Source organism: Phascolarctos cinereus, unplaced genomic scaffold, assembly GCF_003287225.1.
Source record: "Phascolarctos cinereus isolate Bilbo 61053 unplaced genomic scaffold, phaCin_HiC Scaffold_5;HRSCAF=322, whole genome shotgun sequence".
NCBI classification, from domain to species: domain Eukaryota; kingdom Metazoa; phylum Chordata; class Mammalia; order Diprotodontia; family Phascolarctidae; genus Phascolarctos; species Phascolarctos cinereus.
Genome location: NW_027555958.1, coordinates 115,058,913 through 115,203,091, shown reverse-complemented (window position 1 = coordinate 115,203,091; position 144,179 = coordinate 115,058,913). Strand labels below are relative to the sequence as shown.

General features: G+C 35.8%; 1 long non-coding RNA gene across 1 annotated transcript; it reads left to right on the top strand.

The window, feature by feature from the left end:
• The first annotated feature begins 73,717 nt into the window (after positions 1–73,717).
• Positions 73,718–143,622, top strand: LOC110199049 (uncharacterized). The gene is made up of 3 exons (XR_002321913.1): positions 73,718–73,843; positions 73,919–74,076; positions 143,268–143,622. It is a non-coding gene; the product is annotated as an uncharacterized LOC110199049 (long non-coding RNA).
• Positions 143,623–144,179: the final 557 nt, after the last annotated feature.

The window sequence follows — 144,179 nt, the reverse complement described above, 5'->3', positions numbered from 1 at the left end:
CTCTCAACCTGCATTAGCTGAAATTTAATATCCAGATTCAAAGTAATTAGTTGTCCTACCAAACTCTATGATGGGCAAACTACGTTTGGAGTGTGATATTCGATACTGAGAGACACTGAAAATCCAAACAATGTTTAAAGAAGGGTAATTAGAAGAGACAAAGAGATATCAGTCAAATTACAAAGCAGAAGAGTTGAAGGTATTGGGCATATTTATTTTAAAGAAAAGACTTAGAGGGAACATTTTTGCCATGTTTAAGTGTTTGGAGGACCATAATGTGGGAGAGACAGTACATGTCCCTTGTTTCTTTTTAGAACAGAGCTAGAACTAATGAATAAAAAAAAGACAGATTTTGGCTTAATATAGGTGTAACAATAAGGAACTCTGGAGTTCTCTAAATATTCTATTTCCATTAAGGAGCCCATCTCATCTGAACAAAGCATGTGATCTTGACCAGGTTTAGTTTTAGGGGAGACTAACTACTTAAACCTGGAATTCTTAACCATTTTTTTTTGTGTGTCATGGAGCCCTTTATCAATCTATAGAACCCTTCTAAGAATAATATTTTTAAGAAGGAAATGCTAAATTTCAGTTAGAGATTAGTGAAAATAAAGATGTAAATTTTTTTTTCCTATCCAAGTTCATAAACTGGACCCCATGGTAAGAACTCCTGACTTAGGAAGGTCTGACTCTTTTTCTCATACTTTTTGGCACATTACATCCATTATCCCTACACCATGAGGAAAAAAAATAATATTTTAGGTTTAGGTGCTTGCTTATGCCTAGGGTCTCCCTCTAGAGGGAGAGTAGAAGTTAGTACAGGATAATATGAATCAGGTATGAGATAGCTATTTATTTTATACATGCAAAAACAATATTCAATATGGAACACTCAAAAACATTTATTTGAGGGAAGTAAACTAAATAAGGTAGAAACTACTCTCACACACTGCTGGGAGACTGATACTAAAAACCATCTAAACACAAACCAATATATGGGACTGCTGATTAGGCATTTTACATGTCACCTCAGCTCTGTAATTTTTCTCTCAAATTCCACATCTGCCCAACTAGTTCGGTCTGTCTGTCTGTCTGTCTGTCTCTCTCCCTCTCTCCCTCTCTCTCTCCCCCCCTCTCTCTTTCTCTCTGTTTGTGTCTCAGGATTTGAACTCCTTCTCTTGTATCCTCCCTGATACAGGCATATCCCTCATCACTCAGCCTAATGAACCCAGGATCTCAGGGCCTATTAACTTTATAAGGTTACATCCAAGCCTAGGCATATTAACCCTACTCACTAAATTCTAGTCATTTCCTATTACATACAGGATCAAATATAAAAATCCTTTATTGGGATTTTCAAGTCCTTCATAACCTGGCCCCTATCTACTTCTCTAGTTTTCTTATACTTTATTCCCCACAACATACTCTGTGAGCTACTAACAGTGGCCTCCTGACTATTCCTGGCACAAGAGACATATTTCTCAATGAACTGTCATGCATATTTGGAATGTTCTTTCTCCTTATTTCCAGCTCCTGACTTTCTTGTCAAGGGAAAGTTTTTTTCCTTCAAGTCTTAGCTAAAATTCCAACTTCTGCAAGAAGTCATTGCTAATTGCCTTCAGTATTAGTGCCTTACATCTAAGGTTATCTCCAATTTATCATATGCATATATGTATGTATGTATCTAGCTATCTAATCTATATCATCTCCTCTCCTCTCTCTCCCCTCTTCCTCCCCCTCCTCTCCTCTCCTCTCCTCCCTCTCTCCTCTCCCCTCTCTCTCTCCTCCTCTCCCCTCCTCTCCTCTCCTCTCCTCTCCCTCCCCTCCTCTCCTCTCTCTCCTCTCCTCTCCTCTCCCCTCCTCTCCTCCCCTCCTCTCCCCTCCCCTCTCTCCTCTCCCTCCCTCCTCTCCCCTCCCTCCTCTCCTCTCCCCTCCCTCCTCTCCCTCCCTCCTCTCCTCTCCCTCCCCTCTCCTCTCCTCTCCTCTCCTCTCCTCTCTCTCCTCTCCTCTCCTCTCTCTCTCTCTCTCCTCCTCTCTCTCCTCTCCTCTCCTCCTCTCCTCTCCTCTCCTCTCCTCTCCTCTCCTCTCCTCTCCCTCCTCTCCTCTCCTCCCTCCCCTCTCCCCTCCTCCTCCTCCTCTCCTCTCCCCTCTCCCCCCTCCCCTCCCCTCTCCTCTCCTCTCCCCTCCTCCCTCCCCTCTCCTCCCCTCTCTCCTCTCCTCTCCTCTCCTCTCCTCTCCTCTCCTCTCCTCTCCTCTCCTCTCCTCTCCTCTCCTCTCCTCTCCTCCCTCTCCTCTCCTCTCCTCCTCCCCTCTCCCTCCTCCTCTCCTCCTCTCCCCTCCTCCTCCCCTCCCCTCTCCTCTCCTCTCCCTCCTCCCTCCCCCTCTCCCCTCCTCTCCTCTCCTCTCCTCTCCCCTCCTCCCTCCCCTCTCCCCTCCTCTCCTCTCCCCTCCTCTCCCCTCCTCTCCTCTCCCTCCCTCCTCTCCCCTCCTCTCCTCTCCTCCCTCTCCCTCCTCTCCCTCCCCTCCTCTCCTCCCCTCTCCCCTCCTCTCCTCTCCCCTCCTCCCCTCCCCTCTCTCCCTCCTCTCCTCTCCTCTCCTCTCCCCTCCTCTCCTCTCCTCTCCTCTCCTCCCCCTCTCCCCTCCCCTCCCCTCCTCCTCTCCTCCTCTCCTCCCCTCTCCTCCCTCCCCTCCCTCTCTTCCCTCCCTCCCCTCCCCTCTCCTCTCCTCCTCCTCCTCCCCTCCCCTCCCTCCCCTCCCTCCCCTCCTCTCCTCTCTCCTCTCCTCTCCTCTCCTCTCTCTCTCTCCTCTCCTCTCCTCTCCTCTCCTCCCTCTCTCCTCTCTGTATCCCCAGCACTTAGCATAGGGTCTGGCATATAGTATATACTTAATAAGTGCTTGTTGTGACTTGATTTTACTTGACTTCCTGTCTTATTCTATATACTTTCCTCCAAGAATACTATGGTCCAGTCAAGCTGGCCTTCTTGATGTTCCTCAAACATAAAATGCCATCTCCTATCTCTGAGCCATTATAGCAGCTCTCCCTTGTGCCTGGAATACATTCTTTCCTCACTTCCCCATCTTGGAAACCCTGGTTTCATTCATCATTTAGCTTAAACATCTTTTTTTTTCTAACCATCAATGTATCCCACAGTTGTTAATTCCCCTGTCTGTCCCTCCTGATTACTTACTATATCTTTTGTAATTAAAAGAAATATACCTATATATGGGCATGTTCTCTTTCTTGTTAGAATGTAAACTTGTTGAGAACAGAGACTGGTTTTGTCTTTGTATCCACAGCATCTAAAATAATGCCTAGAAAGTATTAGGACCTTAATAAATATTTATTTTTCTGCTTAATTGACAAAAGCTTTTAAAACTACTTGGAAAAATTACTGTGTGTATTAACAAGAAAAACAATCTATAACCAGACCTTTATATATGAATGAGTATACATGTACATTCATGTTATAAGATTTTTAATGTGAATCAACTGTTATTAGAAAATGACAAATTATCTTAGTCACCTTGATTCCCACTTATGTAGTACATGAAGTTGCCAACTTAAAACTCGAGTCATTCTTTACTGTTTAGTAGTGCCATAGGACATCTTGAACCTGTACATTTTGTTCTGTGCTTGCATTGATCAGTGTGGAACTTTCTTTTCAATGGAGAATTGAAGTCATAACCACTCATAAGTCTCCTGAGCCTTTCTGTCCAAATGCCACTTCTCTTAACTCGCACATATATATAGGATATTACAAACAAATCTAACAGATGGGATATACTTTACATTATCGTGACTCTTTCACAACACACAATTTCATTTAGCAGGTTGGAAAGTAGGTCCTTTGAGGAAAGGCTAACAGAATTGGTTAGGTACTCAGAGAAGAAAAAAGTGAAGACTGCTGCATTTCTTGTGATATATGAAAAAGAAAGAAAATACTCAAATCACCTTATTATTTATCCCAAGGAGAAACAGCTGCTATTTGAGAGCAGTATTGAGTAGAGGACAGAGGGATGAGTGTGGAATTCAGATCTCTCTGTTACCTACTAGGTTTGTGGCCATGGTCAAACAACTTAATCTCTTAATGTCACAGACAAATCACTAAGACTTTAAATTGAGTGAATTACGGAAAAAGCATTTATGAAGCACTTAATTTGTACCAAACACTATCCTAAGCACTGAAGATACAAATAGAAAAGTAAGAAAATTATTGGTTTCAAGGAGGTTTAAATTCTAATGTGGAGAGAAAATATACACAGGAAGTTTTAGCTGTTAATGAGATGAGAAAACTTAATGGTTCTTAGAGTACAATGGCAAAACAGAGGTTAGTATGTTTTATGAAAACATAATTCTAAATTATATGTATAATTTTTAACATTCATTTAAAAATGAATTCCAAATGTTTTCCCTCCCTACTACCCATTACCCCTCCTTGAGAAGGCAAGCAATTTGATATCAATTACATGTGAAGTCATGCCAAACATAACTCCATATTAGCGATGCTGCAAAACAAATCACAGATCAAAAAACAAAACAAAACAAAACAAAACAAAAACTCAAGAAAAATAAAGACAGAGCTAAGATGGCAGAGTGAAAGCAGGGATTCTCCTGAGCTCTGCCCCAAATCTCTTCAGATACCTCTAAAAAGTGACTCTGAACAAATTCTAGAGTGACAGAACCCACAAAGAGACAGAGTGAGGCAGATTTCCAGCCTAAGACAACCTGGAAGTTCAACAGGAAAGATCTGTTGCACTGGTCTGAGAGAGGAGATCCAGTACGCAGGGCACAGTGCCACACCTGGCCTAAACAAAGCCACTCCAAGGGACTGAACTACCAGCAGCATTGGCAGATTCCAATCTTCTCAGGCCACAGACTGCAGAGACAACTTAGGAAGTCAGTGGGAGGGGTCTGTCAGAACTGGGTGAGAGAGAAACTCAATCCAGAGCAAGGCTGTGGGGCATTCCAATACAGCTCCTCCACCAGCAAACCAGGAACAGGAATTAGGAGTGAGTGAATCAGCAGCAATAGTGGCAACAACAATGGTAGCAGCGGTGGCAGTGCTGCTCCTGGTGCTATTAGCCCATTAGACTGAATGTTTAAAACTTACCCATTTTGACTTCTGAGAGCCGAGATGGTGCAGTAAGCAGTAAGTCACTCTCATCCTCCCTTATTGACCTTGAAAAACCCAGAGAAGAATATTGCCCCAGGAAAAATCCTGAAATAGTAGAGTCAGCAGAAAGACTAGACACAGCAGTCTTTTAGGTCATGAGGCTTTGGGGATTAATGGGAAAGATCCCTCTTGCTGTGGCTGAAAGGGACCAGTAAAGGAAGGGAGGCATCCCAGCAAGCCTGTGGCAAGTCCCACCTCAGTAAACCAGTAACCAGACCTCTAGCCCCCAGCACAAGAAGCCTGGGACAGTGTCCCCTGTACTCTAGAAGCAGAGATCAACTTTAAAAGCCAGAAAAAAGGCAAACAACATGAGCAAGAAGCAACATAGAAAAACAATGACCATAGAAAAGTGTCTTAGTGACAGGGAAGATCAAAACACAAATTCAAGGGAGGATAACATTGTCTTTATACCCACATCTGAAAACTCAGAGGGGTATATGAACTGGTCTCAAGGCCAAAAAGCCTTCTTGGAAGAGCTGAAGAAGGATTTTAAAAGTCTCATAAGGGAGGTAGAAGAAAAATTGAACAATTCAGTTAAGGAAATGGAAAAAAAAGTACACTGAAGAAAAGAACTCCCTAAAAAGCAAAATGGGCCAAATGGAAAATGAGATACAAACGCTAACTGAAAACAGAACAAAACAATTCATAAAAAAATTAGAATTGGGCAATTGGAAGTTAATGACTCTATGAAACGTCAAGAATCAGTAATACAAAATCAAAAGAATGAAAAAAAGAGAAGAAAATGTAAAATTCCTCAATGGAAAAACAACTGACCTGAAAAATATATCCAGGAGAGATAACTTCAGAATTATTGGTCTACCTGAAAGCTAGGATGAAAAGAAGAGCCTAGATAGCATCTTTCAGTAGATTATCAAGGAAAACTGTCCTGAGGTCCTAGAATCAGAAAGCAAAATAGTCATTGAAAGAATCCACTGATCACCTCCTGAAAAAGATCCCAAATTGAAAACATGAAGGAATATTATAGCCAAATTGCAGAATTATCAGGTCAAGGAGAAAATCCTGCAAGTAGCCAGAAGGAAAGAATTCCAATATTGTGGAACCACAATCAGGATTATGCAGGATCTGGCAGCTTCTACATTAAAAGATTGTGGCCTTGAGATATGATATTCAAGAAGGCAAAGGAGCCTGGATTACAACCAAGGATCAACTGCCCAGCAAAATTGAGCATAATATTTCAGGGGAGGAGATGGACTTTCAATGAAAAAGGGGACTTCCAGACTTTCTGATGAAAAAACCAGAGCTCAATGGAAAAATTGATCTTCAAATACAGGACTCAAGAGAGGCATAAAAAGTAAACAGGAATGGAAAAAACAAGCAAGCATGTTTATTCAGTAAGGGTGAACTGTTTACATCCCTACATGGGAAGATGACAGTTATTACTCTTGTGAATGTATCTTTATTATGACATTTAGAAGGGTTACATAGACAGAGGGGGTGGGTTTAAGTTGACTTAGATGTAATGATAAAAACCTAATAAAGTAGTGAAAAGGAACTGTAATGGGAGAAGAGGAAAGGAGGAAGCAGAAAAGGGTAAATTACATCACATTAAGAAGCACAAAGACAGTAGAGGGAAGGAAGGGAGGGGGGTGAACATTGAACTTTACTCTCATCGGATTTGGCCCAAGGAGGGAATAATATACTCAGTTATGTATAGAGGTTTAACTTTCTATATAGGCAGTAGGAGGGGAAAGGGGAGAGAAAAAAGAAGCGGGGATAGAAATGAGGGAAGAAGTAATAAGGGAAAAGGGAAAGAAAAGGCAAGGGGCTGCTAGAAGGAATGGCAGCTTGAGGGAGGCAATGGTCAAAAGCAAAACTCTAGTGAGGAGGGAAAGGGAGAAAAGGAGAAAGAAAAGCATAAATGAGAAAGGGGGAATAGGATAGAGAGAAAGACACAGATAGTAAGCATAACTGTGAATGTAAATGGGATGAACTCTCCCATAAAATGGAAACAGATAGCAGAAACATATTTGAAACAGAAGGATACACACAAGGTGAAGGTAAAAGGCTGGAGTATAACATATTATGCTTCAGCTGAAGTAAAAAACAAAGCAGGGGTAGCAATCCTGATCTCAGACAAAGCAAAAGAAAAAATAGATCTTATTAAAAGAGATAAGGAATGAAACTACATCCTGCTAAAAGGCACCATATACAATGAAGTAATATCATTACTAAACATATATGCACCAAGTGGTATGGCATCTAAATTCTTAGAAAAGAAGTTCAGGGAATTACTAGAAGAATAGACAGCAAAACTATACTAGTGGGGGACCTCAACCTCCCCCTCTGAAAACTTAATAAATCTAACCACAAAATAAACATGAAAGAAGTAAATAAGGTGAATATAATTTTAGAAAAGTTAGATATGGTAGACCTTTGGAGAAAATTGAATGGGAATAGAAAGGAATATACTTTTTTTTCTCAGCATGGCACATCCACAAAAATTGACCATGTACTAGGGCATAAAAACCTCACACCCAATGCAGAAAGGCAGAAATATTGAATGCATCATTTTCAGATCATGATATAATAAAACTTATGTGTCGTAAAGGGCCATAGAAAGATAGACTAAAAATTAATTGCAAAGTAAATAGTCTAATCTTAAAGAAGATGGGTCAAACAACAAATCATAGAAACAATCAATAACTTCATTCAAGAGAGTGATAATAATGAGACAATATACCAAAACTTATGGGATCTAGTAAAAGCAGTTCTTAGGGGAAGTTTTATATCTCTCAATGCTTACATGAATAAAATAGAGAAAGAGGAGATCAGCAAATTGGGCATGCAACTAAAAAAAAACTAGAGAAAGAACAAATTAAAAATCCCCAATTAAATACCAAATTAGAAACACTGAAAACCAAAGGAGAGATTAATAAAATTGAAATTAAGAAAACTATTGAACTAATAAATAAAACTAAGAGCTGATTTTATGAAAAAACAATAAAATAGCAAACCATCCTTTGGTTAAGTTAATTTAAAAAAAAGAAAGAAAACCAAAATACCAGTTTAAAAAATGAAAAGAGTGAATTAACCACCAATGAAGAGAAACTTAAAACAATAATTAGGAACTATTTTGCCAAACTATATACCAGTAAATATGACAATCTTAGTGAAATAGATGAATATTTACAAAAATATAAATTGCCCAGATTAACAGAAGAGGAAGTAAAATACTTAAATATCCACATTTCAGAAAAATATATTGAACAAGCCATCAGTGAACTCCCTAGGAAAAAATCTCCAGGCCAGTAAATTCTATCGAACATTTAAAGAACAATTATTTCCAATACTATATAGACTGTTTGGAAAAATAGATGAAGAAGGAGTCTTAACAAATTCTTTTTATGATGCAAATATGGTGCTGATACCTAAACCAGGAAGAGTCAAACCAAAGAAAATTATAGGTAAATTTCCCTAATGAATATTGATGCAAAAATATTAAATAAAATATTATCAAAAAGATGACAGCAACTTATCATAAGAATAATATACTATGATCAGGTAGGATTTATACCAGGAATGCAGGGCTGGTTTAATAGCATGAAAACTATCAGTACAATTGTTCATATCAACAACAAAACTAACAGAAACCACATGATCATCTCAATACATGCAGAAAAAGCTTTTGACAATATACAACACCTATTTCTATTAAAAACTTTAGACAGCACAGGAATAAATGGAGTTTTTCTTAATATGATAAGTAGCATCTAACTAAAACCTTTAGCATGCATTCTATGTAGTGGGGATAAGCTAGAAGCATTTCCAATAAGATTAGGGTGAAACAAGGATGTCCCTTATCACTACTGTTGTTCAATATGGTACTGGCAACATTAGCTTTAGCAGTAAGAGAAGAAAAAGAAATTGAAGGTTTTAGTATAGGCAAAGAAGAAACAAAATAAAGAAGAAATACAGCTATCAGTATTTGCAGATATGATTATATACTTAGCAAATGCTAGAGAATCAAGTAAAAAACTACTTGAAATAATAAACAACTTTAGCAAAGATGAAGGATATAAAATAAAATAACAGAAATCATCGGCATCTCTATATATTACCAACAAAGTCCAATTGCAAGAGATAGAAAGAGAAATCCCACTTAAAGTTATTGTAGACATTATAAAATATTTAGGAGTCTACTTGCCAAAAGAAACCCAGGAACTATATGAACACAATTACAAAACAGTTTTCACATAAAAACATCAGTTGCTCGTGGGTAGGCTGAGCTAGTATAATAAAAATGACAATTCTACTAAGCTAATTTATTTATTCAGTGATATAACAAACCACCAAAAGTTATTTTATAGAGCTGGAAAAAATAATAACAAGATTCATTTGGAATAACAAAAAGTCCAGTATATCAGGGGAATAATGTAAAGAAATCCAGGGGAAGGTGGCCTAGTCATACCAGATCTTAAATTGTATTACAAAGCAGCAATCATCAAAACTACTTGGTACTGACTAAGAAATAGAGTGGTGGATCAGTGGAATAGGTTAGGTACACAAGACACAGTAGTCTATATATACTATAGTAGACTATAGTAATCTATTGTTTGATAAACCCAAGTACACCAGCTTCTGGGAAAAAAACTCACTATTTGACAAAAACTCCTAGGAAAACTGGAAAAGAGTATGGCAGAAATTAGGCATAGACCAAAATTTTAGACCCTATACCAAAATAAAATCAAAATGGGTATATAATTTAGACATAAAGGCTGACACTATAAGCAAACTTGGAGAACAAGGAATAGTTTACTGTCATATTTATGTAGAATGGAAGAATTTATGACCAAACAAGAGATTGAGAACATTGTAAAATTAAAAATGGATAATTTTGATTACATTGAATTGAAAAGTTTTTGCACAAACAGAGCCAGTGCAACCAAGATTAGGAGGGAAGCAGAAAATTGGGACAGAATTTTTACAACCTGTGTCTGTGATGAGTGCTTCATTTCTAAAATATATAGAGAACTAAGTCAAATTTATAAGAATACAAATCATTCTCCAATTGAAAAATGGCCAAAGGATATGAATAAGCAGTTTTCAGATTAAGAAATTAAAGGAATCTATAGACATTTGAAAAATTCTCTAAGTCAGTCTTGATTAGAGAAATGCAAATGAAAACAACTTTGAGACACCACATCATACCTATCAGATTGGCTAACATGACAGAACAGGAAAATGATAAATGTTGGAGAAGATGTGAGAAAACTGGAACACTAATGCATTGTTAGTGGAGTTGTGAAATGATCCAAGCATTTTGGAGATCTATTTGGAACTATGTCCAAAGGGCTACAAAAATGTGCATACCTTTTGACCCAGCAATACCACTTCTAGGGCTGCATCCCAAAGAGATTATAAAAACAGGAAAGGGACACACATGTACAAAAATATTTATAGCAGCTCTTTCTGTGGTAGAAACTGGGCGGATGCTCATCAATTGGAGAATGGCTGAACAAGTTTGTAATGAATGTAATGGAATACTATTGTGCTATAAGAAATGATGAGTAAGTGGAGTTCAGAAAAACCTGGAAAGACTTGTATGGATTGATGCTGAGTAAAATGAGCAGAAGCAGGATAACCTTGTACACACAGTAATAGCCATGTTGTGTGATGACTAATTTTGATAGACTTAGCTCTTCTCAGCAATGCAAGGATCTAAGACATCTCCCAAAGTCTCATGATGGAAAATGCTATCCACACCCAGGGAAAGAACTATGGAATTTGAATGCAGTTCGAAGCATACTATTTGCTCTTTTTTTTCCTATTTTGTTTTGTTTCTTCTTTCTTGTGCTTCCTCCTAGTGATTCTAATTCTTCTTTACAACATGACTAACATAAAAATATGTTTAATAAGAATGTATATGTAGAACCTATATCAGATTGCACAGTGTCTTGGGAAGGGGGAAGAAGAAGGAGGGGCAGAAAATTTAAAACTCAAAAGCTTATGGAAGTGAGTGTTGAAAACTAAAAATAAATTAATTTAAAAAGTAAAATAAAGTTAAAAAAGTATGTTTCAATCTGTATTCAGAGTTCATCAGTTTTCGCTCTGGGGGTGGGTAGGTGGATTTTCATCATGGGTCCTTTGGAATTGTCTTGGATCATTGTAATCATCAGAATGGCTAAGTCTTTAACAATTGACCATCCTTATAACATTGCTGTAACTATGTATAGTGTTGACCTGGTTCTGCTCACTTCACTTTGCATGAATTCACCTAAGTCTTCCCACATTTTTCTGACACCATTCTGCTTGTCATTTCTTATAGCACAATTATATTCTATCACAGTCTCACATAAGGCAACTTGCTCAGTGATTCCTCAATTGATGTGTATTCTGTTGATTTCCAATTCTTTGCCACCACCACATAAAAAGCTGTTACAAATACCTTTATACTAATAGTTATTTTTCACTTTTATTAGCTTTTGGGGATACAGACTTAGTAGTGGTATTGCTGTGTCAAAGGGTATGCAGAGTTTTATAGCCCTTTGGACATAATTTTAAATTATTCTTTAGAATGGCTGAACTAGTCTACAACTCCACCAAAAGTGTGTTATTAGTATCCCAATTTTTCCACATCCCATCTAGCATGTCATTTTCATTTTCTGTCATGCTAGCCAATTTGAAAGGTGTGAGGTAGTTTCTCAGAGTTGTTTTAATTTTAATTTCTCTAGTCAGGAGTGATTTAGAAAAATTTTCATGTGTTTATTGTTAGCTTTAATTTCTTCCTCTGAAAACTGCCTGTTTACAACCTTTGGTGATTTATCAACTGGGAAATGGCTCTTATTTTGAGAAATTTGGTTCAGTTTATAATATAATTGAGAAAGGAGACATTTATCAGAGAAATTCGCTGTAAATTCCCCTTGCCCCAGTTTCTTGTTTTCCTTCCAAATTTGGCTGCATTAATTTCATTTGTGCAAAACCTTTTAAATTTCATGCAATCAGAATTATCCATTTTATTTCCTCTGTTGATCTTCTTTCTCTCTTTTTTAGTCATAATCTCTTCCTTTATCCTTAGAACTGACAGGTACATTTTCCTGCACACCCCAAATTTACTTATGATATGGTTTTTGTCTAAATCATTTATCTATTATGAGCTTACCCCCAAAGTTTAAATCTTTGGGCTTATCAAACACCAGATCACTATGGTCATTTACTACTGCATATTATGTACCTAATCTATTCCACTATTCCACCACTCTATTTCTTAGCCAATCCCAGATTGTTTTTGATGATAATCATTTCTAACATAGTTTAAAAGCTGGTACTGCTCAGCCACTTTCCTTCACATTCATTTCATTGATTCTTTTGATATTCTTGGTCTTTTGTTCTTCCAGATGAATTTTGTTATAATTTTTTCTAGATTTATAAAATACAATTTTGGTAGTTTGATTGGTATAGTGATGAATAAGTGAATTAGCTTTGGGAGAATTGTCATTTTTATTATATTGGCTTGGCCTACACTTGAGCAATGAATATTTCTCTAATCGTTTAGTACATCTTTATTTGTTTGAGAATTGTTTTGAAATTGTGTTCATATATTTCTAAGTTTGTCTTGGCAGGTGGACTTTCAAAACCTTATATTATCTGCAGTTATTTCAAATGAAATTTATCTTTCTATCTGTTGCTGCTATTTTTGTAGTATATGGAAATGCTGATGATTTATGTGGGTTTATCTTATATCCTGCAAATTTGCTAAAGTTGTTCATTATTTTAACTAGTTTTTTTTAGTGGATTCTCCAGAGTTCTCTAAATCATAAACCATTAAATCATCTGCAGACACTGATAGTTTTGTTTCCTCATTGCCTGTTTTTATTCCTTCACTTTTTTTTCTTCTCTCATTACTATGTAGCATTTCTATTATGCTATTGAATAATAGTGGTGATAATAGACATCCTTGCTTCACCCTTGATCTTATTGTAAAGGCTTCAACTTTATCCACACTGCAGATAAATGCTTATTCTTGGTTTTAAATAGATACTAATTATTTTGAGAAAAGCTTCATTAATTCCTATGCTTTCTAGAGTTTTTAATAGGAATGGGTGTTGTATTATTCCAAAGGCTTTTTCTGCATTTATTGACATAATCATGATTTCTGTTGACATTGTTATTGACATGGTCAATTATGCTCATAGTTTTCTGAATATTGAACCAGCCCTGCATTCCTGGAATAAATCCCACTTGGCCACAGTGTATGAACTTTTTGATATATTGCTGCAATCCCTTTGCTAATATTTTAAAAAATATATTTGCATAGATAAGGAAATTAGTCCATAGTTTTCATTCTCTAATTTTGCTTTCCCCAATTTAAGTATCAAAACTACATTTGTTTCATAAAAGGAATTTTGTCAGACTATTTTTTCAAACATTGTATATAGTATTGGGATTACTTGTTCTTAAGTATTTGGTAGATTTCATTTTTAAATCTATCTGTTCCTGGGGATTTTTTCTTATAGAACGAATTCATTGATTGTTAAATTTCTTTTTTTTTCTTCTGAGATAGCATTACTTAAGCATTCTGTTTTCCTCTTCTGCAAATATGGGTAATTTATATTTTGTAAATATTTATCTATTTCACCTATAGTGTCAGTTTTACTGGCATGTAATCATGTAAAATAACTCCTAATCATTGCTTTAATTTCATCTTCACTGATAGTGCATTTACCCTTTTAGTTCATGATACTAGTAATTTTATTTTCTTTTTTTTAAATAAATTTAACCAATGGTTTATCTGTTCAATTGTTTTTATCAAAAAACCAGCTCTTAGTTTTATTTATTAGTTTTTTTTTCAATTTTACTAATCCCTTATTTGATTTTCAGGTTTTCTAATTTGGTGTTTAATTAGGGGTATTCATTTTTTCTTTTTTAAGTTGAATGCTCAATTCATTGACCTGTTCTTTCTCTCCTTTATTGATGTATATCTATAGAAATATAAATTTCCCCTAAATACTACTTTGGCTATATCCCATAGATTATAAAATGTTGTCTCATTGTCATCATTCTTTTTAAGAAAGTATTGAAGGTTTCTTTGATTTGTCCTCTGACTTACTCTTTATTAGGATTAAATTATTTAGTTTCCAATTAATTATAAGCTATGCTTCCATGGCCCTATTGAATATATATTTTTTATCTCATTACGGTCTAAGAAGGGTGCTTTTGATATTTCTGCTTTTCTGCACTTGGTTGTGAGGTTTTACTCCTTTCTTTTTCCATTTGATTTTTCCCTCATAATGATTTCCATCATTAACTTTTTGAAGATTTTATTCATCTCCTTAACTTCTTTCTTTATTTATTTTATGGCTACATTTATCTACCTCTGAGAGGGGAAACTTGAGGTTGCCCACTCATATAATCCTACTGTCTACTTTCTCCTATAATTAATTTAACTTTTCCTTTAAGAATTTGAATGCTATGCCATTTGGTGCACACACACACACACGCACACACATATATATGTGTGTGTGTGTGTGTGTATGTGTGTGCGTGCATGCATATGTATATATACACGCATATATATGTATATATATGTGTGTGTATATGTGTATATATATGCATATGTATATATACACACATATATATGTATATATGTGTGTATATATGTATATGTGTATATATATGCACATGTATATATACACACATATATGTATATATGTATGTGTGTGTATATATATGTATGTATATGTGTATATATATATATATGTATATGTATATATGTTTAGTATTTTTATTATTTCATTGTCTGTCGGGCCTTTTAGCAAGATGTTGTTTCCACACTTTTTTTTTAACTTAGGTCTAGTTTTGCTTTTGCTTTATCTGAGATCATGATCACTATCCCTTTGTCTTTTACTTTACCTGAATCATAACAGATTCTGCTCTAGCCCCTTATTTTAACTCTGTAGTCCCTTTGTATTACATGTGTTTCTTATAGACAAGATGTTGGATTCTGGTTTCTAATCCATTCTATAATGGGTGAGTTAATCCCACTCACATTCAGCATTGTGATTACTAACTGCACATTTCCCTCCTTCCTATTTTCGGCTTCTTATCCTTCTCCTCTTCCTTCTTCTTCTTTCTCTCTCTCTGGCTCTTTATCTCTCTCTCAAGTCTGTTTTGCTTCTGACCATTGCCTTCTTCTATTTTCCCTTTTGTCACTCCCCAACCATTTACTTACTCCCTTTCCCTCCTACTTTCTTCTGGTTAAGATAGATTTCTATTGTCAATTGAGTATGTATGTGTGTGTATGTGTCTTCTCTTTTTGAATCAATTATAGAGGTGAGTGAGGTTTAAGAATTGCTCATACTCCTCACCCTCTATCATTTACCCCTCCATGTAAAAGCATACCTCTTTTGTGTGAGATAACTTCCCCATTCTTCTATTTCTTTTTCCTTCTTATCAAGCATACCTCTTATATATCCATTTTTTTATATCATCCCAATATAATTGATTCACTTCCATACCCTCTTTCTGTGTAGAATTCTTCTAATTACCATAACAACAATAACAATAATGATAATAATATTAATATTCTTAGATATGACATGTATCAACTTCCCATATAGAAGGGTAAACAGTTTAATCTTACTCTTTATGATTTCTTTTATATTTACTTTTTATGCTTCTCTTCAGACTTGCATTTGAAAGCTCAATTTTCTATTTTCTGATCTTTTTTTAAAATCAGAAATGCTTGAAGGTCCTCCATTTCATTAAACATCCTTTTTTTCCCCCTTGAAATATTATACTCAGTTTTTTTTTCTGATTAAGTTATTTTTGTTTTAAACCCAGTCTTTCAGCTTCTAGAGTATCATATTCCAAGCCCTGGGCTCCTTCAACATGGTAGCTACTAAATCTTGTGGGATCCTGACTGTAGTTCCATGATATCTGAATGATTTCTGTATGGCTGTTTGACATATTTTCCCTTTGAACTGTGAGCTCTGCAATTTGTCTATAATATTCTTGGGAGTTTTCATTTTAGGTTCTCTTTGAGATGGTGTTTGGTAGTTTCAAAAAAAATCCATTTTACCATGTGATTTTAGGATATACATACCATTTTCCTTGATTTCTTGAAATACAATATCTAGGTTCTTTCTTTGATTGTGACTTTCAGGTAGTACAATACTTCTAAAATTGTCTCTCCTCAATCTATTTTTCAGGTCAGTTGCTTTTCCAATAAGATATTTCATATTTTCTTTTATTTTTTTCATTCTTTTGGCTTTTATCATTTCTTGATGTTTCAGGGATGCGTCAGCTTCTCTTTGTCCAATTATAATTTTTAAGGATTTATCTTCTTTGAGCTTTTCTACCTCTTTTTCCATTTGGCCAATATTTTTTAAGGTGTTAATTTTGCCAGTAACTTTTTTTGTGCTTCTTTTACCAAGCTGTTTTCCTTTTATAATTTTCTTCCTTTGTTCTCATTTCTCTACTTATTTTTTTTTCTATCTCTTATTTTTTTAACATCACTTTTTTAAGCTCTTCAAGGAATTCTTATTAGGCTTGTGTCTATTTCACATTTTATTCTTTGAGAGTTTGATTATAGTTGTTTTGACTTCCTTGTCTTTAAAATTTATGTCTTGATTTTCCCTTTCATCACAGTAGCTTTTTAAGTTCGAGTTCTTTTTTTTTTTTGGCTCAATTTTCTACCCTATTTCTTGATTTTGAACTGTATATTAAAGTAGGGCTTTGCTCATGGTGAGTGTGGGGAAAAGGCACTATCTCAAGCTTTGGCCTTTTTCTGCACTTCTGATTTCAGATCTATTTCTGGCAGTTTGGAAATTTTTTTTACTTTCAAGGTGGTATTCCCTGGGGAGAGGAGTGGTGATTTCTTTCCTGGTCTGCACTCTGGTCTTTACCTATGATGGCCTCTGTTCCCTTGGGACCAGAGTGATATTGCCCCTCAGGAGCCCTGATCCCTTTGGACCAGAAGTAATATTGTTCCTCAGTGTCTTTGATCCCTTGTGACCCACAGTAATACTGCTCCTCAGGGCTACTTCTCATCTTGACTGAAAGTATTCTTCTCCAGCCTTGAACTATGACCCAAAAGTGGGTATGGGTAACAGAATTATCAAACAGTTTCTGGTCCTACATCCAGCCCTTTAACAAGAAGTCCCCTGTGATCTCTTTCTGACCAGTGGCTAGTTCCCCTTACTGTTTCTGGCTTGGGAGCTCCCAAGGATGCTGTTCTTTCTGTTGCTATCACCTAGTCCAACCACTGGAGTGTCATCCAGTCTCTAACCCCATGTCATAGATCTCTCTTTCCACCCTCCTAAGTTCTCTTTGGCTGAAAAAATCTTTCAGTCTGACCTTTTGTTGTGTCTGCCAATCCAGAATTCCATTTGAGGCATTATTTTATGGTAGTTTATAGGGGAATGTTGGGAGAGCTTTCTTTATTCTGGGATGCTCTCAATTGGGGTGCTTTCATTACTCTGCCATCTTGGATCAATCCCATAATACATGTTTTTAATGTGATTTCCACTGATCAAACCTTGTATGTTTGTGATGTTTATTCAACTGATTGTTACTGCCATGGATTGGACTGTCAATGAATTTCTTCTATGAGTTTTAGGTGCTGTGATTTCTGAGGAGACAGGGGCTATAATGCTTGCAGATGCAGTTATTAGGCCATATGAATATAAGGATAGCTTCACTGGGCAATGGCTGAGGGAAATGAGGTGAAAGTAGGACTGCTGGTTTGGGAGCAGTGTAATTACCTTCTGATTATCTTGCTGTTTCAGCTAGATTGGCTGGCCTGCCCTGGTACTTGATTAAGTTATAGACAAATTGCCAGTCTTTATCAGTGATGAAGGTTTCCATATTGGGACTTTCCTACATCTGATATAATTACAGACAGAGATTCACCTCTGTCCAAATGTCTACACTAACATAATTTGTATAAAGTTTCTTAAGGTATGGAGAAATAGCTTAGTTAGTCTGTGTATCTATGGGAATCTTCTTGCAGGCAATAAATTCCCAGATGCTTCTCAGTCCTAGGAAAGCCCCCATCTCACTTTTTTATTCTTCAAATGAATTAAAGGCTCACCTTTCCCATTTTAAAAGTATCTTTTGAACTGCATCTTATTCTTTTCTGGGGTTCCAACTAGTCAAATCTTTTGTAGAGCGGGACATAGGTTTCTATTTCTTTCCTATTCTGTTGAATCTTATGTTATAGCATAACCCTTCCTCAGGTTTCCTGAGGGATTTTTTTTTTATTGTTAATAGCAGTTCATAGTTCTAGTCTTCTATATAAATGTAAACTGAGCTTTAATCTAGCTTAGTTCTTGTTCATTCTTTTATTTCTTCACCAGTTTCTCTGTAATGATTACTAAATCAAACTCTAAGATTTCTAGTCAAGATAGATATGAGTTGGCAAGGCTGCTTGCATTTTTTACTCTTCCCCTCCTCCTGCCCCATTTAGAAACTGCATCTTTGTTTTATCTTCATTTCTGGAACACCTTTTTAAGAAAGATATGTCTTTCTCTTAATCTAAAAAATTCCTTCCATGGGCTTCACACTGTCCTACAGTGACCTTGCAACACCTTTCTTCATCCTCCCTAGAGCTCTTTCTGGCTGCTTGGGTGTAATATCATATACATTTGACCTGTTCTTTCCTTTCTAGTTGGTTTGCTTCAAGCAAATGCAGTAGCTGGAAATTAAAGATGATTCTGTCTTCATGGTGAAATTCAGTTCCTTCATTTAAAAGCTAGCTTTTGGGTCTTCTTGTTGTTGTTGTTTTGTGTTTTTTTTTGGGGGGGGAGGCCATTCACTTTTATGGTAATGTACCTGATAGCTGATTTCCTGGAGCTTGTCTTCTTTATGGCTACTCCTTTCAAGGATCAGGAACTGATTTTTTTTTTCCTTTTCAAAGTCTGAACTCTCCTTTGGAAAGCCCACTCAGTTCTTATTTGTGGGCTGAGGGAGGTTTACTTCCAGGTTTACTTGCAAAAAAAGAAAATGATGCTTGACAAGTAATAAGCTAAATAACTAATCATGCTTTCCTGGCTCAGGTTATTAGCTTTGCCCATTTCCTCCAATTATCTTTGATGATTCCCCTCCTTCTCCCCTCCCATTTCTTTTCCCTTTCCCCTTTTTGCCATCATTTTCCTTTGTAGACAAAACACTTTACATGTACAACATGTACAACCAAAGCAGTATAGAAAATATCATTTCCCTCCCTAAAAATAGTGACCTACTGTCACTAGCAAACCTCTTCTTTAGGTGAGTTCCACTGTTTCTTAAAACACTAATTTTTTCCTCCTTTAAACTGGGGAAAGTATAACACAGGATCTGTAGATCATATGAATTTGTAAGACAAAAGAATAATATGTTGAATAATTGCAGTAATTAGATGTATTCATTGTAATTAGAGAGTTAAGAGACAATCTCCATGGGTTGCTCTGCCACATTTCAGATAATTCTCAGCTATTGAAGGCTTTAGAGATATTTTCATGTACATAACCCAGACATAAATGGTAGAGTATATACTTTGTAGTCATGTAAGCTCAGTAAATTAACAATATTTGACTTTCCAATTTCATCCCAGTGACTAAGTTTACTGTAGTTAATATTGGCAGCCAATGTGGGCTGATCCTTAACATAGTGCCAGTCTTCATATAAAGTATTGTGCAGAATGTAGGTCATCTCTGAGTGTACAAGGAAGAGCAAGAAAAACAGGTGTTGCTGGATTATAAATTACGTGAAGGGAAACAAAGAATAAGAAAACTGAAAGTATAGGTAAGACCCAAATTGTGAAGGCTTTAAAAGCCAAAAAGAGAATTTTATATTTGAATTTGGAGGTAATAGGGAGCCACTGGAGTTTATTGAATAGAAATGGGGAATGACATGGTCAGATCTGTGCTTTAGAAATTTCAATTTGACAGCTGAACAAAAGATAAAAGAGAGTCAGAAAACACTTGATTTAGGGAGAGAAATCACAAGGATATCTCAACAGAAATGAAGCCAAGATGGCAGAAGGCAATGAACATTTCTACTAAGCTTTCCCAATGGAACCCTCTAACAACTTTTAAAGAGCACATCAAATCAAATGCTGAGAGGCATAAAAAAAAAGTCACAGAAAGACATCTTTCCAGCACAGTACAGCTTAGTAAGACAGAAAAAGGAGGCTGTGGATATGGGGTGATGGTGGCTAGCAGCAAGGCATGGCAGAAGCAGCACCAATTCTGGGACTTGGAGGTAGTGGTCAATGTTGGGAACAGCAGCAGGGGCAGTAGCAGGAGTGCACAGAGATTAAAGATAGTAAGGGTACTAAACACTTCATCTGAAAGAGATAACAGGGGACCCCTGTGCTAGCAATGGAAGCAGGAATGTGCACCATTTGGCAGCTTTGTTTCACATTAATCAGTTCTGTGTTGCAATTCAAGGGCTGAGGAATGGTTATGGTTTGTGGTCTGGAAGGAGAAGAAGCTTTATCTTGGTAAGGACCAGAGTGAAAACCACGATAATAAATAGAAATTTCCCAAATTATGCCTACTTAGCAAAACTGAAAATCTACAGACCCCAGATCTAGTCATAGACCTTTAGGTTAGCTAGCCCTCCCTTGGCCCCAGAGGTGAGCAGAGTCTAACTCTGATATAAAGCCCAAGATTAAGAAATAGACTGGAAAAATGATCAAACAACAAAAATGAACCTGACCATAAAAATCTTCTATGACGACAGGGGAACTCAAAACAAAACTCAGAAAAAGACAACTTGGAATCATCTACAAGTAAAACCAACTCAGATAAGACACAAATCCTATGTAGTCCTAGGAGAAATAAAGAAAGAGATAGAAAAGAACAACATAAAAATATTTTAAAGTGAATTTAGAGTGATAGAGGAAAAATTGGGAAAAGAAATAAGAGCAAGCAATACAAGAAAATTATGAAAAAGACTGGTCAGCTTCATAAACAAGGTGCAAAACAGTACTTGAAGAAAATCTTTTTTTTCAAAAATCAAATTTGTTCAGGTGGAAACTCATCACTCAATGAGATATAAAGAAACAATAAAGCAAAGTCAACAGACTGAAAAAGAGTAGAAGAAAATCTGAAATATTTCATTGGAAAAACAACTGACCTGGAAAATAGATCAAGGAGAGATAATTCAAGAATTATTTTACTACCTGAAAGCCATGATGAAATGAAGAGCAGAGATGTCATCAAGAAATTTTGAAGGAAAACTGCCTAGATAGGTTGGAACTAGAGAGTAAATTAGAAATTAAAAGAAGCCACTGATCATCTGGACAGGTGGGTGGCACAGTGAATAGAGTGTTGGGCTTGAAATCAGGAAGACTCATTTTCCTGAGTTAAAATCTGGCCTCAGATACTTACTGGATGTGTGACCCTGGGCAAGTCACTTAATCCTGTTTGATTTAGTTCCTCGTCTTTAATACAGGCTGGAAAAAGAAATGGCAAACCACTCCAATGTTTTTTTTTTTTTTTTGGTTAGGCAATGGGTTAAGTAACTTGTTCAGGGTCACACAACTAGTAAGTGTGAAGTGCCTGACGCTGGATTTGAACTCAGGTGCTCTTGACCCCAGGGCCAATGATCTTTCCACTGTGACATCTAGCTGTCCCTACAACATCTTTTCCAAGAAAAAAACAAATGAGATCAGAAACAGTAGGACATGACTGAAACAACTGAATAACAACTGATTACCTCCTGAAAGAGATCCAAAAATGAAAACTCCCAGGAATGTTATAGCCAAATTCTAGAGCTCTGACATCAAAGAAAAATTACTTCAATGAGCCAGAGAGAAATTATTTAAATAGAGTGGGCAGAGTTATACTCTTACAAGATTTAGCAGCTACCATGTTAAAGGAGTGCAGGGCTTGGAATATGATATTCAGAAAGACAAAGGAGCTAGAATTACAATGTAGAATAATTCAACCCAGCAAAACTGTATAATTATTTCAAAGGAAATAATGGATATTTAATGAAATGGAGGTCCTTCAAGCATTTCTGATAAAAAGAACAGAGCTGAATAAAAAAATATACTTTCAAATATGACTCAAGAGAAAGATAAAACTATAAACATGAAAGAGAAAGCATAAGGGACTTAATATGCTTAAATCGTTTACATTCTTATATGGGAAGATGAGCCATGTAACTCCTAAAGACTTCATCATTATTAGGGCAAATAGAAAAAGTCTACTTAGAGGGCAATTGTGTGAGTCTATTATGTTGGGATGTTAGATGTGGGATTATGTTGGGATGTAAGAGGGATTCACTTAGAAAAGGGGGAAGGGAAAGAAAGAGTGGGGAAACTTATCTCACATAAAAGAGGCATGAATGGAAGAGTTTTTACACTGTAGTTTCTCTGAATATCTGCAATATGAAATGATCACATGTTCCTTGAAGTGACGGTTCTTGTTGTTTTTGGAAATGATTTTAATTTGATTTTTCAAAGAATACCTGTGAACTAGACCTACATTTCACTGTAAATTTCTTTTTTTAACTTTTTGGTTTTGTTTTTAGAGAGAATAAAATTATTCCATTTCTCTAGTATGGGTATTATTAACCTGGGTTCCATGAACCATAACTAAATATTTATCTTTCATCTCTCACTCTCTCTCTCTTCTCTCTCTCTCTCTCTCTCTTTATGAATTTATGGCACTTCAATATTATTGACCTTTTTTTAGAATTCTATTTATTCTGTTTCATGCATTTAAAAACATTATCCCATAATCATTAGATTTACCAGAATGTAAAAGGGACCATGACATTAAAAAGTTAACCCTTGCTTTATTAGTATACCCATTAGTTGGTTATTGTACAATGATCTCCCATCAGAAGTAGTGACAACTGAGTTAATTTATAAATAATCTAAGGCCAGTAAATGCCTCACCGCTGTTTCTGTGACTCTTCTACTGACTTTGCAAAAGTGAAATGTGGTTAGAAAGAACCGAGGGCCAGTTTATATTTTTCATTGTTTAATGGGTTGCTGAGGATGAGGAGCTCATTACCAAGTGGCCAGTCAAGTAGCAAAGAACCTCTCTGTGATTAGGTATGGTTGTTTTTGCAAAGCAGACTATCTGTTGCCAAGACCACTCTCAAAGTTAGCCTAGTAAAACCTACCAGAGTTTGTCATCGCCTGGCAGAATCTTCAGGAAGCCAGGGTTACCTCCATCGCATGATTGGGTACTGGAGTAGGATTTTGCAGAAGATACATAAGTAAACACCAAAAAAATACTGTAAGGCTGACTCAGGTTTTATACAAACTAGATTTGGGGGGAAAGTGCAACCCACATTTGAATATACTGCAATAAAACTGTGACCCAAGTTAGCAACCCATCTCATCCAAATTAAGATCATTTTTTTTCTTTGTGGAACTCATTGTCATTCTAAAACTGAGGAGTCATAAGCATTCATTTAAGCCCTCTAATATGACCTCAGATCAAGCATGCATATTGTTTTTGATAAAATTGGAAAGACAGCATAGCTCTGAAAATACACAGCATGAAGAGGGTTCTAACTTTCTAAAATATGTAGAGTTCCAGGAAATTATTGTGCAGTATGCAGTCCAATTCAACAGAATTGAAATCATAAAGCTGAATTTGGCAGATAAAATTTAATGTCAGCAAGTAGTTTTTTTTTTTTCTTACAACAATTTAGTTAGACAATTATGTAGACTTGGATTCGGCAGTGTGGCTGTAACCTAAAGCACTTTTCCTGTCATGCTGAAGTACAAAACCAGTTATACACAAAGCTCACAAATTATGTTTTAAATGAACAGGTGTGTAAGCACAGCAAAATGACACTTGATTTTTTTTTCACAGCAACAACCTGAGGTTTGAGAACTTGGATTTGAACTTCAACCTCCTACAGTCTCATAACCTTCCTTCTCCTTTATGACCTCATTCCATTACTCACACTTTCTCTCTTCAATCAAATAGCTTCAATCTCCCTTTCTCCACAGGCTACTTCCCCTCAGACTGCAAACATGCTCAGGTTATTCTTATCATCATCATCTTCACTACCACCATCAACAATATTAAAACTTTGTTGTTGTCTATCAGTCATGTTTAATTCTTCTTGCCCCTTCTAGGGTTTTCTTAGAAAATATTTTGGAGTAGTTTGATATTTCCTTCTCCAACTCATCTTACAGATGAGGAAACTGAGGCAAACAGGGTTAAGTGACTTGCCTAGGGTCATACAGCTATTAAGTGTTTGAGGCTTTTCAGGTTTTCTTGACTTCAAGTCAGGTGTTCTATCTGCTATGCCATGTAGCTGCCCCAACATTAATAATAATAATAATAATAATAATAATAATAATAATAATAAATAATATCTTCCTTTGACCCTGCTTCCTCCTCAAGCTAATGTCCCATCCCTCCTGCTCATCACTGCCAAATTCCAAGAAAGCAGAAACTACATTTGCTTCTTCCACTTCCTCATTATCCTATCACTCATTAAGACCTTGTGATTACATGACCATTTTCCTGTCTATTGAAAAGTTTTCTCTGAGGTCATCAGTGAAATGGTCATTGCCAAACATGAAGGATGGTTTTTACTGTCTTCATCTGTCTTGACTTCTGTGGTTTGACACTATGAATTACATACTACTTCTTGATATTTTTTCTGCTGTTGGTTTTCATGAAATTGATATGCCTCAAACACAGGTTTGACCGCATCACTTATCTGCTTAAGAAGCTCCAGTGGCTCTCTACTGATTCTAGAATAAAATACAAACTCCTCTGTTTGGCATTGAAAACTCTTTACAATCTCATTCCAACCTACCTTTCTAGACTTATTGCACATTTTTCTCTTTCACACATTCTACATTGCAGTTAAATGAACTGGCCTGTTTGTTTGCAATAAAACATATTCCATCTTCCATGGCTTTGAAAAAACTATTCCCCATGTCTGAAATGTACTCCCCCTCATCTCTGCTTCTTAGAATCCTGAAATTCATATTCCTAGTTAAGATGTCCGTGTGAAAGGTCACGGTGCCTGGCTTTTCCACATCTGTTCTATCAAAATGTAAAAAGACTCCAGATTGAATAAAGATTAAGAAATCAAAAGAGAAACAGTAAGCTCTTTCAGTTCAGGACTGCATATAAAGATAATCAGAAGCCTAAGGGACACCACTATAGGAAAGCCATTGCAAGTACAGGTAAGGAAGCCAGAAACCTACCCATGCTCTGACCAGATATGTTCCCACGGCACCTGTAGCCCTCTGTTCCTGGAGGGGCCACTGGAACATGAAGTGAAGTCAGAAACCTGCAGTGATCTGACCAGTCTGATCCTAGACATAAACCTGGGAGCTGGCAGTGGGACATCCTGGATGTATGTATGTTTGTGGTATGGGGGCAGTAAAGAAAGAAGTCTGCAGTACTCTGACTGTTAGCACTCCTGATGACCGTGAAGACTAAAATCCTCTGACCCCACACAATAAAATAGGATCTGACATCTGGTAGTCCTTTCAATGTGGAAATGCTGTGGCTGTGGTGAAATGGGGAGGGGAGTAAGACAGTTGCAGTAGCCCAGCAAATACATGTCACAACCAAATGGGGAGTGGACAACAAATTCAAGAATACAGAATGGAGGCAGGGCCTCACATTCGTATAATATCCTGAACAAGTACATGAGCTGTAGGTCTGATTAAGCAGGAGATATAGATCACTATGAAGGAATATTATTGGTCAAGAAATGACCAAAAGATAAACCTAGATGAATAGAGTAAGTCCACAACTATAGTAGATCCTCTCTTTCATGGCAATTAAGGGGGAAAAAGTGTCTGTTTATTAGGGAATGGCTTTAAAACAATGGCATTTGAATGTAATGGGATATTACCACTCTTTAAGAACTGATGAAAATAATAGATTCAGAGAAACTAGGCAAAGTTTCTATAAACTGATGCTAAGGTGGGCAAATGTAGGAGAACACTTTATGCAATGATTGCAACATTGTAAACAAAAGAAGTTCTAGAAGATTTGAAAACTCTGGCCAATGCAATGACCATTATTCCAGAGGACTGGTGATAAAATATGGTTTATACCTCTTGAGAGAGAAATGATCATTAAATGAAACATAGTTTTCAACATGACCACTATGTAGAATTGTTTTCTTTAGCTATGTCTGTTTGTAAAATGGATGTGTTTTTTTTTTTGAGAGGAGGGAGAGATGGTGACTAGTGATAATAAATAACAACATAATTAGTGATAAAAATAACAACAAAGAGGAAATGATAGCACCAACAAGTAACTTCAAGGAATGAACAGATGGAAAAAAAGAATTTGAGAAGAAATACCCAAGCATAATGGCTTTAAAACTATGTTGAATTTATTATATATACTTTTAATAAGAAATAGGAAAGATATAGCAGAGTATAAGTATATAGTTATCTCTGCGCCTGAGTTTCCTCAACTATAAGATGAGACTATATGGCTTTGAAGGTCCCTTCCATCTCTAAATACATGCTTCTGTGGCAATGATTCAACATGGAATCCCAGCAAAGCTAAAAATTTCCTGTGGTCCCTGGGGGTCATCAGGGAAATTCATAGCCTTACCTCCTCACCCTTGTTGTTGAAGCTCCAGGGTCCTCTCCTAGGCTTACAGGCCCACAGCTATGTCACTGGCACCCTTATGTGTGTGTGTGTGTGTGTATGTGTGTTGGGTCTGGGTCTCAGCCTCTCAGTTCTGGAGGCTTGTAAGAGGTATTCCCTATAAAGTTGCTCCTTTGCCCCGTCTCCTGGATTTGCCTTCAATCGCTGCACTAAGTACATGGAATTCTGTACCCTAGCCTGCCCTGAATCTGAATTGGGAGCCTGATATTTCTGATGGCCCCTAGACACAGGTGCCAGCTACAAAGATCTGGGAGCCAAGAGAAAGCCCCCATCCTGCTCTGTGACCTTACCCAAGAGACAGAGGCTGAGCCATGGAGGACTGGGTTGTTCCGGGGGTTGAGACCCAGCCTCCATACCCCATCCTCTTCTCATGCCTTTTCAGAGAGAGAGACTTATATAATGGAAAAGAAGAAAAAAAAAAGCCACTGGAAGGATTTGAATAAACAGCCACTTGTGTGACCTGAAAAAAAGAAAAAAGATATAGTAGAGATTTACAGTTTAATATATGATTCTCTTCTCAATGTGAGTGGAAATAATAATGTTTGTTGGTATTTGTAAAGTTGAGAATAACAAAAATTAAAATTACCCAAAAGAATCCCTAGCTTCCTTCAATTTGCAGCTGAAGTGCTACCATCTATATCAGAGCTGTGTCAATTTCATCAATTGCTAGTGCCCCACCCTCAAAATTACTTTGTATTTAGTTTTTATATGTTTTCATTTACTTTTTGTGTACATGTTACTTTTCTCCAAGAGACTGTAAGGCCTCATGGCAGTAACACTTTGTTAATATCTTTGTATCCCCAGCTTCTGGAAGAGTCAGGAAGCATATTAGCAACTTATAGATTCTTGTTTAATCCACGCATGCATAAGTCACAGAAATTCAATCAAGGACCTCAGAGAACACATAGAGCGAACATTACCTGAGCAAGACCCTTAGTAAGAGTAAATGCACTTCCTCCCAAGGCAGCACATTTTACTTTTGCACAGCTCTAATTACTAAGATTTTTTTCTGTCTCTTTGCAACCTTTCCTGATTGGTCCTATTTCCAGATTCTAATGCCAAAGAGAAGAGAAGTAATCACATTTTCACAACAGCCCATTGAGTACTTGACAACAGTTATTATGTCCCTTCTAAGTTGTCTCTTCTTCAAGCTAATTATCCTTAGTTTCTTCAATTTATTCTCATATGGCATGGTTTTAAATCCCTTCACTTTCATTGCCATTAGCTTATAATTGTTCTTTCCAAATTGAGGCACTCAAAACTATATACCATATTTCATATTTGGACTGAATAAGGGAGAAATTAAAATAGATCATTGAATTCTTAGTCCTAGACATTATACTTCCCTTAATAAAGCCTAAGATGACTTTATCATCTTTTTCAGCTACCTAATCATACTGTTAATAAAGTTCAGCTTATGGTCCAATAACATTGTTAGTCCCCACTTTTTTTTTCAGGTAAATTTCTATTTAGTTATGCTTCTATGTCCAGTTGAGTTTCCATTAGCTACTGAATATTGGTATAACTCCTGATCGTGACTTCAAGACCATTACAAATTCAGTCTACATTACTACATACACATAGAGGAAGTATTCTACATTCTGGTCAAACTGTACTATCCTACATTTCTATTTTTCCATATCTTTCTTCTTTTTCTCGTGTCATTCCTCATTTTTGGAGTGAACTCCGCTCCCTGCCTTAATCTCTATCTCTATTCACTGAAATCTCTTTTTTTCCCCTTCAAGGACCAATTCAGGTACTATATCCTCCATGGAATCCTCCCTGAGACATACTGTAATTTCTCATCTCATATTTGTCATAGCACTCTATCTAACTTTCCATTGCACTATCACAATGAATCATACTACTGCACTTTTATATGTACATCTCTTATTCTTTCCATGACCTTTAAGTTCCCCATGATACTGTCAGCTCCTTAAGTGTGGAGATTATTGTTTTTCATTTTTGTATGTTTAGTGCTTAATATGATAATTTGTTCATATTTGCCAAAGAAATAATGAAATATATATGCAGAGTGAGACATGTTTTTGGACATGACCAATGTAAAACTTTGTTTGGCTTGACTGTGCACATTTGATGCAAGAGTTTTGTTTTTATTTTTCCTCTTTCCATTTTAAGTGGGTGGGACTGAGAGACAATAAAAGCTTATTCAATAAAAAAAATCAAAACCCACAAAATCATCAGTCTTTCTATATATTACCAAATATAGCCTATTATCACCATGTTATTCAATATTTTACTAGGAATGTTAGCCTTCGCAATAAGAGTAGCAAAGAAATTGGAAGAATTAGAATAGGCAATGAGCAAACAAAACTATCACTCTTTGCAGATGATATAATGGCATACTTACAGAATCCTAGAGAATCAACCTAAAAAAAACTATCTGAAACAATTAACAACTTTAGCAAAGTTGCAGGATATAAAAGAAACCCAACAAAGCCCAGCAGCAAGAGAAATTCCATTTAAAATAACTGGAGACAATATAAGACATTTGGGAGTCTACCTGCCAAGACAAACCCAGAAACTATATGAAAACAATTACATAACACTTTTCACATAAATAAAGTCAGATCTAAACAACTGGGAAAAATAGCAATTGCTCATGGGTAGGTCAAGCTACTATAATAAAATGACAATTCTACCTAAATTAATTTACTTATTCAGTGCTATACCAATCAAACCACCAAAAATTACATTATAAAACTAGGGAAAATGTTGACAAAATTCATCTGGAAGAATAAAAGGTTAAGAATATCAAGGGAATTAATGAAAAACAAGTGGAAAGGAAGGTGAACTAGCTGTACCAGATCTCAAACTATATTATAAAGTGGCAAGCATCAAAACTATTTGGTACTGGCTAAGAAATAATAGAGTAGTGGATCAGTGGAATAAGTTAGGTACACAAGACACAATAGTAAATTATTATAGTAATCTGCTGTTTGTAAACTCAAAGACTCCAGTGTCTGGGATGAGAACTCACTATTTGACAAAAACTGCTGGCAATACTGGAAAATAGTATGGCAGAAACTAGGCACAGACCAATATCTCACACTGTATACCAATATAAGGTTGAAATGGGTACATAATTTAGACATGAAAGGTGATACCATAAGCAAATTAAATGAGAAAGGAATAGTTTACCTGTCAGAACTATGGAGAATGGAAGAACTTATGACTAAACAAGAGATAGATAACATTATGAAATTCAAATGGATAATTTTGATTACATGAAACTAAAAAGGTTTTTGTACAAACAAAACCAATGAAACTAGGATTAGAAGTGAAGCAAAAAGCTAGGAAATAACTTTTACAGCCAATGTTTCTGATAAAGGCTTCATTCCTCAAATATATAGAGAACTGAGTCAAATTTACAAGAATACAAATCATTCCCAAATTGATAAATGATCAAATGACATGAACAGGCAGTTTTCAGATGAAGAAATTAAAGTTATCTATAGCCATATGAAAAAATGTTCTAAACCACTATTAATTAGAGAAATACATATTAAGACAACTCTGAGGTACCATCTCACACCTATCAGATTGGTAATACGACAGAAAAGGAAAATGATATATGTTGGAGAAGATGTGGGGAAATTGGAACAATAATGCATTGTTGGTGGAGCTGTGAACTGATCCAAGTCATTCTGGAGAGCAATTTGGAGCTATGCTCAAAGGGCTATAAAACCATGCATACTATTTGACCCAGCAATAGCACTTTTAGGGTTGTATCCCAAAGAGATCATAAAAATGGGAAAAGGACCCACATGTACAAAAATATTTATAGCAGCTCTTTCTGTGGTGACCAAGAATTGGAAATTGAGGAGATGCCCATCAATTGGGGAATGGCTGAACAAGTTGTGGTATGTGAATGCAATGAAATACTATTGTACCATAAGAAATGATGAACAGATTTCAGAAGAACCTGAAAAGACTTAAATGAACTGACACAGAGTGGTGAGCAGAGAACCAGGAGAACATTGTACACATTAACAGCAACATTGTGTGATGATCAACTATGAGAGACTTAGCTCTTCTCAGCAATACTATGATCCAAGACAATTCCAAAAGACTTATGATGGAAAATGCTATTTACATCCAGAGAAAGAACTATGGAGTCTGAATACGGATAGAAGCATACTACTTTCACTTTTTTGTTCTTTCTCATGATTTTCCCCTTTTGTTCTGATTCCTCTTTCACAGCATGACTAATGTAGACATATATTTAACATGATTGTACATGTATAACCTGTATCAAATTGCTTGCTCTCTTGGGGAGCAGAGAGGGAGGAAAAAAATAGAACTCAAAATCTTATAAAAATGAATGTTGAAAACTATCTTCACATGTAATTGCAAAAATAAAATTTAATTAAGTGGGAAAAAGAAAAAGAAAAGAAATTAAAAAATAACTTTCCCATAGTAGTTAATTAATTGGGGTGGCATGCATTGATTTAATGGAATTATATTTGTTGTTATTTTTGTTCAGTCATTTCAGTTGTGTCTGACTCTTTGTGATACCATTTGGGGGTTTTCTTGGCAAAGATGTTGGAGTGTTTTGCCCTTTCCTTCTCCAACTCATTTTACAAATGAGGAAACTGAGACGAAAAGGATTAAGTGACTTGCCCAGAGTCACACAGATAACAAGTGTCTGAGGCCAGATTTGAACTCGGGAAGATGAGACTTCCTGACTTCACGCCTAGCAATTTATCCAATGTTCCATCTAGCTGACTCAGAATTATATGACAGTACTATATTAATCTCCTTGTTTTCTTTAGTTATTCACCACTAATTCTTCTAAAGAAATAATTTTGTAGTGTTAAAATTCCCTTGTGCTACTTAGAGGACAAAGATTCAATTATTCTCATCTTTGGTCTAGCTACACAATCTGAATTACAAACTAAGTTGGCCACACTTTTCAACAATGAATGTGCATCCTTTGTTTCTGACATTTTAGAGTCTCATATTAGAAATAGTACATCACACAATTAATTAAATGATAAATACCTCATTCCAATAAAAGTGCTTAGGAAAAGTGTCTTTTCACACTAGGGTATATATGTATGTAACTCAGGATTCAAGCCTAATTATTTGCCCAAGAATGTCCTCACTGGTGGAAAAATATTACTCGATTATCTATGCCTACATGAGCAGCTGATTTAATGAAAGCTTGATGGAAAGAGAGTCTAGTCTTCAGATATAGCTTTAGACCTTCCTTACATGTTAGGGGATAGTATTCAGGAAAAGTGGCTTAAACTTAAAAGGCATTTCCTCTAGATTAGTAATTTGTTAGGGGAAGATAGGGTCAGTTCTATCCTGATACTCCCTCTCCAAAGAAAGCACACTAGTTAGCATCATAGCTCCAATATCCTGCTGTCCTGAAAGGAATCAAAGTTTTCAGGGGTCAGCAAAATTCCAAAGATGTCTATTTATAGCTCCCTGCAAACTCCATTTACACGAACCCATGTTGACATATACCTAACTTACATGGGCAGCACAAACACACCCTAAATGTGTGTATATCTGAATCCTCATATCTTAACAAAACCAACATTTTACCTCCCCATCCCCATAACTGTTCTCTCACAAACATCTTATTCTTCTAAAAAATTATGTTTTTAATAAACAAAATCTATTTTCTCTCCTTATCCAATCTATTAAGAGATTAAAATTAACCTCAGAAACTGATGCAGAGTCAAATGAGTAAAACCAGGAAAGTAATTTATAAGTAACAGTAATAGTGAAAGAAAAACGACTTTAGAAGACTTAAAAACTCTCATGAATGCAATGACCAATATGATTTTAAAGGATTTGTGATAACAGAGAGGTGATCGGTTCAGAATGTAGAATGGGACAGGTGGGGGTTTTTTTTGTACCTGGTTAATGCAGGGATTTATTTTGCTTACCTGTGCAGTCTTATCATTCTAAACTTTATTGTATTTATTTGTGACTTGCCCCCTATCAGATTGTAACATGTTTGTTTGTTGCTGCTTAATCTTTGTGGCTCTAGCACCCAGCTTTGACCATAAAGGCAGGTGCTTAATGAATATTTGTTGACTTGGCTTGCATTTGTGCATTCAGTAAGGCAGCAGGTTGTATTTTAACTGACAGCATAAAGTGGAAAATTCTACCACATTTCTGGTTTAGCAAAAATATCTTAAACAGTTTTTCAAAAGATTTAGATTTAGCCAAATCCAAAGCATGTTTTTTTACCAAGCATTTTCCATTCAATAGTTTTAAAATTCATGGATTTCAAGGTAAATGTAATCCATATGACTCTGATTCATTTACACTTAACTTATTATAATGTTTTGTAAGGGCAAGTTGACGTCCAACTGCCTTTAGTCTTTCAATCAGGAAGTCGAATTTTAACAGCACTGAAAAGGACCTTGAACCTGGAAAGGTTTAAATTTCATTTTAAACTCAGAACCCATGGAATTGAGTGGGTTCTAAACTTGGCAAAATGCCTTCACCCTAGTTAACATATTGATGGAGTTATATATCCATGTACACATAGGTTAAAAAGTAGAGATGTTAATTCTGTTTTGATATTGACACTAGATATATTCATTTTGACCTTTTAGTCTGCTTTCCATAAGGAAACAATTGGCCACTTGTTTAATATTTGAAAAAATATTTTATATATTGACCCATATCCTTTACACATGCAATAAGTGTTATCAAACATGTAACAAAGCTGGTGTATGGAAAATGCATAATTTTCCCTATGGGTTATTTGCTAATATGGAACACAGGCCACTAAAATGTGATGAAAGGAAGGACTGTGGAACAATGGGTCATGATGGCTAATTTTATAGAGAACACATGCATACAATATGATTTAAAACACATGCTATAGCAGTTATGGTAAAAGGCTCAGAGAATTATGAAGGAATTCTGTCTCATAAAAGAGAAATCAGTTCCTTTCTCCTAGCAAAATTACATTTCTCTTCTAGGAAAACAATCCCATTCACTAATGCTTTAAAATTTGCTAAGCCCACCCACCAACCCCATATCTCCTTTCTGAGACCCCTGTCTTCTTCCCTTTACTCCCTGCCACTGCCCACTACCATTAGTTTAGAGTTCTCTGGTAATACATGAGTCACTTGGAAACCATATTTATAGAGTCACAGATTCCTATAGCTGGAAGAGACTTTAAACATCATTTTGTCTAGCCCCATGCCTCAATCTGCCTATAAATTTCCCAAGAAAATCCTCAAAAGCTTTTTTTCTCACCACTTAATTTTTGCCAATTCACTGTACTGAAGTATATTGAATTATATATTATTAATGAAGAACTTTATCTTTGGAAAGGCTATGATGGAATCATCTGCCCCAATCTTCTGCTTCCAGGAAAGTGAATGCCTAAATCATGCAAGACAGATGATGAATCTGTTTTGAAGATCTCTGGGGAGGGTGAGCCTACAAACTCCTTGGCAGCTTGCTCTAGTGTTTCCTCACTCATGGCCAATGAATTCTTTCTCATGTCTATACAAACTCTCCTTTGGCACAATTTAAATCCATTTGGTCTTCTTCAGTCTTCTGCAGAGATGAATGACTTGCTAGTAGCCTCTTAATAACTCTTTGTGGACTTAAAGATAATTATTAAGTCACCATCATCAGTCAAAAGAATTGAAAAATGTTGTTTGTTGGGCACATTGATGTGTTGGGCTCTTTACAAAGAAAAAGGCAAAGACATGGTTCCTTCCCTTAACTTTTCCTTCTCCAAACTAATCAACCCTAACTGCCTTCTCACCTCTTTAATCCTTTACTATTCCTCTTTTCTAGGTAGTAATTCCTTTTCCACTTTTTTTTAAAGGTATGAAGACCCAAATTAAAACACATTTGCCAATAAGTTTTACAAACATTTTGGCATAATTACTTAAGTCTTACATTATATATTTGCAGTATTTATATACAGAATGATAATAGTTACATCACTATGATAACTACATTGAAAATAAAGCTAGACATTGTTCCTATTTTGGGTTCTGCATTTTGGGGATGACTCTGACAATTCAGGAAATAACCAGGGGAAGAACGTTGGGGATCATGACATTTAATAATTGGTTGAAGGAACTAGTGCTATTTAACCTGGGGAATAGATTTTTTTGGGGGTGGGGGTGGTATTCTAGAAATCTTCTAGTATATGAAAAACTGTAACATCTATGAATGACTATATTTGTTGTGCTTGGTCTCAGCAGAATTTGGGTGAATGGGTAGAATGTACAGGAATGTGGGTTTAGACTCAGTATAAGGAAAAACTTCTACAACTAAAGCTACTTAAAAGTGAATGGGCTGTCTTGGGAGGTATAGACAGTGCTTTCCCAGGAGTTCTTCAAAGTAAGACTTGAGGAAGGTTTGTTGAGATGCTTTAGAAGGGATTATCAGTCAGTTCTATAAAGTAGATTGAATTGCTTCTGCCATCCTTTCAGACTCAGATTCTGTTATTTTATTTGTGAAGTAACAAATTGAAAGATCAACAGTTCATGTTTCACAATGGTTCCTGTTGTTTAATCCTGATACTCTGCCAACTAACCTTATTTGATGTTTTCCTTATCTCTTCCCCTTTCCCTCCTCTACTCTGTCTAGATACCCATCAATTAGGTAATGACTGAATAAGCTGTGGTATATGAATGTAATGAAATCCAATTTGCTATAAGAAATGACAAGCAAGATAATTTCAGAAAAACATGGAAAGACTTGCATGAACTAATGCAAAAGCAAAACCAGGAGAACATTGTAAACAGTAACAGCAACATTTGTTCAATTATTAACTATGATGCTCTTCACAGCAATACAATGATCTAAGTTTCAAAACACTCATGATGGAAAATTCTATCCATGTCCAGAGAAAAACACACACACACACACACACACACACACACACACACACACACACACACGAAAATAGTCTGCTTGGTCCAGCTACATTGACTTGCTTGCTGTTTATCACTTCATTATGCCTCCTGATTATGACTGCACCAACTGTTCTCTATGATTGGAATGCTAGTCCTGCTCACCTCTTTCCTAGCTTCCTGACTTCCTCCAAGACTCATCTCAAATGTTACCTTCTACAGGAGGTCTTTCTAGGTGCTTCTCCTGCCCCCCCCAACCAGTTTTCACTCTGAGATTACCTTCCATGTACTTGATACAAATAGTTATTTGTATGTTGTTTTTCTTGTTAGAAAACATGTTTTTCTTCTTTTTATGGTGGCAAAGAACTGGAAATTGAGGGGATGCTCATCAATTGGGTGATGGCTAAGCAAATTGTGGCATATAAATGTAATGGAATACTTTGTGCTATAAGAAATGACAAGCAGGATAATTTTAGAAAAACCTGGAAAACCTTACATGAACTGTTGCAAAGTGAGGTGAACAGAACCAGGAGAACATTGTAAACAGTAACAGCAACATTGTGCAATGATCAACTATGATTGACTTAGCTCTTCTCCACAATACAATGATCCAAGACAGTTTCAAAAGACTCATGATGGAAAATTCTATCTACATCCAGAGAAAGAACTGATGGGTTTGAATGCAGATCAAAGCATACTATTTTCACTTTGGTGTGTGTGTGTGTGTGTGTGTGTGTGTGTGTGTGTGTGTGTGTGTGTGTGTGTGTCTGTGTTTCTTTTTCTTTTTTTCACAACATGACTGATACGGAAATATGCTTTACATGATTGCACATATATAACCTACATCAAATTGCTTATCTTAAGGAGGGATGAAGGGAGAGAGGGAGGGAGGGAGAAAATTTGCAACTCAAAATTTTATAAAAATGAATGTCAAAAATTGTCTTTATGTGTAATTGGGAAAAATACCATTTAAAAGAAAAAAAAGTGAGCTCCTTGCAAGCAGCTATTTTGTTTTTTCCCTTTTCTTTGTGTACCCAGTGCTTAGCACATCATAAATGCTTGTTGATCAACTAACCTTAGAAATCATCTAATTCACAGGTTTTTAACTTGGGATCTACAAACCCTTAAGAGTGGGTATTTCATGGATAGGTTTTGAGGGGTTTATGAACTCTGGATGGGAAAAAATACACCTTTTTCAATATAGTTGGTTTGTAATCCTATGTATTTTTTTTATGCTTTAAAAAACATTATTCTGATAAAGGTTCACTCAACTGCCAGAAATAGTTCATAACACACACATGCACACAAAAGATTAAGAAGCTCTGGGCTAATCCAACTCCCTTACTTTAAAGACAATCAAACTGAGGTCAGAAAGATTGTTGAGTTGCCCAAGGTCACTCAAGTTTAAAGTAGCAGAGTTATGATTTAAGTCCAGGCCTTTAATTCCAAATTCAGTCCTCTTTCCACTATTCCCTTCCTCACAGATATAAAGAACTTGGAATGATCATAGTGAAAGTAATAGGCCAATCAAATTTGAAAGAAGTAATTCTGTAGAGAAGTAGTGGGCTTTAGGGAATAGGAGAAGATTGTAAATGTAGGTTGCGACTAGATTTTGGAAGACTTTGGATACCTGGCCAAGGAATTTGTAAATTAAAATGAAGAGAATGGTGTTTTAAGATGATTAACCCGGGATGGTACGTACCCCATAGTGACTAGCACTAGTGAAATGTACATAATAGGTTTTCAGTAAATCTCTAAAAATTAATGTATGGCTAACATTTCACCTTTAATAATTTTTAACTTGCCTTTGAACAGATTTTTTTTTTCAAATTCAAGTGATATTTTGTTTTGTAAAATATTTAAGAAAAAAATGGTTTACTTGAAATTATCATACAATCGACATATATATAATGAAACAGAAATTTCTCTTGTTAATTTTATTTTTAGGGAGATCTAACTTTTTAGAAATATTTTATTTAGGAGAATCTAGTTCAACTGTTTCTTCAAGAGAAACTACGGTATCTTGAATTCTTATCTAAAATATGTGGGGAATGAATCAATCCATAATATTTACAAGGCCTTCAAAAAGTACTTTGATGTTGTATATATGCTAAGGGTGACATTTAATTTAATAATAAAAACGGAACCTTTCAAAAGTTAAAACCATTGAAGAGAATCTCTAGTATTAGACCTACATTATTTAGTTTTCTTAGAATGCCTTCAGGTATTTGTACTTTGCAAAGAACATCACACATCTACTTCAGTATACTTTAAATGAAAACAGAGGCAATAAAAAAGAAACATAAATAAGAAATAATGATTCCTGAAAATTTTTCAACAATTTGAATATGAAAATAATGAGAAAGAAAATAGGAGATTCCATAAATTCCCAAGAACTGAATGCTCTAAAAATCTCAATTTCCTTCATTTCAGAGACCCAGCAGATAGACAAAACACTATTATCACTTAACAACTGGTAACAATCAATACCCTGACCATATCTCAGTGATATAGGAGAGTATATAGAATCACTACATAGTTTGACGTCTTTCCCTTTCCATTCTTCCAATATTTTTTTTATTTTGTCTGTCACACAATGATTCTCTACCCAAAATACTTTTGAATACTTGTTTTTCTTCTTTTCTTAGATATTTTATTGATGCTATTTTCTTTTTTTTCTACCTTACTGTCACTTCCAATTGATTCCTTCATATCTATTTCCTCTTAGAATCTTAGTATATTTAAACAAAACAAATCAACAGATTAGTGTCTTAATTCTTCAGATGTTTCTGAACAAGATACAAGCAACTAGTGGGTCTTTTAAATTCCCAGATACCATAGTAGCACTATTCATTAACCAGGATTATCAGACTTCCCTTTTTTTAAAAATTTTGGGTTGATCCTTAAGAAGAAATTTTTTTTTGTTGTTTCACAGGGAAGTTTTCACAGACTACCCAAGAAAGAAACAACCCTCCCCTTCTTCCTACTGACATCTCCCAGTTTCTTAGGAATAGGACATTTCTCAGTGAGCTAGGATAGGATAAAGAGAAGAATTCAGTTTCAGAATCTCTTCTTTCCAAGGACTCAGTGCTATTTATATATTAGGGGAAAAAAAGGCAGGCAGAAAGCATTCCTAAGCTGCTTAGGCCTTAGTGAAACTAAAAATAGGCCTAGAGCTTTCCTCTCTCCATTAGGCAAAGATTGTATTATTTAGTCAAAAGTTTAAATGACTGTGATTTCAACTTGGAGCAATATCTTTATATTCCTTTTCTTATAGTTGACTCTCACAAGTAAAAGGAATTTTGACTTACTATACTTTACAGTTTGCTCTATATGTCATTCTTGCTTTCTTACTTCACCCAAAAAAGTAGCCAACTGTAGCAGTCCCCAAAGACGACCATGCAGTAACCCCTGAAATGCCTCAAGGAATACCTTTTCAACATCAATGAAAGAACTGACTACCACCATTCTCATAAGATGTCAAATAATACATTTGTTATATACATTTGTATTATCTATCTATATGAATATATGTATGAATGTATATAAAGATACACAATTCCATTGCTGCAAAGCAGTCAGCTGTGCATATATGTGGGTATGCATATACATATCAATATAAGAATATTCAATTGATATATACATGCATATAGATATGTCTATATCTCTATACAAATGTGTATAAACATATATACATATGTGTGTGTATATATGTGAGTGTATGTATGTATGTATGTATGTGTGTATGCACACATATATTTTCCCTTCCTTCCCCCTTGCTTCAAGAAGTGGTGTATTATTATTGTGTTCTCTCTTTTTGAGCATCCTAAATAGTGCTCTCTCTTTTTTTAACTTTACCCTTAGTTTTACCCCTTTATCTCCACTGGAAGAAGGAAATTAAGGCAATGTGTTTACATGAAAGTGATCAGATTTTGTCACTCCAACCACTCTCTTATCCCTTGCTGAAGTACAAAATATTTTATTTCGCATAAAGATTCATACTCAACCAAGAATGTAAACACTGAAATATCTTTCCTTCAAGCATATAATGTAAGCTTATTGCATAATAAGTATTTTGGAACCTGGCACTTTCGCTTTTCTCCTTGAGGTCTGGATTCCTCCACCATGGTGACTAAATGGGTGTTGGCTGAACTAATCAGTGAGAGCAGTAGCATTCCCTGGTGACTTTTCATACAGCTAACTGAATAAAAAAATATGGCTTTACAGTACTGACAGCATGACAAACACTGAGGAGTTGGAGAGGATATTCAATTACAGAAGACCAGGGAAAATGTTTCCCCTGATAGGGAGAGAAAACTGATAACAGATGAAAGTGAAGAAGCTACAGCCTTTGAATGCTTTTTCACATCATTCTTTCTCAAAAAGATCAGCTGTAGCCTGTTAACTAGAGAAAGTGACCCTTCTGATGAGAGCATAGGCAGTCACACTAGAAGAAGGAAACAGAGTTGAAGAGTACTTAAAAAAGGCAGATGGACTCACAGCAGCAGGGCTGGGAGACATATGTCTTAGGGTGTTTAAAGCATCAACAAATGATCCTGCAGAGAGAACAGAAGGGTAGAGCTACTAGGAGGGCAGGGCATTAAGGCATTTGCTGTATGATCTGTAAGGGAGCCATAGGTGAGCATGAAGCATGAGCTGGGTGTGTTGGGATAGCCCAATCACATTTTATACAAGCTTAGTGTACTTATTTAGAGTGATTGGTGAGGAGGTCAGGGATGGCTAACTGCCAACCTCCATTCCTGTCCATGGCAAACCTGCTAGTGACATCTTCTGAATGTCATCATTCCCTAAGGTTCGTATTCAGAAGACTTGTCTCCCTAGCCACCTCAGCTTTGGAACTCTACATAATCACCTGGCGTCATGGGAATATTACCAACTTGTCATTAACTATTATCTAGGAAACCTCGTGGAGAATGAGAAAGTCCCTGAGGACTATATATTTATACATATTTATATATGTATGTTATGTATATAACATACATAAAATTATAAATATATATAATATGCAACATGAAATATAAAAATGTATAGCATACAGGAAAATCTTAGAGTTAAGCTAAAAGATTATTGCAATAGCATTTTTCTTAAGAAACATTAGCTGATATTCGACAAGTATCAATTATTCATCATATGCTTTAATTCCATTATCATTCACCTGGACAAAGTTGAAAGTATAAGTAAAATCTTAATAAAACTCTAGAAAACCTACCATAGACCTCATTTAAAATGTTTAAATTTATTTTAAAATGTGAAAACTAAGTTATTTTCCTTATCCTTAAATCACAGGAGAATCAATTAAAAAATTGGAAAGGACTTAGATATATAGTTGAACTCCTTTTATGGATGAGGAAACTGAGGCCCACAGGGGTTACTTGGCTTTAGGGAAAAAAATAAAATATTTAGGTGGATAGAATCCCAATGGCCTATCCTTTGTGGAGTCCTCAGGTACTTTGATCATGTCTCTATTATGTTTCTAACATCTTACTTAGGATATTGAGACTGATTGGGAAGGCATAGACAGAGCAGTGGCAGTAGGATCAGTAGCACCTTTAGACTCTTTGACTTGAATTTGGAGAGAAAAGAAGGTATCTTTGGGTGATAGGGAGGAGGTAGAGTAACTTCTAGAAGCTATAGGTAAAGGCATGCTGGGAAATGTTTAACATCCACTTCTCTTAAAAAAAGCCAGCATGACATACTTTTAATTTTAATATGAATTATTAAAATTTTCTCTGTCACTTTCTGAAGTCTAAACAGTGAACAAAACAGTAAATCAAATCGTGATTCATAGTGTTTTCCGATAACCAAGGTTTAAACACTTGCAGTGAAAATTTAACAATTTGCTGTTCAGGGCCACCAAACAGCCAGCTAGCTCCAGCATACCATTGCCTTTGAGGAACCAGAGTGATAAGAATTGCATTCTGAATTGAGCCTACTAACAACTGAAGAGTCCCAACAGAACATGATTAAGCTCAGCTTTTATCCTACTGCAGGACAACCAAAACCACCCCTCTCTGGTCACTAGAAGCCAAGAACAGGGCCAAGGAGATGGCTCCTTTCCCAAGATACCAATGGTAGAGGTAGAGAGAATTAGAGGCAACATTAGAAGAAATAGTGTGTTTGTCTCTAATTTGTTATGCTACCTTGAACATGTCATCTCCATGTTCTACATCTTAAGTTTCCTGATATGTAAAATAAGGCATATGGACTAGATAAGGACCTTCATAGCTCAATATATGGATGATTAAAATGGATTACTAAATTAATATTCATTCATTAATTAAATTACTAAATTAAATTACTATGGATTACTAAAATTTAGCAAGATTTGTTTAATTTTCCTTCAATTTCTTGTTATTTCAGGGTTTAGAATATTGGATCACTACAATGACCAAGTCATCAAAATTGTAGTTGATCCAAAGGTCAATGAAGTCATGAATGGTGGGAGTACATTCATTGGATCATATTTCCAAAGATGATCTTTGTGCACTAAATGGTGCAAGTGACATCATTTGTTAGTAGTATGATTAGAAAAAGTGAGTCACTCAAGTCTCATAGACATTTTAAATTCAACATGTCAAAAAGAGAACCCATTTTCTTTCTGACCATACCCTCCTATCTTCTAAATTCTGCTATTACTATCAAATTCTGCTGTTACTACTTTTAGTTTTCCAGGCCTGAAACCTTGGTGTCATTTTCCACTCCTCTGTCTTGTTCACCCAACATGACTAATCATTGCCAAATCTTGTAATTTTTATCTCTACATTTCTCGCTCAAGTCCTCTTTTCTCTACCCAAGCCCATTCATCACCTCTGGCTTGAGCTATTGCAATATCTTTCTAATTTGTCTCTCTGCCTCTAGTCTTTCCTCATTCCAATTCATTTTACCATGTCATCCTCCCCTCAAACTCAACAGACTGTGATGGCTGTGTGTTACTTCCAAGTTTAAATTTAAAGTTCATTGGCATTTAAAAATCTTCACAAGCTGACTCTTTGTTACTACTGCTGCTGCTGCTGCTGCTTAACTACTACTACTACCACTGCTACTACTACTACTTCTACTAGATTAAACAGATATGCTTGTATAGAGCTTTAAAGTTTGCAGAAGACTTTATATGTTATTTAATTCTTACTACGGTTGTGGGAGGTAGGTGCTATTATTATCCCTATGTTACAGATGTAACTGAGATTAAGAGAGGTTAAGTGATTTGCCCAGGTTCATACGTCTAGTAAGAATGTGAGTTTAGGTCTTTCTGACTCCAAGTTTAGTTCTCTATCTCCTCAGATTCTCCATACACTCTACAGTCAAGCCATACTTGAGTACTCCATGTCCCTTGCACAAAACTTCATCTACCCTTGCAATGTTTATTCTCCATTTCTTGAATGCTGTCCTTCTCAACCTGGGAGTCTTAACAATACCTGGTTTGCTTTAAAACTTAGCTCAAGTGTAACTTTCTCCAATAGGCCATTGATGTTCTCAATTATTGATGCCATCCCTTCTAAGATTACTTTTTATATACTTGGCATTAGTCTTGTGAATTCTGATTTATATTTGTAATGTTATCCATTAGAATATAAGTTCCTTGAGGGCACTTTCTTATTTAAAAAAAAATCTTCAGTTCTTAGAACAGTACCTGGCATATACAGTACTAAATACATGCTTAGATTGAAGCATAAAATCATCTGAAGGAAGACATCCAACATATTAGGTGCATCCTGCATGGAAGATGCTTATAGGAGAACACCATTAAAATCATGCTGGATGATCACAGTTTTAGATTATATGATCATGGATCATAGATTTAGAATAATTAGAGGATATGTAGTCCAACCACCTAATTTTATAGATGAAGAAACAGAGACTCCATCAGGTAAAGTGACTTGATAAAGATCACATAGGTAGTCACTATCAGATTCAGATTACTAGGTTCTCTGAATCCAAATAATCCGATGTGAAAATGACACATTTGGTTTTGACGTCAAGAAAACCTTTGTAACTATTAGAGCTGTCCAAAGGTAGATTGGTCTATCTTGAGAATTGATAGGTTCCTTTTCTTCAGAGGTCTTTGAGAAGAAGTCCAGAAGACCACTTATTGAACATGCTATAGTGAAGCCTTTTTTTTTTTGGATATGGGTTGGGCTGAGGCTGCTCAGGTCACTTCCATCTCTCATGGTACGTGATAATGTGATTTCAGTATTTCAGTTGAATAATGTGTATAGTTGTTTGCATGACTCTGCAGGTGGAGATGGAGAAGGGGAACCAGCTGCCTTCCTTTGGCTCAGACACAAATTCAGAAGTGTAACTATTTGTGTGAAAAATAGTTCGCAAAATACTTTTTCATATCTCATATATAACATCCTCAAATTTACAAAGAGTTTTCCTCATAACCTCATGAGGGAGGTAATTTGAATGATATTAGACCCACTTCACAAATGAGAAAACTGAGTCTTAGGCAGAAAAAACTTATTCAGGCTCTATATAGCCAAAAAAAGTCAGAGGCAGATTTCAAACTCAGGTTGTCTGACTCCAGGGCAAGCACTCTGTGCTATAGCTACTCTGCACCCAGGGAATATTTTTTTTTCAGTGTAAAAGATAAAAACAACAAAACAGATTCCAATGTCATCTTGACTAGATATTGTCATCTTATTGTATTTTTATAAGAACATAATTGCAAATCCAAGAAATTGGGAGCACATAGACTTTGAAATACATGTTTGGTGATGACTTCACTGTTTTACAATTCCTTTAACAAATAAAAGCATTACATCATAAACAGAAAAAATGTGTTCTCATCTTCTAATTTTCATCTAGTCCAGAGGTATATACTTAGAGGATCAAGCCCTCTGCTGAATAAAATAAACTGCATGGAACTGCATGTATATATGATATTTTCTAGTACCATAGACTACTAAAGCCAGAAAGCACCTTGGAGATCATCTGGTATACCTTGCTTATTTTACAAATGAGCAAATTGAGACCAAAAAAGACCCCAGAGAGATAATAACTTGCCCATGGTTAAACAGATAGCAAGTGAAAGGGATATGATTATATTCAATGTCCTTCCTACTACATCTTGCAGTTTTACAATTACTTTCCAAATAATCGAAATGAAAAAGGAATTATAAGATTGTGCATCTCATAGGTTCATAGATTACTGGAGCTAGGGAATCTTGGAATAATTTTGCCCACCCACCCCTCATTTTAAAGATGATGAGATCCAGGTCTAGAGAGTTAGTAAGGTGCCCAAAATTTCATAGCTTGTTTTTTTTTTTACTATCCTTTGAAGTCATGACCAAAATTGAACTATGGTCCCATCTTCACAGTAAAAATCTTTCCTTCTCCTAAGATAAAAAGCCTCCAAAATATGCTCCTAAAACAAGTATTAAGTGATGAGATAATTTCCTTTGTCTTTTCTTTTTTTCCCTTCCCCCATCCTATCTTAGTTCATGTCACAAAATAGCAATGAAAATTGTATATACCTCCTGCACAAAAACACTGAAAGATTGTTTTATTGATGATGTTTTGCTTCTTTGTGTTAGAAATACCAAAAGGATGTTAGTAAATATATATGTGTATATATATATATATACACATATATATGTATGTGTGTGTGTGTGTGTGTGTGTATATGAATTGAGATTGTTTAGATATACAATATGTCTGAGATAAATAGACTCCTTAAGGTACTTGGATATTATGAGGGGAATGGAGGAGATGCAGAATCAGGTTCCTGGTATTTGAATCTGAATACAACCTAGAGTTCTAAATCATTTCCTTATTTTCCTGGTGTCAAGCACTTCATCTCTTCCCCCATCCCCACCCCACTCTTCAAAGTGCCTTAGGGCCTTCTTCTAATAGCTGCTATTCTTTCATGTCACAAGAGTGAGCTGGGGTCCGGATGCTGAAAAGTAGAAAACAGCAAAGAAAGGGAGAAGGGCATATAATCTGAAACTAGCAACTGTTGCTTCCCCTGGTCAAAACACCTTTCTCTTATAAATTTTGGAGGACAAGCAATAGTGATAAGCAGTAAGTGTTTAGTGACGTGGCTTTTCTTTGTTCCAACTATTCTATTTTCATTTTTTAGTCTGTCCTTGGAGGGGTGAAAGACTCTGAGGATTGGAAGAGAGAGGATTTGGCATCAGAAGATGCAGTCCCTTCAATTTCCACATTAATACAGGCATCATATGCCCTCAAGGAGGTTGACACAATTTTGTATGAGGTATCAATGATTTATTAGAAATCTAGATATTCTTCATTTCCCAGAAACAAACAACATCTTTCACTGGGTGACAAGAAACAGTTCGGCTGTCTGATTTGTGGTGTTTTGGGTAGTTTTGTTTTGTAAATTATTTGTATTAATATTATAAAAGGTTAGGATTGAAATGATTGTAATAGCATAATATGTTAGTTTGGCTTGACTTTTTCAATGGTGCTTTTTTCCCCCTGAAGAATGATAGTACCAAAGGATTCCCAAAAGTTGGGATCAGACTTTGACATACCTTGGTGGAGATGAGATAGCAGCATAAAGGTAAGTCTCTCTGAGGTGGTTTCAGGGTGTCCTCTTAAATCTGTCATGAGTCTCTTAACTGATTTGCAGAGAGAATTAACCTAATTTGGTTTTAAAATTTATATTTACCAAATTCTAGACCCTTTCATTCATTGCTAGGCTTCTGTACTTGGGATGTGGTATCAGCTGTGAATGTAAGGCTTTCTATGGAACCCTGACAATATAATGGACCAATTCTGTAGTTAATTCACGGATGTCTGGTATGTCTCCAGCAGTTTAACAGATGGATCTCTAGTCAAGCTTCTCTCAAACTCTTTGTTAAATATTCATGGAGCCAGCTTGCAAATAGGCCCAGCTATACCCCTGGAGGCATCGGCATGGGCCTCTGAACTGGGAAGGATATAAACTTGGCCAGTGTAGCTATAAGATCTAAAATGTTTTCTGTAAGAAGCTCTCCTCAACTGTAAGGTGTCAGGGACAAGCTCATGCATAGCAGTGATTGGGAATGTGTAGGCTGTGTCTGCTCATTCAACTTATTAATAAGCACATGGTAAACAGAATGCTAATCTGAAAACATGAGCAGTTATTAATATGGAAAGATGGAAATGAAAACCAAACTAATGAGTAACTTTGAGCATTCTAGCCCTTGTTTTGTCACCTTAGCAGACAATGAAGAAGTAGATAATGGCACCTTTACCCTAAGTAATGCATCTACTTGGAAACTTGCCAAATTAATATGTTAATGAGATAGCATTGTAACCATAGGCTTTAAAATGCATAATACACCTGAGAAATACCTATATCATATGTATGATATATAGTGATATATTTATGTATATGTATATATGTATATATAAATTATCAGGCATATTTGAAGGTAATGACAAAGTGAAAATATTAAGTCTCTTATTTCATCAAGTGAGGGCCTGAGTGTGGTTTAGTTAAATGAACAGTGGATTTGGAGTTGGACGACTTAGGATTTACTATTTGAGTGATCTTGAATCACTTCAACTCTCTGGACCTCAGTTTCCTCAATGTAAACTGAGAGGATTAGACTAGATGACCTTCAAGGTTCCTACTAGTGCTCATTCTATGCTCCTATGTCTACGTATATGCCTATATTCCCGGGCTCATAAATCTATTGCCTGAGAGTACTTTAGTTGCTCTCTAAAATTGACATAGATCAAATGGCACTAGAATTCAAAACAATGATAATCAAGGTAGCTGCAAATTTAGAGATGTGATAGAAAAAGATTTCTCCTTATTCTTCATTTTAAGTTCTCCCCTGTCCTATTCTCACTTCAGCCTTTTGTGCTCTTCCTCTTTTTTCTTTCTTTATGCCTGTACTTGGCATTGTTAACTAATATCCCTTCATCATGGATAATTTCCTTTCATACTCCTTCCATCTTCTGGTGCACATAGAAACCATACTTTCTCTAGAAGACATTTCAGCCCTGGCCAATGTGGCTTCTTCCTTTTCTTAGGAGCCCCCTCCCCTTCCCAACTTACAATAAAAGCCAATGTTTATGAAGAGGAATTTGAATTCTCCTTGCTATATCCTACCACTTTAAACCCTCTTTCTGTTTCCATCAGCCTTCCTCCTTTGATATCAATTTTATCTGGCTATTAGACCATGTCCAGGTACTTGTAGAAAACTACAAACTTCCAGATCACAGAATTCCCTCCTTTCTCAAGGAGTTTATTATCTAGTTAAAAGTCTTCCTCCCTACTCTAACCTCATACATGTAGATTTAAAATATTATTCATGTTGATATCTCCTTAAATACTCTGATCCCATGGTGGTTCCTCAGCCTCCTCCACTCCCATGATATACATATATCTATTCTACCTCTACTTAAAATCCAGTATTACTTAAAATGTACTGCCTAATGATCTTGACTATAAAATTCCCCTTTCTGATGAAAATCACTTGTCCTCACACAAGTGAGATAGTTTTGTGGTAGAGAGAAGGGAAAACGTGGAGACTGAAAGATTTGGCAACTAATTAGCATGAGCAAGAGAGTGGAGCAAAAGATGTTGTAGTTGTGAACCATCACTTGATAGTAATAGGGAAGTTCAGAAGAAGAGTAGTTTTTTTGGGCAAAAAAAAATAACAGGCTCAATTTATACTTGACGGAGAGTGGAACACAAAAGAGCTGACTGGCACACTCTTTACAATACCACATAGTTTGAATTTAATAAATATTTGTTAAATCACATATTGATACAGTAAATGAGAGTGGTCAAAGCAAAACCCCTTTCCCCTTGTGACCCTGACAATAAGCATGCTTTGTTCAAAGGACTTTCTGTGGTATCAGTCTTTTCCCTTGTGGGAACAACTGAGCTTGATATAGAAGAAGCTGAGAAAGCTGAGGTGCCCAGCCTTACTAAGAACATCAGGTTTGTGCCACTTAAGTGTTTTAAAGGCAATGCTTTTAAATGAATTTTCATTGTATTAAAATACATTTAATCCCCCTATGGATGAATAATCCTTTTGGGTAATATGGAATTTAGAAAGAGATTCAAATCTCAGTGGGATGGGGGCTGAGCCATGAGAGATTTTTGAATTATAGCTGTGCTTATCCCTTGATAGAGTTCAGGAAAGTCAATTAAGGGGACTGTATATTTAGCTTGCTTAACAATGAAAAAAATTGCTTAATACTGAAATCCAGAAACTGCCTATGAATTTATAATAGAAATGAGCTAGAGCTCCTTGAGCTTCCTATATGACCTGGTAACTAGTGGAGACTGAACACTAAATAGTGATTCCAGCAATACTTTCTAGGGGGTACACAGAGTGCTCACTGCCTCTCTGTTTGGGCACATGTACTTTTCATGGTTCTATGCCTGCTTCTACTCCAAAATCAATGGAAATTGCTGGAAGAGGTTGCAACGTATGGTGATTAGGTTAATTATCTAACCTTACCTGAGCTCTATTTGTTGCTTACATATCTATTTTGTCCACCTCTTATTGATTCCCTATTATACTTCAAATGAGGATATTTCAAAACTTCCCTTGCTTCTTCAGCCCCCAACACAACCCCAAACCTTCCTCTCTCAGCAGAGGATCTTACCTCTGCCTTATGGAGAAAATAGAGGTATCATTTATGGACTCTTTCATTCACTCATAGCACACCTAAATAGCTCTATAATTTTACCTGTCCTCTTTTCTCATGCACTTGTCTGTAAGTAATACATGGCTAAGTCTATGTATTTTTTCTTGTCAAGGCTAATCTTTTTACTCATGTCCTTAATCCCATTCTTTCCCATCTCTTGTGGGAGTTTGTACCTTCAATCATTCCTTCTTCACCCCATATTCAGTATCTCTCTATCTACTGATTCTTTCCCCATTGGCCATAAATACATTCAGACAAGCCTCATCCTATTCCTACCCACCCCTGCACCCTTAAAAAAATACTTACTCTATTTTCCATCCATCTATCATTCTATATATTTCCTTTTTCATTGCCAAATTCCTGGAAATACTTGCTTACACTCATTGGTTTTACTTCCTCGCAATTCATTAATTCCCAAGTCCTTGCAATCTGGCTTAAAATCTTGCCACTGTACTAAAATGACTAACCCCAAAGTTTCCTGTGATCTCTTAACTGCTAAGGTTAATGACATTTTCTCAGTCATCATCCTTCTTGACCCTCCCAAAGCTTTCAAGACACTGGACCAAACCCTTCTTCTATATAATTCCCACTTTTCTCTGTTCTCATTGTGCTGCTATCTCTAATTTCTCTCCTTATCTGTTTGAATTCAGTATCTTTTCTAGGATCATCACCCATTTTCTACCTTACAAGTGTGGATATCCTCTAAGACTATATTTGTTCCTTCTCTTTTTACTATCCATACTCTTTCTTACATGATCCCATATACATTTTATGGGTTCGATTACTACTTCTATGCAAATGGCTCTCAAATCCATATATATGCAGTCCTGATTTCTAACAAGAACTCTAGTCCTTTATCAGCTACCCTGTTGGACATCTCTCCCTGACATCTCAAATTCAACATATTTAAAATGGAATTTTGTTTTATCAATTAACTGTTTTATCTACTACGTTTATTCTTCTCCCAATCTTCTATATTCTGTAAAGGATGCCACTGTTCTCACAACCATATTCCGCCAAGTCCTATCAATTCTAATGCCATAGACTCTCTCACATCCATTTGTTTTGTTCTACTCACATGACCACCATCTCCTCTCACCTGTTCTGTTGTACTAGCCTGCGTGCTTCTAGTCTCCCACATATTCAAGCAGTGTCCATATTACAGCAAAAACAATCTTAAGGTACAAATCAGAGCATGCCATTCCCTGTCAATAGTTGCCTATTACCTCAAGTTTATAATACAAATTCATAAGGCTGGAGTTTAAAGCTCTTCACCCGCTAACCTTTCCAGTCCTATTTCACATGGCTGTTGTTGTTGTTCAGTTGTTTCAGTTGTGTCTGACTTTTTGTGATAAAATATGGGATTTTTTTTTGGCAAAGATACTGGAGTGGTTTGCCATTCCCTTGTCCAGCTCATTTGACAAGTGAGGAAACTGAGACAGAGTTAAGTGACTTGCCCAAGGTCATATAGCTAATAAGTGTCTGAGGCCAGATTTGAAGTCAGGTCTTCCTGATTCCAGGCCTGGCTCTCCATCTACTGTGCTACCTAGCTGCACTCCTTTATATAATTAAAGTTCTTGCCAAACTGGACTACTGAGGTAATATTGAAAGCAATGGATATGTAGTCAGAGGACAAAGATAAAGACTCTCCCTGTGATTTCATTGGTGTGTGTGGGGGGACCTAGATGCAGAGACTCTCTTCTAATGCAAGTTGGCAACTTCTTGCAACTTACAGTCTTAGAGAATTACCTAGAGTGCTGAAAGTGTAAGTGTAAGTCACTTGTCAATATTCACACAAATCAATATATGTCAGGGAAAGAACCTCAAAGCAGACACATTCATTGTTCAAGGCTTACTCTCTAATCACTATTCCATAAAGTCTCTTTGGAGTCAGAAGACTTGATTTGAAATCCTACCTATGCCACTAGTTATATAACCTTTGATAGGTCATTTTACCTGGCTCTGAGTTATTTCATTTGTAAAATGAAGTGGTTGGACTCAGTGATCTCAAAATTTCCTCCTGGTGCTAAATTTATGATCTCATAATCCTAAAAGTTATTCCTTAATATTGAGGTACCATTTCTGGTTGCTGCAAATTTGTCCAAGGTTATATAATAGAAATATATTTCCTCCCCAACTCTGATTCTTTGAATCCTTATCTCAGCATATTAGATTTGGAACTAAAAAAAAATTAGAGATTATACACCATTATTTTATAATTGAAGAAATAGAGGAATAGAGAGGTGAAGTGACTTGCTAAGGGTCAGAGATAGGATTTGAACTCAGATCATTCTGACACCAAGTGTAGTGCTTTATCTACTACTCCGTATTGCTTCTCTGAATCTTCCAGGTTCAGTTCAAGTATCACATTATCTTTGAAGCCTGAATTCTCTTTGCAGATAATCCCAGTTAGTTATTTATATAGTTCCTCAAACTACCGGCACTGGTGGGAAGGCTTAAATTAGAGGGCCCAAGTTCAGCTGGATCCTTCAATGCACTTGATGTCTTTGGAGGATTTTCAGACTTTGAGAGAGGCCACTCAACATGAGAAGGAATCATAATCATATCAAGCAAATATTAAGCTAACTCAAAGGCTGAAAATGCTATAATATCATCTTCCTTAAATTATCTCATCAGAAGAATCCAAACTCTTTGAGCGCTGGAATTTTATTGTTGTTGTATTCCTAGTGCTTAGCATTTTGTGCTTAAACAAAGACACCTAAATTGTTGAACAAGAGTGGCTAGATAGTGGATAGACTTAGAATCAGGACGATCTGAGTTCAAATTTTGCCTCCAAACTTTGTTAGCTATATGATCCTGGGCAAATTACTTTAACCTCTCTGTGTCTTGGTTTTCTTATATGTAAAATGGGGTGTTGGACTTCATCTCTAATGTCCCTTTCATTTTTTAAATCTATGATCCTATGACCTTCAAAATTCTAGGTTCTCCAAAAATGTTCTTGCTATGTGCTTAATTATAGGGTTGGAGAGGACATGAGGTAGTCTGTCCTTCTGTATTCAGGCAGGCTATACATACTTAAATCACAATAGGCATTTTAATACACTAGGGACATCTAAATGTGCCAGACAGTGACCACACATTTAAATTCTAAAATCACAAGATGAGCTCCTAAGCTTAGCTTTTCAAAAGGATTCCTGCAGTTTCAGTTTTTTAAGATCATTTCTTTTCCTTTATTTGATTTTTTAAAATGAGAAAGTGCTCAAGTCTTAGTATATGAAGCAATGATTTCTTTTTCTTTATCTGGCTAAGTACCTAAAATAAATCAAAGTGTTTGATAACTACAAGATACTTATTGAACATAAGTTCTGCTAATAGGTTTGTTGACCTGTATTAGCTAGAATTCTGGGAGATGTCAGCTATACTTTGTTCCCTCTCAGTCCCAGGTACATTTACTGAAAAGTTTTCTTTCCCCTGAAGTTCTCTGTTTCAGCCAATTGTCTCTTAGCTAACCATTAGTAGGTTTTATTTTTTTGGATCAAAAGCCTACCGAGCATTGTAATGGGAGTTATGGAGATATAACGGGAAAAAGACATGACTCAGAAGATGCTTTTCGTAAGCTTGTACTCTAATTGTAAAGGAGAAAAAAAACAAGCTTAAGAAAGAACATAGTAAATGCTGAGGGGACATAGAAAGTGAATGGCTAAGTTCAAACTGAGTTCTTAGGAACATAGATTTAGAGTTGGAATAAATTTTAGAGAATAGGTAGTCCAACCCCCTTATTACAGAGATGAGGAGATTGAGGCTAAAATGGTTAAGTAATTTGCTATAGGTCACATAGGTTGTAAGTAGCAGTGCTGAGAGTCAAACCTATAACTTTTGACTCCTGCTAAAGGCAGTTAGGTGGTACAGTAGATAAAGCACTAAGCCTGGACTGGGAGTTAAGACCTTAGTTAAATTTACCACAGACAATTATTGTGTGATCTTGGGCAAGTCATGTTACCTCTGCCTCAGTTTTCCTAAGTACAAATGGGAATAATAAGGTGCCTACTTCCCAGTTATGAAAATGAAATAAGATAATACTTATAAAGTGCTTAGCACAGTGCCAGGCACATAATAGGCTCTTTATAAAAGTTTGTTTCCTTCTTTCCTAACCCAGTTCTCATTCCACTATACTTCATTATCTGGTTTTGTGAGTTATGACAATAAGGTTTAGAGTTTTCTTTGAAAGCTAGGCTGTTCCATTGCTTAGTATTGGGCAAGATACAAAGAAGGAGAAGAAGGAGGAGGAGAAGGGGAAGGAAAAGGAGGAGAAGAAGAAGAAGGAGAAGAAGAAGAAGAAGAAGAGGAAGAAGAAAAAGAAGAGGAAAAAGGAGGAAGAGGAGGAGGAGGAGGAGGTGGTGTTCTCCAAAGAATAAGAGGAGTAAGAGAAGGGGTATTACCTGGTTGGTGAATGATGGACGAACTTTCCCAGGTTGAAAATGGAATATGTCAAAGCTCTTGTACCAATCAGTAGGGGGAATTGGTCTTTGAGTAGGCCTTGCACTTGCCCTTTGGGTGAGATGAGGAGACCAGGGTGAAGTAATATCTACCTCTCCAAGTTGTGAAGATCTAATGAGAGTGAATTTAAAATGTCACTATTCTACTTTCTGTCTCCGTGGCAGAAAGTTGTTGAAGAACTTGAGCTGAAGAAGGAAAAGAAATTGTGAAAGTAATTTTGAAAACTTTGGAATTGGGAAAGTCAGGTTGAATTTGAGAAAGGGAAATTTAGGAGAACTTGAGGCAAATTTAAAAGAAGATGAAGCCCTGAACCAGAGGAGGAGATATATTGGAGTGGAAGAAGAAAGGCTGAAGGAAGGTAGAAAATGGGAGAGACCCTAGGTGAAAGAGAAAGATTCAATGAAAAGGAGATTTGATCAAAATTTTTATCAATGGTCTTACTATATGACAAATAATGTGACAAATGATAAGAATCACAATGTAAACAAAAAGAAGACATGGTCATCAAAGAACTTATATTCTAATTCAGAAGACAATACATTCAAAAAGAAACGGAGCTGAAAAAGTGACTGGTGAGTTGGGAGTGCAATGCAAGGGAGGGAAGGTATCTGTATAGAAGTTGGGGAGTCAGGAGCTGAGTGAGCATGGCTGGCAGGGCAACTTCCCAAAAGGAGATCTGAAGAAGCGGCTCCTTAATGGGAAGAAGAGACCCTAGAGGTGGAGGCAATTTTATAAAGAAAAGGTAAAACTGTCTTGGGAAACTGTGGAGTATGAGATAGTCAAAGCAAGAAATCCTTAAGATTATTCAGTAGGTTAGATGATGGTGGCTGGAGGCTGGAGGACATTGTGGCAGGCCCAGAGGAAAACTATTGATCCTCCATATTGGTGCAAGTTGGTGCCTGTAGTTGGTGGCTCCCAGCTCCTCCAGATGTAAGCCACCATGTCACTCTTCTGTCCTGGCTACCTCATGGTGTCTGAGTGACCCCTTAGAAGGAGGGAAGGAAAGGGGGGGGTAGGTTCCACACTGGTAGCTCTTTCTTTCTGGCTGCCTCTGTGGCACATGTTCCATGATTTAGTGGCTGTGGTCTGGTGTTTGACACTATATTGATGTCATAGACTGTTGGTCTCTGAAGAGAAATCTCTAAAAGAATGAAACCAATGTGTAGTTTAGATATAATTTTGCCTACTCTGCCTTTTGTCAAATCTTGAAGTTAGGACAAACAATATTATAGCACCTGCCCTCTCAAGATACTGGGAAGAAAAATAAAAATACATCGAGTATATTTTAGCTCCTCAGAAAAGTCATAGGATAATAGAATCTTAGTAGTAGAATGGGACCTTAGGGATCATCCAACAGGATCTTCTGCTAAAAGCCAATTCCCTCTACAACAACCTTGACAGGTGTTTACTTAGCTTCTGCTTAAACACTTTCAGTGGTGAGGAACTCATTGCTCCAAAGGGGTAACCCATTCCATTTGAGAAAACCTTAATTCCTAGAACATTGTTCTTTACAGAGAAGCCAAATCAACCTCCCTAAACATTCCATTCATTGATCCTAATTCTGTTCTCTGGAGCTACACAGAAACAGCTTCATCCTTTTCCCAAAGATACACGCACACACACACACACACACACACACACACACACACATTCCCTAATACACACACATATGTGTGTATGTATGTATATATGTATGTATGTGTTTACGTATATATACATACACATGCATATTCAAATGCTTGAAGACAACTTTGATTTTTTTTTCTCTTTCAGAGTAAATATACACAATTCCTTCAATTATTCTTGATAATAGCATTGAGTCCTCTCACTGCTTTGGTTGAGCTTCTTTTGCTGAACTCTTATTTGGGAATATCTTTCCTAAAGTTGTACTCAGAATTAGTCACCATTTTATAATTAATGTGTCAAACTAACATGGAGAATACAGAGATTATGATCTTCCTATTCCTAGATATTGTAATTCTCTTAATGTGTCTTGAATCATATGGTTGGATTATTATTATTATTATGTATATGGGGCAGGCATATCACACTACTGACTCATATTGAGCTTGGAATTGACCAAAAGAATTATTTTTTTAAAAACATAAACTAATGTCAAGGCAGGTTTCTTCTTTCCTTGACTTGTATCTTTATTTATTTGGTATTACGAACCTAAGCAGAGGATATTACACTTTTGCTTATTAAACTTTATGTAATAAGCATTTAGCACAGTGCCTGGGCACATAGTAGGCACTTAATAAAGATTTATTTATTGATTGATTTTCTAAAAAGATTTGTCCACTTCTTCAGCCTGTAAAGGACAATTCAATTCACACATTTATTGATCATCTCTGTACCAGGACCCATTCTGAGCAGAAGAGATACAGAAGCAAAATGAAGCAGATCTGGCCCTCAGAATGCTTACATTCAGATCCCAATTTTGCTTCCAAACCAGAGGTAGTGATTCTTTAACTGGCTCCCACCCAAGGGGGACATCTGAAAATTTGAGAGGTATAACTTCTATATTTTTAATATAGTTGGGAAAAAAAATTAAGTTATGTAGAATCTAGGATAAAATGTTGTCGCTTACAGATAGCTAACAGAGAGTTTTCTTTCATAAATTAAATTAAATGTTTTTTGTTACATTTTAAATTTTAAACTGTCTCCCTCCCTCCTTTCCCCCACTCACTAGAGAAGGCCACCATTTGATACATATATACATTTATATGTGCACACATACACATACGTACATGTAAAACCATACTATGCCTACTTCCTTTGAAGGTGGATAGCATTTTCCTCCACAGGTCCTTTGTAGGTGATTTGAATATTTATAATTCTCAGAACATCTTAGTCATTCACAGTTATTTTTTGAAAAATATTGTTGTTACTGTATACAACATTCTCTTGGTTCTGCTCATTTCAGTCTTCATTATTTCATGCAAGTCTTTACATTATCATTTAACTGTCTGTGGTGCTGTTTATCTTGTTACTATCTTCTGAATTTTTGAAAAAATTACCTTATTCTAGATCTTAGCTTATATTTTTACACATACTTGCAACCATTTTGTAGTTACTCTTAGATATATGCATTTCCTTCTGTCTTTGGTATATGCCCTTTTAAAGTTAAAACTAATCATCATGCTTTATGTGTAGCCACATCAATCTTTTGAGATGCCTTATTTTCCTCATCTTGACCATTTGTGATTATATTCTCAGAATTTTATTTTGAGAGTCATTCTTCCTGATATAATTTTCAGAGGAAGAGCAACAGGAAAAAAAGTTTAGTCATATAATGGCATTCATTTATACTTCCTCTCTATCTCTCTTTCTCTTTCTTATTTCCTTCCTTCCTCCCTCTCTCCCTCTCTACTTTCCTTCTTTCATTTCTTCTTTCTTTTTTCTTCCTTCCTCCCTCCCTCTCTTCATTCCTCCCTCCCTTCTTCCCTTTATTTTCTCCATCTCTTTTCCTTCCTGACTTTTTTCTTCCCTTTGTCTTTTGTCTTCTTTTCCTCCTTTTTCTCCCTTCCTTCTGAATAAGCGTTTTTCCTTCATATTAAACCTGGCAATCTTATAAAGAAAACCTTTGGATTTGATCTATAATTGGAAACTGCCTTTTGTATTTTATATACTAAGAGGACTACTGGGGGGAGTCAACTTTATTATCCACAAAATCAAAACAATAAAATGTGAAAATGTTTTCTTTCCTCAAGTTGTTAAAACTCATGACTTTAAAAAAATTAACTACACTTTGTACTCTTCCTTTCAGAGCTCACCAGATAAGACAGATTGAGCTAGGCCATTACCATTCTCATCAGTTTAGATTTATATAATGCATGTATTGAAATGAACATCTGGGCAGTTACAGAATGCACTTCAATGAAGCCCCCTTGCAGCATTTTCCACTTTTTTGTGGTGGTGTGGGGGAGGGCTCCCTTTGGAAAATATCATAAGTGGAAAAATAGTATATTGTAAGTGGAAAACACTTTAAAAGATAAAGCATTATTCATACAGTTAATAGAAATAAGAATATCAATGAGGGATTTCACTGTGCATATTTAAAGCCCCAAATGGGATCATAAAACAACAAACAGGAATAATTTGTATTGATTATTCGTCCATTTTATTGTATCCAGAAAACCAGTGTATTTGAAATCAGATGGGACGTCCAAAGCCAGTAATTTTAAATAAAGCACTCTACTCATACATCCATTATAAGTGGAGCTTTCCAAATATGAGTTGTCCAAGGAGGCACTTGAATTGGGTTCTTTATGAAGAAGGATGGATGATTCAGGGTGTGACATTCAATAATCTGAGTCAGAACAAACTGATGTCTCAGTATTGTGAAAATGTATTCTGTCTTATGAATCTCTAAGGAATAGGCTTACTCTTGGCTATTCATAGTTAAAAAGTGGTTAAGTTGATAATTTTAAAAGATGAATCTACTTCAGGTAAGGTAATCAGCCTACCTATCACTAGTTTACTCAAGTTGATTTTTGGTACTACGGAAGTGGAGAATAAGAATTCAAGTCCTAGTTTCCGATACTTTCTGTGTAAACATGAGTAAGTGACTATCTCAACCTCAATTATGCCATTTTTAAAATGAGGGTAATAAAAAAAATTCAAATGAGTTTGTGATCACAAAGGGATGAATATTTCTTATAATTATGCAGATCATTACTTATCATTGACTGCCTTTTGTGTTACCTTTTTCCATGCTCTTTGATAAGTTTTTTTATAAGCAGTCCTTCCTTGCCTTTTCTTTAAATCATAAGGATGCCAAGAACACATAAAATGTCTGTTATTCCACATTGTTGCTATTTGACTAATTAATTCATATTTATTTTTACTTATACATTTTTGATGATTTCATTTCCTCCTGTTTTTCTTATCATTCCTTATTCCTAAGGTGTTGCTATGTATACCTACCATGCGCTTCTCCATTAACTTCTGGGTGGTAGCTATTTTCAGTTCTTTAAAGATAATATCGTTCTTTTACTAAATACTATGCAACAAAGTGTGTACAATACTGATACTAAAAAGGTAGGCTTTTGCTTGGGATGGTTAAAATAGTTTCAAAGGCAATCTGGCCAAACTTCCTCTTGCTGTTCACTTCTAGGCCCAAATCATTGTTGATTGGTGATACACATCAGTATGGTTTATATATTGGTGAATGAATTCAAGAGTTTGCTTATCTAAATGAAGTTCTTATTTTGGGGAATGTAAAGTTATCCACTTGGTTTTCTGTATGGATGATAAACTCTTTTGAGAGATTTTGAATCCCATCCAGGAGGCTCTACCAAGTTGCAGGGCTAGCTGCAATTAGTATAATGCCTTTTGATCTGGAAGGCTTCACCATCTGTTGGGCATCCCTACTTAACTTAAACTCTTGTGACACTTGAAAACACTTTGTTAAACATATGTCTACCTATTTTCTGCACCTTCTGATAATATAGCCATTGATTATCTTTGCTATCATATGTACTTCTAGCATCTTACAATAATATAAGATGGTAGAGTGGTAGCTAGACAGCAATTTATTTTAAATATCTGATCATTTAAAGGAGACTGCAAATCAGTGTGAGTCAACAGAGAAAACAGCTTATATAGTTTTAGGTCACATTAGGATAGGCACAGTGTCCAGAACTAGGGAGGCGGTAGCCCCTCACTTCTCTGCACTGATGAGACATCTGAAGTGTTGTATTTAGTTCCATGTGACACATTTTGGGAACAACATTAATAAATTAGAGAGCATCCAGAGGAATGTTGACAGGATTGTGAAGGCCCAGAGGATACATGATTTGATAGAAGACTCACCCATAACAAAGACTTTTAGGAACACCTGTATGATACTGTAGCTACCTTCAAATATCTATAGCATTGTCATTGAAAAGAGGGATTAGAGAACAACCCCTCCTAGAAATTGTGCAAATGCAAATCTTGGATTAGTATAAGGGAAAAACAAAAACAAAAACAAACAAAGAACTCCTTAACATGTAAAACACTCTAACATCTAAAAATGGAATGATTTGCTTTGGGGACAGTAGATACTTCTTTATTAGAGGTCTAACAAAGGCTAGATGTCTTTGTCAGGTAGGTTGTCAGGTAGGTTGCTCAGGAAATGTTAGAACAACAGGACCCTGTGATTTCTTCCAACACTCACGTATAGTACTCTAACTCTATGACTTTTTAAGTCATAGTTGCAGTCATAGACCTGTGATGAGGAGGTAATGTTCAATTTAAGAGAACTACTTGCCCTGGGGCAGCTAGGTGGCACAGTGGATAGAGCACCTGGCCCTGAAGTCAGGAGGACTTGAGTTCAAATCCAGCTTCAGACCAAACACTTGACACTTACTAGCTGTGTGACCCTGGGCAAGTCACTTAACCCTAATTGCCTTTAAAAAAAGAGAGAGAACTTGCCTTAGATATGGTATACTTAATGTTTGTTGCCAAATTTAACTTTATTTTCTATTTCAAATGCAGAAGAAAACCTTAAAAAGGACTACTTTGCTGTTAGGTTTGTACTAACCACATGACAATAGCTCCTAAGTGTAGGAAAGGTTCCTCAGCCTCAATAACCCCATCAGAGCACTACATGGGGCCTGGATTTCTTCAATGGCCTTCGAGTTGGTCTTCCTTTTTCTAGAGTCTCCATATTGAAATTACGCTGAATACTGTTGAAAAGTTCATTTTTCTAAAATACCTATCTCCTAAATTTAACAATTAAGCATTTAAGTTTTAAAACCTTCAGTCCATATTTTCATAATCTGGTTCTACCTTTAGTCTCCTAGCCATATTTCCCTCCATTTCCAGACAATGAACCCTACATATACATCCTCTGTCCTCATTCTTCCTTTACCCACCCACATACCATCCTGGCATTCTTCTTTCTTTGTCTGAGCTTTTGTTTGTATTGTTTACAGTGATTCAAATGTTTCCTTCTGTTTTCCATGACAAATAAAAAGGAAGCTTGATAAGAGTGAGGAATAATTAAATTATTGCCCTTGTACTTCATTGGTATCCTTAGCTAGTTAGTCAATAAACAGTATTAAGCAACTACTATAAGGCAGGCACTAAAGTATTTGGGATACAATGAAAGGCATATGAAGATCTTCCCCTCCCAGACTGATATCTTTGTGATGGTAAATTGAGCCATTTTTTTGTCTTAACTGTTACCTAGCCCTGAGTCATTGAATGAGTGTGGCCTCAGCCAAACTAAGCCTTAGGAAAAAAGTTTAATTTAGAAGGGTCAATGTCACCACTGCATCCTGGGCCATCATAGTTGATTTTTCTTTTAGCTCAAAAAAATTTTTTTGGCCTTTTGATTGGTATGGCACTGAATAAATAAATTGACTTAGAATTATCATTTTTGTTACATTGTCTTGGCCTGCCTATGAGTAATTAATATTTCTCCAATTATTTAGATATATTTTTATTTGTGTGAAAAATGTTCTGTAATGTTGTTCATTCTGTCCCTATATTAGTCTTAGAGGGTAGACTCCCAAATATTGTATATTGTCTGCAGTTATTTTAAATGGAATTTCTCTTTTTATCTCTATCTTTCTATCTCTTGCTGCTGGATTTTATTGTTGTATACAGAAATGTTGATAATTTATGTGGATTTATTTTACATCCTGCAACTTTGTTAAGATTGTTAATTATTTCAACTATTTTTAAGTGGATTCTCTAGGGTTCTCTAAGTGTACCATCATATCATCTGCCAGGAAATTTTACCCCCCATTGCCTATTTTTATTTCTTCAATTTCTTTTTTTCTTATTGCTATAGCTAGCATTTCTTGTATAATATTGAATAATAGTGATGATAATGAATATCCTTGCTTCACCCCGATCATATTGCAAAGGCTTCAAGTTTATCCCCATTACAGATAATATTTATTAGTTTTAGATAGATACTATTTATTATTTTAAAAAAGCTCCATTGATTCCTCTCCTTGATAACATTTTTAATAGGAATGGGTATTGTATTTTGTCAAAAACTTTTCCTGTATTTATTGAAATAATTACAGGATTAGTGCGTTTTTATTGATATGGCCACTTATGTTTGTAGATTTCTAAATATTGAACTGACCTTGCATTCCTGGTATAAATCCCACCTGATCATAGTGTATGATGTTTGTGATATATTGCTGTGATCTTCTTGCTTGTATTTTCTTTTAAAATTGTCTTTACATAATTTTCTACCTAAGCTCTCATTTCTTTACCTAAGTTTTCCTTTACCATTCTTATTTGATTTTGAAAATAACTTTTTTTAAGCTCTTTCTTGAATTCTTGTTGGGTATGTATCCATTTCATTTTTTTTCTTTGAGGCTTAACTTGTATCTGCTTTGACTTTTCTTCACGTTTTGCATCTTGATCTTCTTGTCACTGTAGTAGCTTTTAAAAGTCAGGCTCCTTTTTTCATTGTTTGCTCATTTTCCTCCCACCCTGTTTCTTGATCTTCAACTCTACATTAAAGTTGAGTTCTGTTCCAGCCATGGGAGTGGGAGGGACAGTGTCTTAAGCTTTAGTACTTTTGGACTGCTATTTTTAGAGGTGATTCTGGGAGTTAAGAATTTTTGGTACTGCTGAGGTGGTGTGACCTGGGGAAATGTATGGTCTCTGCTGGTATAGATAGTTTAATATATCTTTGGGCAATTTTTATTTTGCAGATTCAACATTTTTTTGTTGTCCATATTAAATTGGGTACAAGGGTAATATGACGAAATGGAATTTGAAAATAATTAGTTAAAACCTATGCTGAAATTGCATTTAAATAGTCAGATGTTTTACTCATAGCATTCATAAGCATAAGGTCTACTACCACCAGGAAAACTAGATTTGCTCCACATAAATTTTAATGTGGAATCAATTATATGTTGACAACTGGTTGTTCACTATCTTTAATTATTCTATGGCCCAAATGAAAATGTATGGAATCAATTTTCTATGTCTTTTTTTTTCTTTTGTTGTGCCTTTAGGAGATTTTGACATTACTAACAAGGCCTACGTGTAGGGGAAAAAACTTTGTCATAGGGTTTGACAAAGCATCCTAGGTTTTAAGGCTGGTACTCATGGCTTTAAGTCCTCCTGTTCTTTATTCTTTAAGCAGCACTTTGTAGTTGAATCCATAAAAGTCCTTTGATCCCCAGATACTTTATGGATTCTATAGTTATTTGGAAAGGGATTTCCTTTTCTATTGTTTCTGGTGTTTTGTTGTTATTATATAGAAATGCTGTTGACTTTTTTAAAGAATTTTTTTCTTCATTCCTCCTGCTTCATCTTTTTTTTTTCTGGAACAAGCCTAGTGCAGAAACATACCCTGCAGTGATCTCACATGTAAAATGGGCATCATATCTTCTGCCATCTCAATAAGTAGGAGAGGGATGGAGGGAGAAAGAAAAAACAGAACTGAAAACAGAAATAAAATTTTTAAAATGCTTCCCAAATACAAAGAAAAAACAAATTGGGGGCATTTAGTGAAATGATTGGTACTTAAAGTTGGCAACAAACTTTGCCCTTTACAACTGGGGTGCGTGAAACATTTCTTAAAGTACTTGCAGCATCAAGAAATTTTAAAAATATCTTTGGGCAGCTGTTAAGGCCCTATTGGTTAAGACTATGCATGTTTATCTAGTTATTTGTGGACATGACTTTTGCCTCCTACTATGCTTTGGGATTTTGGAAGGCAGAGGTCAGGTAATATAAACACGCCTTCTCTTCCAGTTCAAATCTCTGAACAAAATAAGAATAATAATTGGTTAATGGTTAAAGGATTAACACACATATTCACCAGTTCTTTAAACCACGGGCTGAATGTAGGTCATGTGACCAAATATTTTATAGTATAAGTTGAGGTGTCTATGGGCCTAACATTAACATACCAAGCTTGTACATTCAACCACATTGTAGGAACAGGTAGAAGTGATGTTTTCTATTTAATTAAAACTTTTGTCAAGTTTTTACCCTATTTTTACTTTTTACCCAAAACTTTTTTACCTGTTTATCTTTTTACCCTGTCAAACTTTTTACCCTATTATGGGTAAAACATTGTTCCAAGAGCCTTAGATAAAAAGATGAGGCCTATGTAAACCCATAGAGGTGGGAAACAATCTTGGAATACCTTACACTTTGTGCTTTTTAGTATAGTGCTATGTGCACATTATCCTCTCTACCTAGATAGACTATGAACTCCATTAGGAAAGGCAGGTCTTTGTTCCTATTCAGCAGCCAGTGTCCCCTTTCAAATATTTGTATCTCTGTGACCTAGCTCACTCCTCTGCCATTTATAAGATTGGTCATGGTCCCTGCTACTGAATTTTAAGGATTTGTTTTATATCCTGAAATTTTGTTGGAGCTGTTAATTGTCTCATAATTTTTTTTTTTGCTGACTCCCTAGGGTTTTTCAAATAAATCACTACACCATCAGCAAATGGGAAAAGTTTTATCTCCTCTTTGCTGATCTTAATTCTTTTAATTTCTTTCTCTTTTTTAATGTCTATTGCCAGAATTCTCAGAATTATGTCAAATAATAATAGGAAATTTTGTTCAGTTCCATATTTTCTCTTTTGTTTATTTTTCTGTCAAACCTATCCAAAACTGACAGAGGGATATTGAAGTCTCCTGTCACCATTGTGTCACTGTCTATGTGTTCTTGAAGTTCAGATAATGTTCCCTTTATGTATCTGAATGCTAAAGCATTTGGAGCATATATGTTTATTACTGACATATCTATCTATCTATCTATCTATCTATCTATCTATCTATCTATCCATCTATCTATAATATATGGTTCCTTTCAGCTGTAGCTGGGTCAAAAGGTATGTACATTTTCATAGCCCTTTGGGCATAGTTCCAAATTGCTCTCCAGAATGGTTGAATCAGTTCACAACTCCACCAACAATGTATTGTTCCAATTTTCCCATATCTTCTCCAACATTTTTCATTTTCCTGCTTTGTCATGTTAATCAATTTGATAGGTGTGAGGTGGTACCTCAGTGTTGTTTTGATTTGCATTTCTCTAATCAATAGTGATTTAGAGCATTTTTTCATATGACTATAGATAGCTTTAATTTCTTCATCTGAAAACTACCTGTTCATATCCAGTGAGCATTTATCAATTGGGGAATGGCTTCTAATCTAATAAATTTCACCCAGTTCTCTATATATTTGAGAAATTAGGCCTTTATCAGAGATACTGGCTATAAAAGTTGTTTCCCAACTTTCTATTTTTTTTCCTATTCTTGGTTGCATTGATTTTGTTTGTGCAAAAATGTTTAATTTGACAATGTTGTCCTCTCCAGAATTTCTGCCTTGATCTTCACTGTTCCAATAATAAGAATCTATGGCACATTTCTTTTCACTCATGGTGTTTGCTTATTTCCTGGCATTTAATAAAGATTGAGCTCTCATGCTGTGGAGTAAGGGGCACTGAGCCAAGCTTCTTGTGTTGGGAGCCCAGGGCCTTGTCACTGCCTTTGTGTGCTGGGGCCTCTGATACTGGCAGTTGTAGGGTGTAGGGTTCTGGCAGCTTACCTGTTGGGGTGGAATCAGTAACCTAGGGGTAGGATTGGGTAGTCTGACCCCTGGAGGTTTCCTGCTCACTCTAGCCTTTCCTTCCTTTAGCTTTCTCTGGCTCCTTTCAGATGGATGTTTCACTGTTGTGGGATGTTTCTCTGCCTGGGGCTTTCCCCCTTGGGGGGCTTTCCCCCTTAGAGCATTTCCCAGAGTTTTTCTGAGGCACTGGGAGACTTGGCTACCGCAGAACGCTGAGGCACATGGTGGTTTTTTGAGCCAGTTTCTACTGGTTCCTCAACCCCTACTAAGTCACTCTAGGGTCCTGGTGTTGGTGTTTGCCTTCCCCACTACCTGGGGTTTGGGATCTCCCCTTGGTATGCTGAGGTGGGGATTTCTGCTAGCTTGCTGGGATGTCACCCATTCTGTACTGCTCCCCTTCCCCAAGGGCAAAAGGAGCCTATCCTGTTAATCCCTAAAGCTACCTGGGCTATGGAACTGCTGTACCTCATCTTTCTTCAGGTTCAGTTGTTCAAGGGTTTTTCCTGGGGTGATATTTTCTGGGATTTCAGAGGTTAATAAGGGATGGTAAAAGAGGCTTACTTCTTACTCAGCCATTTTGGCTCCTGGAAGCAGAACCAAAACCTTTTTAATTTAATATAATCAAAATTATTCATTTTACATTTCACAATGCTCTCTATCTTTTGTTTGGTAAGAAAGTCTTCCCTCCTCCATAGACCTAATAGGTAAAGTATTCCTTCCTCTCTTAATTTACTTATGTTATCACCCTTTTTGTCTAAATAATGTACTCCCCCAAATAAAAATAAATAAATCATGTACCCATTTCAACCTTATCTTGGTTTAGGGTGTGAGATGTTGGTCTATGCCTAGTTTCTGCATTGCTATTTTCCAGTTTTATCAGTAATTTTTGTCAAATAGTGAGGTTTATCCCAGAAGTTAGAGTCTTTGGGTTTATCATACTGTAGATTATTATAGTCATTTACTATTGTGTCTTGTGTATTTAACCTATTCTGCTGATCCACCACTCTAATTCTTAGCCAGTACCAAATAGTTTTGATGGTTGCCACTTTATAATATAGTTTTAGTTCTAGTGCAGCTACACCACCTTGCTTTGCATTTTTTTCATTAATTGCCTTGATATTCTTGACCTTTTGTTCTTCCAGAGGAATTTGTTAATATTTTTTCTAGATATATAAAATAATTTTTTGGTAGTTAGTTTGCTGTAGCACTGAATATGTAAATTAATTTAGGTAGAATTGTCATTTTTATTATATTAGCTTAGCCTACCCATGAGCAATTAATATTTTTTCCAATTGTTTAGGTATGACTGTATTGGTGTGAAAAATTTTTTGTAACTCTGTTCATATAGTTCCTGGGTTTGTCATGGCAGGTGGACCCCCAAATATTTTATATTGTCAAAAGTTATTTTAAATGGAATTTCTCCTTTTATCTCTTGCTGCTGAGTTTTGTTGGTAATATATAGAATACATACCAATATATAGAGATGCTTATGATTTATGTTGGATTTATTTTATATCCTGCAACTTTATAAAAGTTGTCAATTATTTCAAGTAGTTTTTAAATAGATTTTCTAGGATTCCCTAAGTATACCATCATATCATCAACAAAGAGTGATGATTTTGTTTCTTCGTTGCCTATCCTAATTCCTTAAATTTCTTTTTCTTCTCTTTTTGCTAAAGCTAACTTTTCTCGCATAATATTGAACCATAGAGGTAATAATGGGCACCTGTGTTTCACCCCTGATCTTATTGGGAAAGCTTCTAGCTTACTCTAATTATATGTAATATTTACTGATAATTTCAGGTAGATGCTACCTATCATTTATTCCTATGATCTATTTTGTCAAAAGCTTTTTCAGCATGTACTATGATAATCACATGATTTCTTTTAGTTTTGTTATTGATATAGTAATTATGTGGATTGTTTTCCTAATATTGAATAGCCCTGCATTCCTGGTACAAATCTCACTTGCTCATAGATAATTATCCTATTGATGAGTTGCTGTAATCTCTTTGCTAATGTTTTATTTAAAATTTTGGTATTAATGTTCATTAGGGAAATTGGTCTATAATTTTCTTTCTCTATTTTGGCTCTTCCTAGCTCAGGTATCTGACCCATATTTGTTTCATAAAAATAATTTGATAGGACTCTTTCTTTGCCTATTTTCCCAAATAGTTTATATAGAAGTGGAATTAATTGTTCTTTAAATATTTGGTAGAATTTACTTGTGAACCCATATGACCCTGGAGATTTTTTCTTAGAGAGTTCTTAATGGCATTTTTCAAATTCTTTTTAAAAAATGGGGTTATTTAAATATTTAATTTCATTTTCTGTTAATCTGGACAATTAACATTTTTCTAAATATTCATCTATTTCACTGAGATTGTCAGATTTATTGGAATAGAGTTGGACAAAATTGCTCCTAATTATTGCTTTACATTCCTCTTCATTTTTGATACTGGTAATTTGGTTTTCGTCTTTCTTGTTTTTAATAAAAATAATCGAATTATCTATTTTTTTTGTAAAACCAGCTTTTAGTTTTATTTATTAGTTCAATAATTTTCTTACTTTCAATTTTATTAATCTCTCCTTTGATTTTCAGAATTTCTAATTTGGTATTCAATTAGCGATTTTAAATTTGTTCTTTTTCTAGCTTTTTTAGTTGCATGCCCAATTCATTGATCTCCTCTTTTTCTATTTTATTCATGTAAGCATTTAGAAATATAAAATTTTCCCTAAGTACTACTTTAGTTGTATACCATAAATTTTGGTATGCTGTCTCATTATTGTCATTCTCTTTGATGAAATTATTGATTGGTTCTATGATTTGTTGTTTGATGTACTCATTCTTTAGGATGAGATTATTTAGTTTCAAATGAATTTTTAGCCTATCTTTCCATAGACTTTTTCTATGTGTAATTTTTATTGCATCATGATTTGAAAAGGCTGTATTTAATATTTTTGTCTTTCTGCATTAGATTATGAGGATTTTATGCTCTAGTACATAATCAATTTTTGTGTAGATGCCTTGTGCCACTGATAAAATGGTTTATTTCTTTCCATCTCCATTCAGTTTTATCCGGAGGTCTTGATATGATTATCTAACTTTTCTAAAATTCTATTCACCTCCTTAACTTCTTTCTTGATTATTTTGTGGTTAGGTTTATCTAGTTCTGAGAGAGTGAGATTGAGGTCCCTCACTAGTATAGTTTTGCCATCTATTTCTTACTGTAACTTACTTAACTTTTCCTCTAATAATTTGGATGCTATGCCACTTGGTGCATATATGTTTAGTTTTGATATTATTTTGTTCTCTATGACACCTTTTAGCAAGATGTAGCTTCCTTCCTTTTCTCTTTTAATTAGATTTATTTCTTTTGCTTTGTCTGAGATAAGGATTGCTACTCTTACTATTTTTAGTTAAGCTGAAGCATAATATATTAAGCTTCAGCCTTTTACCTTCATTCTGTCTGTGTCTCTTCTTCAAATGTTTTCTTGTAAACAACATATCATGGGATTCATTTTTTAAACCATTCTACTATCAGCTTTTGTTTAATTGGAGGATTCATCCCATTTGCATTCACAGTTATGATTACTAACTATATATTTCCCTCACTCTATTTTCTCCCCTTCTTTTACTTCAGTCTCTTTTCACCCTGTCCTTCTTCACAATTGTTTTGCTTCTGACCACCACCCCAGTCAAGTTGCCTTCCTTTGTATCCAACCCCCTCCCTTTTCTTTCCCTTTCCCCCTCCTACTCCCCTATAGGGTAAGATAAATTTCTATACACAACTGAGTGTGTATGTTATTCCTTCTTTGAGCCAAATCTGGTGAGAGTAAGATCCAAACAATGTTCACCCTTCTTCCCTCTTTCCTTCTACTGTAATAGGTCCTTTGTGCCTCTTGATGTGATGTAATTTACCCTATTATGTCCCCCTTTCCTCTTCTCCCAATACACCTCTTTCTACCTCTTAATTTTTTTTGTATCATCACATCAGAATTAACTTATATTCACATACTATATCTATGTATGCCCCTTATAACTGCCATAATAGAAATAGTTTTCAAGAGTTACAAGTATTATCTTCCAATGTAGGCATGTAAATATTTTAACCTTATTGAATAACATGTTCTTTTTTCCCCTTTCCTGTTTACCTTTTTATGTTCCTCTTGAGTCTTGTATTTGAAGACTGAATTTTCTGTTCAGCTCTGGTCTTTTCATCAGGAAAGTTTGAAAGTCTCCTGTTTCATTGAATGTTTTCATTTCACTGATCACCTTTCTTTCAATTACTATTTTAACCCTCTGGCACTAGGATATTGGGGCAGTCTTCCTTGATAATTTCTTGAAAGATGCTGTCCAGGTCCTCCTTTTGATTATGACTTTCCAGTAGTCCAGTGATTCTGATACTGTGTCTCCTGAATCTGTTTTCCAGGTCAATTGTTTTTCCAAGGAGGCATTTTACCTTTTCTCCTATTTTTCATTCTTTTGATTTTATTTGACTTATTTTTTATGTCTCATAGAGTCAATACCTTCCACTTGCCCAATTCTAATTTTTAAGGAATTATTTTCTTCAGTTAGCTTTTGTACTTCCTTTTCCATTTGGCCAATTCTATTTTTTAAGGAATTGTATTCCTCAGTCAATTTTTGTCCTTTCTTTTCCAAGCTGTTTCCCAAGGGTTCCTAGGCTCACAATTTACCTTCTATGCTGGGGCGGTAGGCCTCATTGCTGGCCTGCTGAGTCAGGACACAGCGGTCTCAGTTTCTAATCTGTCCTGAAGCTAAGAGCCTCCTGCTGGTTTGCCAGGACACTGTCTGAACTGGGCTGTGCTGCTCTCCTAACCAAGTGAGACAGATCTTTCCTGAAGTCTCTCCACATTATCATAACCTAGAAAATTGTTTTACTCTGATTTTTTGTAAGTTCTGTTGCTCCAGAATCCATTTAAAGGTTTGATTTAATGTTGTTTCTGAGGGAAACTGGGAAGAACTCAGCTAACTTCCTAGCTTTCCCTGCCATCTAGCTCCATTCCCCTCAGACTTTTCAATATATTTGTCAGTTGTGTTGATTTTTAGTTTACCCTCTTAAAAACAACACTCTTTGTCATATTGCATGACTCTTAAGGAAATGGGTAGGGAAAGGAATACATGGGATACTATGATTATGTAAGAATCAAAATGTCAATAAATCTTTATAAATTAAGTAATGGATCTGTCATCTCTTTCCCCTAAGATAACAACAATTCTTTCCCCTAATCTAGAAATTATCTTCCTATGATTCTTGTTCACCATCCATAAATCCTCTAAAGAACATCTACCCAACCAGATGGATTCATTTCTATAGGTTTTTAAAATCTATATTTTATGGGTACCAGTCCAGTAGTTAGTCTGTCCATCTGCTGTCCATTCCTCTTACTATATGATTGACTGGTCTACCTCCCTTTCTTCTGTTATGCATTCTCAATTTTTTGAATGTTGTTTTGCATATAAATAATTGCTGGTAACATGCTGCACTCCACTTATTCACCCTATATTCTTCACCTTACATGTCCTTCTGGTCATTCTTCAGTTCAGTTCTGAAGGTGAGCTTTATTCCTAAACCCATTCTTCCTTTTGATTTCACTATTTCTGTGACTTTTTATTAATTTTTATGAATTTATGTGGCCCAAGAAGATCAGCCCCTGGTGGATGAAGTCCTGGTATAGAACCACTGTGAATTTATAGGCAGAAAGGCAACAAAAATTCATTCATTCATTCATTCATTAATTCATTCATTTATTTTTTAAATATAAATTTATTTATTTTTAGTTTTCAACATTCACTTCCACAAGTTTTTGAGTTCCAAATTTCTCACCCCTCCCCCCACCCCAAGATGGCATGCATTCTGAATACCCCTTCCCCTTGTCTGCCTTCTCTTCTATCTCTCCCCCCTCCCTTCTCTTATCCCCTTCCCCTTCTATTTTCCTGTAGAGCAGGATAGACTTTGCAACAAATATTTATTAAGTACTTATTATGCAGATGCTGTGCTAAGAACAGATGATACAAATAAAAACAATAAAAAGATAGTACCTGCCCTCAAGGTATTTATATTCTAATGAAGCAAGACCATACACACAAGGGACCTGAATAACTGTGATATCCAAGCTATTGGTTTCTAAGTCTAGAAAATCAGGAGCAGAGCCAGGAAAAGAATGAAGGTTGACTAGTCTTGGCCCTTTCCTCAAATGGAGATTCTGAGAGGAACTCACCAACAGGAGAAGTGCTCTAGCTTGGCCAAGGGATGTTCAAAGGTGATAATGCCCCAAGGAAATATGGACAATCCAGAATGAGGAGACTAGACCTTGGTGACAAAATGCTCTATTGCTATGACAGTGGAATGTCAGTTTTTGTAGACTCTACCAATCTATTAAAGCTTTGAGTATGAGCTTGAGTTTTAAGCTACAAAAACTGACACTCCACTGTCATAGCCATAGAGAATCCTAACACCAACTCCATGACTGACAAGGTGTCAGAGAATTTTATATATTCCTCATTCAGCAACTTTGCTCTTCAGTTCAGTTATATGTAGGATGCCACGATAAGTGTTGGATGAGGCATCTTGTGCAAAAAAAAAAAACAAACCAAAACCAAAACCAAAACAAACAAACAAATAAAAACCTGCTTTGTATTTCCTGGTGGAGGAATGACTCTTTAGGCTCTTCCTACTTAGGCTGGTACCTGTGAATTCATACTCTAAGGATTGCCCCCATGAAATTCAGTCCATGCAGTAGCAACATTTTTTTTTTCTCTATTGGTCTAGACCAATATATGTATGTGTGTGGTTGTGTGTATACACATATATACACATATACAAACACATATATACATATGTGTATATGTGTATATGTATATATGTATGTATATGTGTGTGTGTGTATATATATATATATATATATATATATATATATATATATATATATATATATATATATATATATATATATGTAATGTTGGGATGAAAACTACTGTGAAAACTCCTTCCAGCAATTCAAACCATAAGCTTCTTTACAATTTATAATCTTAGAGAGTTTCTAGAGTCGTTGAGAAGTTAAGTGACTTGCCAATGGTGATAGAGCTAATGTGTGTCAAAGGCAGGATATGAAAAAACGTATTAGTACAAGGATCAAATTGTTAGAAATTGTGTATCTGAAACAAGCAAAATAATATTATGGATAAATGTTAAAATCTTATAGAAGGAAACATTTTAATTTTGAGGAAAATACTGCTTTAGGCAAAATTATAAAGCTGAAAACCGAAATTGAGGGAAAACTCCACTAAGGAGAAGGAAGATTGAAGGTTCTTCTAGCAAGAGAAAAATGAAAGAATAAAGTCAAATATCATATCTAACCTGACACAGAATCAGTGTTGTTGTTGGTTTTTTAATCAGTTGGACCAGGTATTTGTTATCATTTAAATAGAAAAAAAGTTGCTATAATTTTTTTCTTTTTCAATTAGTAATATTGGCATGGGACAGGCTTAATGTCAATTTCAGCTCATTGTGTTATGCATCAGTTTTGCAGATGGCTTTAAACGTTGGGTTATGCTTGTTCCCCCAAACCATGTTTAGTCTTATACAGCAATTCCCATGCACAGAGAGTGATGGGAAGTACAGGTGAGTACCAGAAAGTGGTACCATATGTAGTCATTATATGCATTCTGCACTTGGGGCATAATGATGATGGGCTTTCTGTGTGTGAGTTACTCTTGCTTCCTACTTTATAAGTCAGATGGTTTAAGACAGTTGAACACAATTTTTTTCCCCCTGCGGTGTAACTGTTTACATTTTCCACTGAGCCTTGCAGCTCTTGTTTTTATGAGAAAAACCACTAAGAAATATGCTAAGTCTCTTTGAGTGAATAATGTGAATTGGAGAAAAGATCCACAGATTTCTTCCTCAGCAGTTATTTTCCATCTGAGTGATTTCTGGATAGTTAGTATATAAAGCTCTGTTAGTGCTGGCTGGGTGCAAATTGCCATCTGAAGAAGATGGCTTTATACCACTACCCATTTAAAGCAGAATGGGACCCCTGTAGTAGGGAAAGCCTCTTTAACCAAATATCAAGCAAATTAACCTTTTAGTGTATTCATATGAGCCTCTCCCGAGAAGGTGCACTCCAGTGACATCACTGACAGCAAAGGTTAGCCTAAGTGTAAAATGAAATCATCCGGCAAGGAGGGCCCTGAGGGAAAATCAAGCTGTGTAATTAGATTGAAGGCTCCTAGGAAACAAGCCCTGTTGCAGGAAGAGTATTTGCAGAAACTAATTGGGGTATGCTTTTGCATCAGTACTGGTGTACTGCATCACTTACCGCCTCGAAAATAGCTGTAATTGTGGATGATGATTGAGTCATTTCCTAAATTTAGTATCCCAGGCCGAACACGAATTAAATGACTAACCATGCACTTGACTTTGAGATCTGTCTCTTCTGGGGCTCGGATCTCCAGAAAGATTTCTGTCCTTAGGCTGAGTGGGATTTGGGATGGCTTTGCAAAGCTGTATGGAATGGAGGGAGGCAGAGTGCAAGCAGATGCTGGGTAAGCTTCCCCTTCTCTTTTTGGCTCTGCCAACACACCTCCATTTTAACTGGCACCATTCCTGTTGTTTTCCAGCCTGGAGTCTGTTATTGAGACTGCCAATTGTTCTGAATTGTTTCTGTGGCAAATTAGTGAAAAGGAGAAACGGCTATTAGGGGAATAAACTGAGATCGTCACGCTCATTATTGGAGCAACTAAACCCAGGCACAAACTGAGTTCTCTGGAGTTGAAAGGTGAGTTGAGCCCTGACCAATTGCTTTCTTTCAGTTCCTTCCCAGGAGATCACTTAGAACATTCATCTAAACATGGCCCTTATTCTATTTGCAGGAACAGTCTTTCGATTTGCCCCATTCAGTTCTGAGATTTCACTCAGTGTATCAATTTCTGCCAGCCTTCAGGAAAAAGGAAAGGGGGGCTGTGCCTTGTTTATTTTATGTAGTCATAGAAGAGCACAATAAATAAGTATTCATAAAAAACCACAAATGCCAACAGAGAGAGGGCATCAGAAACTGCTGCCACTCACGGGGTACCTCTCATTATTTATGAATCATCAATTTTAGCATATCATCATTACCACCCCAAAACAATAACCTATTCTTAGGTTCACATTAAATCCATTTCTTTCACATATCTGGATTGCTTTTAAATTCTCCACTGACTAATCTCTAGGCCTATTTCAAGTCAGAATCTGAATATTATTTACCATCTGCCTCCAAGGGATGCACTTGCCAAGTCCCTTAATTTGCTATAATTGGCAGGTTTTCAGTGTACATAATTCATATAAAAAAGCGATCCTGAAAAAGAAGATTAATTAAACCATTTCTTCTGGGCCCCCTAAAAGTGCAGTGGTTTCCAAGAGGACGACTTTAAGGCCTTAAGGTCTTCTTTGTGTATATGCTGTCACAGCTGAGCACATTAAAAATGTATGCTGGGTTGGTCCCTGGTGCCTCTATGCTGGTCAGAGGGATGTCATTGGCACCTGGGTAACAGCACATATACTCACTGAATTAAACAGTTCCCATTTGCATTTCTGCCTTTTGTTCCAAGCTTTCCAGACACTAGAAACTCCTAGACTGCAGTATAATTTATGGATACCTCTGCGCAGGCAATTCTATTGCTGATATGATAGGAAAAACTAGGAAGAGGAAAAACAACACCACTACCTCCATCCAGATGTACAAAATTCTAAATGGAACAAGTGAGAGCTCACAAACTGACTGAGAGGAGCAGCACATGTGTCCAGTAAGGAGATAATGTTGTCCTTCAGTTGTTTAAGTCATTTTCAACTTTTTGTGACCCCATTTGGAGTTTTCTTGGCATAGATACTGGAGTGGTTTGCCATTTCCTTCTCCAGCTCATTTTAAAGATAAGGAAAATGAGGTAAACAGGGGTAAGTGACATGTCCAGTGCTGCATAGCTAGTAAGTGTCTGAGGCTGAATTTGAACTCATGAAGATGAGTCTTCCTTACTGCAGGCCCGGTGCTCTATCTATTATACCACCTATCTGCCCCCAAAGAGATGATACATTCTTCCACTTTTCTTTTTCTTCCAGTCTCATGATCCAGAAGGTTGCATTGTATCCACCTTTGTAAGAGTTTCTGGATCCTTATATAGCATCTAAATAATGATGATCCTAGCTACTCTTTCCTTGTTCAGTTACCTCCTGTCAACAGTTGGTAACTGTCATCCTAGATTCTAGTTTAAAAAAAAGAAATGGATCATTTTGGGGGAATTTTCCTCTGGTTTCAGGCATAGAAACTGTCTGTGGTATGTTATCCTTTTTCTTGTGACTTAGTAAGGTTAGATAGTCATGTTTATTTACTGGAGAATCAAAAGGAAAAAGGAGAGGAGTTAGGGAATTTTGATAATATACCCACAGTTTTTATGATTGTAATGATTATAATATGTAGTGTTCAGGATCTATCTCTAGATTAAGGGATTAATGACTCATAACCTGAAGGCGGGACTTCATTTTACCCTTAGCTCACAAGTGAAAAAAAAATATTCCTTATTGGCCCGAGTGCTTCTATTATTTGAATTTAGTCAATAATAGAATATTATGGGTAGACCCACCTGGAAACCTAAATTAATTAAAGAAGCTATGGAGTAAAGACAGGGTGCTAAAGGTCCAGGAAGTTCCTATAAGACCCTAGTCATGAAGTCTCATGATCAAATGGAATAGGAAGAAGAGGTGGGTTTTTTTTTTTTTTGGGTAAAGTTTACTTATTTTTTTTAATCAATGACTACTGGTTAAAGTTCCATTAAAAAGATTCAGCTCATTCTGCATCAGTTTTTTAGATGGCTTTTAGAATAAGGCAAAAATCACAGGAGGAATGGCTTCTGATGGTAACAGTTTTGGCTAGTGGGTTGCAAGTGAAGTGCCTCTATGATAAAACTTGGGATGATAGAAGGGAAGACTCTAAGCCCAGATTCAGAGTGGGCTGAAGAAGCAGATGCTTGAAGACTGAAAAGGGCAATTCCATACTCATTGAGTAAAACTTAGGTAACATAAAGGCTCAGATCAGGAAAACAAATTGAATGGCGAAGGAAATATGGCATATATACCTGGTGTGAGAACAGGAGTAACTATTAGGGTTTCTGTAAATTGTGAACCCAAATATTTTTCATCCTGTTATTATACTATTACTCCCCCTTCAAATTTGTAAAACCATGATGTGGTCTCATACTGAATCATAAAAGTAATCATAATAAATAATATAAGGTTTGATAAGCTGTTATCATGGATCAGGATGAAGGAGACAGTACAGAAAATCTTGTGGTTTTAACCCTGAATCAGAAGATGATTTGGGGAATCTAGTAAAGAATAAGTATTGATAATTTGAAGTTCAAAAGATTCAAGATCTGGAACTTATGATGGAAAAGATAGTAGCATCCCAGGGTTGTCCCTGGATCTGCCTGGCACCAAACTTAGAAACTTGTGAGTAGGAACATGCTTTCAAAAGAACACTGACCAAAGTGAGTAGAAATACATTTATGTTTCTATACATAAAAGGCTATCTCAATGATGTGGGTAGCTTATCCTTATCTTGTAAGATGGGGTAGATTCCAGTACTTATGTCTGTTGAATGGGCCCTATGATCATCATTTCAGAATAAATGTAGTCTTTCAAAGATGTCCAACATTTCCCTTATACAAAGTCCATCTTTTTAACACAAATTTTCCCCATTTTTCATGAAAATTACAATCTCAGAAGACTAAAAAAGCACAGGTGACCCAGATGGCAATGAAAGACTCATGATAAGTGGAAGTAGACTGTTTAGATAATTAGTAATTTGCATACAAGAAGTGGTATAACAGCCATTTACCTTAACAAATGTGACTGGAAAAGAGGGAAAGCAGTTATATAAACAGGATCCGGATGGACACAGCGTGAGTGTTTCACATCATGAAATAGTATTTGTGAAAAATGAAAAGACCTAGAGAAAGGACTTAAATACATTCGGTTGATCCTCTACCAAGGATTTATGGAATGGTATAGACAGGAATTGTACAGAATGGAGAGGTATGAATGTGTTCTAATCAGTATTTATGGAGGGAGTATGCAGATGAGTTCAAAGAGCCATCAATATATTAAAATAAGCCACCAGGACAGGTAAGTCTTATTTTCTGAATGTTGCTCATTTTGGAGAAAATTGACAGTGTGAAGAAAATATTCCCTATCTAAATTGAACTAAATGTCTTCTACTATAGACAGAAGGCACAAAATTTAATTATTTAACAAATAATATTAACAAAGTATGTTGCTTAATCTATCAGAATCTATGTTAATGCAGAAAATCTGGTTAGGTAGAGTTCATATAATTTGTTTTAAAGTAATATAATACATTAAAATGGCATATTATTATTTAAACTGTAGTATTAAATGATAAAATACATAAATAAAAATAAAACATTTAGAAGATCATATGTCCACTAATTTTTATGTCTATTTGTCATCTATTTAAGGCTGCAATGATGAATTTCCTATCAAAATATGATAGAATCTCTACGTCTCACTATGTCTCTATCTGGGAATGCTACAAAAGAGAGTTCTTAGAAAGAATAATAATAATGGGAATTATATTTTTCAGAAACTCTAGTGGAAAATGTATAACATAGAAAGCATATGTGTTAGGACAGAGTTTAAAATATCAAGGATAGGCATGTTTTCTTAGATTTCAAAACATCAAAATTATCAGATTGGATAAATCCACTAATGCATCCTTCTATGATGATGGCCTTATGATATACATGGTAGTAGTTGTACTACATAGCGATTGGCCTCTATGACATCATCCTTAAACTGTCCCAGGATGTACCTTCAGTAGCCCTATCTTTTCTGTTAGGATAGGAATAGAACTAGTGACTGGATGGATGGTTTCATTGCTTTAGGGACTTCCTGGGCAAGGAATTCCCCCCAACAATGCAGTTTGATATTAACTGTTTATGGTCTTTTTTCATATTTACTCTGTGGACTTTAAAAAAAGTGTTATTCTAAAGCAGCACATACTATAGCAGCTTATGAGGAGGAAAAAAAGAAAACTGACCTCAATTGCTTTAACTAGAGGTGAAAGAGCCACATTGCATCCTCATGTCAAGATCCTTTCATCTAAGGGTTTCAAAATTCTTTATAGAAAAACAAGTGTGATCAGACTATTTTGAAAACACAGAAGTATGTACTACATGGATATGGGCATCCAATTGTTGAAAAATGGCTAAGATGCTGGGGAAGAGGCATAAGTGTCTCTCTAATCCTCCAAAGATCTCATTAATTCTCAAAAGCCTAGGGTTGGTTTGCCCAGGACTCAGGGCTGCTAGGCTATTCTATTGCTATGCAATTTTATCTCTTCCCTTAGGGTAGTGGCTTCATAATACATAGATACCTTTTGCTTGTTACAGCCAGGTCTAGGAAATAACTTGGGCTGTGACTGATGCTTTCCTCAGACTACTGGGAATGCGACAACAGTCACTCATTTGCTGTTGGATACACCGAACCTTAGCAGTGCTCTTGTGCAATTGAAACTCAGTAAGTTAGAAGCCAAGCTCATTAATAATTGACTTACATTGGGGATGTCATTTTTGCCAAGGATATTTTATGTATGAATTCGGGTGTGTATTTCATGCCCAATTCATAATGTAAAATTAAAAACTTAAGTGACTGCCTGCAAGCATCTGCCCTAAACCCAGGGAATGACATTGTTGAAAACCAGCTTTCAATATGCACAAGAGTAAGGCAAAATGGATGAAAGGGTGATAAACTCTGCTTCCTTTGAATCCCATTAGGTTTCTCCCCCCTAAAAAGCATTAGGGCACACTTCACTTCCTGACCAAAGTGAGATCATCTCTAATAGAATGATCCTTGCCCCTGTCATTTTTTTTTCCCTCTTGTCCTCTTTTGAGGAAGAATAATTCTGGTCATTAACTTGAACTAGACTGAATAGTCTTTTTAAAAATTTTATACACAGTGAACCTAACCGTCACCTTTACTCTAAGGGGAGGGGCTAACTAGCTGTGTGTCCTGGGGATAAGACATTGTCAGAAGGCCTCTGCTAAGTGACATGAGGCACTACATGTTATTTTGGTTGTATGATACCTTATATTTAATTATACCTTACATTTCTATAGCATTTTACAGTTTATAAAATGCTTTGGCATAAATAAAATAATAAACAATAACAATGATAGAGCTCATATAGTACTTTATAGTTTGTAATGTGTTTTGGCTTACATAATTTTCACAATAACAATAATAATAGGGTATTTACAAAGTGCTTTGGCATACATAGTGCCATTAAAATTAGAAACAAAACAAAACAAAAACAAATAAACATTCAAACTTTAATGTCTTTTGTGATTCCTCTTGCTTATTTAAACCTATAATAAGGTAGCTAAGTGGTCCAATGGATAGAGCACTAACCCTGAGGTCAGGAAGACCTGAGTTCAAATCCAGTCTCAGATATATACTAGCTGTGTGACCCTGGGAAAAGAATTTAATCTGTGTTTGTCTTAATCAGCTGGATGAGGAAATGGCAAACCGCTCCAGTATCTTTGCCAAGAAAATGCCAGGGACAACAGTGGCATGCTATGGTCCATGGGGTCATAAAGAATCAGATATGGCTGAATGGCTAATCAAAAAGTGGCATACATGATAATAATAAAAATAACTGTGATTTTATACAGTATTTTATCACTTACAAAGTACTTTAACATACATAGTAATGATAATGATGATAATTGACAAAGCACTTTTATTTAACACTTTGTAGCTTCCAAAGGCTTTTCTCAGAATCAATCCTGTGAGACATATAATGCAAATATTATCATCCTCATTCCATCTCACTGTAGTAAAAAGACATATGCTTGCCAAAGGTATTCCCCAGTGTCATGTCCTGCACAAAGTCTTCATGGAAAGGTATTCTTTATAGATAATGAGATGCTTCAAATATACCTGTTGCAGTATTTTATTTTGCTAATTTCATTGAGACCTGGGAAACCACTCAATGCAAAAAAAAAAGTTGTACCTAATAATCTACCCAGAAAAACCAAGTGGATGAGAAATGGATATTGCCAGAATATAAAATGCAATTGAAAAGGGAGTTCATTTAATTCATCATTTGGTGCTTTCATTTTGGAAAAATTCTGTAGATTGGCAGTAAGACAGGACTAGAACTGAATAGACAGATGGAAAAGGCCTATATTGCATCTGGCAAATTATACAGGATTTTTACTGATTCTAAGCTGCTCATTGCCACTAACAGACAGATAAATACAAGAGCCTTAAGAGTACTAGCACCATTCCCTGTCCTCAAATCTACTCCAATACCAGTGGTACTGCTTCCAACCCAGTCATCACCCACTGAAGCAACTCCTATGGAGAAGGGGCAAATTATATTAACCCATTAACAACCAATCATCACCCACAGAGCATGCAAGCCAGCTTAACTGAAGCAGCAAGGGTTACACTGAGGGAAAGAAAAGAGGCAGTAGGTTCCAGATAAATCAGATCACTACCACCACCTTGAGCATCATGTCCCTTCAGAACCCTTTGGAGACAGCCCAGGACACCGAGCCCAAGAGCAATGCTTCCAACCTGAGAAGCAACCCCTCTGGAGACACAACTGATCTAGCAGATGCTATGGACATAGATACTGAAGACCTAGAAAAGAAAGTTTTTGCTGTCAAAGTCCTTGACACTGTCAAATGATTCAACATTAGAAACTAATATGAATTTTATCAGTGGAAATGATATGAAAGAAGCATTACCATTTGCTTTGCTGCTGCACCTAAGAACCATGAGACTTTCCATCTGACTTTAGCTGAAACTTTCCATTTGTGTGGCCTCCCCCTACAACGCAAGTTTTCTGAGATCAAGGTCTGTATTACTTTTCTCTTTTTGTTTCCAGCACTTAGAACAGTGCTTCACACATATAGTAAACTTTTAATAATTTTTAAATTCATTCATTCTGTCACTCATTCATTCATTTATCCTTTCATTCAACAAAAGATAAGGCAATTCTTCAGTAGCATCTCTATGTGAATATTTGTGACAGAGGGCGGTGCTAAGTTCTGGTTCCTAGTCTCCTCTTTCCTAAGTTTTCCTCATGCACTGACCCCTGCACAGCCACATCAGTACTAGGGAGGTTATGATGACAAAGCTCAGTCAGATTGGATATCTGAAAGTTATGGTTCTGAACTCTCAGTAATCTCCACACAGGGAATGATAGTATCTGAAAATCACGTTTTTAGAAGGGATGTTGGCAAGCTGGAACATTTGAAAGAGGGCATCCAGGGTTCTGAAGAGTCTTAAATTCATGCCATATAAGGACAGGTGATAGGAAATCTGGATATTTGGATGAGTCTTTTGGGTATTGTCAGATTCCTTTACTAACTGGAAGATTCTCAAGTTGCTGAGTCCCTCTTTTGGGGAGACAGGGTTTAGTGAGGGAATTCCTGAGTCAGAAGACCTAAACTTAGTCTCAATCTTCATCAGCAACTCATGAGATAAAGATGGAAGAGTTCCCTGATATTGGAGCAAAGGATTGAGATACATAACCTTGGTTTAGGTCCTAAATCATAACAGCAAGAGTGGAGAGCATGCTCATAGACTTGGGGTCAGAGGTATGAACTTGTGATTCAATGGAGATTATAAGGATTTTTTTAAGGCTTTACTATGAGTGGGGCCAAATTCTACCAGGGATAACAGGGTAGGGTGTTGGGTCCCAGTAGCTGGTTTCTAGATTGGTTGAACCAGGCTTTTCCTAAGAGGTCCAAGGGTGGCAGGACTCTTCTGTATCCATTTCACTGCCCATCTGTCAAGTGGGTGGAGGCTTTTGCTTATCAAGCCTCCCAAAACAGTATGGTGGGTTGTAGCACATTCTCCACTAGGTGCAGGAGCAGGAAAGCCACAGAGTACATAAAAAGGAAAGTCTGAGGGTCATGCATGTCTTTGAACTTCTAAAATTCACAGCTCAGTAGTGTCAAAGGATCACATATGCATTACATACAATACAGTGAGTTCCAAGATGTCAGAATGATATTAGTGAATAAAAATCACTATAACACATTTTCTGTTTTCCCACTTCTCTTTCTTTGTACATGCCTTCCTATGCTTCATATTACTCTACCCCCTACCCACTTATCTCTGGTTCCTAAAATCTTCTCAACCTCTCTTTAAAAAAAAGGAGGCAACATGGCATTGTATAGAGGGCACCGAATTTGGATTTAGAGTACCTGAGTTTAAATCCTGGCTCTGTGATCTACAATGTGTTTCCTTGGAAAATCTGAGCTCCAGCTTCCTCATTTGTAAAATGAGGAAGTTGTACAATGATCTGTAAAGTCTCTTCAAACTCTAAATCTATGATTCCCTTTTTGAGAACATGTTATCCTCTTTGAAAAAGTTTTCCTTGATTCTCCCATAATGAAGCAATTTCTCCATCACCTTGTTTTATACTCTTTCTATGTGATTTTCATATTCTGTTTTTTACCACTTTTATCTAATTCTATGTTTTATTCCCCCAAATGAGAATTTATGGTCATTGAGGGCAATCACCATGTCTTAATTATCTTTATCTGTATCCTACTACCAATAATATCTATTGCACATAGTAGGCACCTGTTGAATATTTAAATAATAAATGAACTAGGTTTCAGTAGGTTTAAGTAAGTGGGAGGTAGAAAGCAGAAAATACAATTTGAATGTTAGGCCCAGAAAGCTAAAGAGAGGTAAAATCGTCCAAACAAATTCTGTCCATTTTAGAATTCCGCTGAGATGTCATCTTGTAGGTGAAATAGTATTGTGAAAAAAATAATTTGCCTGGCTAAAATTGTGTGCTCAAACTATTTCTGAACCATTTTCATATGGGACTAAAAAGCCTACAAGGAGCCAGTGACCTTCATAGAATTATTTTAATTTTTCCTTTAATTTTTTCTTTTTCTTTTTAATTTATGAAATTTTTATAACAGTAGAATTTTTTAAAAAAAGATGATTTGTACAGGAAACTGCTAATCTATTATGTATAATTTGCTATTTTTTTCTCTTTTTTTCTCTACTGGAGATGAAGGCTACCATTATACATGTGAGAGTGTGTGTGTGTGTGTGTGTGTGTGTGTGTGTGTGTGTGTTTGTGTGTGTAAAATCATTCTATACATTTATCTATTTAACAGTTCTTTTTCTGGATACAAATAGCATATTTCTTCATAGGTCTTTTAGTTAATTTGGGTAATTATAATAGTCAAAATTACAGTCTCTCAAAGTTGTTCTTAAAACAATATTGCTGTTATGATGCATCTTAATCCCCACCTTCTTCGTGATGCCTTTTGTGATCCCTGTCCCTGCTAATTACTAGTACCTTCTTTCTTACCACCCTGTATTTACTGTTTAGTTATGTTGTATTAATTCTATATGTATCTATTGTCTTGAAAGAATGCAAACTCTTTGAGTATAGGGATTGCTTTGTTTCCCTAGCACTGTGTCTGGATTAGAGTAGGCACTTATTGCATACTTGATTGATTATTTTACTGCAATTACAGTTTTGTTTTAGATACCAAACCAAGAGCATAGCTAATATAATCAGCTCAACTCAGCCAACCCTTAATTAGCCCCTCATATGTGCAAAGAATGATTCTAGGCACTGGGAATGGTAAGACAGAATCATTTATAATCCATGAATTACAGTAAGATTACCCTTACTTGTCTGGGGATAACTACAACCTCAGAGCTATCAAAAGATGAAGCATCCTCAAATGAATAACATGGATAGGTAAATCTTTCTACCTTTCTGGGCCTCAGTTTCATTATCTGTATAATGAGGGGAATTGAACTGGAAGACCATTGAGTTACCTTCTACACTTAAGATTTTATGATTCTGTGACTCTAAAAAACAGAACAACTCCTTCCCTCAGAAAAGAAATAGGATAGAAAGAATAGAACTTGGGGTAGGGAAGTTTGGGATCAGAAGCAATTGCTTGGTGTTGGGACTACCATTAATCTTTTTTTTTTCCAAACACCAAACTCATTTTTATGCTTTTTATTATTTTTTAGTTTGTCAATGTAAGAATGAGTACTTTTTACCTCTATCTGTCTGTACTTCAGTAGCCTGCACAAAAGTTATTAATTTCATCCTTAGGTTCTGGAGGAACATTGTTTCTTATCCCTTTTGTGGGGCATCATTAGCTCCAACTGGTATATACTAAAGTGAAATATAGAGGACTAATAAGCTTTCTCATGCCTTCTGGGAACACCTAATATTGGTTTGTGTCTTGAAATTGGGTCTAATCAGATTTCAAGTGTTTGGACTTTCTTTAGGCTCTGATTTTTGTTTTTCAAAGATTGATATTTCTATGCTAAAAATATTAGGGACAATAAAATATGGCAACTTAGGAAAAAAATCCAGCTTAATTAAAAAAAAAATGAAGACTGACCAAATTAAAGGTTCTCTTTTTTAGGGCTTTCATGCTCAAAATTTAAATCTAGCTGAGTGTGATAATTGGGCATGTGAATCAAACTAAAATCTGTATAAATGAGTAATGAACTCAGGTAAAATTTCCATGCATGCAAAACATATATATGTGTATATACATACACGCATATATACATATATGTTATGGGTAATAAGATAAAGAAACTGATGGAGAATTGAATTTAAAGCCTTTATTTAAGGTCTGTTCTTAAGTTTATATCCAGATCGATACATATGGCATGCACAATTTCATAAAATATGACATTGCACATTGCTTCTTAAACAAATCATTCAATATTTTTATAAGTGCAGAATATTTTGGAATGATAAATGTAATTAAATACAACCAATCTGCATGAATAAAAGCCATGTGGAATTCTTTAAGAAATTGCAAGCTTCCTCCAGTGTCTGTGGGTATTAGCACTACAGAACCAGAGAAATTCATTAGTCCCTGCAGATTTTGTTTTTCTTTTTAAAAATCACTTATGGATTTTGCATGCATTAAATTAGAAAAGAGAAAGCTCTGATATGTTTTTCTTTGGGTGGAAGAGAAGGAAAGGACACTGAAAAATAAAAGTAAACAATATTAAAATCAAATATAAGGGTGTCTAAGTTTATACCCAGCTCTTTCCCTAGTTAATGCCAAGATCTACATTGCATGCACAATTGCATGCAAATTGGACTTAATTTACTGCGTGTTTTGCTTCTTCAATTAAATAAAGTGAGAAGATGATTTTGCTTTGGAAGAGTACAAATTCCATGTTTTAGCTCTACATTTCTCCACAAATAGGCTGGTTACCATTATAATTATCTGAAATCATTCATTTAACAAGGATTTGTTGAGCTTGGCACTGTGGGGGATACAAGAGAAGTGATCTAAGCCCTCAACAAATTTATGATCATAAGCCTTAGACCTGATAGGGACTTTAGAGCTCTCCTACTTAACCCCCTCCTTTTATAGATGAGAACACTGAGGTCCAGGGATGCTAAGTGACTTAGCTAATGTGAAACAAGTGGTCAATAATAGATCCAAACTAGGAACCTTGGTTGTTTGATTCCAAATTCAGTGTTCTTTCTCTTTAACCCACTGAAATGTAATTAAGGATATTTAACATATCATATCAAATAGGTAAATGGTAATATAAAACAATTTTTAAATCAAATTGCCATTTCTCTTTCTCTTCTCACTGTTATCATACTCATGATCCTATTTCTGTGCACTCAAGGCTCCTGTCATTGCAATTTCCATGATATCTTTAAAATGAAACTTTCTTAACTCTTCTAATGGAAGATTAGCTTGCCAAAACACTCCTGTGTCCATGTCACCACCCTCCTCAAAAATGTTCTACAGCTCCCTTTTACCTAAAGGATAAAGGCCCAAACTGTTCAGTTTGACTTTCAAGGCAGTTCACAATCTGCCTCCTCCTTATTTGAGGGCAGAGACCATGCCATAACCCTTTGTAGTAACTGACAATGTACTACATTGTAGTACTACTTGTAGGTTCTCAGTAAATAATTGTTAATGATGAAAATTATAATTGAACAAGTATTGTAAAAATTAGAAAACCTGGTTAAGAAGAGACCCTGTGTTCTCAAAATCTGTGACAATAAAATACAAATGCTGATCAGTCATCCCATCTAGAAATATTTGAGTATAGGCCTGGCCATAGCCTGTCATTTCAGGACCAGCCTAGGTAGTATAGTGGGAAAACATTAGATTTGAAACCAGAAGATCTACATTCAAATTTCTTCTCTGCCAGAGACTGTCGGACACAAATTCCCTTGATACTACCAACTATAAGATGTAGGTGGGGGGGAGTAGGGAGGGTGGTATTAGACTTCTTGTTGTTCAGTTGTTCTTTCTTCTCTTCTTCACATCCTGACTTCCTTTAAGTCTCAACTGAAATTGCACCTTCTGCAAAAAGCATTATCTTGTCCTCAGTAATGTTGTGCCTTTCCTCTTAGGTTACCTCCAATTTATCTTCATATATTTTGTTTTTACATAGTTCTTTGCATATTGTCTCTCCCATTAGCTTGCAAGCTCCTTTAGGTCAAGAACAATTTTTTCCCCCTGTTCTTTGTATCCGTAGTATTTGGAATAGAGCCTGGAACGTAGTAAGCTCCTAGTAAATTCATGCTGATTTGACTTGACTTGATATTTTTTACTATAAATAAAAATAGAATGCATAAATTACATACACACACATATCTAAATGGAAAGATAGCTCATTGTTTTTCCTCAGAGATGAAAAGAAAGGAGTTTTCAGAGTTACTTTCATCATGTGACCAAAGGCAGCAGTAACAACAAAAAAAAGCAATTGTATGAAATGCTTGATCATCTCCCCTTTCCATGCTTATGACAACCATAAGCACGAATGCTGTGAGGAAGGTAAATGCAGCTTATGCATGTCTTTCTGAAGGTGAAGAAGTATAGACATGTTATGAACAACATGATTTTTTGAATGAAGTTTATACTTTGAGACTTGAAAACTTCAGTAGGAAAGTAATCCTGATGTTGCATGATAGTGAAAACATTTTAGAAAGTATGGATCAGGTTAAAGAAATGAAGATCTAAGCTTGGCAGATTATTCCAAAACCTCACATCTCTATTTAATGAGCATTTTTTTCTAGAAGAAAAAAAGGTTTTGAACACCCATTCCTATTAAAAACACTAGAAAGCATAGGTAGAAATGGAGTCTTCCTTAAAATAATAAATAGCATATATCTAAAACCTTCAGCAAGCATTATATGTAATGGGGACAGGCTAGAAGCATTTCCAATAAGATCGGGGGTGAAACAAGGATGTCCATTATCACCATGTTATTCATATTTGACTGGAAACGTTAGCTTTAGCAATAGAGAAGAAAAAGAAATTGAAGCATTCGAATAGGCAAAGAAGAAGCAAAGCTATCACTCTTTGCAGATGACATGATGATATACTTAGAGAATCCTAGAGAATCAAAGTAAAAAACTACTTGAAATAATAAACAACTTTAGCAAAGTTGCAGGCTATAAAATAAACCCACATAAATCATCAGCATTTCTATATATTACCAACAAAGCCCAACAGCAAGAGATAGAAAGAGAAATCCCATTTAAACTTACTGTAGACATTATAAAATATTTAGGAGTCTACCTCCCGAAACAAACCCAGGAACTCTATGAACACAATTACAAAACACTTTTCACACAAATAAAATCAGATCTAAATAATTGGAAAAACATCAGTTGCTCATGGGTAGGCCGAGCTAATATAATAAAAATGACAATCCTACCTAAGCTAATTTAATTATTCAGTGCCATACCAATCAAACTACCAAAAATTATTTTATAGAGTTAGAAAAAATAATAACAAGATTCATTTGGAAGAACAAAAGGTCCAGAATATCAAAGGAACTAATGAAAAGAAATGCAGGGGAAGGTGGCCTAGCAATTCCAGATCTTAAATTGTATTATAAAGCAGCAATCATCAAAACTGCTTGGTACTGGCTAAGAAATAGGGAGGTGGATCAGTGGAATAGGTTAAATATGCAAGACACAGTAGTCAATGACTATAGTAATCTATTATTTGATAAACCCAAAGACCCCAGCTTCTGGGATAAGAACCCACTCTTTGAAAAAAACTGCTGGGAAAACTGGAAAAGAGTATGGCAGAAACTAGGCATACACCAAATCTCACACCATATACCAAAATAAAGTCAAAATGGGTTCATGACTTAGATATGAAGGCTGATACCATAAGTAAGCTGGGAGAACAAGGAATAGTTTACCTATCAGATCTATGGAGAACAGAAGAATTCATGACCAAACAGGAGATAGAGAACATTATGAAAAGCAAAATGGATCATTTTGATTACATTAAATTGAAAAGTTTTTGCACAAACAAAGCCAATGCAACTAAGATTAGAAGGAAGGTAGAAAATTGGGAAAGAATTTTTACAACCAGTCTCTCTGATAAAGGCCTCATTTCTAAAATATATGGAGAATTAAGACAAATTTATAAGAACACAAGCCATTTCCCAATTGATAAATGGTCAAAGGATATGAACAGACAATTCTCAGATGAAGAAATTAAAGCCATCTATAGTCATGTGAAAAAATGCTATAAATTGTTATTGATTAGAGAAATGCAAATCAAAACAACTCTGAGGTAAACACAACACACCTATCAGATTGGCCAACATGACAAAACAGGAAAATGATAAATGTTGAAGAAGATGTGGGAAAATTGGAACACTAATACATTGTTGGTGGAGTTGTGAAATGATCCAACCATTTTGGAGAACAATTTGGAACTATGCCCAAAGGGCTATAAAAATGTGTATACCCTTTGACCCAGCAATAGCACTTCTAGGTCTATATCCCAAAGAGATCATACAAATGGAAAAAGGACCCACGTATACAAAACTATTCATAGCAGCTCTTTTTGTGGTGGCAAAGAATTGGAAATTGAGAGGATGCCCATCAATTAGGGAATGGCTGAGCAAGTTGTGGTATATGAATGTAATGGAATATTATTATGCTATAAGAAATGATGAACAGACTGACTTCAGAAAAAAACTGGAAAGACTTCTATGGTCTGATGCTGAGTGAAGTGAGCAGAACCAAGAGGACTTTGTACACAATAACAGCCACGTTATGCAATGACTAAGATTGTTAAACTGAATGTTTCTCAGCATTATGAGGATCTAAGACATTTCCAGAGGCCTCGGGATGGATAATACTGTTCACATTCAAAGAAAGAACTATGGAAGTCCAATCGCTATCACTTATTTTTACCTTATGTTGAGTTTTGTTTCATCTTTCCGATTGTTCCTCATATTGGTTTTAATTTTTACTTACAACTTCACTAATGTGAAAATATGTTTAATGGGTATGTAAATGTAAAGCCTATATCAGATTGTGTGCCATCTTGGGGAGGGTGGGGGGAGGAAAAGGGAGAAAAATTTTCAACTCAAAAGCATATGGAAAAAAATAAAAATAATTAAAAATAATTAAAAATAAACTTAAAAAAAAGAAAAAAAGGTTTTGGAAATGAGAATCACCAAAGTCAAAATAAATACATCTTTTTATATGGTTAAGAGACAGAAAATAATTTGTTTGTAACATGGGGTCTCACTTCCAAATCTACTTGTCTATGTACAGTGAAACCATCACATAAGTAGAGTGGAGTTCAAATTAGCAGAAAAAAGTAAGTTTAAGAAGATACTTCATTTCAAGAGTTCAAAACTCCCTAGTTAAATATAATTTTTGCCTCTGGTAAATGGCAGTAGATAAAAGTAAAGACACTGTGTCTTATTGAGACTATTTGTTAGAGAAATTCAACCAATATGATTGTAATAACTAACATTTATATAACACTTCATGGTTTGCGAAGAACTTTATATCTACATTTGTGTATATATCATCTCATATGCATCTCAAAACAACCCAGTGAGGTGGGTCCTGTTATTATGTTCACTATCTTCCAAGGTCAACCGACTAATAGCTACTCAAGACAAGATTTGAACTCAAGCCTTCTGATCTCTCTCTCTACCCACTATATGATCTAGTTCTTCATTATATAACAGTCATCACAGTGAGGAGGCCAAAAGAGAACAGAAATTACATCAGCCAGAAAAAAGCCTGATCTCCTAGATAAGTATAGAGATATGGCAAAGGTACTTTACAAAACATTATACAGGAGGGTGAGTGCATATATGCCAGTAATGTCTTACAAAGCAGCAAAAAGTAGTGGAGAAGAAAATGAGATGGTGGGAATATTGGCATGAGGCCCACTAAAGCTAAATAACTACAAAAATTTTTATAGATTAAAGGAAAGACAACAAGTAGACACAAAATGAAGCAGTTTTTTTTTTCTCATCTTTAATGGCAATGAAACCACCACAGTAGGAATATAAAATGTCAGTACTTGACATGTCTTAAAATCATGCACCCACAGATCAATTGGTTATTCTGGATCAGAGAAAATAGGGAAAAGCATGATTTTTGTTGTTTAGGATATCATGAATTGTAATGGGGAAAATTCCTGCTTGGCCCCAGAAGGCAAAGCTAGGAGGAATGGGTGAAGGGTGCAAAAAATAATATTTTGGAATAAATATAAGAAAGGACATCTTAACAATTATTGTTGTTATAAATTCAATGGCTTGTCTAAGTCTTCTCTGAGATATAAACCTAGAGAATAATCCTGCTTTAAGTTGGACTAGATGACCTTAAAGGCATTCTATGATTGTGGTTAATTCTAATTCAACTTGAACATCAGTTGAAGTAATAGTAATAGGAAAAGTAATTGGTAAACATAGTAATTGTAAAAACTAGTAATAATAGTAATAGTTTTAGCATCAGTTGATGTAATGAAGTATGAAAAGTATAAAAGGGGGATCTGAAATCATACTGTAAAAATAGTATAAAAATTGTTGTGAAAAAATCAAGGCAGCAGGGACTAGTCACTCGTATTAAGCTTGCAGTTAATGGAAAGTTATAGGACAGTAGTTGGTGAGAAGAACAAGATCAAGATTTTTTTCCCCTTTAAAGAAAAAAAGAGTTTTACCTATTTGAGGAAAGAGAGAGAGAGAGAGAGAGAGAGAGAGAGAGAGAGAGAGAGAGAGAGAGAGAGAGAGAAAAGGGGGGAAGGGGGAGAAGTCAGTGGAAGCCCAGAGACTGCATGAAGATTAATGAAAAGAGGCTAAACATAGAAGAAGGGTCTCAGAAAATGAGAAAGGATGTGTTTATACATACAAGTTGTATTTGCGTACATATGTATGTATATGCATATTGAGCATATATGTGTGTAAATACACACAAATGTGTATATATTGTCCGTCTGTCTGTTTCTCAGCTCAAAGTGAAAGAATTAGCTTTCTAAAAGAACATCCTCTACTATATTCTGAACAGAATGTTGGGAAGTACCTTACAGTTTACCTAATCAAACTCCATCATTTTGTATGTACAGTATCATATTTTTGACTATACCATGTTTATCTAAGATAAGATAAAAAATAAAAGCATAAATAAATATATATTCATTCATTCATTTATTTACTCATTTATTTGACTTATATCTGCCATGTACTTTTATTGGTATTGGGAAATATTTATATAGAAACCTCCTGTACCAATGCAAATAGATGAGTCCTGTGTAATTTATAATCTTAGAAATTACCTGGAACACTGAAAGTTTAGATGACTTGTCCAGGGTCAAATAGCTAGTATGTGACAAATACAGGACTGCAACCAGAGGCTGGAAGACCATGCATTGGTGAGTTGTATGTGATTTGTTTCATCTTTTGGTAGGCCATGGTGATCCCTTCAAATTCTCAAATTCTGTAATTAGATAAATGGAGGTCTTTCTGACTCCAAAACCACAATTCTATTCACTATTCCACACAGCCTTTCAAAAACAAGGATTAATTAAGGCTAAATTTAGGACAAATGAGTGATCTAATGTTAGATGATTGTGATCATCTCAGGAGAGTATGAAGGTTCAAGTTGTGACATATAACAAAGAATCTAGATTTATTCTAATCACCTAAAACCCCAGATACTCATATAACATTGAGTTTTACATTGAGAGTAATATTTCTTTGAAATGGGGGCTAAAAGTAGAATCTACCTCAAAGGGTATTTGCAAGGATCAAATGAGATAACATATGCAAACCTTAAAGAACTGTTTGAATATTATTGTTATTGTTATTTCTCCTCTTCCATGGTTATTCATATTTATTACTTCAATATCAGTGAGCTGTGTACTTGTCATATCTATGCATAAATGAAGAGTGTATGACCAAACAAGAGATAGAGAGGATAAGAGGAAGTAAAATGGATAATTTCAATTATATGAAATTAAAAGCTTTTGCATGAGCAAAACTAATGCAGCCAAAATTTGAAGGAAAACAGGAAAATGGGAGGAAATGTTTACAGCAAGTTTCTCTGATAAAGGCCTTATTTCTCAAATATATAGGGAACAGAGCCAAATTTATAAAAATAAGAGACATTCTCTAGTTGATAAATGGTCCAAGTATATGAACTGGCAATTTTTGGAAGAAGCTATCAATAGTCACATGAAAAAAAGCTGTAAATCATTACTGGTTAGAGAAATGCAAATTAAAACAAATCTGAGATACTACCTCACACCTGTTAGATTGACTAATGTGACAGAAAAGGAAAATAAATGTTAGAGGGGATGTGGAAAAATTTGGGACACTAATGCATTGTTGGTAGATTTGCTAACTGATACAACCGTTCTGGAGAACAATTTAGAACTATGCCCAAAGGGCTATGAAACTGTGTGTAACCTTTGATTTAGCAATATCACTACTAGGTCTCTTTCCTAAAGAGATCAACAGAAAGAGAAAAGGATGCATACATACTAAAATATTTATAGCAGCTACTTTTTTTGTGACAAAGAATTGGAATTGATGGGATGTAGTCCACTGGGGAATGGCTGAGCAACCTATGGTATATGAATGTGATAGACTATTATAGTGCTATGAAGAATGATGAGCAGGATGGTTTCAGAAAAACCTGGGAAGACTTATGTGAATTAATTCAATGTGTAGTGAACAGAACCAGGAGAACATTGTACATAGTTACAGCAATATGGTACAGATTATCAACTGTGAAGGACTTAGCTACTTGGTTCAAGAAAATAATTCAAGACAATTCCAAAAGACAATGGAAAATGCTATTCACCTCCAGAGAGAAAACTGATGAACTTTAAATGCAGATTGAAGTATACCTTTTTTTAAATTTTCTTTCTTTTTCTTTTTTTGGTCTGTTTTCTTTTTCAACACGGCTAATATGGAAATATGTTTCGCATATATATACACATATATAATTGATATCAAATTTTTTGCCTCCTCAAAGAGGTAGGAAGGTACGAGAGAGAATTTAAACTCAAAAAAATATTAAAAATATTATTTTTATATGTAATTGGAAAATCTTTAATGGAATAAATTAAAAATATATTGGGAAAATATGAGTGAATTTTGGTTGAGAAGAAATCAATGCAATGCTCCATGTCTTTTTTTTTTAAGTGAATCAGTGCACACACACACACACACACACATATGTATATATACATATATATATGTATATATATATATGTATATATATACACCCATATTTTAGTGAAAATACCACTGTACTACCCTCTCCCCCCTGCCCCAGATACTTGGAATACCACTGAGATTTCCTCATGATTTCATATTATATTCTTTCACAGCAACTGCTGAATTTGAAAGCACATATTCTAACAAGTAAGAACTCTGTAGCTTTAGAGGAGGAATTTGCTAGCATTCCACAAGGAGGAGGAATGAGGGAGAGGGAGGGAAGGAGAGACAGAAGAAACAAATGCTAATGGGCCAAACCACAACCATTTTTAGTATTTGTCTTCTAGAACACTTGTTTATAGAAAGCCTGGAGAAAGAGGATATTTGAAAAATAGAACCATGGAAACTGAGTTGGAAGGTCATCTTGTCAACTCTCCAAATTCCCTATATTTAGACAGAAAATTAAACAGATATATAAATATATATATATATATATATATATATATATATATATATATGTGTGTGTGTGTGTGTGTGTGTGTGTATGCATGCATACACACATATAAACATATGCATACATGTGCATATGCATGCATGCATTGTCCAGAGTAATGATAATCATGTACTGGAAATAATAACAAAACCTTTCCATTGTGTTTTACATTATATTATCTTATTCAAGCTTCATAATAATTCTGTAGTAGGAGATTTACTACTTTATTTAAAAAAAATTTTCTTTATGTGAAAATTGTGGCCTGTGGAGGTGAAACTGCTTACAAACCACATAGCTATTAAATGGCAGATCCTAGATTCAAAATCAGGTTTTTTGGGAGAGGGGGGATTTATACCATGCCTACTATGTGTCAGGTACTGTGCTATGTACTTTACAAATATTTTCTCATTTTCTTATACATAGCTTCAACATTCAGCAGTATTTTTCCTCTCTTTCATGTTGACTCAATGTATCTGCTGTCTCTTTAAGTTACTATGCTTGATTGAGCTCATTGCCAACTTCAAAATATATGCTATTATTTGCAATGGTTGCTAGGATTTCTAGTGATTAGAGATGTGATAAGATCCCTTCTCAAAAGTGAATTATATTTTTATAAAAGCATAAAAGTTCTGTCATTATCAACTATCAAATCCTGAAATGATCTGGATTAAAGTGAATCTTCAATAAAATACCCTTTAGGCAGTCTCAGGGCCTTCCTTTTGGGATTCTGGATTATTAATGGCAAAGAAGCTCTACTAGCCACATTTTAGCCTTTATTTCACCCAGTTCAGAGATAGGCTATTACTTTTGTTCAGTTGGAGGGAAAAGGACCTCGGCCAATAGTGATGTTATTATAATGCTGTTACTAGTGTGAAGATCCCCCATCTGGCAATAAAGGTTGTATCAGCCCAAACAAGATACTGTTTTTTCAAATTAGAGGATTGGATGCAGTGGTTCAGCTACAGGTCATAGTTAATCCACTTGAGCTGTATTATGTCTTTGGAAAGGCTATTAAATGGTTAATTCATTCAGTCAACATTTGTTGTTTGTCTGCTATGTGGAAGACATTATGTTGGGCACTAGGAGAGATATAAATATAAATAAACCCTGCCCTCAAGGAGTTTATGGTCTAACATTTATGCATGGTCCATGACTTTAATCAAGGAAATCACTGTTTTGTTTTGTTTTGTTTTGTTTTCTTAATGGGATGGGGTTGGTAATAGACTCATAGAATTTTTAAATGAGAGGGACTTTGTACGCCTAAGGAGCTGAGACCCGAAGAGAGAAATGAATGACTGATGTAACATAGGTTCTGTTTCTGGGAGAACAGATTATCCTCACATCATTTAGAAAGTTTAGTAGTCCTCAGAGACCAGATGTCAGATTTTAGAGTTATTATAAATAAAGCTCTTTGGTGAAAGTGAAGGTATAATACCTTGCATAGAACTAGTGCTTATTAAATGTGTTGAATTGAATTGAAACACTAAGAAGGAGTTGGGAGAAATGTAGTAAGGAAATGTTCTGTCAGTTGTTGGGACTAAAAGAAGAGTTATAAATTTGTGATCAATAAAATAACTTTAGCTTCTCAGCTCATGGACAAGTTTTAGCAATGTATAGGAATAAGTTGACAGGATAGTTATTACTATTAGGTATGGAAAGGATTGGCGGTACAGTTATAACCCTAAGCTAAATACACAGATTAGACCTTAGGATTTAGAACTGGAAAACACTTAGGGATCTCTTGGTTCAATACATACACTTATTTTAAAGGTGAGGAAACTGAGGCCCACATGGTTAAATGACCTGCCTCAGGTAGACACAAGAAGTGATTAGATAAGAGTGCTGGTCCTAGAGTCAGAAGGATCTGAATTCAAATTTTACCTCAGACACTTACTAGCTATGTGACACTAAGCAAGTCATTTAATGTTTAACTGTGTCAGTTTCCCCAGATGATGATAATAGCATCTATCTCCTAGGACTGTTGTTAAGATCAAATAAGATAATAATTGTAAAGTGCTTAGCACAGTGTCTGGCAGGTAGTAAGCACTACATAAATAGTAATATTGTTATTATAATACATATTAAATATAAATATAATAATAATGTTATAATTATATATGTGTATATATGTGTGTGTATATATACATACACTGTAAGTATGATATGAAATATCTAAATGTTATTTTTAGGGCAGCTAGATAGTGCAGCAAAAGAGTGTTGGGCCTGGAGTCAGAAAGACAGCTGCTTGAGTGAAATGTAGCCTCAGACACTTACCAGCTGTGTGATCCTTGGCAAATCACTTGAGCTTGTTTGTCTCAGTTTCCTCACTTACAAAATGATATGGAGGAGGAAATAGCAAACCTCTATAGTATTGTTGCCAAGAAAACCTCCTAAATGGGTCAGAAAGTCATACATGACTGAAATGGCTGAATATCAACAACATTGGCATCACCATCAGCATCACCACCACCAGCACCATTACCACCACCACCACCATCATCACCATCATCACCACCACCATCATCATCATCATCATCATCATCATCATCATCATCATCATCATCATCCCAGGTCCTCACAATTTAATCTCAAGTTCTCTGACTCCAGACTTGGTGCTCCTTCCACTATACTACACTGCCTATGGTTGTATTAATTATTTCTAATTTCCCCTTCTCTGATCTGCTGCTAATAACTTTGGCCCTGAGTTTCTCAACCATGTGATTGGAATGAATTGTTGCTATATAAGATTGTGCCACCACAATAACTTATTGTGATGACCATGAGAGCTCTTCCAGTTTATAAACTAAGATCCAGGGGAAACTTAAAATTTCAGACTGATTTGTCACTTTTGCATACATGATGAGCTGATGGAATCTATAATAACAGGTAGGACCAATGAACATACAAATACATGTACACTATTGAGGAAAAGTCAATAGAGGATTTCTTGTTTGTTTGGAGGAAGGATTTGATGTCTTCATAATTTATGAGGTTGATATCTTATGAGGTGATAAATAAGTTTGGGATTATTTCTAAATTTTAAGTGAATGGAAGGAAACCATGCCTACACATCCATTTGGTGTAACAGAGACAGTACTGGTTTAGAAAGAACATTGATCTGATCCAGGATGGTAACCTCAGTTTTATGTGATAATAAAATGTTAGAGTTGGAAGGGATCTCAGAGGCCATCTAGTACAATTCCATAACACAGCAGGAATTCCTTCTATAATGTACTTGACAAAGTTATTGTTCAGGCTTTTCTCAAGCCCCCTAAATGAGGATGTAAACCTCATAGGACATCTCATTCCTCTTTTGGATATCTCTAATTAGAGAGTTCCCCCCCCCCATATCAGCCCTAAATCCATCTATCTATAACATTCACCCATTACTCTTATTTCTTCCCTCTCTCACTGAGAGTTCTTCAAATTCTGAAGACAGCTATTATATGTCTTAGCCTTCTTCAAGTGAACCATTTACAATTCCTTCAGACAGTTCTCATATGACAAGTTTGGTTTGAAAGAACTGGGGTTGTGCTTCAATTCTGACTTCTTTTGTCTCTGAGCACTCAGATTATCCTTATAAGCATTTACACATAAAGGAAAGTTTATTTAAATGTAACTGATGTGATAATTTTAGTTCCCCAGGAAAGAGTGGATATACGAACAATTAAAGCCTTTCAATTCTTCCATCAGAGATATTTTTTATATATATTCAAAAAGCATATCAGGTTAGAATAGGGGTTTTCTAGTCACCAGTTTTCAGTAAGTATGTTTGAAGTTGTGATTGCAAAGTTTATTACAATGAAGCTGGAAAGCACTCTTCTAATAGAGCACGTGGTATTTCCAAAAGGGAAGGAAAAGAAAAGTCCTTTCCAGTACGCCATCAAACAATTCACTTCATCAGAGAACAACTTCCCAGAGAGCAAAAGGCCATGAGCCAACACTGAAGAAAAAGGCAGTAAGCCTGACTGCCTGCTGGTCAGATTATGCTCGTCTTTTCAAAATGAAGGAAATTTATCCCTTTTACAATTCCCTTAGACAGAAACAGCCAAGCCAAGTTGGCTCTGTAGCCAGCTCTTGTTTGTAAAATGTAATTCTGTGGTAATGAGCTGGTGACAACTTGAGGAAAAGAGTCTAAACATCCTGAAAACAATTCCAAACATGACTGAAGACAAGAAGGAAACTTCTAATAACCACCTCAGGGGAAACAAGAGTATAACAGATACAGTCATTTACCTATGTGCGTGGTTGGTGGGTAGCAGGAGGACTTTCTATTCTCCCTTATACTTTCAGGAAAGCACACTCCTTTAGCCCTTCCCAATATCCTGTGAACAAAAATCTATCTAACTTCCTCTCATTTTCTCCTACATTTGTTGGATAAAAATGATGATTGTCTTCTTTCTTACAACACATGATATTTTTCAAAGAGCCATACACCCTTTTGTCAACTGACCAATGCAATTACATTTTTGGTTCTGTAGCATTGAAAAGCAGAACACATATTACCAGAAGGAAGAGGGAGGTAGATCACGCAGAGGGAGAAAGGGATAACAGATAGACTATCTAGTGCTGTACTTGTTCTCACAAAATGTCTTTTTCAAAAAGACCTAGTGGAAAGTCTCTTTCCAGTGCATGTATGCTTAATCCCTTTCATATCATGGACCCTTTTGGCAGTCTGATACCTTCCATAATAATGTTTTTAAATACATAAGATAACATATATAAGATTACAAAAGAAAGAATTTATATTAAAATATATCAAGATTTTTAAAAAGGTTCATAGAGCTATTATGGTATTTACATATACACATACACACACTATATACACACACACACACATATATGTATATACATATATATATATATATATATATATATATATATATATATATATATATACAAACACATAGATTAGATTAGATAGATAGATATGTAGTAGACAAAGATACTACTGAATGAAAAGGAATGTATAAAATATGATCTGTAATGGGAAAGATTATACCTACATTGATCCAGATAAACCACATTAGGTCCTGCCGGTACAGTAAACAAAGTAGTAGAGGTAGAAGAGTTCAAGTTTGGACTTATACATGAACTATATAACTCTTGGTAAGTCACTTGACTTCTGTTTGCCTCAGTCTCTTCAACAACAAAATGGGAATAATAACAGTTTCTACCTCACAGGATTGTTGTGAGGACAAACTGAGATATTATTTGTAAAGTCCTCAGCACAGTACCTGGCACATGGTTGTTTGTCCTTTGTTTTTTAAGAGGACCACTGACATTAGAGGGTGATGTTTTGACTCATGTGTGAATTGGATTTAAGTGGGGAAAAGTTGTACAAAGTCATAAACCTCATTCCTTAAGGGTTTTCTAAGTGCAGAGGCAATACAGAAGTCAGGACGAGTGGTGATGGCCCGGAGTACAGTGGATGACCTTGGAGTCTTTGATATCTGACCAAGCACTAAGCTCTCCACAGAAATTACTTCAGCTCCCTTAATGGCCGTGAGAACAATTTGTTCTTATCTGTCCATTCCACCAAGGAAGTCTTCATATGTTTGGTATAGATACCCTCCCTAATTCACTGGTCAGTTGCCTCAACCTGGTTTAGCCTAACTGCCAAGATGGTTTCCCTAGGTGTGACCACTGTGAATGCTACGGTTTCTTGGAGCCACAGGTGAGAGTTGAGTGCTAGTTGGACATCAAAAGTAGACGATGAGCCCTGAGAAGGGCTCAGCGAGAACTCTCACCAAAGATATTAATCCTCTTTGAAAACCTATACATCCTCTGGCACACAGTAGGCACTATATAAATGCTAATTCTCTTCCCCTTATTCCCACTTAATCTTTTGCCTCAGTTTCCTCATCTGTCAAATGGAGATAACATATTATCCTAGGGTTCTCATGAAGATAAAATGAAATAATATTTATGAAGTGCTTTACAAACTTAAATGCACTATAAAAATGCTAGCTATTATTGTTATTATTATCACCAATATAGCAATATATCAAAGTATGTCATTTGGAAAATATTTAGCTTAATATGTCTGGAGGGAAGGAGAGCAATGTAGATATAAATCCATAGTTTATGATACATGGCACAAAGTTAACCTATAAAAGAAAGCAGAATTGTTCAGTTACTATTTTGATAGCTAATATTTATGTAGAAACTATTAGGCACTATGCTAAGAACTTTACAAGTATTATTTTATTTGATCTTCACAAGAATCCTGGGAAGTAGGTGCTATTATTATCCCCATAGGAAACTGTGACAGACGTGTTAAATGACTTGCCCAAGCTCACATAGCTAGTAAGAGTTGGTAGATGAATTTGAACTCAGATCTTCTCCAGACCCAGCTGCCCCCAAATCTTACTCTCATGCCTTGCTAAGTTTGGAGGGGCTCACGATCAAGTTGGCAATAGGATAATCATTTTTGGTCATAGTAAATTTGAAGACTTTACATGGAGTTATAAGGGGATTGTGATCTTCATCAACTTCAGGAGTATTTATGTTGATAAAATCAAAAACTTCAAAGCACTGTAATGCAAACAGAAAGAGAAGTGATGTAGATATTTTTAGGAACTAGCATAGGTTCACTAAGAACAAGTCATACCAAGTTAGCCTTATCCTATTCCTTTCTTCCTTCCTTTTTCCTTCCTTCCTTCCTTCCTTTTTTTTTGATAGATAATATCATTTCACATTTCTATTTGCCTCTCAGGTTTCCAAAGTACTTTTTTCTCAATAATGATATGAGATAAGAGCTCTTTCCAGTTGCTCAAATGCATTTATCTTTCTAGATTTTGCTTGGCTCTTGTGTTTACATTTTGAGGTTCCTAATTAGCTTTTGTTTGCTTTATAATTCATAAATGTCCTTTACTCCATGAAAGATTCATTCCCTTTTTCTCTCGTCCTCCTAGTAAGATTATGTTTAGCTTTGCGAGGTAAGATATTCTTGTTTATGGATAGCAATCTTTTGCCTTTTAGAATCTTGTTTTCAAAGTCTCTTATAATATAGTGAATATATAGTAAAATATAGTAAAAGCTACTAGGTCTAGTGTGATGCTGACTGTGGTTCTTTGGTATTTGAATTACTTGGTTCTGCATACTTGCAGTATCCAGTATATAGTTTTTGATGTGAGAGTTCTTGATTTTGGCTATGACAGTCCTGGGACTTTTCAATTTAGGGTTTCAGGGAATGATTGGTATTTGTGTGTATGTGTGTGTGTATGTATGTATACATACATACATACATACATACATACATACATACATATGTGTGTGTGTGTATATATATATATACACATATATATATATATATATATATATATATATATATATATATATATTTCTTACATTTTGACCTCTGTTTTTTATAGATCTGGGCATTTTTCATTTGTGATTTCTCAAAATATAGTTTTGGGGCTTTTGAAAAGTACCAACTGGGTAGGAGGGTGGAATCTAATGATTCTTCAATTTTCCATCATTGGTTTAATTTCCAGGTCAGTTTAAAATACAGACACACACACACACACACACACACACACACACACACACATATCAGCTGTCCTATTTTCTTCTGTTTTTAAATTTCATTCTGTTATTTCTTATTGCCCCATGGATTCATTTATTTCTATTAATTCTAGTTTTCAGTGAATCGGTTACTCAGGTAACCTGCTTTTTTCTTCTAAACTATTTCTTCTCCTAGTTCTTTCCTCCAGAGAAATTATCTTTTAAGAAAATCTCTTTCTTTATTCCTTCTTGGCAGAATTCTTTCATATAATTTGAGTGGAGAATTTCTCTCTTTCTGCTTTAAGTCGCTGCTTACAGTTATTAAAACATCATTTCCCCCTCTTTTGAGGGATGCCTAGATTCTACAATAAGTCTTTATAATGGTCACTGTCTTCTTTGGTGGACTCAGCTCTAGCTTTTGTTGCTGAACAGAGACCAATGTGTTACATGGTATTCTTCACTGAATAGACCACATCTAGGATCTCATATTTAATTCCCAGGGTCATATTTCAAGGACTACATTGAAAAAAAAAACATATTTCAAACACAGGTGTATTTCTTTCCATTTGCAAAAGCATGTGTATGACAGAAAATACATGTTTGTGACAACTCTATACAACTATAATTGGAAACTGATGCCATTCTTATTAGCTGTACTCAAATTAGGTTCTTATTTTACTTATGTCCAAAAGATAAGGGGAAAAAAAACTTGTTACAATACCTTTTGTTTTGTATACATATATCATATTATTTAAACCTCAAAATAATCCTATGCTAACAGTAATACAGCTATTATCATCCTCATCTTACATATAAAGAAATAAATCTGGGGAGTGAGGTGAATGTCAATTATGCAATTTGTGGCAGAGCAAGGACTAGAGCCTCGGTAATCTGAATCCTAGATACGGAGTCCTATATTTAGGGTAAAAAGGCATGAACATGTGGAATGATTATTTATTTTCCCTATAATTAAGATTTTCTGATTTCTACATTTTGTCTTCTTTCCTGTCTCATTCCCTTTTATTTTAGTAATCAAAGGTGCAATAAATGAAAGCCCCACTACTCACAACTGAATAGTCTTCCCACTTTCTCTATTCATATCCTTTTTTCTTACTTCTAACATGCTGTGAACAAAAGAAAGTTACTTCATCTTTGGATGTCATCAATACATTTTTTGTTCTGGGGCCATTACACATGTCTTTTTCAATGCTCAAAATCTTTTTCAGGATTGGAAGCAAAAAAAAAAACCACAATGTGACACCACACCAGCCTTTTGATATACTTGCACGACCCCTAGGTAGCCAGTAATTCTGAAGCCATAAGCTGGGTCCTGACTGCTAAGTGACTCCATGATCTGGGATTGGTCACTGGGTATATTTATCACAGGGAGATAATTAAGTTGTGTTGCCTAATAGAAAAAAAATTAAAGTTTGTTTACAAGAGAGAAAGGGGGAAACTTGGTTAAATCAATTTTTTACAAATATAAATTGGGGAACAGGTAAAGGGATGTAGAAGCTATGTTGTTTTGGCTTTTGAAAAAGGGAAAGGGATGGAAAGAGAGATTGAGGGGAAAGGGAGTAAAGCAGTCTTAGATCTGGTTGGTATAGTTCACCTTGTGACTTCTGAAATATGCTGTCTATAGTTAATCTACAATTATGGCATGCTATTTTGTAAAACCCGATGGTTCATTTGAATCCTGTTCTACCACAGCAAATCCATCTTAGGGAAATCCCAAACACATAGAGTTTGGTAAGATAGATCCTTGGAATTGAATGCAGGAAGCTAAATTCCTATTTGAATTTTCTTTATTATTTCCCTGCTGCTGAAAATCCAATCAGGACTCATTGATTCTGTTTTTGGCTACTCCAGTTCTCCAAACAACCTATGATTTCTTCAGTATAAGACAATAGCATAAATTGCTACTTATCTATTCCTGCCCATCCTGTGCAACTTATGTTATTGGATACATTCAAACTAGTAGAAAACTTGAAATCCTAGTAGGCTGGCTATGTGTAACCAGTTTAGCACAAGATTGGCAGGAAAGGGTTAAAAGTTCTCCCCACCCCCAACTATCCCTCTTTCATTGGAATGAATGAAAGAAAAGCCAGGGTTTCAGCCCTAAGGCCTTTATCAAAGGGAGTGAGGAAGAATGGAACTATGTATGGTTCTTTGATAGAAGCTTTAGGGCAGAAACATTCATTTTCCTTTGTTGGTTGTAAGAAGAAACCCCCCCCCCCAAAAAAAATATGCATTTAAATTGGATGTAAAGTTATATGTGTACACAGGCATACTAGCTCCTTGGGACCTTTTTCTGTTCATTGGGCCACAAACTTCAAGTTTTTGGTTTGCAATACTGATGAAATATAGACCCGCACACAGTGATTCCCTCCCACCCCCAGCTTAAAGACAAAAACAAAAACAAAAACAAAAACAAAAAATCCCAGCAGCTCCAAACTGAAAACCCTTCCTCTTGACAAAGGTTGGCCTGAAGCTCTTGGGGATTCACTAGGGAAAAAAAACCATGTCATGAGCTACACAGAGTACCCAGGCCACCACTGAACACTAACTCCTTGTGCTACCCAGGAAGGAATTCTGTTCTGCTCACCCTGGAGACCCCTGGCATTAACTATTAAATATTTAGCATCACGTATGATGGAAAATTTCAGTGTTTCTTTTTAAGTTCAAGGTTAAAAATGTCCCTGTTAGAATATTAGCCGACTTGCACATGACCTTTTATTTCTGTTGTTGTTCTCTGTGAGCAAGCTGCTGGCTGAAACAAAACTCCAGCCATGTTGCTGTCAGTGAACATTGTCTCAGTCTGAGTACATAACCTCTTTCCTACAGCAAAGTTATTTTAGATGTTTTAAATACGAAGTTGATTCTATGTCTTAATTTAAAGCATTCCCCCTTCCCCCTCCCCAACCTGGAAGTTGAAAGTTTTGTGTTCATGATAAATTGGGAGCTAGGGAGTATACTGCTTAGAAATCATAGAATGATAGGATGATGTACAATGGTAAAAGAAGGAGGAAAATCTCTTATGCTTTAAATGTTGTAGCTGGTGAATTGTTTCCAAAACTATATAATTAAGAAATACTATGAGTATAAAAATAGCAATATATCAGTATTTGACTCTGAGGGCCTATGAGAGGATCTCAAATCGCTTCACAGTTGGAGAAATTGAACCACAAACACAAAATGAACAAGATTTTATAACATCTAAGGCTACAGCTTGAACCAAATTGGGGAGTAATAGTTCCACATAGACCAGCCAAATTATTGTGTTGGGTGAGGAACGAGGCAGATTTTGGGTAAACAGCACAAGTCATGGTGCTTAGGCAATGATCTACCTGATTCTTCCAGGTGATTCAGTATTAAAAACAGGAGCAGATATAGTCAAAAGTCCAAGTAGGCAACCTGAAGTCATCATGAGGAAAAGAGATTAGACTTGCTCTTCTTGGGCACAGGGAGAAATATAACTAGTAAGGAGCAGTAGAAATTAAATAGAAACAGTTTTTACCTAAATATGTACTTTCTAACGGCTAAGAGCTTTCTGAAAAATGGAATGAGGTACCTTACGAAGCAGTGTTTGCTCTCTCTGCGGGACACCTTCAAATAAAGGTTAGATGATCAGGAATTTTAAATGGAAAAGGTATTCAATAGAAAAGGCAATATGTTACACTGCAAAGAATTCTAGATTTTATTCCAATACTAGATTAATTATGTTTATCTGTATTTGTGACAACTAGACTATAAGCTCCATGATGATATGGACTATGTATTATTTAAACCTACTCCATTCCCTAGTAGAGTACTGGATGTATGAGTCACTTAGAAGTCTGTTGAACTAAATGTCATTGGATTGGATTGGGAGTGAAAAAAAAAACAGAATTAATTCCCATCTCTGCTATCTACTAGTTATACCAGCTGTAATGACCTTGAACAAACCTTTTGATGTCCACATGCCTCCATTTCCTTGTCTAGAAATGGAGAGAATAATATTTGCATTACCTATCCATAGCATTTGTATGGATCAATTGAGATAGTGCATATATAGTACCCTGTTAATTGTAAACCGCTATAGAAATGTAAACTTTTCATACTCCTCATGCTTCAGGTTCGATTAGTGCTATACGAGCTCTAAGGTCCCTTAACAAATTCTATGATTTTAGTGACTAGAGAATCCACAGGTCAGAGCCAAGAACTGGGACAGAATGGTTTGGGAAAGTAGTACTTATAATGTTGTAGTGGTGGTGGTAGTAGGATTCCTTGGGGAACCATTGCTCTTATACCTGTTTGAAGGTGTTAACTAGTTATTTATTGAGTTACTGAGTTATAGTTATTTATTGGTTAACTAGTATTTATTGAGTATTTATTATATTACTGGCATTCTGTTAAGTACAGGAGATAAAAAGAAAGGCAAAAACATTGCTTCTGCCCTTAAGGAGAGTACAACCAAAGCAAATGGGGGAGATAATAATAAATAAATAGGTAAATTATCTATCTATCTACATGTAGGTATATGGACACATAAATAAATATACATACATATCAGTTTTAAGCTATTAAAGCTTTTTAAAACTTTAGTAGCTTAAAACTTCACTAAGACTTACAGCACCAATAGCTTAACATTGCACTAAGACTTTTGGGACATCTTGTATACAGAGTAGATAGAAAGTACTCTGAAAGGGCTCATACCTTAAGGAAGTAGGAAAGGATTCCTCAAGAGGGCAGGCTTTGAGTTGATGAGTTTATTTTCAAAAAATATCAGGAAAATTAAGAGGTAGAGGTGAAGAGGCAGAACATTCTAGGCATTGGGAACAGCTAGTATAAAGGAACAGAGAGAGGTGGAGTATTGTGTTTGAGGGCCTTTAAGTAGATCAGTATAGTGAGTTGAAATCTGTGGAGGGGGATGAAGTGTTAGGAAACTAGAAAGGTAAAAAGGGGCTAGGTTATGAAGAGCTTTAAATACCAAAGAAATGTTTTTAAAATTGATCCTAGAGGAAACTGGAAGCCACTGGAGCTCATTTAGCAAAGAGTGTGACATAGTTAGACCCAAGCTTTAGAACAACCATCTTGGTAGCTGAGTGGAGGATGGATTGGAGTTGGAGAGACATGAGGCAGGGAATCTCATTAGAAGACTGTAGTAATAGTCCAAGCAGTAGGAGGCGAGGTCCTGAAATTAGATAGTGAGTATAAGTGGAGAGAAGGGGATGCATTAAAGAAAAGTTGTTAGGGTATAGATTATAAGATGTAGAAACTTAATGGGTATATTGAGTAAGTGTGAAGTTTTAAAGATGACATGGAGTCTGTGAACCTGGGTGACTAGAAGGATAGTGGTTCCCTAGAAGTAATAGAAAAGTTGGAAAAAGAAGAGGGTTTTTTATGGGGGGAAGTATAATGATTTCTACTTTGGCACAATGAGTTTCAGTTGCCTTAGATTCTTTTAGGTTTTTAGTTGCCTTTGATTCTACTTTTAACAAGTATTCTAGTCTCTAGCCATCCACCCTCCGTGACAGAGGAAAGGACTATTTCTTCCTAATGTACTAGATAGTTTGCAAGGCATCTAGACTATTTAGAAGAAAGAAACAGTATAGTTTTGGATACTGGGCCCTGGTTCTCTTCCTTATATAAATTCCCTCCCTTTGAGATTCAGGTAGGGGGCTGGCTCCAAGGACCTTGAGTATTTAAAGTTCTTGCTGCTATGTCCTTATAACTAAATTCCGATGTATAATACAGGTTAAATGTACCAATGGTAGTCTAATTGAATAAAAATACTGTACATTTCTTTATTTTTCAAATGTAGCCTCTTTACACAGCAAATTGATATGATTTCAATATTACTTGAAAGAAATGGCAATGAAGATATTCCTATCTAATGACCTTTCAGTCTTAAGTATCAGTAAGACATGATCTACTTACGCTCAACAAAAGTGTTCACCAAAGTATTGGAGGAGATCCAGTGTGGAATACATGTTTCAGATGTACTCTCTATTGATTGTGATGTCTCTGGTGCTTAGCACAGTGTCCACAAAGTAGGCACTTAATAACCATTTATTGATTGATTGATTAAAATTATTTTCTTTGCAGGTGGCATTGTATTTATAGCATGACTCTAGAACAATAGAGAACCACCTGGAATAGGAGAAAACTAAGTGGATGAAGACTTATTATTACTCACAGTTAGACGGAGAGACAATCAGTGCAGCTTGAATAAATGCCAATAGGAACACATACACACACACACACACAGATATGCAGAGACAAACTGACACACAAAGGTGTGTTCAAATGCATTCATATCTGTATATAATAGAACACTACACATTAAGTCAAAAGACGGGTTAAAATCATTACTCTACTATATTCTTTGTGACTTGAGCAAATTATTTGATCCCTCTGGCTTCTGTTTCTGTATTTGTGATAGGTGTGCAGCCTTCTCACTTTTGAAAATCTTTTTAGCCCTGTGGTTCCATAATTTGATTTATGAGTTCCTCTCATACCCTCCATTTCGAGGAAGTAGAAAGGCTAGGCCCATGATTGCTACTTGCAACTCACCAAATATTTTCTTTCTATCTTCATAATCCTAATACTCTCCTGCTTTATAGCTCCCCTTTTTCTTATATTGGTATTGACAGCCCTTTAGCAAGGTATATGGCACATAGTAAATACTTAATAAAAATGTGTTGATTTGACTTGACTTTTAGTTCTAAATATATGGTATTTCATGGTAGAATTGTTTTCATAATATTATGTTCTTTTGGGAAATATTTAATCTTTTTTTCTTTCTGTACATTTACATGTTTTCCACATATTTTACTTATTTAATTTTCATAAATATCTACCTTCGCCCTCCCACCACCCCTATCCTCAAGAAAGTAAGAAAAAAAACACAACTCAACCCTTTGTTTAACAACATGTATTGTTAAGCAAAAAAAAATTTCCTTGTTGGCCATATCCAAAATGAAATAATTCAGTCTGTACTCTGAGTCTGTCATCAGAAGTTGGGCATTATGTTTCACAATGAGTGCTCTGGACTTATGGTTGGTCGTTGTGTTGATCAGATTTCCTAAGTACTTAAAGTTGTTCATCTTTACAATAATTTTGTTGTATAAATTGTTCTCTTGGTTCTGCCTTACTTCACTCCACATCAGTTCATACAAGTCTTCCCTATATTTCTCTGAAATCATTTCTGTCATCCATTTCAGCAATGCAAGAGTGTTGAATACAACAGTATTTAATGTAATTCATATAACTATTCAACAATTCCCCAATTGATGAATACCAATTCTTTGCCATTAAAAAAAGTTACTGTACATTTTGTACATATGAATCTTCATCTTTTTTCTTTGAACTTTTTAGAATATAGATACAGAAATGGCATTACTCTGTAAATGTGCCATTTTGTGGCTTTTTGTATATTGTTACAAATTGCTTTCCAGAATGGTTAGATCACTTCATAATTCTATGAACAGTACATTAATATATATGTTTTTCCACAGTTTCTCCAGTATCATTTTTGTCAACTTTTCTGCTATGATAGGTGTGGATTTTTTACATTTGCTTTTTTCTAATTATTAATAATTTGAAGAATTTCTCTTTAAAAAATGAATCTCATTGTTTACCTGCTTGGTTGCTTGGCTTATACCTATACTTTCTCAGTTTGAACTGTTGTCTTTCAACTAGTTTGTTGTAATCCCAGAAGCAGCTTTCTTTTGTTTCCATCTTCACTGTCTTGTCTTTCTTTCTTCTAGTGCTTTAACAAATATTTTTTCCTCTTTTATAGACCTAAAAGGTTGGCAATTCTCAGATTCCTTGAGGTGGGGTTTGTGCAGGTTTATCTGTGTCCTTGACCAAAGTAAACTCCATGAGGAAAACACTGACTTGAGCCAGGTTTTCAGTTTCTCTCTCTCTCTCTCTCTCTCTCTCTCTCTCTCTCTCTCTCTCTCTCTCTCTCTCTCTCTCAGGGAGGTGGAGCACTCCGGTAATTTTTTTCATGTTTCAGAGTGTAACACTACAATGGGTGGAACAGGCAAGAATTACTTGTGATTTCTAAGCTTGTGAATTTGCTTGTATTAACTTTGCTTAGTGCATGAGTAAACTAGGATTGGGAATGGTAAACGAAAACTTTAAATTTTAAGTACTTCAGTATTATTTCAGGAAGGTTTTGTAAAGTGACCTGTTTCCATTTTCATATCTTTTGGTTTTAGCTTTAATTATTATAGATTAGGTTTTTTTTTTCTGAGGTTATTAGGTGGGTATTTATACAGAAGCTGCTACTCTACCATCCTGTTGATCACATGACACATTTTATTTTCTCATTGACTTCCATTATAAAATGTTCCCAGAGAAAGAATTACCAAATAGATTCATTAGAAAATGTTTAGTGGGAGAAGGGTTAAATCAGATATTTGTGGTATTAAATAAAGAAAGTAAAGTTCTGATGTCATAGATGATAGAATTTAGAGCTATAAGGAAATTGATCTATTCTAGTTTATTATTTTATAGTTGAGGAAACTGAGGTTAAAGCATATCAAGTGATTTGAAAAAGTTAATTTGTAATATTCTTCCTGGGTCTTTATTTCCCTTAGAACTGTTTGCTTTTTGTTTAGGCACTTTGAGCAGATCCCCAGAGACAATCTAAGAATCAGCGATCTCCAGGGGATGGGGCTGGGGAAGAGAAAATGAAAAAAACAAAAACAAAACAGGAAACAGTACAGAAAGTTGCCCAGAATAGAAGTTTTTTTAATGTAGATGATAAAGTACTGCTAATTGATTTAATTGGTAGACAAAATATGCACATGCATATACACTTAAAACACTGATGAATTTGCTTTAATTTTTTAATTTTATTAACATTTTATTTTCATATCATCTTTTTTTCCTAATATTCCCCTCTCCCCCCTTTTTAATGGAACCATTATGGTTAAAAAAGAGCTGTTGTCTTTCAACCTTATAATGCTTAAAAAAAGAGGGGAAAAAGCAGTTCAGCAAAACCAGTCAACACATTTGCTATATCTGACAATATATGTAATATTCTATTCTATACTCATAATAGAAGAGGAGGCTCTGAATAACTTTCTATATATTAAAAAACCAAAATCTTTCTATTTGCTATTGAACTGCCTCTTCCTCTCCTCTCCATTGATACTCATTCTTTGATATTTCTTTCATGTTCTTCCATGTCTGTTTATTTTATTTGATAAATCAAGTCTTTAGGTCATATATACCTAAATAGTTTCTTATTTCATCAATACTGTTCATTTGAAATACTGTATATTAAGGCTACTTATAATAGGAATAACATGAGTTTTCAATAAATGAAATTCAGTATCTGCTTTTGGAAATATATGTTTCATATTGGATATACAAACTACAAAGCTTCAAAAATAAATAAGAAGTATTTGGAACATATATGGATTCCTCTTTTTCAGATAAACTACAAGGAGCAGACTAAGTCTACTAACACTGACCATCTAAATATAGACTGTGGCAATACTAAGATATTTAGAAAAAAATAACATATATAGATAACATATTGGTATCATAGGCTGAATTTTTCAGTTTTATATGTGTATTTTTGCAGGGTACATACATAACCAGAGTATGCTAATTAGACTTTAGTTTTCTCAAGGAATCTATATTACTTTTATGTTTTATCTTCTCTCTCTCTCTCTCTCTCTCTCTCTCTCTCTCTCTCTCTCTCTCTCTCTCTCTCTCTCTCCCCCTCTCTCTCCCTACATGTATGTTCTTGTCCATGTGTGTATGTTGCCCTAAATATTCTGGTAACTGAAAATATGCTATGAGATAAAGTTATAGAAATGTTGAAATATTCCTTAGACTTGTCAAAGACTCCAAATGTTTGTCAAAACCAGAAATAATTCTCAAGTTGCTTGTTCTCATGGAAAGAATGATGGGAAAAGGGACATCATTTTATTAACATCATTCTTAGTCTTATTCATTGAGTAAATAAGTTTTATTAAATAGGTGAATAATTTTGAGGAAAGGGTACATTGGGTGAGATTTTTGACACAGAAAAGGAAGAGAAATGAAAATGATGGAAAAGTATAATTTGATGTATGTCAGAAGAAAATGGCAGCTTGAAGGCACATTGTTAAATTCTGGCTACACATCATGTCTGAGTGTTCTCCCATAAAATCTATGTAATTGAGTAGCTATGCACATATGAGAGGACATTTTGCTCTTCAGCCATGATAATTTCCATTCCCTCCTAATTCCTTCCTAAGCAAATGCAAGCACATAAAATAATCTACTTTGGGATGTTAAGCATTATCTTAGAAAGGCAAAAAACAAAACAAAACAAACAAAACAAAACAAAGCAAAAACTCAGAAGTGAGTCCTTGATCTCAAATAAACTTAGTTTTTTTTCCAAGAATCCTGTATATTATCTGTGGGAACAAAAGCAGCTGAATGCTATCTCTTCCCACACTGAATAAATAGCAAACCTGCAACAAGTCTGTGACAAATGGAAAATAGATTCTTTAAAGTACACTGTTATAGCCCAAGATAGTGTTTTTCAATCTTCACCTGTTCATAGCTTCCCTCTATTCAAGTAGACTTACAAGCCCTTCCTTAAACATATTCACCCTCCCTCAAATGGTAAACTATGGTATATACACAAGCATGACAAGCTTATCTAAATAATTTAGTAAAATTTAATTTAAGTCAATCCTTATCAACCTAATCCAATGTTATTAAAATTATTTATTGAATACCTACTAAGGTATTATACTAGGTGATACAATGATTAATAGGATATCACCTATTGCATCAAGAAACTTTTAATCTGATTGACAAAGGGAGATAAAAGAAATACATAATATGATAGCATTTGCTAAATATCATGAGAGAAGCAAGTGGAAAGAGCACCAGAATTGCTTTCACAAGCTATGTGGGAAAGTCACCAATATCTCTGAGCCTCAATTTCCTCATCTGTAAAATGGGATTAATAATATTTATACCCAAAATTGAGACATATAATATTGGATATTACCAATGAAGGAAATAGTTTTATTTGCCTATGCATATTTATTACAATTTATTATTGTTGTTGTTGAGGGAAGTTCTAAGGGAGAAAAAATAGATTTTTGTTAATTAGAAAAATTGTGTCCCCCCCATATATACACACACATATAAAATGATGGGGGGAATGATCAATCAACAAACTTATTAAACACTTACCATGTGTCACAAACTGTGCTAAGCTCTGAGAACAAAAAGATAAAAATAAAATTAAAAAAGAGTTGATTTTTGGGAAAAGATAATCTATTTGATGTTGTACAAATTAGATTTGAAGGCCAGTGGTATCACTTCTATGTGATATACAATATAACTTGGGCCCTGATATGAACATGGGTCTGAAATATAGAGTATATCTCCATAGATTAAATCCCCATTAAGTGATAGCATAATGATGAATAAAATAACCAAAGGACAAAGTATATATGGAGAAGAGGGCCGAAATAGAACTTTTAGAAGTACTGTATATTTCATATAGTAAATTATGGAAAGAAAAGCAGCTAGGAAGGAGGTAGCCAAAGAAGGAGAACTATGATAATATCAAAGTTACAGAAATTTAAGAAAAAACTGAATCTTAAGAAGGACAGGGTGGTGATTCTGGGGTAGAAAGAATAGGGACAGTTGGGTCATAGGACCTGGGTTCCAATCCTACTTGATGCTTAGTATCTATGGGCCTGAAGTAATTCATTTCAGTACCCTAGACTCACTTTTCTCAATAGTAAAATAAAAGGGTTGAACTATATGTCTTCTGAAGCCCTTTGCAGCTCAAGAGCTCTAAACCAAAGAAACGCTTCAGAGAAATAAAGGATAATGATGATTAAGAAAAGGTCTGTGGATTCAATGTTCTCTTAGGAAAGTGGTCTCAACAGCGAGGTGTGGGCAGGAGCCATCTTTCAAGGGCTGAGAATTGAGTAGAGAAGGGAAGACAATCTTCAAGGAACTGTTTACGTTGAACCTTATCCCTCCTTCCTTTACAACTCGGACCCCGATTTATACTCACTAAGCCCTCATAAACTGGCCCTGGATGGCTCTAGTCACTTCAACAGCCTTCTTTGCTTTCATGTAGTAATATATGTTCTTTTGCCTATACCTACTTAAATAGCTATGTGAAAAAATTCCAAGGGTGGAACCAAGATGTCAGAGTAAAAGCAGGTACTTCCTTGAGCTCTCTCCCAAATCCTTCCAAATACCTGTAAAAATGACTCTAAACAAATTCTAGAGCAGTAGAACCCACAAAAGAGAGAGGGAAAAAAATTTCCAGCCCAGAACAACCTGAATGGTTGACAAGAAAGGCACTGAACTGGGAGAGAAACATAGTCTACTACAGCCATGCTGGCACAGACCAGGCCTGGAGCAGGCCTGCGGGGACTGTGGCAATTCCCAGACTTCTTAACCCACATATGCTGAGGTCAGTAGGAAAGATCTGTTGGACTTGGATGAGAGAGGAGCACAGTTCAGCCTGGGCCCCAGCACAGTCCGAGGGCAGTGGCAGTAGTGGCTGCTTCTGGAGATCTCAGCCCACAGACAGCAAAGGGACTGAACAATTGATCAGATGGAGATTACAGGAATTTATTTGCTGGCACTGAGGCAGGATTCTGTTGATTTGCCCATACTTGGATCTGGGTCTCAGTTCTGGATGACGGTCCTGGGATGAGGAAGAGCACTGGCATAGCAGAGCTTGTGGCAGCAGTGGAGAGTTCCAGGTCAGAAAAAGTGCTTGTGGTCCCTCACAGACCAGAGCACAGGCCAGGAGAAGAATAAATACCTCTCCTTACACCATACCACCTTGGAAGAACTGAAAACTGACAGGTCTCTAGAAGTATCTCTGAAAACAGCTGCACAAAACCCCTGAAGCTTGGGACAATAAACCCTCCACACTGGAAGCAGAGCCCTACCTTAACAAAGAGTTTACAGCTCAAGTAACTGGATGGGAAAATGAGCAAACAGTGGAAAAAAAAACCCATAGACTATAGAATCTTACTCTGGTGACAAAGAAGATGAAAACATACACTCAGAAGACAACAAAGCCAAAGTTCCTACATCTAAAGACTCCAAGAAAAAATAAGAATTGGTCCCAGGCCATGGAAGAGCTCAAAAAGGATTTTGAAAATCAAGTAAAAGAAGTAGAGGAAAAATTGAGAAGATAAATGAGAGTGATACAAGAAAATCATGCAAAATGTCTCAACAGCTTGGTAAAGGAGACTCCAAAAAAATACTGAAGAAAATAACACCTTAAAAAATAGGCTAGACCAAATGGCAAAAGAGATCCAAAAAGCAAATTAGGAGAAGAATGCCTTAAAAAAGCAGAATTGGCCAAATGGAAAAAGAGGTCCAAAAGCTCACTGAAGTAAATAATTCCTTAAAAATTAGAATGAAGCAAATGGAAGCTAGTGACTCTATGAGAAATCAAAAAAATTATAAAATAAAACCAAAAGAATGAAAAAATGAAGACAATGTGAAATATCTCATTGGAAAAAAAACAATTGACCTGGGAAATAGATCCAGGAGATTTTAAAAATTATTGGACTGTCTGAAAGCCATGATCAAAAAAAGAGCCTAGCCATCATCTTTCCAGAAATTACCAAGGAAAACTGCCCTGATATTCTCTAACCAGAGGGTAGAATAGAAATTGAAAGAATCCACTGATCACCTCCTCAAAGAGATCCTAAAAGGAAAACTTCTTGGAACATTATAGCCAAATTCCAGAGTTCCTAGGTCAAGCAGAAAATATTGCAGGCAGCCAGAAAGAAACAATTCAAGTATAGTGGATAACACAAGATTTGGCAGCTTCTACATTAAAGGATCAGAGGACTTGGAATATGATATTCTGGAGGTCAAGGGAGCTAGGATTGAAACCAAGAATCACCTACCCAGCAAAACTGAGTGTAATCAATAAGGGGGAAAATTGACATTCAATGACATAGAGGAATTTAATGCATTCTTGAGAAGCCAGAGGTAAATAGAAAAATTGCCTTTCAGATACATGACTCAAGAGAATAATGAAAAGGTAAACAAGAAAAAGAAATTATAAGAAGCTTTTCAAATTTGAACTGCTTATATTCCTACATGGAAACATGATATATGTAACTCATGAAACCTTTCTCGTTATTAGGATAGTTAAAGGGAATATATACAGACAGAGGGCACAGGGTGAGTTGAATATGAAGGGATGATATCTAAAAAAATAAAATTAAGGGGTGAGAGAGAAATGTACTGGGAGAAGAAGAAAGGGGGAGGTAGAATGGTATAAGTTATCTCACATAAAAGAGACAAGAAAAAAGCTTCTACAATGTAGGGGAAAAGGGGAAAGTGAAAGGGAATGAGTGAGCCTTACTCTCATCAGATTTGGCTTAAGAAAGGAAGAACATACACACTCAATATACTATGGATATTTTACTCACCCTAGAGAAAAGTTTGGGGTGGGGAGAAGACAAAGGGAGGGAGGTGATAGAAGGGAAGGCAGATGGGGGAGGGGATAATCAGAAGCAAACACTTTTGAGGAGGGAATGGGGTCAAAAAAGAGAATAGAATAAACAGGGTGGGGCAGGATAGGATGGAAGGAAATACAGTTAGTCTTTCATAACATGACTATTATGGAAGTGTTTTGCAGGATTATACATGTATAACCTATATCAAATTGCTTGCCTTCTCAATGATGGTGGGTGGGGGGAAAGGAAGGGAGAAAATTTGTAACTCAAAGTTTTAAAAATGAATGTTAAAATTGTTTTTTACATGCAACTGGGAAATAAGATACACAGGCAATGGAGTATAGAAATCTATTTTACCCTACAGGAATAAAAGGGGAAGGGGATAAGAGAAGGAGTAGGTGACAGAAAGGAGAGCAGATTGGGGGAAGGGATAATCAGAATGCATGCCATCATGGAGTTGGGGGAGGGGAGAGATGGGGAAAAAATTTGGAACTCAAAATCCTGTGGAAGCGAATGTTAAAAACTAATAAATACATTTCAAAAGAAAGAAAAAAAATATACTCCTTGTGATTATAAATTCCTAAAGTTTAGATTCCATATCATGTATGGTATGACTCTTGAGATTTTCTTGTCTTTTAAATATCCTTGTAGGTGTATTTGTAGCAATATTGAACCAAATTGTTGGAGTGACCTTCTATATTATCCATAATAAATCACATGTGGGAAGTTAGGTTGCTGTAAAGACTCTGTTCAGTTATCTTTGGATTTTGATGTCAAAGTGCCTGGCAAATTTCTATCTAATTATCATGGACTTTGAGGTAGGCTCAGATTTGATGTTTTGGGTTTTTTTTTGTGAATTCATGTTATGATTTCTTCACATTCAATAAACCACTTTAGCTTTATATTGCCTATTACTTTGGGAAGTATCTGCTAAGGGGGAAAAATGCCATTCCTATAGGAATAATGAATTAAAACTCCATTTATCATGGAAAATTGTCTGGTCACAGTTGCTCTCAGAAAAAGTCAACAAAGCAGTTATTATAGTGTGCTTTGCTGTGCTTGTCCAGTTATCCATTCCTGGAGACTATTTTTCCAAGATTGCTTATCGGTGGTTTTAATAGAGTTCAGAGGTTCATATGGTTTGTACAGAAAGTTTACATAATTGGTGAAGGCCCATTCTCCCCCAACTGTTATATAATCAAAGAGATTAACACCTCCATAAGTGGAAGGAGAGAATGAAAGTATCCACAAAATTAAACACATATGATAAAGTAATTCAGCTGTTACTGATGTTACTGACGCTCCAAAGGGAAAGACTGTCCACAAAAGATGCTTCCTTTTTACTTTAAAAATAAAAAGGACCTAGAGGTGTATTGCCACTTCCATGCCCTTTAATGCAAGTATAATCTTTTTGAGTATCTGTGGTGATAGCTGGCTTTTCTCTTCTCTCCTCCCTGCTGGATAGGGTGGGCCTGAAACCTTCTCTGGCATGCCCAATTAACCCTCTTGGGAAGGAGAAGTGATTTCCCTCTGCCCTGTAGAGATTTGATCAGCTACACACCGTAAGACTACTTGTTTTTAGGCCTAAGAGTAATATGGTGGCCCTCTGGACCAGGAAGAAAAATTCCTAACATTAAGGCAGAGTTATATTCTTCTGCCTAATTATTGTAAATATATATATATATATATATATATATATATATATATATATATATATAATAGAGAGAGAGAGAGAGAGAGATGGATGGATGGAAAGAAAGAACACTTAGCATGCACTTAAGTTCCAGGCGTTGTGATAAGTTTTGGAGATACAAAAACAAGAAAATAAGATAGCCCCCATTCTCAAGAAGCTTACATCTTAATTGGGGAAGACAGGGCATAAAAGGAAACTGGAAAATATGGGAAAGAAGGGAGAACAGAACCCATGGGAACCAGGCAGTCACTGTGGAAAGACCATTAATCCAAAAAATATTATTAAGGGTATGTTATTTTTTCATTACTAGGTGTCATCATCCATTACTGGGTGACTTAATATACAGAAATTTGCTGCATCAAGGAGAAGTAGATATTATATAAAATTCTCATTTCTAGAAGTTTAACTTTCTGTAGCACAATTCTCTACTGCCACTTTTTCACTTTTATTTCTGTTTGCTCCAAGACAGGAATCTATCACCCAAAACAAAAAAATCCTGTCAACTTGCATTGATAAAAAAAATGAATCAAATTCTATTTTCCAGGGGTAGAAGATATTTAAATTCCAAAGTCTGGAAAACACTAAAGACTGGGATATTACATTTAGAAATTTCACCATGCCAACATCAACCTAGGTATATTTTTATTTATTGGGGGATACCTGTAAGTCTTTTGGCATAAATTGTTAGCAGGGTTGACCAGAGACAAAATTGAAAGGAATAAACCAAGTTAATGTCTACTATTAAGCTTTAGAGTTCTACTTTCCGCTCTTTCTTGACTCCTTCATTCCAGTGCTTATTCTGAATATCAATAATGGGGCACAAATTCCTTGGCTTGACACCTTCATTCTGTCAGTTCAAAGCTTATTGTTGCCACGATGTCCTCCTCCAAATCAAAACTTAGCCTTACTGTCATCTGTTCTCTCAGGGCCAATCTTAGTATGCCTGATGATTAGCTAACTTATTAAGCTAATCTATTCTAATGAGGATAGAAAGCAATAGGAGACTCCATAAGTGTACTTTTCCCCTCTGGTTATCACACATAAGTTTAAACTGTGGGCTTATGGAGCTAATGTCCTACCCTACTTGCCTATTAACAAATGGCATAAAGAAGATTGTAATGGTGACAAATCAGACTTGGAAGTAAAGAGCATAGTGAGTTGATAGGAAGTCAGGAGGAGATGATTGTTTAATATGGAGTGTGTATGTGTGTGTATAAATATCTTTAATAAGCTTTTAAAATCAAAGCCTCGATATGCATATATGATTTTCCTTTATCTGTATAGATGACTGTTATTTTTCATTTAAATGACAACCTACTAGAAAGGTACAGACACTGCTACTCATTTTGCTTTGTATAGCATTCCTACAGATGATTATTTGATGGTGACAAAGACACAGTGAATTATGGTATCAAAACTTCTGATGTCAGAAATCTCAGCTTCTTCTGAAAACTAATCACATCTCACTTGTACATTTCTTGTTAAATTCTACTTTTGATTAGTGCAATTTGATTGTAGCCTTTGTTCCCCTGGAAGATTGTTACATCTCCAGGGTGGCGGGGGTGGGAGATAGGTGGAGCAGAGAATTGCATTCTTTTTTACATCCTCTTTGATTTCAGTACAGAATGTTGGACGTAGTAAGTACCTAACAAGTGTTTGTTGAATAAATGAATTAATGGATGAAAAGGCAAAAAGGAACAAATTCAGAACAATGAGTTGTTTACTTAACATTTCCCAAGTGGATTTGATGACTATGACAGACAACTGATATGATTCAACAACACAGAAAAAAAGACACTGTAAGTAGACATTCTTGATTTCAGTAGACTGCTTTGAAGTAGTATATATTTACAACTCTTATTTTGATAATACAATTACCTTTTTTTCATAGTATAGCATCTTTTATGTTATTTTCCTGTGTATATCTTTTGAACTATAATACATGTTAAGAATAGGAAAAATATATCAAGCTTTCAAAATCCTGGCAGTTGTCACTTTAACTAATGATGTTGAAAGGTACATCCCAATGTCATATTTCTTCCAATTCTATGTTAGCTGAAGCTTGTATTTGCCCACTGGCTGTTGAAGAGGCAAGTGTTATCATTCAAAGTCCCTTGAATAGTTGGATTTGGTCACAAATATATTTATATTGCACATACACATTAGGCTTCTTTAACTGGTTGTGGTTTAGTGCTGTTGATGTCTTGAGTTGACACCAGTCTTTATTGGAACAATTTGTCCTTATGAGTGTTTGCTTCTCAGATTGTATTTATTTGTTTTGGAATTTTTTTAAAGGGGAGAAAAATGCAAAATATACTTGTCAGCAATATTCTACAAACTCACAAAGCAGAACGGTATTGATTTCATCAAAGCAGAGAGACAAAAGCATGAAAATCTACAAAATTCTACTTGGATTCAATAAGAATTATGAAATAATACTGACAGAACTAGCCAGTTGGGATTTGGTAGAAACTACCACACAAACTTCTAGACTTTTTAATTGACCTTTTTTCTGGCAAGGTAGAAGGTTTAAAGGGAGAAAGTCAGAAAATGGAATCTTATATGTGCCTGAGATTGAAAGATAAAATGAGTTTTAATTTCAAATTTTGAATGAATTACCAGAGAGAGAATAGAATAATGATCAAGAGCTGGGTTTCAAGTCAACAGACTCTGAGTTCAAATTCTATCATTAATACACACTGGCTGTGTGAGAAAGTCATTAACTTGCCTCTGTCACTGTCTGTCTCTTTCTGTCTCCTCTCTGTGTCTGTCTCTGTTTCTCTATCAGAGGAAATTTCCTTGGAAAGATGAGTCATTTTCTTAATCTTATCCAACTAGAGAAACTTACATTCTGTGGAAGAGATGCAGCATGTATGAAAGTACATAGTCTATATAAAATAAATGCAAATTAATTTCAAGGAGGAAACACTAACACCTGGGAAAGGGGACCATCAATGGTCTCAAGGAGGATGTGTAGTACTTGAGCTGAGGGCAAATAATATAGAGGAAACATTCTTGTTTTTTATGGAATGGGATAGGTAAACCATTTTGCTTGTAAAAAAGTAAGAAACTGAAGAATTTTCATTAATAGAATGCATGGGGGAGGATTTTATTGTAAGTCTTTAGTGACTATATGGTAGTATACTTTTAATCTTATTTTGCTGCTTTGAAATAATTATTCTGTCTCAAAATGTATATAGAACTCGTTTAAAATGTACTAACAATATTTCCATGATAATCTAAATGGTTAACAAACAGGTGAAATGTCCATTCAACTCTTTCAATGATTCTTTTTTGCTTTTCATCACATTTTGAATTTTTTTAATATACTAGATTGATAATGTAAATGTCAAAGTAGTGTTGGCAGAAATTCTTTTGAGGAATGTCTCCATAAATGAGACCCTGAACTTAAAGAGTAGAAAGATCAGGATTTCAATCATGTGGGTATTCTTTTCATTGGTGTGGATTTCAGACCCTTCATGCTTTCTCATTCTGTGTGATTCATTCCAGGTTTTTCTCTTAATTTCCATAGACTTGTCCCCTCAATGTAACTAAAGGATTTCTGTAGTTCTTTTAACATACACTGAATTCATGCTTTCATTCTGTTGTCTCCCATTCTCATTACATGAAAAGCCCATTTCTTTTACAGGTAATATATATCTTTATTATGTCTGTAATGCCAACCCCTTACAGATAAGCCATTGTCAGTATTATGGTTTAGCCTACTCATGCAACAATAGGTCCTACCATTGCCCTTTGGGTAACCTGAAATTTTTATTTTTCTGGAATTACAGTGTTTCATAAACCTATAATCTTTCTTTACCTTGATGTAGTATTTTCTATTGTGGATGATTCCCTTCTGAGTATCCTCTCATCCTTAGGCTTTTGTGTCATCATGATGCAGTGAAAAGAATTCTGAATATGGAGTTAGAATGACTGAAATTGAGTCTTGTTTTTTTTTCCATTCACTACTTATGTGATCTTAGTCATTGACTCAGTCATTGACCACTCAGTTTTCTAAATTAAAAAATAAGAGGATATCAAACTAGATGGCCTAGAAGTTTCCTTCCAGCTCTGTCTTTGATTCCCTAGTAATTAGTGGTCTTTCCTTCCTCTTTTTATACCACCCCCACATACATACATACACACACACACAGAGTTTTTTTTCTTTTACAAAATATATGATCACTATGACTGCACAATGATCCCTTCTGCCACCAGTAGAATGTGTTATCCTTGAAGGCATGGACAGATGATTTTTAATTTGATTTTTTTCATTTTGTTTTGATAATGTATGCCTAGAATTTGGCACTGTGCCTTGCACATATGGGTGCTTTATAAATGATTCTTAGATTGGAATTATCAACATATAACCTCACTTATAGAATATTGGAATTAAAGATATAGACTTTTGTAGCAGTAAGCAACTTGAGATCCAGGTAGATTTCCTCCTCCTACCCAATTCTCAATGTCTGACAAAATTTCCCAGTCTTTAAAACATCTCAAAGAGACATAAACTAGTGAGACATTTCCTTCTTTCCTTCCTTCCAATATTTGGCTTAAAAGTTTACCTTCCTGCATAGAAAGATGATATTTATAATGAATGAGACCTTTGTCAGTATTAGGGTAGTGGGAGGGGAAAACATTATATGTATGGATAGACAGACAGATAGATAGATAGATAGATAGATAGATAGATAGATAGATAGATAGTAGATAGATGGCACAGGGTGAGTTGAAGATGAAGGGGTGATATCTGGAGAATAAAATTAAGGGGTGAGAGAGGATTATACTAGGAGAAGGAGAAAGGGAGAGGTAGAATGGAGTACATTACCTCACATAAAACAGACAAGAAAAGATTCTTACAGTGAAGGGGAAACAGGGGGAGGTGAGAGGAAATGAGGGAATCTTATTCTCATAGGATTTGGCTGAAGGAGGGAATAACATACACACTCAATTGGGTATGGAAATCTGTCTTACCCTACAGGAAAATAGGGGAGGAAGGGTACAAGAGAGCAGGGGGATGATGGAGAGAAGGGCAGATTGGGAAAGGGGTAATCAGAAGGAAGTACTTCTGAGCAGGGACAGGGTCAAAAGAAAGAATAGAATAAATGGGGGGGCAGGATAGGATTAAGGGAAATAGAGTTAGTTTTTCACAACATGTCTACTATGGAAGTGTTTTGCATAAATGTAAATGTATGGCCTGTATTAAGTTGCTTGCCTTTTCAATGAGGGTGGGTGGGGTGGGGGAGGAAGGGAGAAAATTTGGAACCCAAAGTTTTAAAAATACTTGTTTAAAAAAAAGTTTCCACATGCAACTGGGAAATAAGAAATACAGGAAATGAGATACAGAAATCCATCCTGCCCTACAGGAAAATAGAAGGGGAAGGGGATAAAAAAAGGGGGGGGAGAGATAGAAGGGAGGGAAGACTAGGGGAAAGGGTATTCAGAGTGCGTGCCGTTTTGGGGTGGGGGAGGGGCAAGATGGGGTGAAAATTTGCAATTCAAAATCTTGTGGAAGTAAATGTTGAAAACTAAAAATAAATAATTTTATATATTAAAAAAAGATTACCAAGCCATCTACAAAGATGTAAATGCCATGAAAAGCTGCAAGCAGAAAAGAAAAACATTTCAAAATGATTAGAGTTTCTTTTCAGACCATCACCTTAACCTGGGTTCCTGGAGGGATCACCTTGTATTGTATTATATTGAATTAATTTGATTTTAATATATTTAATGATATCTTTAAAAAAATAGCCTTACAAATTCACAGCTTCCATGAACCTTGTATTAGGATGCCTGTCTTCTCATAATCCTTCCATTGCTGATTATTTCAAACTTTCATCATCATTATCTTTGCTAATTTACTAAATATAATGTGAAACCTGAAAAAAATAAAAAGTTTACCTTCTTAATATTATATTTCTTTCTCTCTTTTTTCAAGCCAAACAATTCTTTTTGTCTCAATGCTTCTTTCCAAAGAAACATTATGGAGTTGTAGAGCTTGCGCTACCATAACTGGTGATGTGATTTTAGATGTTTTGGTTCACTTCCCTCAGTTATTTATTTATAAGAACACTGAAGCAATGCCTTATGGCCTCATTGGACACTTTTACTGAGAAAAGCAGTATTATCTTTCTGGCAGTGAATTCAGCCTAGCACCATAGTGGAAATTACATGTTTGTTGAATTGAATTTTCTATTATGCTGAAAGTATACAATCATTTGCAAGGTGAAGAGACCATGAATGTGGCCCCTTCTCTTTTTTTTTTTTTTACCATAGTAATATGTTGTGGTCTATCCATACCCCAAATTGCCATTTTATTACCCTGTGTCAATCATAGCATTAATTGTGTTGGGATTATTTCATTCTGTAACTTAAAGCTATATGGCACCACTGGAACAACATAGAAACTAAAAAAATTTTAAAAAGATTGTACCATGCCATTTTTTTTCCCAAGGAGAGGCTTTAGGAATCATTAAAAGCAAATACTATTTCCTACAGATAATTCAGCCTCCTCTCTGCCTTTTGTTCTGCTACTCCATTATTTTCTTAGCTCATTGCCAGCCTAGTATCTACCCATGGATATATACTGATGAACAATAGAATTTTTGAAATATGTGTACTGTTTTCTCTAGTTAGATTGAACTCTTTTGAGTGATTGCAAACCTAATCTAATGAAGGTGACTTTGTAGTGTTTAGTAGCTTGATGTAATCAGAACATTGTCCTGCACAGATAGGAGGGTCAGAGGCACTTCTGCATTCGTATGGAATCCATCTTCCATTTGAGCTCTGTGCTGTACATCTTTTCGAGAGTAGCAAAAAACTTTGTGCACCATGTCTCCCTGTTTTATTACTTGATTGGTATTGATAATCAGAGGGTGATCCATCAATGTAATCTTTTATTAAATCTTTCAGGAATCTTGGATGATTTTGACATTCACATGATAGGCACTTGGTGGAGGGAAGCTTTTAAGATCTTTTATTCTGTGAAATCAAATGCTTTTTAAAGCCAACAAATAATAAGCACAGCGGGAGTTTATATTCTTTATGCCTATCAGTCAATTGTTTGGCTGTAAGAATGTTTGAGTTCTTGATGGTAATAAAATGTAATCATTAAATTAGTCTTGTCAAACTTAACATTAAGCTGACTTCACAAATGAGGAATAGGTTGCTTTGTTTGGTATTCTCTTCTTTCTCTTGTTCTCTCCCTCCCAACTTCCCGTCATCATTCATACTTGGAAATGCTGCTGCTGTGGCTGTTGAAAAAACCCAGCTGAAGCATGATGTGTTTTCTAAGACTTTAATTGCATAATTGCGTAGCTTCTGGTTCACATCAGTGGGCATTATGTGTTTCTGAGAAAAATGAATCACAGAATCTTAGAATTAAAGGGACGTTAGAGGTCATTCTAGTCAATCTAATGCAGAAACCCTTAGGCAATGTCCTTGACAACTGATAATCCCACATCTCTGCCTGAACACTCCCAGTGAAAGGGACCTCAATATTTCATGGAGACCTACTCTATTGTTGGACAGCTCCAATTGTAAGAAAGACATTTCTTATATTCAGCCAAAATCTATTTCCAAATATTTTTCAATCCTCTGATTTTAATTCTATCCCTGGAGCAACACACACAATTCTAAAATGCCTTCCACATTACAAACTTTCTGAAGGCAGGTATCTACTTTCTCAGTCTCCTCTTTCTCCCCCCAAATCTATTATTTTAATTGTTCATCACATGATATAATTTCCAGAAGCATCATTATCCTTGTCATCTTCCTCTGGAATACTCTAGAGTGTTAACTAATTATATATTTATATTTGAAAAGCTAATATTGAGTACTGGTATAGTTCTTTCCAGGTTTTCTATGAAAAAGTTGGTGCTTTCTTAACAACTATATTTTCTCCATTTGTTTAACAAACATATAAAATGATGGTTTAGGGGATTCAGGGAATATCAAGGTAAGTAAGAAATGTTCTTTACCATGAACTTTGGTTAGACCCAAAGATAGTCATAATGAGTCAATTCCATCTGAAGGGAGGTCACTAAAGTATCTGTCAGTGATCTATCTGGGCCCTATGTTATTCAACAATATCATCCAATTTATTCTTGTTTGAATCACAGAATGGTGTCAAGAGGAAATGGATAGCTGACACTTAAATCACAGTATAAAAAGACCTCAGTTACTGAATCTATTAAGATAAAATTTAACATATAGCATCGAATATGTTTAATACTGTTAATTAATAAGTCTTTGAGGCCATATTTGAATTTAAGTATTTCTGACCCCAGGTCCAGTGCTCTATCCATTATGCCACCTAATTGTCCACATATGTTTCTTTCATAGATATGTCTCAGTATCTTCATGCTGTAGGATTGGGCCCACTTTGCTTACTTGGCTTTAAAATACAACTTCATAAATACAGGATAATATAGGCATGGCTTGAGAGTTGTTCCTGTGAAGAAAATTGGGGGCTTTAGTGGATTTCAAGCTCAATATGAGTTATTAATATGACATTTGCATCCAAAAAATAGATAGTTATCCAAGCTTCCTTTAAGAGAGTCATGGCTAATAGTTTTGTAGCACTTAAAGTACTATATTTTGGGGGAGGAAATATATTTGTTCTGCTTTTCCCCAAAGGGCAAAAGTAGGAGAAATGGGTGGAAGTTGCAAAACGGAATATTTAGGCTTCATATGGGGAAAGCTTCTTAATAATTAGACCTGTTCCCAAATGGAATGTGCTGCCTCTGGAGATGGTAGATACCCTATCATTAGAGGTCTTCAAGGAAAAGCTAGATAATCACTTGTTGACCATGTTATATAGGAGATTTTTGTGTAAGTTGGATTAGATAACCACTTATTGTATATTATTTTTCATTTTAATAATTTTTATTTGTCACATGCTAGATTGTAAGCTCCAAAAGGGTAGGGGTTTTATCTTTCTAATAGTTTAATTTTCTTCAGTTTCTAGAACACTGATCTGCATTCGACGAAAGTTTAATGCATGCATATATAGTTTTAGTTGCAATGAGCCAGCATAACTAGAACAATGGTGGTAAAAAAATATATGTATATGTGTTTATAAATGCATGTGTACGTATATGCATACATATGTATATATAATGTGTATATGTGTGTGGAAATATACACATATACACATAAATATGGAGGCAGTTAGGTGGCTCAGTGGATAGAGTGCTGAGCCTGGAGTCAAGAACATCTGAGTTCAAATCAGTCCTCAGACACTTATTAGGTGTGTGATCCTGGGCAAGTCACTTAACCTCTTTTTGCCTTAATCTGCTGGAGAAAAAAAAAAAGTCAAACCATTCCAGTGTCTATGTCAAGAAAATCCCATGGACAGTATTGGCCTGTTGTGGTTCACTGGGTCACAAAGAATCCAACTTGACAACACCTGAATGACAACAACAGCAACACATAGATTTATGTGTGTATGTGTACAGTGCACATGCATACATACATACATATACACATATACATACACGCATACAGCTCATTCTTTCAACTCTCACCCACACTGGCAACTTTGGGTCCCCAGGGGACATCTGCCAGCACTTCCTCTGAAATTTTTTTTATTGAGTAATCCTATTGGGCTGAGTTTTCTCATGCTGTCTAACGCTAATATGTCCCACCAGGGAGGTGCTCCTCTGAAATTGATTAAGCTATAGTTATCAATTATCTTTTACAAATGTTTATTTACTGAAAAGGTATAGCAAAGTTAGAGGCTATGAAATACATCATCCTAACCAGAATACACCCTCTTGCACACTCAGTCACTGGGTACAGTGGGCTCAAGCCTGAAGCATGAAGATACTGAAACATATCTATAAAAGTAACATATGTGGGCAGCTAGGTGGACTAACAGAGCACTGGCCCTGAAGTCAGAAGGACCTACATGTAAATGCAGCTTCAAAGATTTGCTAATTCTATAATCCTGGGCAAGACATTGAACTTCTGTTTGCCTCAGATTCCTAATTATAAAGAAGAGATAATAACACCTACCTCCTAGGGTTACTGTAAGGATCAAATAACATAATGATTGCAAAATGCTTAGCACAGTGCTTGGCACATGCTAAATGCTTCTGTTTAGCTGGGGAGCCAGAAGGACTAATGGCTATTATTATTACTGGATATTGTTTTTATTGTTATAATATACTAGATTACTATAATTATTATGCGGCCTAACTCATCCAGGTAATCCTTTTCTTCCATTTTCAAACTCGCTATCAAATTTACTTTGGGTGTATGGTGTATCCTGACTCCACGTTAAGGTTTCTTTCCATTGTAATATGACCACTTCAAATTTGGAAGTCATCGATAGGAAAGGGACAGTTGAAGCTGTGAGAGTTAATGAAACTTATGATTTCATCAATGTAGGGGGCCCCTAGTGAGAAAACTCCCTCTACCAAACAATCTCTTCAATTGTTCTCCTTACAAGCCTTGGAAACTTGTCTGGAGGACTTGGAGATTAAGTGATTGTATAGGCTCACAAAGGTAGCTTCTCTCAGAGATAGAACTTGAAGCCATTTCTTTCTGATTCTGAGGCTGGTTTACTATCCGTTATGCCTTGCCATGTCATAATACATAAATATATATATATATATACAGTATGTATGGCAACATAAAATTTTTGTGTGTATGTCCATACACATGTATACATATGTACATACATACATAAGTATAATTTCTGAATATATGTTACTCTTTCTTCTTATGAATAAGTTCAGAAAAGACATGATGAATCTTGATCAATGTTGATTTTGCCATCACTTAGAAGTTTCACACTTCCTTGTTTATAAACTGAAATTGCCTCTTCAGATTTTAATATATTGTCATTATTCCTTTCCTTTCATCTTGCATCTCCTAGTTCCATTTTTCATCATCATTGTGACTTCCAATCCTTGCAACACTCAGTTCTTTCCCAGGTCATCAACCCAGCACTGACTGCATGCTCCTCCCTATTCCATCTTGATCCTTTTGGTGAACTAGTTCAACTTTACACTATTCTTTTCTCTAGAGCCTCTTGCTCCCTAACCCTGCCAACAATGTAGCCCTGCCAAGCCTCATTCATTTATTACACCTATCATCTGATGCCTTTGTTCTTACTCACATGATACTTAATGAAGCTAGAGAAAAAAATCATGAGTCTTGCTGCCTAAATCTTCTACAAATTGATGTTACATAATCTCAACTGGACCCTCTCTATGGCAAGACAATCCTTTTACTTCTCCCTAAATGATTTATCATCCAAGTCAACACAAACTTTTCTAAACCTTTTCATCTATCCTTAAGTTTCCCATGACTCTGCCTCCCCCCACCCTCTTAGCTCAGAGCTTGTCTTACATTTTAATGAAAAAAAATTGAGACCATTCAGTGAGAAGTCCTTCTTTTTCTATGTTCCTCGTCTTATAATACTCAGATGCCTTCCATTGTTTTTTTCTTCATCCTTGTCTCACATGAAGAGGTGGTCCTTCTTGCCATGACAAACCCTTCTACATGCGTATCTTATTTCATCCCATCTTCTCCAGCAGACTTCTCTCTCTAAATTCATTATTTTCTCATAATATTCAATCAACTCACTGTCTGCTGACTACTTCTGTACTGCCTACAAATATGTCCATGATACCCCCATCCTCAAAACCCCCCGATTTGATCCATCTATCACTAGTAGCTTTCATCCTATATTTCTTCTCCCTTCCATCGATAAACTTGTTAAGATGACATTCTACAATCAATGGCTACACTTCCTTTCTTTTCACTATGTTTTTAACTCTCTACACTCTGGCTTCTGACCTCATCATTCAATTGAAACAGTTCCCTCCAGAGGTAATCATGATCTCTTAATTGCAAAATTCAATGTCCTTTTATCAATCTTCATAAATTCTCCACAGCTTTTGACACTATTGATCACCTTCTTCTTGACAGTCTCTTCTCCCTAGAATTTAATTCCATTACTATCTTATGGTTCTCTTCCTACCTATCTGAACAATTCTTAGTCCTCTTTGCTGGAACTGAATCCAGATAATGCTTGCTAATGGTGGTTTCTCTAAAGTCTCAAGCCTTGTATACTATTTCTTTTGGTTACCTCACATAGTTAGTGCTTTCTCTCCTAACCTTTAGTTTACAACTTACTACTGGACATTCCAAACTAGATGATTTAGACATCTTAAACTCAACATATTCAAAGTTAACCTCATTACCTTTTCCCCAAACCCTCTACCTATTTAAATTTTCCTTTTACTGTTTGGGGTGCCATCATTCTCTCAGTCACCCAGGCTCACAATCTGTGTGTCATCCTTGACTCTTCACTTCCTTTCAACTCCTCTCCCACATACCCAATCAGCTGTCAAGTGCTGTCAATTCTATTTTAATAGTATATCTCATATATACTCCCTCCCTCCTCTCCTCTGTTACTACCAGAAGCTAAGTAACATTAAGTTACTGCCATGGTCCAAGCTCTCATTACCTCACTTCTAGACTATTGAAATAGCCTGCTGGTTGGTTTCCTTTTCTCAAGTCTCTCCCAACTCCAGTTCAGCTTTCATTTAACTGTGAAATTGATCTTCCTAAACTGAAAGACTGCTTTTTGACATTTTTTTTTTTTAGTATTCAGCATTTAGCACAGAGAAGTACTTAAGAGGTACTTGTTGACTTGACTTGATTTCACTTATTAGATGAAAGAAGGGAAACAATAGAAAGAATGTATAAGTTAATGACTCTGACAGCAGTGGACACTTAAATGTTAGAGCATAACAGGTCTCTGAGCACTAGGAGCCTAGCTGGCTCAGTGACCGTATGGTCAGGTTGTTGGGTCCCTAGGGTCAGGATTTAGAGCACAGGAACTCTTGTGGCCAATATAAAAGTAATCCCCCCTGACAGGTCTATATGTCATCTAATCTACTTCTAGGTCCCCAATGGGGAACCCTTTTCTCTTCTGAAACAGTCACTTTGTCTACTATACTAACAACAAATTTTTTATTCCTAAAGATGTGCATATGAAATTTCCAAATCTCTCTCTCTCTCTGTCTCTGTCCCTCCTGGCTATCATGACCTATTCCTATCTTTTATCTTATAAATAAATGTTAGAAAAAAGATTGCCCATTCCATGGAAATAGAGCCTGTATTTCCTTTTGTCATCCCCAAAAGGAATGTCACATATAGGCTAAGGTATTAGTAAGTGAAAATGACATCCTTATCCCTGTTTTAAATCTTTAAATATGTAAGGTCTGGAGGTTCTTCTTTGCAATTCCTTTCTTTTTTCTTCTTAAATTTGAAAGCAAGGTTAGTTAGAATATGGACATTTTAAAATTTGATTTACAATCATCTGAACTCCAAATCAACAGAGTTCTCTTTCTAACATTGATTTACTCTCAGAGGGTCATTCATAAACACATTCATTACAGACACAGTCCACAAATATTCAATAACACATCAATCACAGAGCTGTTTACATTAGGAGACACAATTGAAATTGAACAATATAATTCAATAAAATTACTGGTCTTTTTATTTATTCATCCAAACCCTCGTTGTTCAGTCACTGTAAATAGATCTGCTGAAAACAATTCTTTTTTTTGTTGTTCTGGGATTGATCTTCTTGAACACATGATTATTCTTAATTCAGACAAAATATTTCATTACTCTAAGTATATGAAAAGGAATTAGGGCCATCTGATTGCAATAAAGGGTGAGGAAGGAAGAGGCTCAATAAAAGAAAATCAAACCTGTTTACAAGTCTAAGATCTAAACACTTGTGAGGTTTTGTGGTAGTGGAAACTATATACATATGTTAAAAATGAAACCAATGAATTCTGGATAAACACAGGTTTAAAATGTCCTCAGTTAGATTCTCCTTCTGCTTTGTACCCTTACAACCCTCCTAAACACAGGGCTTCCTTTGACTCTAAATGAGGTCCATTCAGGCACCAGACCAATGAACTATGGATGGTGTAGCCAATGGATGTATTAGAGAACATAAAGCTTCCTTTTCAGTAGGTGGAAAGCTAAGTAAGAAGGAAAGCTAAACAGCATAATGGTCTTGGATTGTCTCAGTGGCATAGAAAGAATGATGAATTTACCATCATATGACATAGTTTTGATTCCCAGTTCTATTGCTTACAAATTCCTATAACTTATGCAAATCATTTTGCCTCTCTGAGCTTTAGCTTTGTTATCTCTAAAATTATATCACCCCCTCTATCTATTTCACAAGATAGTTTTGCCTGATAGACTGTAAGCTTCTTGAAGACTGAGACTGTTTCATTTTTGTCTGGGCATCTCCAGCACCTGGCATATAATATGTGCTTAATAATGCCTGTCAGTTGATTGACTGAAGGATATTTCAAGGATCAATGATAGTGTTGGTATGGGTATTTCCCCCCCAGAATCTTTACCATTTAATGGAATGTCATTGAAAGTTACTATTGTTGCAAAATCCATCATCCTATGGCCAAATTTGGGATGATCCTCTCTAAATCTGGGTAGGCTGGTCTTTGGATGATTGATATGTCATTTATTGTCAAGATTGTCCTTGAAACATTTTTATGTTGATGGGACTCGCTGAGCTTGTATTTTTAATGGCATAGCCTTTGAGAACTTTTGGTTACCTCCAGGTCACTATGAATCACCAGAATTGGAATTTAGCAGAATAATGGTGAGATGAAAGGATGAGATAAGATAAAATCGTAAAGTATTTTAGTTTAAAGGGAAAAAAAAGATGATTTTAGCAATGAGGAAACTGAGCCTTAGAAAAGTTAAATGAATAGGTGAAGCTCGCTTATAGCAAGATAGTAGCAGAGCCAAAACTACAGCCAAGACCTTCGGAACCCTTTAATTGCTGTGTAAAAGCATTATATATCACAAGTTGCTCTAATATTAGAAAATATTAATATCATTATTATCATTATTAGTATCTTATGCAAGTAGTTAGCCTTGGTTTCCCAAATCTGTTTTCTATTTCCAGTTCTTCCACCTTGAATACTTGATACTAGTAATATGCTAAGTGAGACCCTGAGGGCAAATCGGTAACAGGTTGCTAAATGCATTTGGAAACTTTTGTGTATAATTAGTTTTTTTTTTTTACAAAAATGAGCACAATCACCTTGTAAACTACTCTATGTGAAGGATTTTTTTTAAGTCAATGTGACCTTGAGTCTAGGTGAGATCTGATTTCCGGCTCAAATGTCTATATCTACGACCATCAGAGGCAAATTATGAGAGAAATATAGCTAATAAGTATCTGAGGCAGGATTTGTATTATGACAGTAGAAAGTGAATTTGAGAATGAGAAAGAAAACAAAAGAGAAACAAAGAAATAGTAAAGTGAGAGAGGAAGAAGGGAGGCAAAGGAGAGAGAGAGGGAGAGGGAGAGAGAGAAAGAGGGAGAGAGAGAGAGAGAGAGAGAGAGAGAGAGAGAGGAGAGAGAGAGAGAGAGAGAGAGAGAGAGAGAGATCATACCCCATATACTGCCTTAAGAATTTGTGGGATCTGGAAATTTTGAAATGTGAAAACTGCTCTGAAGAAAACAGGCATTTTATTTCCATGTGGCAGGGCTTTTTAGTTGTATTCAGACACTTCTATTTTTATTTCTCCAAACTGGGCTCATTTCCAAGTAGGAAGCTGTGGAATTATTGCACTTACTCCCACGCTTCATGTAGTTCCAATATAACCCTATGGTTTGGTCAGCCTCCTTTCTCTTCCCCCCTTCAACATATATACTGAAAATGGATTACAGTTCCTTATAAACAAAAATTGACAAGAGATAATAATTATTACATATTTTTAAGGAAAGAACCACCACTTATAAACTATTGATTCTACTCTCCACAGAAGAAGTTTAATTTGGATCAGAATGAAATATACTAAATAATCTAATGTCTATATAAGTGTTCCTGACTCAGGTGCTGTTTGATTTCACAACATATCAAAGTTATTCTTCCTTTATTTTTTTCTTTCCATTGCCTTGCTGAGTTCTGATGCATTTAAAAGCTTACTCCTTTATGTTTTATGCAATGGAAAAATTGTTGTTGATGTCTTAGCCTTGAAAGGCATTGACTTGATCTAAAAATAGGAAAAAAAAAAGTAGAGACTGGCCGCACCTCCTATTGGTTGTTTGGAAATAGCTGTTTGATGCCAAGTTTGTACTTTGCTTCTTATCAGCTCATTTGGTAAGATCAGAATGTGCCTGAATAGCTCCGAAGGTTAAAATATGTTGACTGCATTTTCTCCTGCTACAATTCTAGAAGGCCAGCTAATAGCATCACTGACTGTCAAGAGCAGCTACACTCTGCATTTCTCATGATAATGACACTCAGTGGAATTTTTCATGGCTTATATACATCATGATACCTTTACAATCTATGTCACATCAAGGATACGAACAGCAGGCATGTCTGCCAGTAGACCTGTCAGGTCTTGCAAGCCAACATGTGGAATTGTTCCTCAAATATAAATTACTAGTCTCCCATCAACTTATAATGATATAAGGCCAAAGTTAGAGTCTTTTGCTTGTGACTATTCTACAAATCTTCATGATGCTACTTTTATCACCTGTAACACTTGTCTGTGCATAAGGAATATTATGAGTCTTGCATTTGATTTCTATACAAATACCTCCACTCTGACCTACCTACCCTGGTTGTAATAAAATAATCATCTCTTGGCCCTTTAGACAGAGATGCTCTATTAGTCTTCCTGACACTTGGCCCTAGCTTGCTTACAATATTTTTTTTTCCCAACCATTATTTATGAAGTCTTCTACAATACTTTCACAGCATCAAAGACAGAGCTTGTTGACTCTGATCATTATTTCAACAGATATGGAGTATAGTGGAAAAAGCAAGAGACCAAGAGATAGAAGAACCAAGATCTAGTCCTTTGTCTAGCACTAACTAGATGGATGACCTTCACCTACTTCACATCTCTGGGTCTAAGCTGTCTCGTCTGTAAAATGAAGAAGTCAGACTAGATAATCTCTAGAGCCCTTTAAAGATGTCTGGCTCTGTCACTTTTTGAGAAAAGAAAGCTGCACTTTAATGATGTATGTAGTGCCTTTCCCTATGAGGTTACCTTAAAAATAAAAATGAATTAGTTACAGTATGTTGAAACAAACTGAAATTATATATTATACTTTATAAAGTAAAACAACACCAACTTAGTTATGCATATTTTATCTCCACCACTAGAATATTGAGATCCTTGAGGCAAGGGGCATTTTTTTTTATTCTTATCCACAGCCCTTAATACAGTGCACAAAGTAAGTACTTAGTAAATATTTGTCGATTTCTTGATTAAATACTATGTAGGAGACAGTGTAACATAGTAAATTAAACAGTGAAGGAGGAGTCAGGGAAACCTGGATGAAAATTCCTCCTCAGATACTAACTGTGTTCTCCAGGGCTTACCTTTCTGAACTAATGTTCCTTTTCTATAAAACAAAGGGACTGGACTCCATGGCCTCTAAGAGCCCTTCTAACTTTAAATTTATTTTTCCCATGAATTATTGGTATCTAGCCCAAATATTTTCACCTTATACACTGATCACTTTATAAGAATAAAAAGAGACTCCATGGTCTGTGATTTTGAATTCAGAAATAAATTTTCTGATTCAGAAAAGGTTTCTAAGAGAAAGTGAGTAATCTCTTGCAGTCCTTATTTGTAGCACTTCAAGGTTCACACGCAGATAATATATGGCTGTTTGTCAGTGCTATTTATCTAACTATCTATGTATTTATGTAATGCCTATCACTGTAGTACCCAGAGACCTCAACAAGTCTGTGATCTTAGCATAAAATAGTATTTAAGTGGTAGGAGAATATCTGTCTTTGCCTGACTGCTATAAGACCTAAACAATAAGAGTTCATGTGATTTATTGAACACTAGTTAAGGGCAAAGAGAAAGAAATAGAACAGTCAATCAGACAGGTCAAATTTACTAAATGCCCACAGTTCTGAGAGTGCTGTAAATGGCAGCTCATAGAGAGTGCCAAGGGAAAGTTTTCAAGATACAGTCACTTCTTAAAAAGAGCTTACAATCTATTCATAAGAGCTCCATGTACATGACAGCCAAAACTTATTTCAGATGGGAACTGACTAGTAAACACAGCTATAAGTATAAAAAAAAAAGTTTCTCTCCTCTGAAATTCTTTGTTAAAGCATTTTAATCAGATTATATATTTTGATCTAGAAGGAAGCTCAGAGATCCTAGAACGATAGATTCAAAGTTTGAAAGGACCTTAGAAACTGACAAGTCTATCACATTCAATTTTATAGATGAGGAGACTAAGCCAGAGAGGACAAGTAATTGCCCAGGGTTATATAACTAGTAAGTTATCTGAGGCAAGATTTGAACCTAGGTCTTTCCTGCTCCACATTTAGTGCCCTCCCTACTATACCATCCATTCTCCTCATTTGTAAAATTAGGAAACTGAGACTTGGAATGATTCTGTGATTTCCCCTGGTTATAAAGGTAGCAAAGAACAGAGTCAGACTTTGAAGTCAAGTCATCTGCCTCCAATTCACTGTTCTTTCCACCATACTGAAGGATATTTTTTGCTATAGAGGGGTCAGAAAAACTAGGTCCTGAGGGCCAAATTGGCCACTTATTTTTGGATGTGAGGGAGCTAACAATTTTTTTTTACATTTTAAAAATGTAATAAAACTTTATTAAAGAATATTAAAAACCATTTTTTAAAAAAGTAAACAGAATTAAGTGACTTGCCCGGGATCACCCAGCTAGTAAGTAATTGTCTGAGATTGGATTTGAACTTAGGTTTCCTGAGTCGAAGGCCAATACTCTATGCCCTATACCACCTAGCTGCCCCTAAAACCATTTTTAGAAGGAGGTGGCACAGAAACAGTGAGCAGAGGATTTGGCCCATTAGCAGTAGTTTTTCAACATCTATGGATGCTACATAACACTAACCTGCACTAATTGTTTTAATACAATTTCATTTTAGTTCAATTAAAAATATTTGTTAGGGCAGCTAGGTGGTATAGTGGATAGAGCACTGGGCCTGGAATCAGGAAGAACTAAATTCAAATCCAGCTTTAGACACTAGCTTTGTGAGCCTGGACAAGTCACTTAACCCTGTTTATCTTAGTTTTCTCACCTGTAAAATGAGCTGGAGAAGGAAATGGCAAACCACTCCAGTATTTTTGTCAAGAAAACCTCAAATGGGGTCATGAAGAGTTGGATACAACTGAAATGATTCAACAACAACAATAAATAAACTTCACTGACCATGATTATGCTACTGTACAAAACTTGAGTCAGAGGATTAGGAGATAATTTACAGGAATAAGCATTAAACTACACAATGAAAGCAAAAAATTACTTAAAGAGGTGAAGATGTGGAAGAAGCCTATTCCTAGGATGGGAGATGGTATATACAAAATATATGAAGGCATAGGAGGGTGGAAACAGAATGAGTAAGACATGGGAATTATAGGATTTTAGTTCTTTAAGTGAATGAAGGGGAGAATGATTATAACTTAATTTATCTTGTGTGAAGTTCAAATATTTTTATAGAGGATATGTACACATATACACACACATATATGTATATACACCTATATATCTCCTGACTTTTAAAAAGTTCCTCTATGCAAAAAAGTCTGAGTTATCAAGACACATGCAATATATATATATATATATATATAATATATATATATATATATATATATGTATGTATATATATGTATATATATATACATACACATACACATGTGCATATGCAGGTACATGTATGTATATGCATATGTATATAATGTGTGTGTGTTACACAGTGGTCAGAGAATTGGAATTAGATAAGGACTCCATTAACAACCACCTTGGACCATTTGTCCTTAGTTTTTTACCTTTTTTCTGCTCCTTTTGTTGGGATTAATAATGAAATCCACATTCCCTTTGTTATTTTTGTGGGTGTGGTAACCTACATTCTAATGGTATGATTAGGATCTTCTTAATTCTTAGTGCTGAGATGCTTATGCCAAAGCTCCCTTCCCAGACAATTACTTTCTTTATACCTATCATTATCAGCTGTGCCCTTCCTGTGTGTGTGCAGAGATAGCTCAGCTGGGGTAGAGCCAAAGGCAGTGACTATGAAGTAGGAATTACACATTGGGAGAACAAAAAGTATGTTCAGCTACCAAAGAGGATGACCCAGACTTGAGAGGGTGTGAATATCCTTCCCTTTTATTTTTACCTTCATCCTCAAAATGCACATAATACATAGGCTATATGTATATGGTTCCCCCCCCAATAGGATGCAACATTCCAGAAGCCAAGAATGACTAATCATAAAAACAAGCAAACAAATAAATGAAAGAGGAAATGAAAATGGAAAAGAGCTATAAAGTCTAAAACTTGTCTATTTTAAAAGGATCTCAGTGAACTGTGAATATACGTGTAGGGTGGGTAATATAAGTGGATAATTTATATTATCTTGAGTAAGTTACATGAAATGATAATGCTGTTAGTCAAATCCAGGCAGAACTTCACATAGGATTCTACAGGGTATCTAGATGGTGCAGTGGATATAATTATGGATTTGGTGTCAGGAAGACATCTTCTTGAGTTCAAATCTGGCCTTGGACACTTACCGTGTGACGCTGGCAACTCATTTAATCATTTTACTTCAGTTTCCTCATCTATAAAATGAGCTGGAGAAGGAAATGGCAAAGCACTCTAATATCTTCACCAAGAAAACCCCACAAGGGGTTATGAAGAGTCAGACCTAACTGAAGTGACTCCACAACAACAACAGAAACAATAGCCAGTCTTTGAGCCTTGACTAAGAAAATTTTCCCTCATTGTCATCAGGGAAAACTCAAAGCTAGACAACTGCTCAGAATTAATGCTGTATGTAAAGGGATAGGGGATATTAATAAAATTGTTCTTACAATAACTTACACTTACATAGCATTTTTAAGGTTATAAAACTTTCCTTACAACTACCCTTTGAGAGAAATTGCATTATAATCCCTATTTCACAGATGAGGAAACATTCTCAGAGAAGTGACACTTTCTAATAGAGATACTAACTGTTGAAAGTAGAATCCATACCTTAGATTTTTCTTTCTTTGGTTTTTCTTTTTAATATGCTTTAATGATGCCTTTTGTCTTTATATCATTGCCATTTACCACCTACCTCCCTGAGAAAAACAAGGAAACATGTTTTTTTGTGTGTGACTAAACCATTCCTTTCAAAAAGTAAAAAAAAAGATCAGAATAGATATGGCAACATATATAATGTTGTATTAATACCCATCTCATTACCTTTCCATTAGGGAAGAAGGTATAATTTCATTATCCCTTCTAGGGACATTTAGGAGGCTCCATGGCTAAAATACTGGATTCCAAAGTCAAGAAAACCAGAATTCAAATCTGGCCTCATACATGTCTAGTTGTGTGACTCCAGGTATGTTACATGCCCTCTGTTTGCCTTAGAATAATAGCACTTACCTTCTAGGGATATTGTGAGGATATAATAAGATAATAGTTATAAGGCACTTAGCACAGTGACTGACCCATAGTAAGTGCTATGTGAATATTAGCTATTATGATTATGATTACATCCATTGTTTTTTCAATTACTCAGAGTTATATTTTCTTTGTTTTCTTCAAATTTACATTGTTGCAGACATTACATTTATGGGCAGATATGTAATACCATATATAGATCACAAGGTCTTGAGCTACAAAAACTGTTCAAATTTGGCTTCAGACACTTACTAGCTGTGTGACCTAGGCAGGTTCTTTAACCCAATTTGCCTCAGTTTCTTCATCTATGAAATATATTCAGATGTGACTGAAATGGCTGAAAAGCAATAGCAGTAAGACATTTTCCTCTTGGTTTTGCCTATGTAGAGTGTAGACTCTGATCCCATTTTTTAAGTACCAGGACTGGTAGGTCACCTTACAGAATCCCAGGATAACCTGCAGGAATTGTCAACTCCCACTGGCTATTTTCCTCCTACTGTTAAAAGTCCAGGGCCTAGCACCCCAGTTCTGTTTAACTACTTAACATTGATTGTTTTTTTAAAAATAATTTTTACTTCAAAGGTATGGTAAAAACAGATGTAGCAACATTTCCACTTGTTCCTTTTACCTACACCTCCCTAGTCCCTGCGGGAATAAGTTCAAAATTTTGTTCAGTTCTTCCATAGCATTGAAAAATTAAGCCTTGAGGGGGGCAGAGCCAAGATGGTAGAGTGAAGCAGTGACCTGCTTGAGCTTTACCCCAAACTCCTCCAAATACTCATAAAAAATGGCTCTTAACAAATTCTGAAGCAGCAGAACCCACAAAAACACAGAGTGAAACAAATTTCCAGCCCAAGACAACCTGGATGATTGATCAGAAAGGTGGGATCATGCCGGGCTGGGAGCTCAGCGTGGGCACGCAGGCTGCAGCAAACCTGGAGCAGGCCTCAGAGGAGTGAATCATGGGCAGCTGTGAAGGTTTCCAGATTCCTCAATCCACTAATGCCAAAGACAATTTAGAAAGTCAGTGGGAAAAGTCTGTTTCTGTGGTGCTGAGAGAGGAAGGCAGGGTTTCAGCTCCATTCCCCAAGAGCGTGGCCCTGGAGGGGGGGAAGGACAGCTGCTTCCCAAGCTTCCAGTCCACAGACTGAGGGGGAATCCAGTGGCTGATCAGAGAGGGATTGCAGGGATCTCTTTGCCAGTGCTGAGGCAGGAATCTCTTGCTTTGCCCGTGTTTGGATCTGGGTCACAGTTCTGGGCGGTGGTGCGGGGTGAGGAGAAGCGCTGGTGTGCAGGAGCTTGTAGTGACTGTATAGAGGAGCTCCTCCTCACAGTTATAGGACAGAAAGGAGTACTTGTGGTCATAGGCCAGGAAAGGAGTAAACACCTCGCCCCTTATCATACCGCCTTGGAAGAACTGAAAATTTGTGTAGGTCCCTGCAAGTATCTCTGAAAACAGCTATACAAACCCCTGAAGCTTGGGACAATACATTATCCACATTGGAAGCAGACTCTTACCTTAACAAAGAGTTTAAAACTCAAGTAATTGGCTGGGATCATGAGCAAGCAGCGCAAAAAGAGTCACACTATCTTACTTTGGTGAAAAAGAAGATCAAAATATACAACCAGAAAAAGACAACAAAGTCAAAGCTCCTATATCCAAAGCCTCCAAGAAAAATATGCATCAGTCCCAGTCCTTGAAAGAGCTGAAAAGGGATTTTGAGAAGCAAGTAAGGGAAGTAGAGGAAAAACTGGAAAGAAATGAGAGTGATGCAAGAAAATCATGAAAAAACAAGTCAACAGCTTGCTAAAGGAGACCCAAAAAAATACTGAAGAAAATAACACCTTAAAAATAGCCTAACCCAAATGGCAAAAGAGGTCCAAAAAGCCAATGAGGAGAAAAATGCCCTAAAAAGAAAAATTGGCCAAATGGAAAAGGAAGTCCAAAATTACTGAAGAAAATACTTCCTTAAAAATTAGATAAAGAGCAATTGGAAGCTAGTGACTTTATGAGAAATCAAGACACTGTAAAACAAATCCAAAAGAATGAAAAATTAGAAAACAATGTGAAATATCTCATTGGAAAAACAACTGACCTGGAAAATAGATCCAGGAGAGAGAATTTAAAAATTATTGGACTATCTGAAAGCCATGATCAAAAAAAGAGCCTAGACATCATCTTTCAAGAAATTATCAAGGAAAACTGCCCTGATATAGTAGAACCAGAGGGCAAAATAGAAATTGAAAGAATCTACAGATCTCCTCCTGAAAGAGATCCCCAAAGGAAAACTGCTAGGAATATTATAGCCAAATTCCAGAGTTCCCAGGTCAAGGAGAAAATATTACAAGCTGCCAGAAGGAAACAATTCAAGTACTGTGGAAACACAATCAGGATAACACAAGATTTAGCAGCTTCTACATTAAAGGACCACAGGGCATGGAATATAATATTCTGGAGGGCAAAGGAGATAGGATTACAACCAAGAATCACCTACCCAGCAAAACTGAGTATAATCCTTCAGGGGAAAAAATGGTCATTCAGTGAAATAGAAGACTTTCAAGCATTCCTGATGAAAAGACCACAACCAAATAGAAAATTTGACTTTCAAATACAGGACTCAAGTAGAACATGAAGAGGTAAACAGGAAAGAGAAATCATAAGAGACTTATTAAAATTGAACCGTTTACATTCCTGCATGGAAAGATGATATTTATAACTCATGAGACCTTTGTCAGTATTAGGGTAGTTGAAGAAAAAAAATTATATGTATGTATATATAGTAGATAGATAGAGGGCAAAAGGTGAGTTGAAGATTAAGGGGTCATATCTGGAGAATAAAATTAAGGGATGAGAGAGTATGATATTCGGAGAAGAAGAAAGGGAAAGGTAGAATGGGGTAAATTGTCTCACAAAAAAAACAGAAAAGTGTCTTACAGTGGAGGGGAAGCAGGGGAAGGTGAGAGGGAATGAGGAATCTTATTCTCATAGGATTTGGCTTAAGGAGGAATAACATACACATTCAATTGGGTATGGAAATCTGTCTTACCCTACAGGAAAATAGGGGAGAAGGGGACAAGAGAGCAGGGGGATGATAGAGAGGAGGGCAGATTGGGAAATGGGGTAATCAGAAGGAAATACTTCTGAGGAGGGACAGGGTCAAAAGAAAGAATAGAATAAATTGGAAGGCAGGATAGGATTAAGGGAAATAGAGTTAGTTTTTCACAACATGTCTACTATAGTGTTTTGCATAACTGCATGTATAACCTATATTGAGTTGCTTGCCTTTTCAATGAGGGTGGGTGGAGGGAGGAAGAGAAAATTTGAAACTAAAGTTTTAAAAACATATGTTTAAAAAAAATTTTCACATGTACTGGGAAATAAGAAATACAGGAATGGGGTATAGAAGTCTATCCTGCCCTACAGGAAAATAGAAGGGGAAGGATAAGAGAAGGGGGAGAGATAGAAGAGAGGACAGACTAGGGGAAGGGATATTCAGACTGCATTCCATCTTGGGGTGGAGGGAGGGGTGAGATGGGGCAAAAATTTGGAACTCAAAAACTTGTGGAAGTGAATATTGAAAACTAAAAATAAATAAATTTATATTTAAAAAAAGAAAAATTAAGCCTTGAAACAATATTCATTCTTCTTCCTTTTTTAAACAATGATGTAGAACTGTCCTATGTCCTTCACTGCAACAAAGTAATCTTTTTATTCCTCCAGAAGCAATTTCAATTTTTTTTCTTCTTTCCTCAAGGTTATATCATCATTACCATCTTAGCTGAGAGTTCAGAATTTTCTCCTTCTTCATTTCCACCACATCGAATTGCTCTCTTCCATCAAGATGCAGCTCAAGAACCACTTACAATATATGAAACTTCCTGAGCACCCAATTGTTAGGGCTATCCATCCCAAACTATCTTGTATTTATTTTGCATGTGTTTTAACACATGTGCGTATATGTTCCCATATGCATATTGCCTTCCCTGATGGAATGTTTAAGATTATGGATTGTCTCCTTTGTATAGTTGTTAACTATCATCAGGTTTAGCACAGTGGCTGGCACAGTGTAGGTGCTTAATAAATACTCGTTGATCAATTTATTGACTGAATATTGGGCTCCAATATACTTATTTTATGTTGACAAAATACGGTTTTGGGAGTGGAAAAGGAAATTTGTTATGGAAAATCAAAAAGAATGCATTTTTAAGAATTAACATTTTCTCCTATATAAACAAATGTTAACTAAGTTAACTGAATTTTTCAGTTGTAGTAGGCATCCATGAAAAGTAATCATTCCTTGTCCATAGATTATACAGAAACTTGAATATATATGGAATATATCTCTTCAGAAAAATTGAAAATATAAAGAACAATCCAGGAATTCTTATATGTTTGTTGAAGGTTTGCATTTGATTTCAACTTCATAAGTGTTATGGGGTTTGTGTTTAAAATCTCTAAATCAAAGAGTAGACTTTTAATTTGTAGTTAATTAGATAATAAATGAGGAGATGAGGTAAGGGCCAGGCTTGAGGATAGAGGAGAATACAATTTATTTTTAAGAAAAAAATGCAATTAAATTGTTTTGGGGGAGTAACAATTTTCAGGACTCTTATAAATAGAAGGGCCCATCTCAGCTTGATTACTCCTAAACAGCTTCCTGCAACCT